This window comes from Ascidiella aspersa, chromosome 1 (genome assembly GCF_963924565.1).
Source record: "Ascidiella aspersa chromosome 1, kaAscAspe10.2, whole genome shotgun sequence".
NCBI classification, from domain to species: Eukaryota; Metazoa; Chordata; class Ascidiacea; order Phlebobranchia; family Ascidiidae; genus Ascidiella; species Ascidiella aspersa.
This window is the reverse complement of record NC_139447.1, coordinates 22,758,443-22,867,849: the sequence shown is the minus strand read 5'-3', so window position 1 is coordinate 22,867,849 and position 109,407 is coordinate 22,758,443. Positions and strand designations below refer to the sequence as shown.

Sequence of the window (109,407 nt, the reverse complement as noted above, 5' to 3'; positions counted from 1 at the left end):
TAAGCGTAATATACTTTGAAAAATATTAATGTTGAGAACGACTACTTAAGAAATAGAAAGTGTGCTTATACTGCATGTAAAGAAACGATCATTGATTTATCACTTTTGGTAACTGCATGATTTAAGCATATTTTTTCAAATGAATACACTATAACTGGAAAACTGTTCAAAGCGTAGTCCGGAAAGTTCAGGCATAATTACTAAGAGCTTTAGAGGAATTTTTTAATGGTTATTCATAATCATGCTGCATAAAAATATGCACAAAATAAAGAACGTCATGGTCAAAGTTTTAAAGAAAATAAAATTGAGGAAAAAACATAGTGGGCGAAGTCCTACCCTTTTTTAGCTCTCTTGGTCACAACAAGTTTACTAGAGAAATCTTGCTATCTAAAAGTGCTTACTTACGCCATCTATCGCCCAAACTATTTCCTGTATTATTGTATTTTCTTCCTTGCCGCATATTCGATACATGTTGTCGGTAAAGGATTCCCTCCCCAGAACACTCAGCATAAGAATAAACGCACGATGTAATTGCACCATCGAAGATTTTGTATAACTTTTAAACAATTTGGAACCATTCTCCATAAACATAACATGAATAACAGGATGCCGAGATTTGAACAAAAACCTAAAAGTATTTCGGATCACCTTTACAGACCCAACAAAAACAAACAAAATACACGAAATACTAAAACTTGGAATAGACGTAGCTGACCACATGACCCTAAACTTAGAAGACCCTTTAAAAATCTTAAGAAAGATTACCCTATAACCCGTGCGAGTGGGCAGACAAAGAATCTTTAGCAATAGCCTTATTATATGACTGGGGAAAGGTAGAAGGGTTAATCATTTCACCCATAAAACCTTTACAACACTACGTAATGGTTTCACACAACTCTTAATTAAAGATCCAAACCTTAAAAAATACCGGACGAAATTACGGTTAATTACATTTAAGTACACGTTATAAAAGAACAAAAAGAAAATACTGCGCCAGGTTGTACCAAATGCGGAAAGCACGGACACTGGAGCAACCAATGTCGAAACTCTAATATCCTAAACGATGACCAACACTCACCTAACCAAACTAAATTTTCAGCACTCCAACCTGAAATCTTACATCACCCCCAGTTACTTCGACACCCCTAGTTGAAGAAAGAACCTCTTACAACAGTCCCTCCCCAAACTTATCGATACGAACAACCGACGACGAAAAATCTGTTTTTTGACACGGACACCTCAGAAGATACAATATGCGAAACACAATCTCCAGAACCTCCCAAAAGAAAAAAAAAACGAAATACCTCGGAAAAACGCAATGTGATTATCCCAACTAAAACATTACCGACAAAAGAAACACCAGAAAAACTTCACCGAAAAAAAGCAAGACAACACAACCTTACCAGAACAACAGAAGAACAAGAAGAACCAACCTGGAAAAAAACAGACGATGAACCTATTTCTTAAATACTTATAACAAAATACAAACAACCACAAAATAACAAAAACAGAAATAAACTGAAATAACCTACAATACTTTACCTTTTTTCGTTTCTCTTATCTTTTTTTTGTGCGAGAAAAAACAGATAATTACTTAACGGGCTGTTCAACCGGATCCCTTAAGGGTAGTATCCTATCATTTTTTTCCTGGGTAACACCGAGTTTTTTGGGGGCGGTAAAATACTAAAATTATTACTTACATTTACACTGATATTAACACTTAACTCATAACCAAAAAGGTAAAAATGTGTACCTTGTGCCGATGCGCAGTTCAACTCTGGCCCTACTTCCAAGTGGCGGCTCTGCCCCCTTATGGGATATCGGTTGTCCTGAGGACTAGTTCCGAACATTACTGACAGCGACATATCAGGCATTCCCGGCCTCCTTTTTGGGGAAGAAAACGCCACTACACATTCACCACTTACTACTTTACATTCCTTTTTAGTTAGCAAAAAATAGATCTATGGCTATTTTTGAAGATGGTGCCTCCTAGTCTCTGTAACCTCATCCATAGTCTCTGTAACGTTTCAAATTTGGATTTCCACAAATAATAAGAACCCAAATAGTTAAAAAATGCTTCAGTATTTTATATGGGATTGCAGGAGTTAAGCAGAAAGCTTTCAGCGTGGTTTAACTAGGTTTTTCAGAATTTCTTTAAAGGATCGCCACCCTTTACGTATTACAGCGATAAACAAATTGCTTTTAGTTGTCTGCTTTTCTGCACTCATTTGTTGAAGTGCAGTTAATGTAGGCTTAAGCATCACACCTAAGACACTTTTGCACAACCCACAGATTAGGCAGCCCTGATTTATACAGCATAGTTCTATCTACCCAAGAATTGTTTTTTTTATTTATCCTTTCCTTAAAATGATTGATAACATTTCGGTATTTCTAGAGAGACAAGTTGGTCATTAAAAATGTGTGACGGTCTTTGTGACCCGCGGGGTCAGTTGTTCGCCATCCCTGCTATAATGAGTATCATTTTGCGTTAACTATCATAACTTGGAAATGGCCACTTCGAAACGCGCACGACAGTCACCATTATACCTAATTTTTAGAATTTGCCTGAGTTAACAAAATGCCTGTTGTGACACCAACATCGGATATTAGCGGCTAGCGCAGAGAGCGAACAGCAAGAAACATTAACTGCGCCTAACTCGATGTTTTTTAGCGAGAAAAAAGAAGGTTTGACTTAACGTTGTCAATTGTCGTATACGTACTTGCTAATCAGCCAACCTGAACGATCTATTTTTATTTTCCATTAGCGTTAAGACGAGAGACCCAATTACATTAAAACACCGTCGCTTCAAACAGTTTGGTAAACTAAACCCTGACAAAAAACTACCCCACCTCCAATATCATTGTGTGTCAGTTGCATTCAAATATTGCGCTGCCATAAATTTAAAGTTACTACTTCCAGCAATGAATCCACCCAGTGCGTATATATTAATTGGCTGTTTCTGATTAGTTTTTTATGGCGTCATTACAAGCACTATTTTATGACGTCATACCCGTCACTATTTTATGACGTCATTAAAGGGTTGCCATACGTCAGAATTTTTTCTGACATGTCAGGGAATTTAGTGTTGAAATAAAACTGGTTGTTTGTTTATCAACTAATACAATTCTAATAACCTGTACGTCTTGTGGCGGCTCGCGAGTTTGATACGCACCTTAAAGTTGAAGTCAGAAGTAAAGTGTCAATCAGAACACTCTTTAGCTGAACAAACTATTATAAGCTCAATAAACTAAACTCGTGCCCCACACTGAATAAAATATATATGGCCAATACATTTGCAATTTTGAAAACGATATTTGTTAATACAAAAATTTTTAAATTTTTGTACTGTTTAAATAGCTCAACTATTCACAGAAAGTAACTCGCGAGTGCAAATACTTTTTATTGTTTGCAAATATGGTTCATTGTTACGTAACACACTACCAAGTTGATCGTTGTTTAATCGTTCTGTTTACGTTTTTGAAAAGAGTTTTTGCGTTTTGCGTTCTATTTCATTAAGCTCAGTTAGAACTTGTGTTTTTTTTCATTTTTGTACTGCAAGTTAAATGACGGCAAACCTTAACCAAGCAAGATTATATTTAATTTGTGAAATATGGAGTTGCAGATAAACACATCATTTGCCTACCCTTAAACCTACGGTGAAAACAAACTTGTTTTGAGTTGTTTAAAGTCTAGTTAGTATTTGGCTACACACAAACTTTTTATCTGGTCAAGCTGCTGTTTATTAGCCAAATTGCTATAAAAAACTTCTCTTATAAAGATTCGATCTGAGTTTGTTAAGATTATAATTTGTTTCTAAAAGAAAATGTAAATTCACGAGCAGGGGCGCCCGCAGAAAATTTTCCAGGGGGGGCGGCAATCAGGGGCGTAACCAGAAAATCAAAAAGGGGGTCCTGAATTTTCAACTTAGGGAATTCCCCTATTTTTCGTCTGACGTTAATGAATAATGACGTCCTAAAACAGTGACAGTATGACGTCATAGAATGGTGATTGCAAGGCGTGAAAAACAATCTGATCAGAAACAGCCAAATACGCCCAGCAAAAGCGACCACGTGCGTCGTCGACAATCCTGTCAGGCGCCAGCTGCAAAATCACGGTGTACAATCGTTAACTTCAGGTAAAAAAAAAAAACAAGACCGTGAAGTATATGTGATTAATTGTGATAGAATCACACATAATTCGACTATCACCAGCGCAAATTTCAAGTTCCATGAACGAAACGAGCGCTAAATTACAAGCACGTCTTTCGCCACCTGCAATACTAAACAAAGAATGTTTATCCGGGTGTCATTAAATTAGCACAACATCTGCGCCTAGCTGTGTGCCAAGTCAGCTAAATTACAATCTGCGGTTGAGGGGAAATAAGGTGTGTCCATTGCACACTTAGCACGTGGTCTTAGAGTATGCTAAAGAGCATAATTTTGCGTTAACCATAATTACTTAAAAATGGAGAAGGGGGTAAGAACTCCCGCCCCCCTGGATACGCCACTGGGGGCAATGGATAATGTATAATATATTTACCCTTTGTAAGTAATACATATTACACTTATAAATAATACTAATAATCGCATTTTGAAATTCCAGGGGTGGGGAAACTTTGCCCCCTTGTTTTTCATTTTTTAATACAAAAATTACGTCACGCTTTAACCTAACTTTTTGACATCATTTCTGAGTTTTTTTAGTTCCCTAATGTGGAGTTGGCTAATGCAACCGCGGTAATTTTTTTTTAGGAATTTCGCGTTTCAAAACAGGGAGTCGAACCGAAACCGAACCGGAACTTTATGAACCGGTTTTGGTCCAATTTTTTCCGAACCGTAACCGAACCTGAAGCGTTTTATGTAAGATTCTGACGAGCCGAACCGGAACTGAACCCAATATTTTGAATCAACCAGAACCTTAACCGAACCCGAACCTGTCAATAAAAGCGGTTCACTCCAGCATGACGTCACAACCTCTATTTTACAGAGTTACAGAGTTAATCTATGTTATGTTCAAAATTTTATGAAAAATAATGAATAGTGATTACATAAAACCATGGAGTCGAACCGTTTGACTTTTCCGGTTCAGGTTCGGTTCGGGTTCAAAGATTTTTTCGGAATCCGGTTCAGTTCCGGTTTCGGTTTTGAGCAATTTAAAAGTTACGGTTCAGCTCCATTTCGACCATCGCTATTTCAAAACCGGTTCATAAAGTTCCGGTTCGGATGCAATATAATTTGCGTTAAATCTCAAAATGTGGGTCGATAAAAGAAGAGAATAATCTTTAAATTGTAAATCATTTAATCTAAGTTACGTGACGTATTAAAAAAACAGCAACTCGATCATTATTAAAATATCTATCCAATTAAAAAATCAACGTTTTATTTATTCAATATTCATATATTTTTCATAAAATTTCGAACATGGCGTAACTTGACTCTGTAAAATAGAAGTTGTGACGTCATGCTGGAGCGAACCGCTTTTATTTACAGGTTCGGGTTCAGTTAAGGTTCCGGTTCTTTTACAATATTCTGTTCAGTTCCGGTTCGGCTCCTTATAATCTTACAAAACCCGTTTCAGGTTCGGTTACGGTACGGACAAAATTGACCCAAAACCGGTTCATAAAGTTCCGGTTCGGTTCTGGTTCGAATCCCTGCATAAAACGTTAGTTTTTTTATTTTTCAGATATTTCAATAACGAGCAGCTTGTTTACGCCGCGTAACTTTACATTTATTAACACACGTTTTCATCTCATATTGCATCCAAACCGGAACTTTATAAACCGGTTTTGAAAATAAATTTAGTCGAACCGGAGCTTAACCGGAACTTTTAAAATGCTCGAAACCGAAACCGGAACTGAACCGGATTCCGAAAAAATCTTTGAACCCGAACCGAACCTGAACCGGAAAAGTCAAACGGTTCGACTCCCTGTTTTAAAATATGACAACCCTAATCATTATTCATTGACGTCAGACGAAAAATAGGGGAATTCCCTAAGTTGAACATTCGGGACTCCCACACTTTTAATTTTATGGATACGATTCTGGCGCTGACCTTGCCACCCGATTCAGCTTTGCAAAGCTCAACAATTTAATTTTATTCAACAGGAACAGTCCAGCACAGAAACTGTTCGGTAGATTATCATTTGTTATAATTTTTTTGAACATTTTGCTTGCGTCATGTTTGTTACACCATATTTGATGCACAATGGGCAGATTGCATTTTTAATATTGTTTTATTTATATTCTGCATCTACTGTATCTTACATCCTCAATTTTCTTTCCTTGTATTTATTGCCATCTAATGAAGACCTAGGAAAATTAAGATAAGGACTTGTTTAAAGCACTCAGATGTAAAATTATATTTTGTAAGATTTAAGCATACCACAATTTTACTTTAAGTCAAGCTGAACTAAACTTCTGCTACATGTTTGTTTCAAATAAAGCGTCAAGATAACTCAAAACAATCTTTAGGTTCTGGGTAAATTGTCAATATATTGCAACAATAGCCCAGGTTGGAAATATTTTCCCAAACAGTGTCAGTGTCATATACCAGAAGCTACACAGCACCAAAGCGCTAGCACAAAAACAATAAAGTAAAAATAAACGTATTTACGACCAAAATTTTGAAAAAAAATTATACCACAATACTAATACTGGCCTATACTTTCTGAATATAAAAGATATTGTTCATATTCAGTGATAAATATGGAATTTTTTAATCTTTGAATTTTTTGAAAATTTTTCTTTCTTTGGCCAGGTAGGATAGTCTAAAGCGCCGTGGCGAAATTTCGCTCGATTCCATCTCGAATTGAGGATGCTACAGACGTTTAAAAATTATCGCGATATGTTATGAATATTAATATCGGTTATCGTCGATTTAAACCCTTATGCCCCATACTAGTGGCATCGAGTGTGGTATCACTGGAAAGGTGCGATCAAGGTCTACAACAATTTGTTAATTAAACGGTGCGGAATTTTTTTCATCTTGTCATTTATGACGAATATTAATATTGAATATTAATATTTTTCATAATTTTTATATTTTTTTTTATATTCAGAAAGTATAGGCCAGTATTAGTATTGTGGTATAATTTTTTTTTCAAAATTTTGGTCGTAAATACGTTTATTTTTACTTTATTGTTTTTGTGCTAGCGCTTTGGTGCTGTGTAGCTTCTGGTGTGTCATATCAATACGCTGGTTCAATTTCTTGTCTCAAATATTTTTGTAGGTTACATTGAATTATTGCTAAGATTTTGTATTATTTTATGTTTTAGACTTTTACACAGCAGTGACGTGTTATTTTAATTACCCCAAAATCTAATATAAAATGTATTTTGCAATTTTTTTCTTGGGTCTAGAGAATATTTGTCAAAAAAAAAGTAAAACATAAAAATACAAACCCTATAAAATTAGCCATTTTGTGGCCAAATAAAATATTGATATAAAATATGAATATCATAGTGGGTGAGTTTATTGACTTATGGTAATATATTAGGCATTGAATAAAACTTGCATAGAGTCAGTCCTTAAAGTTCGTTTTAGCTCACCTATTTAAATGTTACAAGCGAATTCTTATTTTTTAGGAATCAAAGCAAAAAAACATTGTGCTATATAAATGTGAAATTTGATCAGTAACTTGTGGGTGGTGAAGTGATGTAAAATGGATTCTGAAGCACCTTGGCAACCATTGGGAATTTTGCTTTCAATGTATGGAAGTAGAATAAATAGCAAGCTTCTTTTCAAATATCCTTCAAAAGTTACAAATTTATCCAGAAAAAGTTCATATCAACAGCTGTCATCATCAACATTTCATCTTAACAACCCCAACCATGGACACCTTAACATTGAAAATGCTGACAATGAAAGTGATGTTGACATACAACAAATTCACAGCTATGCTGAGCAACTCCTTGGATTTTCAGATGAATGTCTCGGCCAACTGCTCAGTCCAGGCAATACAAAAATATGTGGCCAAAATTTTGATGTAAAAATTAATGGATTGAGGTTTGTTGGCTTTCCATTGGTCCCAGAAAAAAGCAACCTTGATGGTCATCCAATAAGGTCATTACAGTGTAGCATGAAAAACTCTGGCGATGTTTGTCCAACCACAAACACGCAACTTAGTTCGACAACAATCCTTGCCTTTAATGTTGTATTTGTGGTAAGGACAAATGCAGATTACTCCATTATTGAATCCTACCAACAACTTGCAGCTAAAATAGGCCTTGGCTTGCGCTTTGAAGAGATTCGAGATAAATACTTGACAAAGGAAACAAAAATAATGTTGGGCAGTCATGAGGAATGTGATGCCTCAACAGAGGATGTTCACAAGCAAATTTTAAAACGCAGTTTGCTTGCTAAAAATTTGAAATATATTTTTCATGCCTTATCGAAGACTGGAATTGTTGACTTTTTCTTGAATGAAAATATTTGGATAACGTTTTGTGTTTACCACAAAATTCACAACAGCATGAATGTAGCAGGAAACTATGCTGATGTAAAAATAACAGCTGTAGAAGAAAGTTTGACAAAAATACAACCTTATCATGGTATTTTAGTATTCAATATTAAAAATGTTTGGGATTCTTTAAAACCAGCCAGCTCTTCAACAATAGTAAAGTTTCTCAATGTTTACAAGCCAACAAAGTCATTACAATTAATCTCAACTGATGCAGATATATCTCTTTCCCATGTTTACACTGTTGCTAGACATTTAGTACATTGGGGCAAAGCTTGTGTTATTTACCCGCTTTGTGAAACAAATGTTTATGTATTGGCACCAACAGCTACTTTATGGTTCCTGTCAAAATGGGTGGAAGTATTCCATGACACATTTCAAACAGGCCTTATGGAAGTTCTTTCCCATTTCTCCCAACCGGTTAGGCTTGGTGACCTGCAGCTTCCAATGGGACCATTTTTTGGACATGAGAAACATTTATTGGAAATGATATTTTGGATGTTACAACACAGGTTTTTAGTACAGCATCATACCTATGTTTATTTTCTACCACCAACAAAAGAGACTCCATGCAATGAGAGGGATGTTTATAATCTATTTCTAAGTCTTAAATCTGAGAAATTTTTGTTTGATTTTGGTAATCTGCCTCAGATTTGTCAAACAATTTTACATCATATTCCTGCATCTCATTGTAAATCAGACTTGGGTACTTTTTTAAAGCTGATGCCTTACCTTGACGGAAAACACCATCTGGAGGAAATGATGTATCGAGAGAATATCATGAGGCCAGAGCTTCTCACCATATTAGAAAAATTCAAGCCTTTACTTTTAACTGCTGTACGGGAAGATGAAATTGCATCTGCCTTCTGTATGAGGACTTGAACTATTGTTATGTCAAAAATGTAATAATTTCATTTATGTTAAAAAAAAATCATAATTTAGGCTGGTTGATCGTAATTCTTTTATTATAGAATAACTGTTTTGCAATACTAATGTTTGTATATAAATTAAAGCTATTTAAAAAGCTATCTTTTCTCAAATAATATTTGTTCTCACTATAATCTATATTTTAACTGTTAACCTTAGTAAAAACAGGTTATTATTGTCAACAAATATAATAAAATATTTTTCAAATATAAGTAAACAATTAAACCTATTTGGTTTCTAGCTTGCTGTGACATGCAACATCACATTAGTGGTACAATCAAAAATAAGGCACAGGTTTATTTAACGCAAAACAGTATAGATATATGTATTACTGCCATGATAGCCGGTGTGGGATAATTTAAAGTCCAATGAAAAGTAGTAGGCTCAAATGATTGGTTTCTTAAGAAGTTTGTCGGTAACAGCTGTATTTTCCTTTATATAACTCCATTTTCGAATAATAATCCAAGGCGATTTCCACCCAATCCCACACCATAATTCGTGGACAGGCTCACTTTAATTAAAATTTCTAGACTTGCATGTTAACTCGTTGGCCACAACTGCGGCTACGACTTGTCCTTCGTTCTGTGGGTCATAGCTGGTCCCAGGGATGCTCTTCCGGGTATCGCAGGGCGAAGACTGGGTAGTTCTTCTGCCATCGCAAACCGGATTCTGTAAACTTCTAGGGTCGGTAACTGACGAAGAGCGGAACATTGTGGACGAACTGTCCGGTGTGTTCAGACAGTTCTTTTTATCCTTAACATTATTGTATAACACCTGCGAGCTTTCTACAAGCTTGGAGTATGCTTGTTCGGTTTCTTGTATGGTTTTAGACAGTTGAGAGCGAAATTGTGTCTTAATAGCTAAGTTGTGATTAACTTTAGCAAGACGGTCTGTAGAACTCCGAATATCGTTTTGCAGTTTTCTTTTTTCGCTATCAATTGTGTTTATTTCTTCCGATAATCGCTGTAGTTCATCGCGCATTTGTCCCAACAATTTCAGCACTTCAGTCCCGTACGAATCGGAACACTTTATCTTGATGTTTTCATTCGAATTTGCAGCCATTGTGGAGAACAGCAAAACTGGCAATATCTTTATTTATATTATCCTAGTTAATATACTATAGTTTCCAAGGTGAATATCTTTGTTACGTATCTCATCGTAACAAATGATCCTGCAAATAGGGCAAGTATAGGTTAAATCTGTTTTGTGACCGAACTCCAGACACGGCGATTGCAGCTTGGTTGCATAGCATCTGACCATGGCCCGCCAAAATGCATTTTATTCCTCATCTTAGTTATGATTAAAGTATCAGCCCATTTTTATAAAATCGTTTATTCCCATCGGCGTCATGCTCTCAATTAACCTACTAATGAAGTGAAAGTTTTGGCTCGTATTATAGTAATATAGCTTTATGTATTGAAAGTAACACCTCTCCAACTTGAAATAAACAAACTGTGTGGTATTTTTAAGAATAGTTCTTTGTGGCGTCTCGTTTTGATGTAACTTTGTGACGATTTCTTCGAAAAAAATACTCCCACCTCAAACAAAATTCTTAGATCCGCGCCTGAATGTAATGTGTTTTTTTGCATTTAGCGGTGTTTGGAAAACATGTGGCCTACAGTTAAAAAAAGCGAAATAGGAGCTGGTTGTCCCTTAGCTGTTTGACGCTAAAAGTGTTTTAAATGCGTCAGGTCAGTGCTTTTCAATCTTTAAAATTTCCATCCGCACTTTTTTATTTCGGTAAATTTCCATCCGCACGAAACAAGCACAGCAAGTTTTGCAACTTTTTATTTGTGATATAACAATGAAAGTGTTTGTGTATTAAAACCGTGTGCTTACGCCTTAACCGATATAAAATATATAGCTTAAACTGCAATGAACCACTGAGAGACTACATTACAGTATCTGTCACGCATAAATGAGCGCACCAGCTGATTTGGTGATTACTGTATTACACACAATGAAAAATAAAAATATGCACCATTTTCATCCGCACCGCGTTTGTCATTCGCATTACAATTTTGTTCATCCGTACAAGTGCGTACCATCCCACGGTTTGAAAAGCACTGCGTTAGCTTGATGCTTCTGAACAATAAGAGTAACGCTAAAAAAGAATAAGGCATGTGCGGAACCGCCATTTAATTATAGCTTATTATATATTAATTGCAATTATCTGCGTGATAGTCAAAAAATCAAATTAAATTGTCGTCTTAAACTAAAAAAATTCGCAAATATCTGCGTGATTGTTAAAAAAAAGCAACAACAAAGTGAAAGACACTATAGCAAACAAAAAAAGTGCTTATTCCTGGAAGATTTGCAGATAAAAACTTATAAATATTTAAACTAGGCACAAAAATACTATAGTCATAAGTCAGACTATTAGTGTCGAGGTCTTAAAACTAAAGATTCGGTTGTAACACGTAGCCTACGAAGCTTCAGCAAACCCAATGACCGTGGGATGGCACAACATAACATGTAATAGTGATAGAGGACACAGCTTTAGGACTTCCTACACCTTTGTTAACCACGCAAAATAGCGGGAATAAGGAAAAGGTAATTATTTTACATCGCCACGACAAGCATTCCAGGTTTAAAGCGACAGAGTATTAAATTGGGCATTAAACCGGGGTAACGCCTGATATGTCGTCTAGAACAGTGGTTCTTAACCTTTTTTCAGCCGCGCCCCCCTTTGGTAATTTTCTCATGCCTTGCGCCCCCCTATGAAAATATTTCGACATTTTGCAATTAAATATCACTAATAAAACAGGAAAATAGTGAAGGGTGTTGTTGGTCGCGCGAAGCGCGAAACATTTTGAGTTTTATTTGGTCGAATTGGCTAAACTGCAATCGAAGAGGCGTTTCGCATTGGGCACACAACAAATTGCGCGAGCTCGACACATCGATTTTATCGAGCTGATTTTGATAAACGTGTTGCGAGGGCATTGACTCCACAGTTGTAAGAGTTGTATGGTGTCCAGCGCAAAAAATGTCAAGCGCAAATATTAAACATTGCGTTATCGTGTTTCAAAAGATGTAACGACACACAATACAACGGCAATATTGCAAAAACAATATAGTTTCGCGCAAAAAAAGTTCGACTCCCCCTGTTGCTATAGCAGAAAAAGATTCGCGCCCAGCGCAAAAAATTTTTGCAGTTTTAATGTTAAAGTTGGCAAAAAACAGAGTTTGTATGTAGGAATAATGCCTAACCCAAACGAAACCATTAAAATCACTGCAAAAAGTTAAAATATTGAAGTCGAGCTCGCGCCCCCCCTTAGAATTGCTTGGCGCCCCTAGGGGGGCGCGCCCCCCCGGTTAAGAACCGCTGGTCTAGAATTTCTTAAAACACGCCGCAATATTTTGTTAGGATAAGCCGGTGTGCCGCGGAGCTCATTTACGTGAGCTGTGCACATTTTGTGCTACGTTCGATTACCCAAACTGTTTTGTCTTTCGGAGTCGGCATAGCGTTTGGCCAGTTTGGTTATTGCTCAGAGGTTTGAAAATTTTGGCCCGACATATCTAAGTCTATGTACGCTACTAAGAGGAATGGTTCCCAAAAAGTATGATTACCTAAAACAACAAGTTAAAATTGTAAAATATATTTTTCTACGCTCGCTCTAAAAATTTTATTTTAGAACTGCATAGCAAATAGATAAAAATACTACACAAGGCGTTAAAATTAAACAAAAATGGACGAGAGTAACTGAGAAATCTAAAATATGTGCAGGGATGTACTTCTGAATCATAACTTAGTGGACATCCAATCTCTTAATAACTGTGTCGGATATTGTAACGAAACTGTAAAACAGTTTTAAAAATTATGATTTGAACATGATAATTAAGATGTATTTACCGACCTCAACAAAGTACGAAGAGACAAAGGCTTTTTTCGGTTGCGCAATTGACTCTGGAAATTATCGGTGCTCATAAACAAACTAAATTCTGCAACTCCCAAAGTAGCTGGTATTCAACATCATGAGTCATGTAGTATTATAGATAAATTGTGAGGTCATGGCCTTTATGTCAGCCACTGTCTCTTCACTTCTATGCGATAGGAGTTAGCAACAGTAATAGCTATTGTAAGCCGGCAATTTGGCTTACAATTTTAACCTAATAACAAGGAGGTTGTATAGAAAATATTGCCATTGTCTTAAAGGTAAGACACAAGCTTTAGGTTTTCTGACGTCTTAAAAGGCCATCCCTGGCTTTGATAAATGCCATAATGTCGGCATCGGTGTCTTTGTCCCCTGTTAAAGGTATTGTAGTCGTCGAACTTTCGTCATTCGACCTTGGGGCTGAAGGTGGCCTTGCGAATCTCGCCGCAACCGGAGGACGATTGCTGGTCGATTTTCTAGCCGAGTAACGACGAACTTCGATGTCACTGCTAGGATTACGCCGTAAATCGGTGAGGGCGTTGTGACCGTGATTGAGGGAAGCTTCTCTGGGTGATAGAGGATCGGGAGGTCGAATAGCACCTTCTTCTGGGCGTATCACACTATTTTCCTTTTCCGGCGAAACTGGCGGAGATCTCCATGCTTGTTGTGAAATTCGGTTGCCAGAGTTCAATCTACATTTAAAAAAATTATTTAAAATTATGAAATTAATCAATTGGCAAATTTACTTGAACATATAACAACTTGTTAAGCTCGGCAACTGTATTCAATGTGGTCCCGTGGTAGGTTTTCAGCTGTTTTGGGGGGAATTGCAGTAAAATGTTTCTTTAATTGATAAAAATCGAACCTTGTATTGGTAAGACATTCTTCAAAAAACATCAGAGTTTCTTAAGAATTGACGCAATTCTTTCATTATGGATGACGTTATTATGATGTCGTGTATGAAACTATATTTTTCCTGATTTAAGTCTTCAGGTATTCTTCAAGTTACTTGAAAAGATAGGGTCAGCAGTTACGTAATAGATTTAAATAATTTCGTCCTATTTATTTATCTTATGCTAAATAACAGTATAATTAAGTGTATTATAATATTGTGTCTTTAATTTTAGTTTTCCTACTGTGAGAGGTTTTCACAGTATTTAGCAAAACTTTTATTGTATGTTTTTCACAAATTAAGCAAGTATGACAAAAAATAAGCATAACTTATTTCACTTGTATAGCATATAATTAATGCCACCCCTTGCGAAATAAAACCGTCTGCGACTTAGGTGCTATTTTCGGGTAAAGTTGTTAAAACATTTATTTTTTCAATCAGTTTTGTTTCGCGGGTCAAAAATCTACCGCACAGCGGTACATTTACAGACGGATAAACAAATTTGCTCTATACCTAGTTTTTTGTCTGAGAGCAGCTGTATTTATATTTTATATACATCCTAAATTGGTTGCCCAATTAAATTTAAATAAATCAGCAAATAAAAAAATATCATGTAAATTACCTGTGAAAAACTGGGGATCTCAATTCAGCTTGCGACTGCCACCAAACGTCAAAGTCGTGTTGGATTTGTACTCGCGATTTGTCCAATAAATGGTGCAAGTGGTCAATTTCAACCTTCAATGCTTTCAAACGGCTAAACGCTTTCTTGTACCTTCACATTGGATTAAGGGTAATGAAATCACAGATTTACCGCAAAATCCAAAGTGTAAACTAAAACATATTATTTATTTCGACAAGATTTTATAACATAAAATGTATTTACTTAGCTTTGGCTTCCTCTAAATCTTGCAAAGTTTCTTGTTCACGTTCGTTTTCCTCAAACGAATCGCCGCCATTCATTGTGTTTTGAACAGCAGTTTGACGACGAAGTCTCTCCAACGCAGCTTTAAGGAGATCTGGAATACGAATAAAATAAATGATAGGCACAAAAATATTGGTTTACATCCTTGTTATCTCGTCTTAAACTTTAATCATAAATTTGACCAGAAAAGTGATTTATTGTTTGTTACAGCTGGCATATATAAATATATATATATATAGATTTTGTTATCCCTTTATGTTTTGAATAGGACCCCATGTAACTTAGTGTCACTCTAATAACTTTTTAGAATTTAATGTTTTTTATTCAGCTTACTTATGTTGGTCCTTGCACTATTGACGTCTTTCCCGAGCTGCTTGGCTTCAGTGTATCTGCGTTTTAGTAAATGTTTTTGGTCAAGTACATTCGTCATGCCTGGGTGATCCTGCTTAAATATTTCAAAGGCTTCATGTCGACCAGCGGACATAACAACCTCTGGATAAACAAATTAGGAAAAACATTACAATACCAGCGACTGATTTATGCCAAGTAACCAGCATTTGTGTTAAAAATATTTGTAAAAGAAAGCAGTCAAAGATAAAAAAAAAAACTCTTTTTCTAGTCGCTGTGTTACCTCCAAAGAAAAAAAGAGATACATCATACATGTGTACAAATAAAAAGTAACTTTTTGTGTGTCGGTCACCCGATTGACATTTAAAAAAGATAAAGTCACAAAATTACTTCATGAGGTAATCATAAATAGGCAACAAGAAAAACACCTCACTGCTTGATATTATCGGATTTATTAAAGAACATTGACAAGTTGTGAGGGCCATTAACCATAAACCCGAGTGAATGCTAAGCGACATAAATAAAAAGTTCTTGTAAAGTGTAAATTGGCAAAACTTTTAATTTAAATAGGGTCTTTACCTCGATATTAAGTTCATATTTATACATTAAACACATTTGCACACAATAAATAACATTTTATTAAAGGTAGCAACTTTTTAAAAAAGACAGTGGCATTGGTTTAGCGTTAATGGTATTCTACAAAAAGCATTATAATCGGAGTCGGCCCGATACCTTTGAACAGCAGTTACTAAAGCAAATTAGCTGCTTATGCTATACACTGCACAGAAAATACAGATACACTGTTTGAAAACACACATAGTACGTGGTTAAGAGCCTCGCACGGCCAAACTGCGGGCTGGTTGCCCCCACTTTACTGTTTAGGGGTACCATATTTTCAGCACCCAAAAAGAGGACATTTTTTGGCCTGTAAATAAAACGAAAATATAATTGTTACGTTTGAGAAAAACGTGCCATATCCACACCTTTTTTTAGCCGCGCCCCCCTTTGGTAATTTTCCTATGCCTTGCGCCCCGCCTAAGAAAAGCAATTCGGCATTTTTAATGTATTATCACTGAGACAATTTAAAATAGTGAAGTATGTTGTCGGTCGCGCGAAGCGCGAAAAAAATTGAATTTAATTGGTTGAATTGGCGGTAAATTCAGAAGGCTTTTCGTATTGGTGCACGAGGTGATTTTGACAAACGTGTTGTGAGGGCATTTACTTTATAGTTGTAAGGCTGTGATGTCGAGCGCAAATAAAAAAGTCAAGCGCAAAAATTCACGCAAAAAAGAAAGTTTAAGTCTCCCTGTTGCTAGCCTGTTATCTAATTATATAAAATGGATAAAAAATATTTCGAATGGTGGATGACTTTTATCGTTTATCTATAAGTTAGCAAAATTAGAATTAAATACGGCCGTTATACCTTCGATGATATGAAAACATGCAATGGCGCTCAAAGAGACTTTGTGCTAAAAAAAGTTAACAAGTATAAAACAGCAGATTCGCGCGGAGCGCGAAAAACTGTTTGCAGTTTTAATGTTTAGGTTGGCAAAAACAGAGTTTGTAGAGCGCTGTAGGAGTGGTGTACAACCAAAACGAAACCATTAGAATCATTGCGAAAATAATAAATAATAACTTAAGAGTTCGCGCCCCCTAAGAATTGATTGGAGCCCCCCGGTTAAGAACCGCTGCTATAGACTAACTAGACAACAGTCTGTATGAAATAAGAACATAGCCTACCACACAGTAACACTGATAGTAGGCTAGGCCTACAAAATTCACACCTTTGCTTTATTAATGGGCCTTTTTAAAAGTAAGGTTCTGTTGCCATTTTGCGGGCGCAATGTTTGCAATAACAATCAAGAAGGTAAGGTTGGTTGGGCAATTTGTTGGAAAACCTGTTTTAAACAAGCAATTCAGAATGTTTCATGGCTACAGTATTTTATGGAAATAAATACAACGTCTCGCGTAAAAGTCTTGTTAAAATTATAAGCAAATAACTTGAATGGCGAAAAAAGAGGACATTTGGACATTTTTGAGCGTCCTCGGAGGACCATTCAGTTTTCTTGAGAAAAGAGGACAAATCCTCCTAAAAGAGGACATATGGTAGGCCTATTACTGTTAAATGTAAATATGGAGAATCTGTGCTTAAGATTATTGTGCTAACTGTACAAGATTTTACGTATTTCTAAACAAACCTTTAACATTGTTTTTTGGCCGGTGCGAAACCTCATTTTCCGAAGTCGTTGAATAATCGCCCTTTACGTAAGTTTGTTGTGATGTAACAGAGTGATCAGGACTTGATGAGTTGACGTTTGTTTTTGTTGTTTGCGCAGTTTCTAAAACACGCCGTCTTTCCTTTTTCAACATCGACACCAAAATACCTGATTTAGGAGGATACAATATAAACAAGATACTTTGAAAAGTAAGCTTGCACCTAATTTTTAACACTGATAAAGTGATAATTCGTGGCACTGAACCATTAACGTTTCGCGCTAATTTATTACAACCCTTTTTAATAAGAATACACGTCGTTCCATAGTTATTCAGGCTAGTAACAAATAAGGGTAGTGCATTTTGTGAAACTTACAAATATTTGTCCGAAAACACTTTTTTTGTAATTTCATAAAATGTTTTGAAAAAATAACGTATTCCATTTGACCGCCACCTTTTTAACACGTTTTTTGTAGTTAGCCACCGCCTAACAATTATGGATTATAAAATAAAAATATTTCAATTACTGATTTCGTTGTCACGCTGCTGAAGAATTTCCTTAAGCCGCTGAATCTCTGCCGGACTCAAAGTGTTAACGTCGGTCGACAAGGACTTCGCGCTAGTCGGAACGTCCTCCGGAACAGGAGTGCGTTGTTCTTTTCTTCCCCCGTCTAAATCTCCCCTATCGAGGGATCCTTTTTTAAGGAATCGATAACTGTATTGAATTTTCCTCATATCACCTCCCACATCAAGCGTTGCCTTCAAATCTGGGTCGGCGAGATACACTTTAAGCATTTCGTCTAACCTGTGCGAAACACTGGTAGTTTACTGAGCAGTAAGTTGATATGCTAGTATCGTGCTGTAGTGCCACTATTAAAGCGGATGATTTCAGTTCTATTAAGTATATTTATATGATGTATACGCGATTCTAAATTTATAATTTTGTAAAGAATACAGTATGAATCGTATGACTATAATTTGTCCAATAATATTAGTTTTAGCAGTCCTAAATATAAAAAAACATTTAGAAACCTACTTTGCGAACAAATAAAAAGTGATAAAATAGGCTGTGAGCAAAAATTTTGCCAAAACTAATGCAATATAACATTATACCAAGTAATTAAATAAGCCTAAACAAGTACTTTTGCAAATATTATATCTGTTTGTTAATTCAACAAAAAGACAAAACAAAATGAAACCTTTACCACTTTATCTCTTCTTGTGTCAAATCTTCTGATCGTTGCTCACCCGTGACCATTTCAAGTTCGTCTTTCAGGGATTGCACTTCTTTCTTAAGGCGCACAATCATCTAAAATACCGATTTTAGTGTTAACCACATCACTTTATAACCACACAAGATTCTTTCGGAAAGACTTACTGAAATCATCAAGCCTGGTGCAAACCAGGCTGGCTAGAAAAAAACAACTAGCCTGTGGTTAGATACGAACTTACGACCTCCGGTCGGACCGGGACCGTTGCTCTACCAACTAACTACGCAGGCTCACAGGGGAGCACGCCGGGAAACAATCATAGCCCCCATTGCCTGCACCTTTCGTATATACAACCGCAACTAAAGGCGATCAACAGCCCGTATTTTTAGCAACTGAAACGTACATATACACAAGTATATTCTGGGATCAATTCCTTCTGAAGTCGTACTATCCAAACGATAACGACACCCATTATAAATGATACACAAGATGGCCTCGGAAAGGCTTACCGAATCTGTCAGCCTAATCAGGATTATAGTGCAAGCAAGGTCAGGTTAGAAAAAAACAACTAGCCTGCGGTGAATTGCGAACTCACGACCTCCTGTCATACCGGGACCGTTGCTCTACCAACAGAGCTACACAGGCTCAGAGGGGAGCAGGTTAAGAAACAACCGGACACAAACTGATTTTTGCTGGCCTTGCTTGCACTATAATCCTAAATAGTTTGACGGATTTCGGTAAGCCTTTCCGAAGCTATTTTGTGTAACATAATAGGTGTCGTTATCGTTTGGCCAGTACGACTTTAGAAAAGATTGATCACAGAATACATATTCCACTATATAAACGTTTCAGTTGCACATAAACATTACGATTTTACGTATGAACCGGGTGAGCCTGCAACACAATGTTTCCAACCGGGATGCCGAGGCACACTGGAGTGCCTTTTTAAAGAAACTTTAGACTCTTTAAAATGATAATTAGTGCTTTATTGTTAGGCCCCATCAGTAAATTGTTTATGTACAATTTTCGCAATAAGTCAAACATATTTTACGTTAATATTTTATTAATTGCGACATTACAATAACCACTTTGCAAAAATGCTGGGAAGAGTGCCACAATCTATATATTTTTTCTATAGGGTGTCGTAAGCTAAAAAAAGGTTGGGAACCAGTGCTCTAACACATATACATCAGACGAAATACCCAGTTTAACCAAGCTAAAACAGAGGAATTCACAACCATTATAATTATAAGGTGACTAAAGCCAAACAAGTCACGCACTGGCACGCCTTAAACGATGAGAAAGCTTTATCATGTTTATATGCGTGGGTTTTAACGAACAAAAATCAAACAGCATACACTGATACGCACTTATATAATACATATATATAAATGTTCTACGTATGCAAAAAAGTACCAGTTTAGGATCTAATTCTTCATTGAGTGTAGCTTCGTTTTTAATCATGGCTACCCGCTGAGCAAATCTGCATGTGGATATTGATTCCTGCAAAATCGATGCAAATGTTATTGATAATTAATAGCTATAATAACTTATTTGGGAAATTGAACACGGTTTTTAAGTGTACAATATTTATATTGTAGTTACTGATAAGCTGCTGTGGCCCAGAAGGGCCAGACATCGATTTGCAAAAATGTAGAAAGAGATATTCGGTATTACATCAAGGTTTTTTCTGTCCACAGCTACTGTCGCAATCATAGTCGTCATGCAGTTTCCTCCAAGACTGTCCCTCAACACTGATGTCATCATCGAGTTGCGGTAGGGAATGTGTTGGCGCTTTTTCTCACTAAGGGCAACTATAACCTGTAAAAACGCATTATTGAGATTAAAATGCGGATAACAGGAAGCAATAACATTCAGTGTTGTAAACAAGTCATTTTGAAATGACTTAAATCCAAGTCAAGTCATTTAAAAAATAACTTAAGTCCAAGTCAAGTCGTTTGCAAAAATAAAAATTCAAGTCCCAGTCCAAGTCAAGTCATTATGACAGCAAGTCAATTTCAAGTCATGTCATTGACATAAAAGTAAACTGTTAAACTATTCAAAATGATAAACTCGTCCAATTATAAGCGACAATTTAACTAAAAAAATAACACAAACGCAATAAACAAAATTTGAGATAAATTTTAATGAAAAACACTTAACTTACTCCCAAGTTATTTGACAAAATGACTCAAGTCCAAGTCAAGTCATTTGTCCAAAAGACTTTGCCTGGTGGACCCTTTGCAATTATTTTAATTGTTTGCTTGCAGAAACAAGTTAAGTTGTCAAGGTTCAGTTTACCCATGTTTCTTGTAGACACTAGTGCGGTCACGATTCTTTCTAATGTAACAACTTTCTAACTAATGCGAACGATTCGCTGATAGCAGGTAGTAGAGCAGTGGTGGGCAACGTGCGGCCCGCGGGCCGCATGCGGCCTTTTTCCATTTTTTGTGCGGCCCTTCACCTTCTTCCAGCTATTTTCCCTAAATAAGACTGAGTGTGCACCATGTTGGGACTTTTGCTCTATTAGTTTCCTGTTTGAAGTGCGATGTAGCCCATAGGCTGAACCGCTACACTAATGCAGTTGAACTCGAATGGGAAGCATCTATTACAGGGGCGGGCAACATACGGCCCGCGGGACGGTATTTGACAGCCCGCAGACACTTTCCGGTCCTACATGATAATGTGGCCCGCACTGTTGCCGTTCCCACTACTTGTTTACTAGTCAAATATTAGTAGTGGCTGTTTGTTGTTTTTTAGTCATTTGTTTTGTTTTTTAGTTATTTGTTTAACATCAACGTCGAAATAACACGCAGTTCGGAATAAGATCAAAATAGGACTAATACATAATATTCGTAGCCTAATACCGTCTAAATCGGAATAAGTTATGAACCCTTCGGTATAAAACCTAAATGGCCAGAATCAGGCCTACCTAACCCTAAACCACATCCCTAAGTACATCACTATAACTTCATACCCATGGCCCCGATCGTCCCATATCCTCTTCCTACAGTTTCAAGCTTTATTTTGGCCATTTAGGCCTTGTTCCGAATAATTTAGGACTTATTCCGACAGATTTATGTCTTATTCAGACGATTAAGTTTTTATTCTGTCATGGGTATTACTGCGTATTTGGTTTTGTTATGTCGTTGGTGTTTTATGGTATTATTGAGTTTTCTGCTTTAGGTATTGTTGCTTTGTTCCCAAATTAAATAAAATTTACAATCAACATTTTCCCTTGAATTTTGCCAAAAAAAGTAAAGTTATAAATTTAACAGGGATTGGATGCCCAAGTACCGGTACTTCCGGCCCGCCAAGTACTCCATTTACCATATCAGGCCCGCCGACTGAAGAAGTTGCCCGTCCCTGATCTATTACAAAACAATCTTTATTCATAAAGTTTTACTATAGTGTCACATTGTTATGATAAAGAATTGTTTTACAACAATTCCACTTGTCTAGTACGGTCAAGGTGTAACATACTTTTGACATGCAAATTGACTAAGATGTTATGTATAACAGCTGGTTTTTAATTAAGGCTGTTAATTAAATTGTACAGCCGATCCGTACGATGAAGGCGTCATTGGAATTGTAGAAAAATTTATTTCCGAATTCACAAGTAGACAGTACTGACAAAACTGCCGTAGTTGCAGCCTAGTAGCTCATTAGTTTTTCTAGTAAAAGCTGAAAATATGAATTAGTGTTTATTTAATGTGCGGCCATCCTGTAAGCATTACATTTCCTAACTGGCACTTGTGTTAAAAAGGTTGGCCACCCCTGTATTAGAGCATCATAGATGCTTTGTGATGTAACAAGAGACATAAAAACGCTATGTGATCGAATAATAGAGCATAAACAAAGACTAACAATGACTATAGTGTTCCGCTACATGATGCGTGGACTACAGATGTTTAAAAGATAGACAACCACTAAAATGTATCAAAATATTCGTCAAAGTCATGTTAAAATACTAATTCTCCTAGCGGACCCTCTTAAACTGCTGTACAGAACCCAGTTGGTCCGCGGACCCCAGTTTGGGAACCGCTGATTTGAAATATATGATCTTACACAGAACAACATATGTGATAGTGTTTACGGTGCCTTTTTGACTGAAAAAAAATATTGCAACGTTAAAAAAGTACTAAAACAAGAAAATAATAAAAATAGTAACCCCCCCCAGGCAGCGCCCCTCAGTTTAACGACCCCGGCACTAGAAACTTAGCAAATGACATGCTGTAAATTAAAAGTATACTTCATACTGCTACAAACATAAAATATCATCTACACAAAATAGTGAACGTAAACCTGTTCCAAGTAGTGCAGGGAGAGATTAATGAATTTTGCCTCTGTTAAAAGTTGGCCACCAACTTGACTCTTTGACACGCGCTCGGATCTAACAATAAAAGTATATGTTAGCAAAATCAAGCTAAAACAAAATTTGCTTCGCCTAGTAAGCTATAAGTAAAGCAATATAACTAACATTTCCCACTAGAATAGTTTGCACTTGATTAAACATTGTTATTTATACTGCATTGACAACATGGTTAAAAATATCGAAAAAGGTGAGTTACCCTGCTAAATCGACAAGATGTAGTTTGGATCGTCTTATTGTTGCTGACCCTGGTTGTCTGCTAGTCACATGGATTGTAAATATGCAATGAGAACGAGTAGATGCTTGATTCATAGGGGTCTCAGCGATCATTCTATCAAAAGAACAGACACTTCATTGTTTGGGAGATGTTTATGAATGCATACATAACTTTGTAAATATCATTTTTAGCATGGTTTAAGATTTATCATTTTTTATATATCCATATTATAGAAGAGAACTTATTGAAAACGTAATATTCGTTATCCAAAACAACATTTTGCTCATTTAATTCAGAAACAGCGTGCCCGATTGCGACATACAAAATTATAACAAATGTGCTGCGTCGCTGCGCATTTGCAATAAAATCCGATAAAATAGAATTTTAGGAATATATGAAATTGATGTTTGACTTTCCTACACATAGTAGTTAGTTAAGGAAAACAATAGCCGTATATATTATACGCACTACTATTTATAAGGTGGCATTCTGGCGTAGCACGTGATACAAATTATTTACCGTTCTTGATTGTATTTTTTTGCTAACAAATGAACAAATGTAACGTTATTACACAGTAAAAAAACACCAAACAAATGGTCTACCATTGTGCAACAACAAGTTGAGGTTTGGTATTGTAACCAGCAATTTGTTGCCGCCTAATTGTCAAATGATAGTTATGTTCTACCATCCCTAGTGCGTTTGCTAATTTGGTTCGAGACGTTTTGCCTTGTACGTTGAAACGTGTAAGCCCGAAAGATATATTGGTGTAATGGCGTAAAACTCTTTCAAACAAAATTATCGCAATTATGTGCGACTTTGTTTTGTTAAAACAAAAAAACAATGTTTGGTGTTGTGTAAAAAATGGATCTATGCAAAGTTAAGGTTTTAAGCTCTAATGTTTCGTTAAAACAGGGTGAACATATAACCAAAACGGAGTGTTGTGTATTTGAAATTGAATAAATACATACTCGACTTTATACCGAGCTACCTTTTGTTTAACCACGTCACGCAAAATTAAAAAAATGCATTTTACTGTTTATCTGGGATAAACCCTTGTTGATATTATTTTGGCGCAAGTAAAGCCGCTCTATATGGCTTGCGATAACCTTTTGTTACCCTGTTATTTTCTTACCCTGTTATTTTCGCGATGTGCAAAGTAGATGGACGGTATATACATTATTTGTTCACTTAGGTTACACTTATTAGCCTATGAACTTGCTATTCTGCTTTAATAGATAGATCTCATAGTGCTATGGCTTTGGGATGTCGTATGACAAGCTTGAGCAATATTTTTAAAACTGGACCTCACCCCCCTGAGGTACCACAAGCATATAATATTTTAACTATTCGTCAGTTAAATTTACACTCATTTATGAGAAAGAATAGGAGATTAACAGATTCCTTGTGATAAAAAAAATTACATATTTTAGAGCATTTGTGCTATGTAACTTATTAGCCACGTCTAAGCATATATTGGAGACAAAATGACCTCCCACCAGTGGACAAGTTTTTTGGGAAAGTTACCTGTTAGTATCCCCGAGAAACAATAGGTTTAGAGCTTCTTCCTCATTTTGTGCAGGAAGCACAGATAAATTCTTCAAATGAATGTTCTGTTCAGTGTCTTCCATTAACGCCACTTTTCTGTAAAATTACAAATAAAACAAAAATAAGGTGTTAAAGTTAAATCTACAAACTAAGAAAAAAACTTTCTTTTGAATGAAAAAAACATGTGCAATTTGTGTAAAATTAAAACGTTTCATAGTTTAAAAAAACAAGATATAGATATAATAGAACTATAATGCTGACTTTAAGTAACAACTCACGGAAGATCTTCAAGCTTCGTTGCCTCATGTCTGGGATCCAGTAAATCATAACCATTTTCATTATAAATTTCAAGGTATGATATTTCAGTTGTGTGAATGTTTTCCTTGTCTTCTTCATACTGTAATTTTATTAATGTTACTTTTTTTTGGCGTTATAATAGTTAAACATTCGATTTGAAACACAAAAAGTTATCTAGTTACAAAATGTAGCACAACAAACTGACAAGTCTATTATGTTTCCAATTAGGTTACATTGTTTCAATATTTAATATGATACCAAACTCTCATATATCACCATAATCATTTGAATTAAGTTTCTTAGTGGCAAATGTCATCACACATCTGTTTATACTTACCTTTTGATAAATGTATGACAGTACTCTTGGAATAATTCCGCGGTCACTATATTTTTCCACACCTCCGGTTATAGTAAATGTTTTACCACTGCCCGTCTAATAAAAAGCATGTTAAGTTTATTAACTCTAGGTAATGACATAAAACATATAAAGTTTATTTAACCTGTCCATACGCAAAAATTGTTCCATTGTAACCTGATAGTACACTGAAAAATATAATAACAAATACAAATTGATACTCATATTTGTTCAAAGTAAGCCGAATAAACTAATTTTTACTTACTTGTCAGCAACCCCTTTTGCCACATGTTCAAATACATCATCTTGCTTAACTTGTTGATCAAATATTTTTTGAAACCTTTTTGAATATATATATATATAAATGTATTTGAATTGTAAAAAAGAATATAGAATAAAAAAACATTTGTAGACAGGCCTTTCTACAAAAAGTACATATACATGCACTACAAGGAACAACGTCAATACGTTTGTTGTTTAGTTGATTAAGAGTTTACAAGGATAAAGGAAATATACAAATGTTTAATACACAATATTACTTACTGGTTAGTCTAGCTTAACTATTACAGTTTTCATCACACTACTACAGTCACATTTGTAAGTAATTCCAGTCATTAAGCAATATTTATAATATAAATGGCCTACATTTTTTGGCTTGTGAAAACAGTACAAAATCAATACTTACGAAAAAATGTAGGATTCTTTTTTGTTATTTATAAATCCTTCTGATTGTTCTTTTGGAACAACAAATTCAATATTTGATTTGACAACAGACTCATCTTCATCAACTGAGTATATCTAATCCAAGATAAAATACAGCATAAGTATATATTTATACTGTTTAAAGTTTGCTTCCTTAAAATCTGTTTAGTCATTAACAAGCATGTAGCAAAAGCAATTTACTCATTAATTGGGCTTCATTAGTTGGCCAAACCCTTGAGTGTTGGTCATTGTATTGTATAGCACTTTGTATATATATTGGTGGTACTATAACACCACAGTAGGGTGCATGTGCAAGATTTTATTCATCATAGCAAACTTGCACTACAAAAAATCGGCGCTGGTCTAGAATCTTACCACAACGGACATTATTTGGGTTTGGGTGGGTCAAGCATTATTACTAAATGATACATATGATATTACTTGACCCACCTCATCTAAACGCTAATCCGCACCCTAACTCAAATATTGTGCGCTGTTTTAATAAAATTTGTTTGAACCCTTTGGTAGGATTCTAGACCAGCGCCAGACACCCAATATTGAATTGATTTTTTAATACTTTACACTCATACATTTTAAAACCTTGTTGCACCAATTCATCCCAATTTTTTTACTGTTTATACCCGCAGGATATTGTTCATACAAGAAAGTAATAGTTACATAAAATATAAATCACTTTTGGTGCTGTAATATGATATTTTGGTATTGTAATAACATGATGGCCAACATGAAAAGTATAATGTTAATCATAATATTTAAATTGTTTTTTAAACAAGTGGGCGCTGATGTAGAATTCTATCACAACGCACAATATTTAGTTTAAGGTGAGGGTTAGTGTCAGGTTTAAGTAAGTTAAGCATTATATAATTATACCCACCCGCACCTTAACCCAAATATTGTGCAGTGATTTAATAATTGTTTGAACACTGTAGTAGGAACCTAGACCAGGGCAAACAAGTTTAATTAATTACTTCCAGATCTGTAAATACTGAAATGTTACACTTTGTAAGGAAAACATGATTGGAAATGATGAAAATGTTTAGTATTTAAAGAGGCTTGCACACATACCTAAATAGATCAAGTAATAAAACGTGATTTTGGAGTTCTATTACCCTAGGACAGTGATTCCCAAACTTTTATATTCCGTGGCCAATATTTTTTTTATAAAAACAGCTTATGGCCCACCATGTGCCGTAACCATTTTTGTATGCCCTTTAGCCATCATTCAAATAAGATATATCAACCTGACTGATACAAATATAGCAAAATTGCCTGTCTCTACTTTACGCTTACATAGTCGGACAATTTCTCGCTAAATGCATTAATTCTAACAACATCCAAATATTTATTTTACTTCCGGTTCATTTTGAGATTAGAATTAATTACTCTATGACAACCAACTGAATTTAAAGTAAACTACCGTGCTAACTGCGCAGTAAAAAAAACACATGACGTGAGATTTTGCCTTTATGTATATAGTTCAAAAACAGACAAAATATGAAAAATGGTGTCGTTCCTATATAGTTTTAGATATGCTTAAAATTATTTAAAAAAACGGCGCTCTTTCACTTATGTACGTGAAAAGTTATGCAAAAAAAAATAATAATAATACCGCATACCACAAGCATATTGTTTGGGTTAGGGTGCGGGTTAGCGTTTGGGTGAGGGTGGGTCAAGTAATATTATGTTTATTATTAATAATAACTTGACCCACCCTCAACCAAACGCTAACCCGCACCCTAACCCAAACAATATGTTATTGTGGTATGCGGCATTTAAAGAAAAAAAAATTTTTTTTAATTTTTACGTACAATAGTGAAAGAGCCCCAAAAAAACATACTTAGTTGCAATATTTTCGAACAGCTCGATGGCCCACTGAAAATAGTCTTGTGGCCCACTCGTGGGCCATGGCCCACAGTTTGGGAACCACAGCCCTAGGACGTATAATTCATTCACCAGATGTCATTTAGTTATATAGTGCCATATCTACAATTTTTTGGCCTTACCGCATTTTTGCTTTTCGTAGGCTTCACCCTACAAAATATTTGAATTGTTTGTTTGACCATTTTAAAATCCTGCAAAGTGGGATAAGCTTTTCATTAAATAAACCACTTCTAGTCAATCCTTTGCAGATCGGTGTTTAAAGCGTCTTGTGTTGCCAATGAGTAACTGTTGTTATTTGTGACCACGTGGTGTCAGTATAAAATTTTCTTTAAAAAGGATCAAAGCGAGAAAAATATATTTATTTTTCTTAAGTTTATACAGAGTTCAGTTAAAGAGATTATCAGTGAAGACAATTTAAAAACAAAACCTACCGATTCATACCAAAAATAACAAGTGCAATCTAACGAAAAAGTAAAATAAATAGGATAACCTTCCCGGGCACTGATTTCTTATTCCGACCATTAGAGATCAGTGATGCTGACCCAAAATTGAATGTAGCTTAAAAATATAATAAATAAATAAACATAAAATATGTAAAAATACGGTAAGTTGTAATTCGAAATGTTGATTAAAAAAGTAATAAAAAATTAAGGAATTAAGGGATATTAACCGCCCTTTTTTATTACAAGCACAAACTCTAGTTTGCAAAGATTCAAGCAAAACCACAAAGGTTGTAAAAGAGATCCAAAAACAACTTTATTCAACAAAAGCAGAATACTGTAGTTACGCAAAAAGCATCGTCAGTTCTGCTGATATACTACAAACACAACGAAATACCAAAATTATATATAAATAAAATAAAATGAAACTATTCAAAAGTTTAAAAAGCCAATAACAGAATTACAATACAGTTCAGTAGAGCTGTAAACCAATACTGACGTTAAAATGGCAAAATAAAGAGCTACTATAATAAAAGGAATCACAATGCCTGAAGCAAAACACCGCCAAGAAAACGCAAAGAAATTCTGAGGTCGCGCAAAAGTAGGTCAATGAAAAGAGATGAAAACGTAAGGTACAAGGATTATTTAATAGTGGTTGTTATAATATGCTGAATATTGATGGTAGCTCCTATTTTATTTAACCAAATATCCTCATGAAAGTCCAGCTGGACCATTTCGGGTTGTGCGACAAATGTTACATTGTAACACTCGTGTATTGGGGGTTTTCTTTCTAGTTCATTACTGTGATGTGTGGCGTAGTGTCGTAGGAGGGCAGATTGGTCATTATTGCCTGAAATGTCAAACTTTTTCCAATGGTTTCTATTTGCGGTCCATCTGGTAGAGAATTTATTTTTTGTTTGGCCGACATACTGATTTTTACATAATTTACATGTCGCGACATAAATCCCGTAGTTAGAACACGTTAGATTGCGTTTAAGTTTGATATAACCTTGTGGAGTGTAGAGCTGTTTAGAACAGTTAACCATTGAAGTTTTATATTTTCCATAATTGCCACACAAAGTACACTTTCCACATGGGCCCGACTTGCCTTCATCAATATTTTGACTGTTGAAAGCTAAACGGCGATACTCCGAGTGTTTGCGGGTTTTTATACGTTATAGTTGTTGCAGGTGCTAACTTCCTTTCTTTAATCGCCATCCTTAGTATCTTGGGAAACTGGGAGGGCCAAACTGTGTAGAGAAAGTCCACATGAAGTTACTACTGTTATATCCTCTGCTTTTCTTTTTTCTTTTTTTGGGGGGCCGAAACGTTCTTTCCAAGTCTTTGTGAATACCATTGCATGTACTGGTAACTTGTTTTATATAATGAGAACTGGCTAGTAATGGAGAACTCAGTATTTTTGGCGTGAATCTAAAATTTTTTTACAATACTGCCGTTGTATTGTGCGTCAGATCTTTTAAAACACGATTGAGGCAATGTTTTAATTTTTTCGATTCGGGCGGCGTTTTGCGTGGTTTATATGTAGCCTGACAACCGCGTGGAATCAATACTCTAACATTTAGCAAGGTCATTTAAAAATGCGCTTTATAGTAGTTTTAGGGTGTCTCACTGGTAATTGAAAAATACCGAATTACCGTACTTTTTGAATGATATAGTCATTATTTGAGTGGTGCGCAAGTCACAGGACAATTACCAAAGAGTGGGTTGCGCAGTAGAAAAAGTTCAAGAACCACTGGTGCGGTTGGAAAAATAAGGAAAATACAAACAGATGCATAACTTATCTAAGTATAACACAAAGAAGTGCTACCCGGTATCTAGAAAGCCAAGACATTATCGATAATAGAAGTTATTGTAGCTTTTCGTTGTTTTTGTGCGCTCAAGAATAACTTGTGGCACGGACAGTGTATACATTAACTACACAATTTACGAATATTTTTTGTGTAGCCTACTCAATAAACCACGCCTCATTTAAAGGTAAAATTCAAATTAATGAAAATATTGCCCGCTTTAGCGAAAGATTTGCTTCCATTTCGACATATATACCTACACTTTGACTCCGTTTAGTTTAACATCTGCGTATAAGGTTTTAGTTGTTTTATAACATCGCCTAACTTTGTAACCGGTACGCCATCTTTTAAAGTTTCCGTTCATCTCATTGTGTAAAGTTGTAAACAAATGCCACATCTTTTAAACTATTCGCACAACAAATCGGCTGTATTTCAATTAACAAAACTTTTTAAGAATTTTAATTTTTTTTAAATATTTAGTATTCTCTGACACGCGTCAAATTTCGCGCCAAAGGAAGCTGATCCACGTAACATAGTTAAGAAAAATAAGGCGAACCCATTAAAGTTTAAACTCATGAACATTTGATTTTGTTGGCATATGTTATCAATTTGTAGGAGTATATCCATTTTGCAAACACATCTCTTTCCGAAAAAATCAATTTACTCTCTACAAATATTAAGAATACCATTTGGTGTATATCCTCTCCAATTAACTAATGTGTCCTGAAACCTTTTGCAAATAAATAAACATTATAAAACATTTTTCAAACTACCCCTACAACTATAAGTAGGCCTATATGAAATAAATGTCATTTTCTTTCAGCAAAGTTAATTTAATGCATTTTTTTGCAGTAATCGATAAAATCTTTGTAATTTGTCCAGGGACGTGCAGTCAGGGGAGGCAGGTGAGGCAGTGCCTCACCTGGCAACATCTAGCAAAGCAAAAGTTATATCAAAGAGATGGTTATCACAGAATATATATTACTTGCTAAAGTATAGTAAAGATTGCCCGTTTGAGGTGCTTTTTTTTATGAATTGCTGAAGTCGTACTCCCTCGCGTGGTTTAGTTTTTTTCTATTTCTGTGGCGGGATTCATAGCGAGCCTTCAAGCGGTCAAAATCGTTGAAATACGCAGTGAGGCAGCGCCAAGCCGTGGCTCTCTTCAGTTTACAAAAGTGCCATACACTGCATTATGCGTGCCTTTTTCTTTCGCAAATTCTCTCGGAAAACATCATGAACTATTTAGCTACGATTTGAGGCATGCCTCAATTGTGACGTCCAACTAAAATGGACGAAAATTTAGTATCTAAGCTGAGAAATTCTTTTAAAATAAACTTTCAATCTAAAGTTGAAGTCATAGGCAGACCTGTCACAGATTTAAAAAGTTTGCATTATACGACAGGACAAAAAATAACACGAAACTTCAAAGAGATTGGTAAAAAAGGAGTGGATGTGTTGCTGTCATAGGCGTAGCCAGGGGGGGCACAGGGGTCATGGTCCCCCCAAAATTTATAAATATTGTACTCTTAATAATGATTTGTTTTGTAGCATTGAGCAGTACCACAACAGTGGATAACAGGCATGCAACACCTTTAATTGTCATGCACTGCAACGTCATGAACGACGTATAGTTATTATTATGTTTGGTATACTTATTAATGTAGTTTTAATAGTTTCTAGTCATTTTGTTTTTGCTCTCTGAATGTTTTTGTCGTATTGCGCTAAAACTCAGTCAGTTGCTGCTCAAAACGGTTTGCTAGCATATTTATTTGTGTTCGATGCGCAGCTCATACAATGGCAAAAGTTAAACCAAAAAAGTTCAAACTTTTTGCCCCGCAAATTTTCGGCTGGCTACGCTACCGGTGGCTGTGCTTTAAAAATGCGCCTTTTCAACTTTCCTTGTTTCTTGTTTTCAATTTTCTAATAAACATGAAAGCATGCTGATAATTTTTTTTATTTTTATTAGTTCTATACATTTTTCTGTGGTTGTTAAAGAAAAACGTGACTTGAAAAAATTAGTGCCTCACCATCTAGGAACCTCACCGCACGTCACTGAATTTGGCTATTATCATAAACAACTTGTACAACTAGAAGTTTTAACAAAATAAACGCACTGTTTGAGTTTTGCCCATGAAGTGTGCTGCTAATAACATTTATCGGGTCAATGACCTTAAACCTAGCCAAAAAATATCGCGATAAATAACCTTGAATCGATTAATGTAAGCATCTGTTTTAGGAGTCTAATCACAAGCTCTTTCTTAAGTTAAAAGGTTAAGCTAAATATAAGGTATTTTTACTTGCAAACGAGTTCGACAAAAAACTCATTTTTTACATGCGAGTTCGACAAAAACAACAGGTTTCTTGAGCGTATATTGTGTTAATTGTGATGTCATCTTTGAGCATTTTCATTCTTCGGCCAACAAAAGTCATTTATGCGCCCCTGGTACGCATGTAGCCCACTGTATGTGACCAGCAAACATTAGACAACAAAATTGTGGCCCACGATTCTGTCAACTTTGGGTCACCCTTCTCTAAATTGTAATTGCCTGAACTGTTAAGCAAAACACTCATGACTCCACCCGTTTGGCTTTAACCAAATGAGCTAAATAACGAAGGTTCTAAACCTAGCATTTATTATGACAAGTATATAGGCTACTTTAATGCAGAAATACACGTTTATGAACAATAACGAATAAGAAGTTTCATGCATTTTCGATAAATAAAACGTGATGATGAATAATTATTTACAGGGTGAAAAATTAAAGATTACAATAATAGGCCATGTGTGGAGTAAAATATTTTATGCCATGCCGTTGTGTTTTAATTTCAATAAGTGCAATAATGTGCTTATGTTTGGTTACATTTATTACAACACTAAACCGCAGTGAGCTGCCTGTTGAACATAGGACATGGGTATAATAAGAAAATAACATAAATAAACACATTATATACAGACAATGATCATTATAAAATAACACAGAGTTAATTGAGTGCTGCGTCGCAAAACATTATATTATGTTATATGCGACGTTCTTTTATAAATGTAGATTTGTTTATTATTATACAACAGGGGTGGCCAACCAATCAGATACCAAGAGCCGCATTTATTACTTGGTTAACCGCAAAGGGCCACCTTACATTACACACATGGAACGAGAAGAATATTACTATATTTCGTGCTCACTCTCACGAAGCGATCGCACAAAAGGCGAAAAAAGTGCATTTAATTCGTTAAACAGACAAAATTTTAATTTAGAAGGAGACGCGACGCATTGAAGGAAGAAATACACATTTCTCGATATAATGTCATTTATCAATTTTATTTGGGCATATTTTCCCCGTTTATCTTGTTTCAAACGTGTTACTCAAAATAAAATGGCCTCACGGCGAACAGTCTGACACGGAAGAGGCAATATTCCATAACTTAACCAAACGAATTCGAAACATTCTAAAAAATCAGAAGTGCCACAGTGGTAAGAGCCGCATGCGTCTCGCGAGCCGCGTGTTGGCCACCCCTGTTATATTGGCTACATTTGTTAACGTTCTCTACATTTGTTAAGGTTTCTCAAAAAAAAAAAAACAGTCAACCATAAAAATGTGTTTTAAAGATATACATGTATAATATCTTACAGTGGTGTAGATTGTGCTTTAATATGTATGCTAGTATGGTAAATAAGGAAAAGAAAGTACCGCGTGCCCATCGGTAATAATTTTTTTTAGTAGAAGTGAGGCACTTAGAGGATATCTGGTTTATTCTTCGATTACTTCATCATCACTATCTGGCTCGTACTCGACTATATTTCCATCTGCGTCAACGTAATTACCATCCTCATCCATGTAAATAACTTCCTCTTCGCCGTCATCACTATACTCCTCTTCCACAACTTCAACCTCATCCTCGTCGATTGGATTTCCATCAGCGTCCACTAAATTGCCATCTTCATCCTCGTAGACAATCTCCTCATCCGAACCAATCTCTTCTTCCTCAGAATCTGTGACGTAAATAATCTGATTGCCATCCTCATCGAACTCGGCGTCTTCATCAACCTCTATTTCATTGCCGTCTTCATCCACATAAACAACCACCTCCTCTTTGTCGTATTCCGAATCCTCCTCCTCTTCCTCGTATTCTTCTTCTTCATATTCTTCCTCGTCCTCATATTCTTCTTCTTCATATTCTTCTTCCTCATATTCTTCGTCTTCCTCATATTCTTCTTCCTCGTATTCTTCTTCTTCCACATATTCTTCTTCCACCTCCACATCTTTATCATCTTTGTCATCGTTATATTTCTCTTGTGTAGGCGCCGTTTCAGCTTTAACAATTTCAACTTTCGTATTTTCGGCCCCTCCGTCCCTATCTAAAACCAAAAGTGAAACTACTTGTTAATTAGAAAGTTAATATCTGTATCTTGATAATAAATTGCAAAGCCAAAAAGGTCGAGTAGATCGACAGCTTCTTGATTAAGATGTTACATTATCAAGCTACATTACAGATCCGTACGTAGTGTACCTAATATCTGTATCTAATAGTAATTCAATAAAGATAAAACCACTATAAATTGATAGCAATTGTCTATGCTAGTCAGAATTGCAAGCGATCGATTAACAATCCAACAAAATAACCAAATGCTTTAAGTATTAAGAAAAATCTAAGATCAAGAAAAAAATAGAAAAATGTATAGATAATGTTTTTCGGCGAGTAATGTGCAAATCCATAATATTTACAAATGTTACTGAAAAAAAAATTATACCTTACTATAAGCATGACCCCCAATACTTTTCGCGTCAGACTATATATAAAGTTACCGACTAAATCTATAAATCTAGTTGTCCTCGATAAACCTTAAAATCCCCAGATCGAACGGTGTTTTATTCCGACGTTGATGTTATTATAATTTCTATCTTATTGCTCAATCCAATTTTTTCTGTCTTAAAGTTCGTAGACTCTATATAGAGCCGTAATAACTTTAGATTTAGACCACAAAGGTCTTCAAGACATAGTCGTTTTTCCCTAAGTCCTGAATAAAGGCGAATTCTGAAAGATGAATTTATTTTGGCCGGGCCAGCTGATTTACAGTTTAGTATTGTTAAACCTAAAATTAGGGTTTTCTGATTCCTGAAATTAATAAAAAAACACCAACTAACAAAACAATAGCGTTTCTAAAGTCAGAGTCAAAGCACAACGTTATCAGTTTTTCAAAGAAGTTTTGCCTATGGGAACCTTTTCTTTTTGCCCAAGAGGTTTTTTGAAACAAAAATGGGCCACCTAAATTGCTTTTGGTTTTGCGTTACGCTCTCAAAGTGTTAAAACAACCATAGGAAATTTAGGTATTTTTCGGCGTTACAAAGTGATTTATATCAAGTAACCTGGTAAATTAAACCTACATAGGTTTCTACAAAATCTGTTTTTAAGACACTATGAGTTTCGGAAACCATAATCAAGAAACATTCGACCTAAAAAACTTCGATGTAAACAGTTTGCCTCTACTTGTCTTGTTATAGGTTAAGTATATTAGTGGGATGTTGCTATACGAGCCAAAATCGCAAAATTTCTCATATGCAATGATAAATATAAAATATTTTAAACTTTAATATTTGTTTTTCTTTGGCCAGGTAGGCTAGCTGAAGCTCCGTGTAAAAAAATCGTTCAGTTTCATCTCGAACTAAACATGCTATAGAAGTGTTTAAAAATTTTCGCGATCACTTATGAATATTAATATCGGTTACATAAATTAATTATATTTTCAGCGGGTGTTAACAAATATTTTTCTGGGGGTGAGGTTGCTGGGGTTAGTTTCTTTTTTCTGTGTGGTGGGTAAAAAAATTTAAATGGTTATTATCCGACGAGTGCTGAGAGACATCTTTTTAAGAAAGGTCTAATTTTTTTAGAGGGGGCAAAAACAATTTTATTGAGACGGATTATTATTTCTTGAATTTTGGAAGATAGTTTTTAGTGTTTCTCTTAGGGGCCTTAAATTAGGGAATGAAAATCTATATATATATAAATTTGAAAGTTTTTCGGCCGGTCCACACAATCACACATGTTCGCCGCTCGGTCGCTGACACGAGATCTTAAGGAGACAGAGCAACGTAGCTCATACTGCTCCCTCTTAAGCGAGACGCCAGGCGAGGGGGTAAAATAGAAAAAAAGTCGTGCGCTCCAAGAAAGAAAAAAAATTGTCTCTTTCTATTGGAAAGTCGCGCATCTTAAGCGAGCGCCGTCGCAAACCGGTCACGGTTGAGTAATTTTTATTTTCAAGGATTATTTATCATGCATGACGCAGTTTGGTGTCGGTATTATTTGTTTGAATATTACACAAGTCTAAACAATTGCTGTTACAACTTAAAGCTTAACGTTTGTTAGTAATTCTGAATCGATAAATGCCGCGGGTTTTCAGCATTACAAATCAAATCAAAGTCATAACATACTGATTGTACAAAAATAAGATTTAATGTTTCCAGCTTAAGACTTATATGTTTAAAAACTTTTTGATGTCTGTTAGTGCGCAAAATATAGGTAGAGTTTGCAAAATTTCGCATTTAATGCGGCGGTTTTAATAGTAGCAAATTTTTGTTTCAAACGAGATTTTACTTGCGTTGGACGCAGTATGGCACCAGGTTACGTATTTGCATGAATATCACGCAATGTGAACAATGGCTGCTACAACTTAAGGTTTTACGTTAGTGAGTGGTTCCCCATCGATATATGTCACTGGTTTTTGTTAAGTAAAATATGTTTGACGTGATTAGCCGTTGGGTATTTACTAGTCGTTTTATTTCAAATAAGCACATATTATTCGCAATTTGTTTTAACATAATGTAAAATTTTAATTTCGAAATCACGCAAATAAATGCGTTAATTATAACACGCGATCCGATTAAATGCTGCTTCCACACAGGCTATAAGGTGTGAATCTAATTTTGGGGAAGCATTTAGTTTCAGGCACAATCAGCGAAAAATTGTCAAGGGACGACCAACATATATGCTGTATAACAATTAAAGAAATTAAAATATTTTATTTAGGGAAAGTTAAAATGTTTACCAATTTACACACTATTTAGCACTCAAGCCAGGACATTACGCTATCCGTAACATTACTTTTTAGTAACTTGGTAAATTACCTTTTTAAATCATCGGCAATAACACGCGACTCAAGCCAATGACGCAGAATACAGCATTATATGTAATAGTTATTAAGAGGCCAGCTTGATGGAATCTTTACATTTTGTTTAACCTATAATTGAGAATGACTTGATCCGGGGAATACCAATTTTATTATGGACACAGCGCCTTAGGCAATATGTGGCACCTAATAGTGTTGCTGCTTTCACATTGGCCGCATCCTACTTAATTGTAAAAAGTATTTACCCGACGCATTTTATTCACAATACGGACATTACTTTCGGTTACAATTTAAATTACTCAGACAACCCACCCTGAAAAATTAGGCCCTGAAAAATACCCCTTGACAAAATATAGAACAACCTCAACCCCATTAAGTTAATTAGTTGCATTAAATTATTTTGTATTAGGCCTACATTAAGTTTATTTGCAGTTTTCAATATGCGTCCCGGATTTACGTTTCTAAAAAATGGCAATCCAATTATGCCCCATACCAGTGGCATCGAGGTTGGCATCGAGGTTGGCATCGCTGGAAAGGTTTGTTCAAGGCCTACGCCAATTTGTTAGTTAAACGGCGCGGAATTGTTTTTATCTTGTATTTCATGGCGAATAATATTAGTAGTTTTTTTTTTGAAATAATTTTTTTAATATTTATGAAATATAGATCTGTCTTAATGTCGTGGTTTTTTTTTGCCATTGAAATTGTAGGACAATATTTTGTAGTTTGACTAGCTTTTGGTGGTGAAGTAACCATTTTGTCCAAGAGAGTTAAAATTAAAATTAAAAAAATGGATTAATAAACTTTACATACCCGATAACTCTTCGCTAGCATCTGAATACGCATCATCACGTTTTAATGTTAGCTGGGAAGAATGTGCTTCATCGTATTGAAAGTCTGCATAGACAAATTTATTGTTATTTTAATATTTATTCCCATCAAAGGTTTTAAATTTCCGGATGCTATTTACCTTGGGGAATTAGTTGTGGCTGGGCTTGTAGTTTCTGTATCTTCTCAAGCATCTCGGCTTCGCGTTTGTAGTCTTGTTGTTGTTGTGCTTCTCTAGCATGCTTCCTGTAAGTATGTATGTACTTTGCCCTGCACTTCTTCCTCCATTTTTCTGTCAGAACCAAACCCTCAGCATTTTCTTCCTCAGTCTCCATATTTAAATTAGCTACTTGGTTTGAATCAAAAAGATCATTTACACTGAATTTTTCACCAGTTTGCGAACTGTTAGATTCATCTTGAGAGAAAGATAAAGACTGGGTTATGTTAGGGGCTTCCTTTGTTTGTTCCGTCTTGACGTAGCGTTCCTCTGATTCAGTTTCTGGCGTAGTGGCGAGACTTTTGTTTAGTAGACTCTGCTGTGAGCTTAAATCATTGGGTTCCTCTATTTCCTCGCTATTAGTTGTGTCATTTTCTTGTGTCACACCATATTCCTTAATTTCCTTATGGATTGTTTCGACATTTGTTTTTGTTTCTTTTAAGTATTCATCATGTTTATCGCTAACTAGACATGATTCCGTTTCTTGTTCTATACCGACACAATTATTTTGCTCTTCTATTGTTTCGCCAACATTTTCAACGTTCTCCAAATGTTTAGTTGGTTCTTCCTGCCTAATTATATCATTTTGATTGATCGCGGAAAATTCATTTTCTATTTGTTGGTTTTTATTTTCTGTTTCCCAAGTAGAATCGTCGTTATCAATTTCATTTTCTTTTAAATGCTGAGTTGTTTCGTTTTTTTCTATATTAATATCTTTATCATTTTGATTAATTGTGTCTTCAGTAATTTCCTCTTCTTTCGCTTGGTCAGGGTATGCTACGATAGAGGTTTTCTCATCGGAATCGTAAAAAGTATTCTGTTTCTCTTCATTAGTTTCATTTTCGCCTGCCAGACTGCTAGATGGGCTTTCTTTTCGCTCACTGGAAGCGACAGTTGCCAGCGCAGGTTTTTCCGTCACTGTTTTGTAGTCGATATTTGAAGATGTTTCAACCGTTTCCAATTCTGTTTCACCTTTTTGATACTCTTGAATCTTCAATTGCTGTCCAGCATCATCGGTTGATTCCTGAACATTTTCGTCAAGTGTTTGCTGGACATCATTGTTGGGATTTATCTGTTCCGTCGTATGCGTTTCATAAATAACGTCCACATTCGTGTTATTACATTTTTCATATTGTGACTCACTGGGGGTATTGTATGGAATGGTTTGTATTTCAGTATCTGTGCTATGTGAACACTGTTTATTATCAACATTAACTTGGCCCTCAGACAGCACAGTTGGCATAATGTCATGTTCTTCTTCATTGGTCGTTTGTATTTCCAATACTTCTTGCGATTCTGATGATGTGTCTTCGGTGGTACTGTTTTTATGTTGCAACTGTTGCTCGTGTGTGGGACTATTTACTTTACTGTTTCGAGGCGAATCAGATTGTGTCAACCCCTTCTCATTAAACAGGTCTGTGTCACTGGCTCGTTCAACTACAGTATTTTCATTTTTAACTTCCTGTTCGGTATTTGACGTTATTACTTGGCCATAACAGGTATCGTATGGAATGGTTTGTATTTCAGTATCTGTGCTATGTGAACACTGTTTATTATCAACATTAACTTGGCCCTCAGACAGCACAGTTGGCATAATGTCATGTTCTTCTTCATTGGTCGTTTGTATTTCCAATACTTCTTGCGATTCTGATGATGTGTCTTCGGTGGTACTGTTTTTATGTTGCAACTGTTGCTCGTGTGTGGGACTATTTACTTTACTGTTTCGAGGCGAATCAGATTGTGTTAACCCCTTCTCATTAAACAGGTCTATGTCACTGGCTCGTTCAACTACAGTATTTTCATTTTTAACTTCCTGTTCGGTATTTGACGTTATTACTTGGCCATAACAGGTATCGTATGGAATGGTTTTTATTTCAGTATCTGTGCTATGTGAACACTGCTTATTATCAACATTAACTTGGCCCTCAGACAGCACAGTTGGCATAATGTCATGTTCTTCTTCATTGGTCGTTTGTATTTCCAATACTTCTTGCGATTCTGATGATGTGTCTTCGGTGGTACTGTTTTTATGTTGCAACTGTTGCTCGTGTGTGGGACTATTTACTTTACTGTTTCGAGGCGAATCAGATTGTGTCAATCCCTTCTCATTAAACAGGTCTTTGTCACTGGCTTGTTCAACTACAGTATTTTCATTTTTAACTTCCTGTTCGGTATTTGACGTTATTACTTGGCCATAACAGGTTCCAGAATCTTCTATTGTCGCAGCGGGCTTAAATTCGTTTTTCTCTAAGCAATCTCGAACTTTAGACTTTGATGAATCTGCCGTTACCTCTTCAGTTTCAGAAATATGTGACTGGTCTTCTTTTATCATTGAAACTTGCCTATCACTGTATTCCATGGTTAGATAGGTGTCCGATACTTCCTCTTTCCTTTCTGCATTAAATGATTCTGCAATGGATTTTATGTCAGATTGATTTCTTATTTCACGTGTCTCAATTTCCTGGATTATTGGTTCGTTATTTGCGGCATTCGTATTAGTTTGGTTTAGTTGATGACTGTCATCCGAAGCATGTTTATTTTCTATGTCAATATTTTGATGTGATTTGAGTTCTTCGTCCTGCAGTAAATCATTTCGTTGTGCTTCATCTTGGCTGTTTTCTACAACTTGTAGTTTTAATTCAGACTCCTCTTCATCATGTGCATCAGAGTCATTTTCAGAATCAGGGATAACGTGGTAGGTTTTGGGCAAGGCGAGCGGTTTTCGTGTGACAGAATCCAAAGCCTCATCTAAACGACTTTGTCTAATTTTCTCCAGTTCTGCATTTGGTTCCACGTTAGCCTGTTGTAGCTGCTTAGAACGCGTCCTAATGGACGGGGCATTTCTGCAAGATTTTCGAATAATGCGTTTACTGATTTTTCGCACTGGTCTTATCGTTTCAGACTCGTTTTCTTCCTCATGTTCCCCTCCCTCTTTAAGATACGCTCCTAAATATTTTTTTCTGTACTGGGAAGGTTGTCCAGTTGACTGGTCATCGACTGCAGTTTTAAATGCTTTAATTCTTTCAGCGAGTGGAGCAGTGTGCCTTGCAGATGCCCGGATTACTCGACGCACTGAACCTTGCTTGTCTTGAACCTTGATGTACTTTGATATTCGCAACTTTTTCGGACGACCGATGGGCGTTTCTTCCCCAACCTGTTTATCACTACTTTGCTGTTTTTCGCCTGGTAGCGGAAGTAATGAAGCAGAATCCGTTTGTTTAGCTTTGGTACGACTTGATACTCTTACTTTTACGGACCTTCGAAATTTCGGCTTTTCTTCTGTACCCACATCGCCGGTCTTCTCGCTTTTATCATCCATTTCATTGCTCGCTCCTATAAGAAAGCAATAGTAGAAATGTTCGCATCTGATTCTTTAGTGTAGTGTTCTATCTACAGCTAAATTTTATGCAGTAGGTTGCAAACCTCCCGTACTTTATTCTGTAACATATATATTTATTGGGGATGTTCAGATTTAACTTTTTTTTGAAAATTTATGCTTCCTGCTTGATTTCCCATTATGTGTCACATAAAAATCAGTTTCACAAGTTTTCAAAACAATTGGACAACATTTAGGGGTTCCGCAGGCACCCCAAAGTTACCACACTAAAATTGCTAAAATCCGGGACTTCCCCTAACACGATACTGTACGTTTTTTTTAAAGAAACCTTGTAATTTTTATATTAAACAATGGCAAGAAAGCCTCACTAATCTATTTTCCAGTTTTATGTAACTCAAAATGTATTCTTAAAGCCCCTAAAGCCCTACTTTACCCCATTTTTAGAGTTGTCATTTGATTTATCACATATATTCAATAAAATACATTTTATCGAATTATTTAAAAGCTGTTTATGATCGCCTGTGATCTTCAACAGCCTGTAGCAAGCTTGCACGTTGCTGAGGATTGTCATTTAACATAGCAGCATAATCAGTGATTATTATTTTTAACAAACACATGGTCAGCATGATCATGGAACTTGTCCATAATCGCAGCTTTGTTTTAAGACAAACAACGGCTCCATCAAAGCAGGTTATGACGCCTTAGAAACGGCATGCCTCAGGGATCAGTTCTGGCTCCTTTGCTGTTTAATGTTTATTACAGTGATCTGCCCGCCACAGTCTCCAAGCATACGCTGATGACTTGGCGATCTTGCATGCTGAAGGGAATTGGCGCAGTGTTGAGAGGACTCTTAGTCCACCTCAATAACAAGGAAATTAAACGTGTATTGTCCGTCAATACCAATGGAAGAACTTTGGATTTCCATGTCTACATACCTCGCATTGCATCTGGACAGGACACTCACATTCCGACCCTGGCAGGCATCTAGCCCGCTGAGCTTCGCCCCAGAGGAGCCACAATACCAAAGGCTATTATCCTCGAGATGCTCCTTTATACCAGCTGCACTCAAATCACTGCAGAAATGTGAAAGCTCTGGTGTAGGTGAATGGATGGCCACCAAATGGAACGAGGAGCAAGATTACCCCTCTCCACCACTATTGTCCCACCACCTCTATTCGAGCCTAGACTCGCCTTAACAGGCTGAGAACAGGGGTCGGGCGTGCCAGGTCTTCCATGAATAAATGGGGCTTCTGTGACTGAGGTTTGGAGGAACAGACTGCAGACCACATAGTCTTACGGTGCAAATATATCACCAACCAAGTGGGACAAATGGTCTGACAATCTTGGACGATGAGACTATCCGCTGGCATCTCGACTTCTGCCCGGACATTTGAACTGGAATAATAAGATCGTCCATACGAAAGAAGAAGACAATCAAGCAGGTGCAACACACAGTACAAGGTGGATGGGACAAGATTTCTATGGCCAAAAATGTTTATTTTTGCCTCATAAAATTAAAAGTTATACCACTTTAGAGGATTTGATTGGCACAGATTCCTGGTTTATTTTACGCTACTCAATCAGATATGTGATTGGCCGACGCATTCTCCCGATTCATGGTGCTCATAATGGGTACAACGAGTTAAAGTCTTCATGTACTGTTAAAGTTGTGAATGATGCCGCAGAAAGAGGGGTTAAAAGTAAACACAGATTGTGCTGCTATATTAACCGACAATCCACAGCAACAAACAACTTGCTACAAGCTGTTGAAGATCACAGACAATCATACCCACATTTTCTAAAAAAAACCTTGGCTAAAAAATAAAAAAAGCTATTCATTGATGTTCCTTTTTACATTTTTTAACTATTACATTGGTATACTTCTGTTATATTCCTTCTTTATTCACTGTTGATACTTTGCTTTTCATAATATACAATTTGTTAAAATATATTTTATTGTACATATGTGATAAATTAAATGACAGCTCCAAAAATGGGGTAAAGTGGGGATTTGGGGGCTTTAAGAATACATTTTAAGTTACATAAAACTGGAAAATAGATTAGTGATGCTTTCTTGCCATTGTTTAATATAAAAATTACAAGGTTTCTGTGTTTTTTAAGAAAAACGTACAGTATCGTGTTAGGGGAAGTCCCAGATTTTAGCAATTTCAGTGTGATAACTTTGGGGTGTCTGTGGAGCCCCTAAATGTTGTTTAATTGTTTTGAAAACTTACGAAACTCATTTTTATGTGACACATAATGGGAGATCAAGCAGGAAGCATAAATTTTCAAAAAAAAATTAAATCTGAACAACCCTAATATTTATATATATATATAAATGTATTTATAACGAAATTTATTTATAAATATATATACATATATAAATCTCACGTTCATCTTGTTTAGCTGGTGCCAAACGAACTGATCTTTTCACTCGTCTGATTGACACCGTCCGTTGCGACGCAGTTTGGGCAACGTCACCCGGAGCCTCAGCAGAAGCGCCAGAATTCCCAAACTTAGCGATGCGTGACATTCGTAGCTTTCTTGTTCTAGGAACAAGACTGTTGCCGCCATCTTCCACGGAAGCCGCAGGAAATACTTTATTTGTCTCGTTTGTGGAAGATTCTTCTTTCTTGAGAACTCTTCCCACTTGGGATGCACGAATGCGCCGGAACTGTCCATGCGCAGAGGGCGAAGTTTGCGGTTTGTCAACGCTTTGATTTTCGACGTTTTGCTCACTCGGTCTACGGATGCTTTTAACTTTAATTCGACGAGATACTTTTCGAACCACAGTTTTATCTTCCTCTTCACTAGGCTTATCGCTTGCATCCTTTTGGCCAGATAGATAAGCCCGTCGCCTTGTTGAAAGTGATGTCTTAATGATCCTGACCGATTCTCGTTTAGCTCCCGATCCAGTAGCAAGTTGAAGTGTGTTTGATGTTGTCGTTTGTTTGCTGTTTGGCGCAGCTGGATGACACAAAATAAATGAATATATTTTTATATTTGCCTTTAAACAAATATTAACTTTGCAAATTTGTTGATAAACTTACCCATTTGTTGGAACTTTTTCCGCATTTCTATATCAGATTCATCCCTGGCGATTTTCCGAACAGATTTTCGTATTCGTACAGATTTCTTGGGTGCTTCTTTTGCAGATAAACCAGGATTCTCTTTTTCCAGGTTATCCATTCTATCTTTGACTGGTGTGCTGTTTCTCATTGACTTTCGCACAACTCTCCGTTTCTATAAATTTCCCAGAAACATGTACATTATCTTTACAGTTTACCAGGGTAATAGAAACACATAGACGTTCTTTGGTTTTAGTTCAAATCTTATTTTCAATTTAAGTAATTTGCCATGGCCCCGGGTTCAGGTTAAATACTTGACTAATATATCGACCATGTTTTTTGTTCAATTTTTACTTTTAATGTCGCAAAATACTTGCCAAAGCTGGCCCTCTACCTAAAACCACTACGAAAAAAGGCAAGATTCCGGAATTTTAAAGTCTAAATAACGACATTCATAGTATAAATTACCAACAATTAGACTATTAAGTTTTTGAGTCACACGAGGCAAGATGCCGTGGAATGCATATCGCATCGCCTTTTGGCTGAAAAAATGGATTTAAGTAAAGCGACTTAGTATTAAACCAGGGGTTCTTAAACTTTTTTTTACCACGTACCCCAAACATTTATGGGCGGCTCGCGCGGACCACGGAAGGCAAAAAAAAATTAAAAATTACGTCATAAATTTACGTCACAATACAAATCTGCTGATTTCTATCCAAAAAATGTGAAAGTATATTCAGTGCAAAACCGTATAATATTAATTAAACTCTATCGTTTGATAAATTGATTACTTCCTAAATATACTAATATTTCAATTGGGCCTTCATGGAGCCCTTAAAACTTGTTCACAGACCCCCAAGGGGTCCATGGATCCCAGTTTAAGAACCCCTGTATTAAACGAACGTTAAGATGTGGTTTCTTCGATCAAACGCCATTGTCATCCCCTGGTTTATACCTTGTAATATAGTTTAATTATATTTTAAAACAATACGTCCTGTACCCATTAACGAGTCATCAAATCTGTTTACTGAGCAGGAAGTAATGACGAATTGATTAATGGTGAGTGTGCCCAAGTAGCGCGCATCATGGCGTAAAAGAAAAAGAAAGTAAGAGTATATAGCTATTAGATTTTGTTTAAAGATGCAACTTTTTTAATCACTTCTGTTGTCAAACAAAACCAAAAAAGCTACAGTAGTCCAATAGCTGGTTTGGTACCTGTGATAAGAGTTTGCTTCCATCTCCATCGGAAGCGCTTCCTGGCTTGTTGCTGGCTTTAATGCGCTTAGAAAGCACTCGGGCACTGTTTTTGACGTTAATAGTTGATTCAGTGGCATCTTGATTAGCTGTGAAATAAATATACGCAAGAATTAGTTTAATTAGAATTGCTTTATTGTAAAACACCTGCAGAGTAAAAACATCCCAGAAGTCACTACCACTAGTTTAGCATAAAAATGCAAAACAATGTAGGAGCAATATTACTCTGGATGTTTCGAAGTTTTTGCAAATCATGGTTTTGCGCTTCAAGATGGTTTAATTTAGGTTTGGGTGTGATACTATCCAAATATAGTTAAATGGCTTCGGTTTCTCATATAAACGGTGTCGGTAAAAAAATCTTAGTTGGTTTTTGCTATGAGCGGAATTGATTTTACGGTTGAAATGTTCGTTTAAAGTTGTTTCATCTTTTCTGCCATTCACACCATTCTCACCAAATGTAAACCCACCTAAACAGTTGTACCTTTACTGTGGCCTTTGTTATACGTTTACTGTGTAAAACTTGCATTACATTTCAAATATTTAGGATTAGCTAAACAATTTGGAAAGCATATTAGGCAACATAACGTTTTAATACGTGAAGCGCTGTCGCCGTGGTGATAGTGAGATTTATGGCATAAATAAAGCAGGAATACCTTTTACGGGAAAGAACTTGGCATATTTTGTATTTTTACTTGCTATTTGTTTTGTTTAAATTTAAACTGATTTGTGCAGAGAGAAATATACAGTTGTTAAAATTTGTTTTAGTTCATATATAATGTTATTTATTAGTTAGTGTCAACGCGATGTTACATATGTAATTGTTCGTTGTGACATAAAATAATTGTGTAATTCCAGATATAGTTGTACTGGTGGAAACCTTTGTTGTAGGCCTATAGTATTTTTTAAAATATATCTTGCGTAAATTTGTGCATTTTTTACTTACTTGGAGATTCCATAATATATAATAATCCGGATTTGCTGTTGTCGAATTAAGATTTCAGATTCTTCAAGATAATTTGAATCAAATCGGTACAGTAACTATCATTTTATTGAGGTGTTTGTTAGTTAAGCAAGACCAATAATTTATAATTTAATGCTAATCTGGTAATCGTCGAGCGTATAATTAAAATACCTAGGTTTCTGTCAGCGTTCTTGAAGAAAAATTACCTTTATAGGGTCTGTCAATTAACTTATGTTAAAACCTATAAACTGCTCAGCATTCTCGGCTACCTTTATTCTGTCCGACTTTATGAAAACAATATCAGGCTGGTAACTTTAGAATGCCTGTAGTGGGATGAGACAAAGATGACGTGCTGCTTGTTCCTTCCGGACCAATACCACAGAGTGCTTGAATCACAAGTAGCCTTATGCACGAACTCCTAATAATCTGTTTTGAATAATCAGCGTCACTAAGCCTGTCTTGAAGTCATGTGACCAACTTCCAACGCGGAAATAACACTGCGTGGCTCAAAAGCTTCAGTTATTGGTTGAGCATTCCATTGTTTTTATTAGCAGTTAAAATAAAACAATCATATTTTAATCCGACAGTTTTCGATGCCAAATAATTAATTAATTAATTTTCTACGCAATGTCTTGCGAAGAATTTATATTATCTCTTCTCCGATAAGGTTTGTCTCGAAAAAAATTATTTAACCCTTTTAAGTTGAACTGTTTATAGAGTATTTTATGCCCATACGGAAGTAAGGATTTTAAAATTGCAAGAATATAAGATTTGTTTAAACACGAGATATTTGTGACTTGAAGATTTAAAAACATGAGATAACTATAATTGTTTGTGAAAAGTTCATGGGCGAATCTAGGTAGACCTATTTTCTTTCAAGAAGAATGACAATTCTCGGAGATGGCGTGACAAATATAAGTCATAACGTCACGTCACGATAGGTAACCTCGCAAATGCATTTATTTGGTGAACAATGGGATTGCTCGATATAATGGTATTTATCAAGATGATTAAACAAAATTGTGAGGGCCATTGGTCCCACATCTGCATAACTTCATAAAAGTCCACCAATCGCCAAAACCTTACCATGACTTTTTTAACGTGCCAGTTAGAGAGACGTTATGAACGGCGCCATTTTATACTGGACTAAAAAGCATAAAATTTTACTGGGACTAAAAAGCATAAAAAAATTAAGAGATATACTCTCTACATATTGATATGTTTACGGATGCTGTTTTTCTAGTTATTGGTTCAAATTTTACGATGCAAATTTTGCACAAAACGATGTTTTTTATCTGTCTGGGTGATCCTATGGATAATTGAGGCAGGGGTCAACGAACTTTTTTGTGGATTGGCAAACGCAGATAACTGTACACGTTAAAGGCCGCGGGCCGAATATAAAAATTGAATTGGCGTGTTTGACTTAATTATTATTAACAAAGAAAACATCCACAATTATTCATTTTAGTGAGCTTTATAAAATGTTCGTTTAGTTTGTACATTTCATCAAAATTTAACCTCGTTTGTTATGTGTCAAACATTCCTGCTAATAAACTATTAAATAACCTTGTTTTAGGGAATATCCCCCGGGCCGGAAAAATTAAACCGGCGCGACTTATTTGGCCCGCGGGCCCTATAGTTTGGTGACCTCTGGTCTAAGGGCACCCCTTTGCTGGCTCAGGCAAAACATAATTACGTCGTGTTATCTTGCTTGACATAAGCAAAATATATACACGTCATATCATCCTAACCTTTACTTTATTTTTATTTAACATAAAAGTGTTTGTAAACAAATTAAAATAAAATTCGTCTAAATTTTACAATTTATTGTCACAATGACATTTAAAAATAATACTAGTATATCTACAACGAAGAACAACAAGGTAAGATAAAATAACACTGTAAGTAAAGAAAAGTGCTCCGTGAAAATCTTAAACAAGCTTATTCACGCTAAAAACTGCCATATACAAAAAATGTAGGCAACAATTAATTTAGCTTAAACGTTATTAACGCTATTAAAGACATGCAGACCTTACTTTGCAATCAAGTTATACTTGCCAAACAGGTCAAATTACACATCGGATTTGCAACTATTATGAACCGCAACAAACATGTACAGCAGTCATTAGAGTAGGTTTACATTCCAGTACATGAAACCGGAGCCACAGTCACGACCGACGAAGCCAAGTTAATAGCGCCACCACTGTTTGGTCGAAGTTTGAGATAATCGCCACGGGAAACGCCGGAGGGTGTGTTTGGACACGACTTCGATTTTCGATCAACAACTAATATCGCCTGGAAAAAACGTTTTGGGCTAAGTTTTTTCCTGGCTACCGCAGTCCCGGAGTCACTTGTATAACCCAGTGAGTTTTGCTTTTTAGAACTAGCTGCATTTACCGCGGTATTATTTGTTGTCTCTGAGTTGTTTTTGGTGTTTTTTTTGTCTGCTTGATTCATGATGCTCGCCGTGTTGAATTCGAAACATTTACCGATCTCCATAGTAGGGGAATCTAGCGTTTTGCACAACTCTTCAGCTTCCTCATTACCTTGAGAAGAGGTCTCCGCCTTAATATTGTTGTTAGAGTCTAAATAAAAAAATAATATAAAAGTGAAATAGATATGACGTGTGACAATAAAATGTATAAGCGTAAACCTTATTACTAAACCACAAAATTAAATCTAAAATTATAATTTTTACCTGTGTCCTTTGCCTCACAAAAATCTCCGGTATTCGTGTGGTTCTCCGGTAATGTAAGGCAAGCAGGGGGTGCGGAATGTGACGTTGTTCTTTGTAGCGAGGGTTTCAAGTCCGCATTATGTTCTAAGTTGTATTGGTCGAGATTATCACTTTTATCTGGTCGATAGGTTGTTATGTATTGATCAGTTGAATAACTTTCCATTTCCTCTTCGGTCTCTCCAATAACTTCTTCTTCGTCATAGTCTTCTGTGATGACAATCAGCTGATCATCGTCCTGATAGGTATCAGCTCGACTCAAGTGCTTAGGCTTCTGGAAGCACATAGAGCTGTCATCTGGGGAATTTCTGCAATCGGCATCGCTAGAGGAACTGCGCTCACTGACATGGTAACAGTTCTCGTTATCCACTTCATCACAATGGAGGACGTCTTCTAACGATGAGGAAGAGACAAAAGCGCTTCCCGTGCTCTTTTTGTGCATTCGTTTAAATCTCCATTTAGCGGGCATAAGATGTTGGTGGTTGGGACTCGCTGGTAGCGACGTGCTTCCATCATTATAAGCCCGTTCTTGTTTCTCTCGCCTAAAAGATGGACTGCCACAGACATAAGTTTGTGTAGGCGCTTCAATATCATGATTATAGCGGCTCAATTTAGCAGACATGGGTGACATTGGATCACAATAAGATAGTTCACTGCGCAGGTGATTTGCTGACTCCATTTCGCTGTGTCGTTTTCTGCTGGGACTCGTGGAGTCAGATAGGCGAAGATTTCTGAAGGGCGACAAAGACAGAAGAGAAGATACAGAAGAGGATTGACGAAGTGAGGACATAGCAGGTGAAGATGTTGCAACAGTTCTTTTATTACTGCTAGGGCCGAGCAAAGACTCCATGGATAATGCTATAAACACAGATTTATGTTTGTTAATTACTATATATGGTTGATGTTGTTAGTGCACAAATAAAACGTAAATGATTTTACCAGTCAAAAAACTACTAATATAGTGATGAGTAAAATATTATCAAAATTTAACTAATATAATCCTTTCTATACGCATATATAAGCTGGATAACAAAAATAGATTATGGCAAAATAAATTAATTGTAGGCCCTATGCCAAATAAATTCACCGTACTAATAACAATTAACATTTGTTTATACCTGCTCCGTTCTTTATTTTTCTTTTGGAAGTGCTTAAGTTCAGGGGCTCACTTTGCTCGTCTGCTTTGTATTGTTTACAAGCTTCAGCTGAAATAAAAAAATGTTCATTTTTTAGATTTATTGCTAGGACGAGGTATATTTACCCTTTTCTAGAAATAGAAAAAATTATTATTTCTTATAGATCAACAATAAAATACTGATAGATCAACAATAAAATCGCGGGATTTTAGAGTCGCTTTAGAATATTTCAGGTCCCCCTATTCCGTATATGTACTTGTTTGATTTAATTGTCTATAGCAGTTGTCGGCAAACTTGTTTTGTTGCGGCCCAAGGTGCTTTTCAGGGCTATTAAAGGCCCACTGAGTAAAACCACTACGAAAAAGTGGCGGATTCAGAATATTTTATTTTAACATGAAATATAACACGGCGCCTTGGTGCCCAAAACACTGCCATATCATAATGTAAAACAAACAATAAAACGAAGAATATACGCGCAAAGCGCGAAAAAATTTTCAATTCTATACATTTTAAGTTGGCAAAAAAATATAGTTCGCCAGGCTCCCAGGACCACATTTGGCATGTGGACCTTTCCAAGCTGAGCCAATTTAAAAATTTTATGCCACACCAACTTTTAAAATAAGGTGCAATGAATGTACGCCTATCACGCGGCCCACGAAAAATGGTTCTGCGGCCCACAGCCGACCACTGATTCATAGGTTTTGCAAAATTGCGAAATTATTTTTTCTCATTCTTCGCCTCATAAACGTCGCCTCATAAATTACATTGGCATAGTGTGAAGTAAGCCCAGGTAGGCTAAAAAATTAGATAAAGAGGGTTTTGGTACGATATGACATAGAGTTGAGTGAAAAGTTCCTTTAAATGTTTTGTTGTATTTTTTTACATTTTCTGGGCACCATCACGCATATAGTCCCAAGGCCAATCAGACATTATATTTAAATCCGATCTACTTTTGTTCCTTTTTTCATTGTCTTGAGATCTTGTTACGTCACCTTTTCTGGTAATCGACCTTGGTGGCAGAATAGGAAGTGTAATGTTATGCTGATTACAATTCCAAAAGCCTAAGTTAATCCATATTTATTTCACAAGGCCCTTTCGTAAATACATGTCTTCGTGTTTTCTAAAAATCATTGTTTGTCGCTGTAGAGTTCTTATTAGGCTTACATTGCGGGAGACATATTGCTGTAAGAAGGCCTTCTATGTTGTTACGGAATACACAATTAATTTCTTTACTACAGCGACCTCTCAGTATTATATATATTTTTGTTTGTATTTTAACCGAATCGTAATCTTGGTCTTAGGATCAAGAATATCATGTTAACCGAGCAGTCAAGTCAAGATTTTAGCTGCTAGTTTCCAAAAAGCTTAATCTCAAACAAGGGCGTTAAGCTGGCTTGATTAAACTTAGCAGATGCAACAGACACAATTTTCACTAATGGTCACTTGGTTGGGCAAAAAAAACACAAAAAAAACGAGATTTGGCAAAATAACAAAAAATAGAAATTTACTTTTATGTAGAGACTGTGATGTGGTTGATAAGCCTTCCGATGAAAATATCAAAACTATTTTTATTCTCCAATATCTCACAAATTAATTTCGAAAATTGGAAAGACATTTTCGGCCTCCGGATTCCCAAATTGTTCTAAATCGACTATACCACTTTATGCCTAAAACAAATGAGTTGACCTGGGTAATTCAAAAAAACAACAACTACTAGGTATATAAACTGCTCTTAAAAAAATATAAACGCCATTTTTTACCAGGGTATTCGAATATCCACTAGGGTATTCGAATATCGTTTTTTATTACCTGTTGTTTTCTCTTGTTTACCTTGCGAGCTTGCAAACTCATTTCGGTAGTGTTCAGGTCGTTTTAACTCAATAAAACCGTTGCGCGTTGTTTGAGAGCTGCTGACACGTGTCGTACCTTTAAATAAATAAAAGTTTGATAATATACTTCATATTATTTTAGGAATATAATAACCAATGTTATAAACTAGTCATTTGGCCATCTTTTATTTCGCAAGTTTTTCGACAAAACAAAAAGTCAAGTTCCGGTCTAAGTCTAAACATTAAAAACATACCAAACCAAGTGAAGTAAACAAAACAGTTTTGTTTTATTTCATATTTGTTGTTAATTAATTTTCTAATTAAAGTAATAGTTCCAATACCAACCATACGAAACATATCAATTAAAAACAAAATATTTTGAAATGTAAACAGCTTCAACTTTCTACTCTTGAAAGACTGACTGTGGCCGGTTATCGAATCAGCTTGGGAACTAACTATCACTATTGTTGTCAATAAATCATGATATATTTGCTAAACTAAGCAAACTTTAATTATTTACTAAAACGAAAAATATGACATAAGACTTATTTTGAATCTTTTTTCTAGATACTATTTCAAATTTTGTAGCTTTGTGACGTAAAAATCAACGTTGTAATGACTAAACTAAAGTCAATAACTTGATTTAAGTGCACTTAAGTCTTTTGGACAAATGACCTATCTTGGACTAAAGTCATTGTGTTAAACAAGTTGGGTTTAAATGACGTGTTTTCATTCAATTTTATTTGAATGACTTGGTTTGAAGTTGACTTGTTCTATTAATGACTTGACTTGGATTAGGACTTGAGTTGGTATTTCTTGCACAGGACTTGAATTTGTACTAGTCCAGTGGTTCTCAACCGGGGTGCCGTGGCACCCTGGGTGCCATTTCTAATGCCCAAGGGTGCCGAGAGATATTTGAGAATCTTTAGAAATCTGACTTTTGCTCAACTCTTACAACTTTTTGTGTAAAATTAGAGTGGAATGAATCCGATTAAAACTTCCTACGTTGTGCAGAGTGGATGTGTGTTGTTCCAGTTCCGTTTATTGTCACATTCTAGTGATTTACCTACGGAAAAATCTTATAGGAGTGCCGCAATCTATTTAATATTTCTGAGGGGTGCCGTAGGCTATAAAGGGTTGAGAACCACTGGACTATAGGCTATAGTCAAAAAGAGGGCCATTTTTTTAAATTACGTCACTAAATGTCGTCATACAGTGAAGGCGCAAACCGGGCACCCTTAAAAAAATTTCCAATTTAAGTCAAAATAGCAAATGTCGAAAATATTATGTTTATATATATATGGGCCGCTAAGACCACAACAAAAGTGCATGAAACTTTTACTAAGTATTATAAATCGTAGCCCACTTTTATCTGGTTACATAAAACAAAAGTATTGAATTTAGTTACTATGTTATACTAACTAACTGTAAAGACTAACACAGATTTGCGCGAAATACGATCCTTACGACGCGTAGGCCTAAGCCAAGAAAATTTCCCTGCAAGAGAAATAAAAATATGAGAATATAAATAATCGTATATGCTCGGTTATTTGGCAAAACGTCAAATGTAAAAGGCAATTCAGTCCTCAGTTATCGCTACGCGCACATGTCCACATAAACGCACCTTAACGCACACACAATCTGATACACGAAATGCAATCTGATACACGAAACTACGCAGCCAGGTGGAGCTAGAGCGCTAGGCGCTTTACAACAAAAAAGACCAGGAAGGATTGTGTGACCTATTTGCAACGGGTTTTGTTTACAAGTGTTTTTAAACCTTTTTAAACGGCGATCCAAATACAAAGCATTTAGTATAACAGCAAAGCTTTGGCGACCGACCTCTTTACTGGACTTAACTGAAAAACAAGCGCTACAGCAATTTTGCTTAACAACTGGGAAAACATTACGTTTGTACATTTCAATTTATCTGATTTGACGATAGTACAATTGTCAATTGGTATAGGATGGGATCGGTAGTAATTTCACCTAAAAGAATAAAATACAAAGTATCGGGCATCGTAGCCAAGGTCTATACCCCTAATTGGCCGAAAACATAAAAATTTGCCGAGATGGCGTCGCAAAAAATAAGTTCTAAAAATCCTACAAAATCGCGCGAAGTGTAAAAAAAAGTTTTTACATGTTTGTAAATTAAATCGGAGCGTATTATACTCTTGTGCTGTTGATATTTTTATGACATAAAATAATCGCTCGACTTCGGTATCACAAAGTTCCGCATGCTGGCGCAAGCGTCCTCTAAAATCGTGCAAGAAAAAGAGGTGCCCAAATCCAATGGATGTGGCCACTGTGGTCTTTGTGGTCATCACGGCAAATTACAAACAATGGTTTTTCCCACGAATAAACTTATCACACAGAGTAAAACCATAAAACTACATCAATGTATAAACTGTAAAAATTTCGGTATTTACGTGGCGTCTTGTGTTATATGTAATGAACAATATGTTGGCCAAACTAAAAATTCGTTCTCCACCAGATGGAATAGCCACAGAGGGACGTGGAGAAGCTTTTCTTTGTCAAAAGACGGGGACAAAGCTGCTCTTTTAAAACGTTATGCTTCCTATCATGCCCACATTTTTGCTTCCAAGCCACCTTTATGTAATTGTTTTAAAGTGACTTTTGTAGAGCAACCCGATGTCAACCAACTCGACCTGTGTGAGGACAAATGGCTTAATCTTATAAATGCGAGCATAAACATCCAAAAAATGATTTTACCTCGTTTTAAATAGTGTTTTATTTTGCTGTTTTACTTTGTTTGTTTAGTTTTCTCTATTTGCCCTCTCTTTGTTATTTTCCATCTCATTGCACGCTTTTATCTGTCTTATCAGTTTACGTCGCTTTACTGATTGCATCGTCATTTAGTTGCAGCAGTTGCGGCTTGCGTAGCGCACCACTTGCCTAGAACAGTTGGTTTAGGTTTTTATTAGCGTACTTCTTGACTTATGTTGTGTTATGTTTTTAGATACTGATGATGCTTTATAGCGAAATATGTTTATCTTTTTATAACATACAAACAAACTGATTTTCGGTTTACTAAGTTTTGTACTTAGTTTAATCTTTACAATTGATGTGCAACCAGAATCGTTTGTTTTCACTATTCGGATTCAGGCAGATTTTGCTGTTCGAAAGAATACTTTAATTATATCGACTTCGGTATGAATTTTTTTCTCAAAAAAAAAATCTTGCTTTAAGTATTTAAATTGAAAAAGTTTAGTTTTGGTGCGCCATGAGCCACTACCGGTTCCTTATGGGAATCAACCCGCATAACAAATAACAATTTAGCGAATTGGTTATACGTACTTCTTATTCTTGCTGTGTTGTTTAGTTCTTCTGCAGTAGGTTTACGAAGTTCCACCATGGGAATGTTTATTCGATCCCGGCTCGCATCCCGCGATGATCTATGAAACGCTGAACAAGGCAAAACATTTATTGTTTCCTTTTGCGACAGAGGAATTATAAACGTGAAAATGAAATATATTTCCGAAATTATTTAAAAATATTGTAGAACAGGAGGGACTTTTAAACTCGTGGGTTCGCCACTCTAGAGGGCGTGAAGGGTTTCAAAGGGGATGCAAAAGACTCTTCGTGAACAAAAACTTTGTTTTTAATTTGCTCAACACAAATTTCCGTGTTTTACTACTTTTTAACCTGTCTAATACACATTATTTTATTTCAATAGTTAATCTATTCCCCTCAGTGATATTAATCTTGGTTTTAAGTCAGGGCTGTGGATTTGGAGTCGGATTTGGGACTCGGTACTCGAGTAAGACCACGTAATACTACCCGAGTCCCGAGTCCGACATGCGCATGCGCAGCAATTAAAATTAATATGGCCGCCAACTGAAAATTCTAAAGGTAGAATAGCATATGGGGGTAGAACATTTTCCAACCATTTATTGTGAGTGAATGCATTATATACGAGACCCATATGAGTGTATTGTTGAATATCCACGGTATTTTAGTTACGTCAATTGGTGGAATACAGACTGTAGAGTCAGGGGCGGACGCTGGACACGACGAAAACGCACATTTGACCGGAGTCGGACTCGGGTTGTTTTTAACCGACTACGCAGCCCTGCTTTACTTTAATGTTTTGATCTCCATTGACCTGATATGACATAGTATACTTAATATAAACACATTGTACGCTGTACACCGTACAGTGTTATTAAGGGGAATTGTACCAGGACATTCCTAGAAACTATTTTTTTGCCAATTTTCTGTAGAATTCCAATATTACATTTTTCTCGCTTTGGTACTTTTTTACCGTTTGAAGATTTTTTTCAGTATAAAGGCACCGTACATACTATCACATATGTTGTGCTGTGTAAAATATGATTTTCTAAGATGGCAATGAACTTACTCCTAGCAATCTGCAACTCCTAATTGTGACATAATCAACAACTTGAATGTGTTATAGATGCTGGCATAATGGCATTGCCAAACTAACGTTTAGTTTAGAATCTATTTAAACTTTAGATTAACAAAACCACAGGTATCAAACACAAACAAGTTTCGCAAAATTTACAGACTCTACATTTAAGTATGCCTACATCTTTGCAATGTTTAAGGGTTTCTATTTATCTCAAAACATTGCCTGTTTAATGCTGATCATTGTGGCTATGAAAGATCATTCGCACAAGGGGTCGTGAGTTTTGATAAATTGTCAAGGGGGCGCCCCCTAAAAAAGAAGAACCCCTGTTGTAAAGAAAACCATTTGTAGACAAAATTATTTACAAACGTACCTTCAGAAATTTCAACCGTAGAACTAAGGTGTTCAGTACTGCTTGGTCTCTCAGGATTGGGTATATGCGACTCTTTTTTATAGGCCTGTTAAACATAAGAAACACGAATTTTAAATATTTTCCCATAACAAAATGTCCTACTACAATTCGCTCTTTAGAAGCCAATATTAATTTAAGAGGGAGTTTTATAAGCAATTTTCCCACTAATGTGGATGTAATTCAGGGCTATACAGTGCTTTGTTGACGAGAACCACTTCCGGACTGTTCCACTCCAGTCACGCCTGACACGTCACGTAATACTCGACGCATGACAAGAGCTGTATTCCGGCCGAGCAGTATTTTTAGCTGATTTTCCAGTTTCATCTTGTGTCTGGCCACGTGAGCGGCACAACGTTAACAGCATGTCTTCCCCTACATTTGTAATACGCTGGTTGTTTAACCTCTATTTTGCTTACCTGTCTCACCCCGAAAGTTGTAATTGGAAGACGCATGCTCTCCCCAAACTTAATCGTGTGTAAATATGCCAATATTTTTTTTGATTAAGAATAAAAATATCGTACATGGCTGTAAAATCATACCGAAATCAATCAAACCTTTTTAACTTGTCAAAACTATAAATTTGGATTAAAGTTAAAACAAGCCACGTCTATTTGTTGCCCAATAATATTTTTATTTAAATATTGAGTCGTGCCTGTATTTCGTCTTGGCGAAATGAGAAGGAATCGCTGTCGTTGATTTGAGTTTGTCGACTGTTGTAACTCGTGTGATTATGCACCACACCGTCCAGTCGGATTGGTGAATCTGTCAAATAAATTAAGAATGATTTTACCATAACTGTTGATGCTGCAGTAGCCTACTTATCATCACAACTACACTTTGGTTTACAGCTCTAAAACTCTGTCTGCAGTGAGATTTACTTCCGCTTTGAGCTCTAGTCACGCTTATGCGCGCAGAGCGCACGACCGACGACCGTGCATTATTAAAGCGACTTGTGGGAGCCAGAGAGAGGTTCTATGCTAATGGTCGTCAGCTGACAGCGTAGGTCAATTCAAATTTGAAGTTACACTACGAATTTTCTTTTGGCATTTTGGCAGACTAAGATTTTTTGAATCATTGTCTTGCCAAAATACAACACAAAAGTTTAAACTGCAACTGACGTGAAACTTATGTTATAAATGAAAACATTAAAAACATATTCCTTTTTAATTAATCCTGTGTAAGGGTAATTTGTGTAAAGGTACTTTGTGAGTAAGGGTATTTGTAATAAGTTACTTTGTTTCAGTCTCCTTACTTGTTTGAAGTCTTGCGAAAGCCGCTAGTGGTGAAGAGGTATAAGGTAAAACAGAATAGTCCAGAGACAAGTCGTGGTAACGAAATGGCGAACCGTATGTCTTGTTGTAAAAACGTGAATCTGTAATCGACAAAGACAACATAAGTATGCATATCGTAAATTCTGACCTGTCAATACTGACGTGTGGATATTTCGAAACTAACTTGCCCAGGCGCGTACAATAGGTTTTTAGTTTGTAGGACATACATATTTTTTAGAAAAGACGTCACGAAGTTACGTCTCCCTAGCTGCCATTTGTAACTCTGAGACTTGATTTCAGCCCAAGTCAAGTCATTTGTTCAAACCATTAAGTAAAGTCAAGTTGTTTAAAAATGAGTCATTGAAATATAGTCACAAGTTATTACAAAATGCTATGCATAGTTTAGTTTAGGAAACATATCACGAGTGTAGCATTATTGCGGTTGCCGTAAGTTATTTCCTACTGTGTTCACGTTAGTTTAACCTATAGCCTTACGCAGCGACTATAAAGATCCCAATAGGTGGTACGCGATCAAAAACGTTTGAACCACTTCTTCATAGTGTGAATGTAAAGCGACCGTCCAGGTATGGTGGAGGTCGTTAAGGTCCCCACGGCTAGCTGGATTTTTCTAGCCATATCAGCCCTCGAAATACCATCGTAAAGCTTTGAATGATTTTGCTAAAAGCTTTTCTGAAGGCACCCAAAAATGATATAGCCAAACAAGTTCCATTCAAATTACGTCCAAACGTGACGTGATAATTCAAGTATTTTTTAAGAAGCGTACGTGTTATAACAAAGGTTTGTAACTGCAGTTAAGTTATTTGCGCGCGCTAAAAGAAATGCGTTTTCTCGGGTTAAAAAGACAATACTTCTAAACTAGTAGGAAACTCCACCATGTGCGATTGTACGATAAATACCGAGTAAAAAACAAACGACAAAAAATTCATTTACAAGGTTTTTGGCGGGAATTGCATTTTATTGAGTCTGAGTATCCAAACGATATACTTAGTCTGAAAAGACTTAAAAATGAGCAAAACGTAGGCCTATTATAAAATAGAAATAAAATGAATATAATTTAAGATTTAATATAATTCAAGATAAAAATGTTGTGCGGACATCGTTCAATTGTTAACCTTATTGTTATTTCAACAGCGTACACAAAAAAAAAAAAAAAAAAAAAGACAAGCAAGATTATTTGTTACTTTAAATTTAAAGAAACAAGGTATTTACCCAAGTTTTTTCAAAAATGTTTTCAATGAAAACAACTCAATTTCTTCATTTTATTTGCCTTGAACGACTTCAACAAAATTAGTTTTTTTTGTGCCAATGACTTTAATTCAGTCAGAACAATTGCCTAAATATATTAAATCAAATACGATAATTACAAAATACTGATGATTTCGTTTTCAACTCTTCCGAAAAATCTGTTGAAACAAGACTTAAAAACTTTTTCGACATTATACTAACGTAAAGTTTCCTAATTTTTCGTGAATAAAAAAAAATAACTCACCCGAAAAAGCTGCGTTTTCCCTGTATTGACGTAGATGGGGGTTAATTGGAGAAAAGGGTACGTTTGGTGGATGGTTGATTAAGTGTGACGAGGAAGAAAGTGATCGTTTGCTTCGTTCGATAGCGTGTCGAATTTTATCCTTCGTTTCGTGGCTAGGTGATTGTGTCTGTTTGTAATTTATAATTTGCAGGTCGAATTTACTACAAGTTTCGACAGCGTTTAAAATACCTGCATTCGTGACGGTTGCCGAACCGCAGTTCGCATTAAGTTAAAATCTAAATATATTTAGTATTCGGTAGAGCTCGCAGAACTTGGGACAAATGAAACACAAAGCATATATAAAATTATAAACATTTTTTGCAGATATTTGTTTATCAAAATACAAATAGGTTAAGCAAAGTAGGCATATAACATTTTCTCGTCCTGTTGCTTTTGAGTAAAGTTTGATTTAAGTTATTAACAAATCTACTTGCACAAACGCAGTTACTATAACGATGGTTTTCCAGTTATCTCATGTCGGAATTGTGTCACGATTCACTTACATCTTCAACAGAATCACTCGACAAGTCCCTGTTAGTGGACCAGTGACGACGCGTCCAGCTTCGACTTATTGGACTCATCCAGTTTGCCTTGTGGCCAGCTGTGCGTCGCTCCCTATTTCCGAGTGTTTGGCGGTTGTGGATTGGTGACACGAGACCTGACGCAAAGTAGGATGACGCGGCTGACCCAGTGTTTAGATGTTTCTCTTCATGTGCGAATGACCGACTAAACATATCATGATGGCACAGTGACACTGGACGTAGTGGTGTATCCGCCTGCATAACACTTGTGTCCTCAGCTTCTCGCTTGATAAAAGGTGATTTGTTTGATGTTCCTCCCACTTGAACTATATTTGCTGACCCTTCGTGAGACTCGGAGGCTATATACCCCAAAAAGATAAACGCAGTTGTGTCAGATGTATAATACAAAAATAATGTCAGACAGTTCAAATATTGCATTGTTCAAACACGATATATTTAATAACTATAGTTTTAGTTAACATATCGTGTGTAACACCTTGTCATACATGTTTATTTATCAAGGATTTGTATTATACACGTGGGCTTTTTACCTTTCGATTTTCTTGCGTTTCTGCGTTTTAGCATGACTTCTAAGGCCGCCGAGTTGAATTGATAAGCATAGCGCTTGCCCTTCGACTTGTATAAAATCCTCTTATCATAGTAATACCTAGGCATGATATAAATGTATCGATTGTGTGTATATACTTTTTACCGAGTCCCCTTACGTAGGTATCGTCCATTGCTTTATAAATACTGTTATGACATTTCTTTTATCAGATGCGTATATAAAGTAATTTTTTTCGTTGGTTTATATTCGTATAAAAATGAAAGTTTTATAAAGCTCATCTATAGTTGGTTAAAACACTTTTCATGTTTTCTTCATTTAATAGTAATCAAGTCAAAAGAGTTCAGTGACCTCTGGTTTAAATGTACAGCTTAGAAAAAGAAACACCGTGTTAAGGCAATCTAAATGGAAACGGTCTATGACAGGGATGTTCAATTATGTTTGACATGGGGCCGCATGAGTAGGCTTACCACATATCCGTTTTTCGGGGATTTTTAGGGATAAAAAATGTTTTTTTCACAATTTTTAAACAACGCATTGTTGTATCAAGGACTGTAATAGAGTCTGACCTTCAATGTTAAAACAGGAAAAAATTTAAAAATATAGCGGTACAATATTTACTTTTAGTTCGGTACTCGTACTAACTATACTGTACAATCTGTCAAAAGACTAATTAAATATTTTTTAACAGAAAAATATTTTTCCGACTGGTATAACTTATCATTCTGTAAAATACGAAATGTTGTTGGATAACTGGTCTAATCAGTTGTTTGTTGGGCTGCAAGCCTATGCAAAACTCTCTTAGAGAAAAATGCTTCGTTGATATATCAAAACCTTATGAAAAGAAAGCTGTAAAACTGCTTTTTGTAAGAAAAACAAGTAGCTGGGTATTTTGAAAAAATTATAAATTAACAGATTAGTTGAAATACAAGATAAAAATACTAGAAAATAAACGCAGACCAATATAGTACAGACATTTTTGAAACAGGGAATGGGATAATTGCAAATCAATTTAAGATATTTTTTGTGGAGATACATAACTATCTTAAGCAAAACGAAGTTTAAGCTGAACCTAACACGATAAACCGGGCCTGCGTATAATTGATTCTATTGGCTCGCGTATATTGTTCTAATGAGGTATAATACAGTTATGTGTTGTTATTCGAAGCTAAATTTTGATAAAATTATAAAATGGACAACAATTGGCTTTTGGAGTTCATAAAGCTATTTTTTATTGGCTCGATGCGTAAGTTCTTCTAAAATTGTTCCGCCGTCTTGACACCTAAACGCGCATTTTTTTTGCGATTAACCACCAGTACACCATGTTGTGGTGTTAAAATGCCATGGGTTGCTTTAAATAACAATTAAAAATTGGCGCTACTTAATGACACGTCTACGTAATCGCGATGTCCCGACTCAAGCAACGTCCCATCTAGGACAACCTTTCCCTACGCGACTAGACCTCTCTTGCAACACAACCGAAGTGCATTTAGCAAATGATTTTTGCTTGAAATAGTCGACAAAATTTGGCCTATGGAAAATCCAAAAACAACTAATCGCCGTTAAATTATTAATTCTTTGGATAAACTTAATATTGGTTTTGGTAAAGAAAAAACACGAATTGGATTACACAACAGTTTTGTCGTGTTGTACAGTTTTTCATTTGAGCAGGTCTAAAAAGGTTTATTCTATTCTTAAGTATTAAACAATTTATGTGTCGCCAAAAACAAAATGAATCTACTTACAGACAATTTAGCTTACAAACCTGAGAGCCCGACTGAGCTTTTCATAGTTCATGGCAGGTTTTCGTTTTCTTTCTCCCCACATTCTCGCCACTTCGTTCGGTTCCTGCAAATCGTTAATAAATGTATTTTTGACACATTAACTCATAACGATACATGTATAGGTATCGAAATGTCTTTGGCAAGATGATGTGGTTTTACTCGACCGTTTTGTCTCCGAGGTTCATTTATCAATGTATTTATTTTGTGTTTGGCTAATTCGAAGCCACCTAAACTCTCCATCAGTAACTGTCTTCAACAATTTTGTTAATAAAACAACAAGTTAATAATAAATAATAATATTACAGTTAATACACTAAAAGTCGATTACATCATTGCGGTTAATACTAAGATACAACGTGGCTTGTTAATCTGCAAAATTTATGCACAGTTGTACACTGATAAAGGCTTTTTCTTCTAAATGTATTTTGAAATTTACAATATATTTCAAGGGTACCGGTATCAGCTTATTGACACGTTTTGAGTTTTCCGCCACTTGATTTTTGTTTACTGTAGAAGTCGAGTTTAGCCTGTTTAGTACTAACTATACCGGTAGTAACTTAGCCCAAACAAAGTTTTTAGTATAAGCAATTTTGTGCATTGTGAAGAAGTCGTTTAACAGCTTTGTTTCTCCATTGTGCGTGAGCGGAAATGACCTACAGTCTATTTATATGAAATTTGGTGAGCAGTTAATATTTGGACACCAATTTATGTTGTCAGTTTTGCATTCTCATTCAATGATTTAACGCAACATGTATCACAATGCAAAAATAAAGTACAAAAGTTAAATGCAGTCGTCTGTCGATAAAAGCTTACAGCTTGTCGTACACTTTTAAAACTCTGAATTAGCCTCCACTTGGCAAGACTGTCGCATTGCGTTTAAAATGCTAATTAGGACTGGTTGCTGTTCCGTCCGTCTAAATTCAAACGGTAGATAATAATTATTTGCCGCATCCAAGGTACGTTGCCTTATCGTTGTACATCCAGTGGTAAAAAAGTTGTTAATTCACAGACACGGCTTTTAATCTTTTATATTAAAAACTGCCTCACAAAACTTGAAACGTTATAACACTGAACAACATTTTAACTGGTTAGCTTCAACATGAAAGCATGACTTACTTTAATAACGAACTCCCCATGATCACCTTCCCAGCTTATTATCTCGCAATATTCGTTATTCTGAAGAAGTTCGAGGATGAAGTGCCACAAATGAATCTGTCGATTTCCTCCACATATATCGTTCATCCACGGCGGGGAGGAACTCGACTCACTATCCGAGTGATCTTTAAGAGAAAATTTTGAAGCAGCCCAAAACTTTTAATAAATATATTTCGTTCTATGATATGTCACTTGTCTAAATAACAAGTGACACAAATTCATTTAATTCAATAAATTTAAAGATAAAATATATAAAACGTAAACTACTTATTTCGGCTACTGGTTCACATTAATTTAACAAATGAATGAAATAATGTACTTTTAGTAAAATTATACAAAGTTTACATTTTTCTAACCTGGATGAGAAAATGCTTCTTCAGAAGATGACATTACTACAATAATTGTTTAATACTCTTTTGCAAAAAACATTGTAGACTGCCTATTTTCCAAGTGTGAGAGTTGTTGCCAACAACCAATACTAAAATGGTCTAGCGTTGCTGCATGTAAAGCATTTAAAACTTTTTAATCAACACCGTTTTTATATAATGTGAGACGTGATTCAACCACCATGTAAATGCTGGATTGTTTCACTCCAATGACATACTCATTTCTTATATAATTCTGTCCAACGTGTTTAATAATCTGGTACAAACACAACACAACGCCAATCAGCGCGCGGTGTGCAGCGATTGAGGACAACAACAGCAGCTTACTAGCATCAGCGTGCACAAAACCTGCTACAGCTTATCAGTAATGCTTCATGGCGTGGAGGAAGTTGCCTTACGTCACATTAATATCCGGAAATCCGAGATACGCAGTCAACACGCAGTTAGACCGAGGAGAAAGCAAGAGAAATAAGTAACGAGCGCCGTTTTCTCATTTGCTCTTGCAATAGGCGTCCGAGTTATTTGCAATTAAACGGAAGCGGCGTTTATGTGTGGCAACTCTTATCTAAACTGCACCTGATACTACAGTGCTCGATATATCTAGTTTTACACATACTAAAGGGATACGCCTTCAGAAAAAATAAACTAAAAAGTTTATTATAGGAAACAGAACATGGTTATGTTCAAACGACAGGTTTTATTTTAAATCAAGCCAGGTTGGTCTATGGTTAGTTAACAGAATCGTATTTATCTATTTCAACCGAACGAACTCAATTTAACTATTTCAACCGAAAGAATATTCTTCACTGGTTAACGAAACACAATGTGACTAATTCAAGTTAGTTGTTACATATGTCATAGCCTCGTTTATATTTTGAATACATCTGTTGACAAGCGGTTAAACGTATGGTTTTAGTTAAGTACCATTTATATTTTACAAAATATATTATACTGCATAATCGGCATTTCGTAAATTGTAATACAAAACTTCATAAAAATATTTTTTTATTGCATTCTCGATTTAATGTTAAAGTTGTATGGCTAAAGGCGAAGACATGCGTTATGTGCTTTTGCGGGGATAGCTTTACCTAACGTTTCTATTAGTGTAGGTTATTATGTAGGCCCTATAAGTTACGACCATAAACGTAAATACAAGCCATCATTGTCAACATTTTGCATATTATAAAATCGCTTTTGTGTAAATAGCAATTTATGCAACACAGCGTAAAAAAGCAAGCCAACCTTCCAAACGAAAGGTACAACGCAAAATACCAAATAGAAATACTATATAAACGAGGATTTTCTTAATACGCTTTCGTTTAAAAAAGACTAACTCCAGTGGTTAACTCCACATAATTGTCTCTGTCTTGTCATCAAGCGGTACTTTCTGTCATTTCGTGGTCATTTTTTTCATCAGTGAGCACGAACTCATCAGGTTGTTGCGGCTGCCTCGGGTACCTGTAAACGAACACTGTTTTAAAAGACATTTGAAGATAGACATTAACAAAAAAACAGCATCTGAACATCACGAAGTATGCGACGAAATAGCTGAAAAGACGAAACAGCTGAAAATATCAAACATTTAGCTGTAAATGTATTGACTTTTCAAATGACATGTTAAAGCAGGGACAGTTTTTGCGTGGCGTAAAAATTGATAACGTTGTATAATTTTGACTCCAGTTGTTGACAACCGATTGATTCAAACATATTAGTTAACACAACAATAGGTAATAAGAGAAAAATTGCAAGTGTTTACAAGAAACAAGTGTGTTCACAATATTTCCTTATTCTTCCATTAGGATTATTATTTTTTAGCCAGTGTTTCTGGACCTTTTTTGAGCGGCGACCCAAATTATAAGCGTAAGTTTAACAGCGAAGCTTTGGTGACCCAATTCTCTTCACTGTGCTTTTTCGTAAGAGTACAAAATATAAGAAATTAGCATTAATCAGTTAATTAAAACGACCATGTCTTCGTGTTGCCATAAAAATATTCTCAAATGCTCAAGAAATCCTGCTAGAACCAATCTCAATAAATTTAAAGATATGAAAGTGAAACTTCTGTAGTCGGCGGCCCAACCAAATCAAATGGAAACCCAATTTTGGATCGCCACCAATGGGTTGAGAAACACTGTTTTAAGCGTTTGAATACAACGTTTTCTCATTTGCCATCGAATATTTTTGCGTTAATACTCCTATTGCGAAATACGCTTAAAAAGGATAACGCACAGCCTGTTATTGTTTATTCCTAAACAGCACTATAAACACCGATGGCCTCATCGTGTTGCGTAAATTGTCTATAGGAGAATTAGTTATTATAATAACACGTGCAATCAATGACAAAATACATACTAATAAATTATATTTCGACTCACTTTTTTCGTTTGAAAAAACCGCACTTTATGAGTAACCAAATAATAATGATGTAGATAATCAGTGCGAGTAGAATTCCTATAAGGATGTACCACCAGGGGAAAAGTGAAGCCACATCCTCCTTAAAGAAAGCGTGATCCACCGTCGTTGACACCTAACAATAGAAGCAAAACATATGCTATAATTTTTTGACTTGGCGGAAAAATTCACACGTTCGGTAATAGATTTGTCAAAATCAAAATTCGCGCTTAATTTTTTTACACATTGGCACTGTATGGTTTGCGTTGCCATGCATATGTTGCTTTGTTGCTAACTAGTCCATAGTTTATACAACGGGTAACAAAACTTGTTTCATAAAGAGCCGGACTGTTAGGATTGACAAACGCGGGTCGGATATAAAATATTTCTTAGTGTTACACAAATAAAATATAAACAACTATAAAAAAATTTGTTGATTATAAGTTATTATCCAAAATTTGTTAAGCCAGTGTTAAATTTTGCCGTTTTTTACTTTGCATTTTAACTAAGCTGTTTACGGTTTCCTTAGTAATTTTCTAAAATTACCAGTATCTTGTTTTTTCTTAAAACAATACCCGAGAAAAACAATTGATATGTGTTCTACAGGTCAGCAGAAAAACATCAAAAGATAACCTTAACAAGTAACATCACTTCTTAATTTAGAGGTCTAAAAGAGTCGACCAAGTCTGAAAATAAGTTCGAATATATTTATTGAAATTTTGTATATAAGGCCATCCAAAATGTTCTTTATCGTATGTCGGTCAGTGACCTAGTAACGCATTAAGTTAAAATGTTGATTTATTACCTTTCTTGAAGTTTTCTCTCCGATAATTCGGACGTTTGCTTGGCCTGATTTCAGGTGACCTTTCGTGAAAATTTTCACCAAGTCGACATTTTTATACTCCTCCAGGAAAGTGTAATTCCAAAGTCTCGCCTGTCGACAAATGAGTTTAATTATTAGTAAAGTAATTAAAGCTTCCGCTTTCGTGAAAACAGTTTTGCTTTATTATTTTTTTTTTGTGAGAGTTGGAAAGTGGGGTTTACTGATTAAGGGGTAAATTGCATATGAAAAAACAGTTACGTGTAGATTTATATCGGATACCGGAAATTTTGGTTCTTTGGGGTACGGTTTAAAAGACTCAACTATGTTCTAATTTAAAAAATATAGTATTCCACATTCCAGCCTTCGTTTTTGATGTTAAAACATCCCGAATATAATATAAAAAGCACAACATTGGGTAAAAGTCTAAACACAATATAGCTAATATTAATATTGACAATACAATTTTTATGCTTTAGATTATAACAGTGGATTGCAACTTTTTCATGGGTTGTGGACCAATTTCATACCATTTAACTTTTTTGCCCCGTCGCCAATTAAAATAACTTCGGATATATGGACGGTTTTAATGAAAAGAATTAAATAAATAAAACCGAGTCGCAAGGGACCCGGCTAAGAAACCCTCGTTCATAATCTATTTTTATACCTTAAAGGTCACTGATGTGCTTGAGAAAGGTTGCAAAGGTTCAAGTTTACACTTGATCTTGGTGCATTTTGCGCCACTTCCACATTCCAGTTTTAATAGGCTTCTGGAACTTCCAGCTGGGGTCGTGTAAGCCAAAGTATGCGGTTCTCTTAGTCCGCTTGGTAACTATAGTGATATAAACCGGTCAGTTTCTAAGAAAGGGAAATCCTGACCATAGCAAACAACAGATTGGTCCGCCACGTCTCTACACTATTTTATTTAGAACAAATCATAACCAAATGAGATGAACATTTTTATGGATGTTGCGAAGCTAAAGATAAAGAAATGTTTAGAGAGACGCAAGTAATGCGCCACTTTAAAGCAGGCGGGTATATATTTGCAGTTTAGAGCTGGTTTGGGAAAGGTATTTTCAAAAATAGACTAGGATACCAAATATGTTTTTTTTTTAAATAAATTACGATACAATAAAATATTTTTTTTATTAAAAATAGTTTAAGAACAGCTAGTTGGCGATCCTCTTAGTAGATATATCTTTAGGTTTGATATGGCACAAAATAGTATTAAAATTATTAGGAATAAAATAAGAAAACAAAAATAAATGGCACCTCTCTTTTGTTTCGCGTGTCTCCAACGGTGCGAAGGCGATATTGTAGTGGATTAACGTCCTGCCCAGAACACTCGCCAGCCAGCGTGGACGCACCCGCTAGCACATTGGTAGAGACCAGATATAACAGCCACTTACCGTTGTTAATTTCAATTGGGAAATGAACATTTAAATGGATGTCGTTTGCCGGGTAATCTCCTGTTAATAATGTGTGTATTAAAAGGTTTTCGTGGTAGACACTTTTTAGTATTAAATTTTGGAGTCGTCAAAATCTTTGACGATGAGTTTGAAATCTAATGAGCAAAAACAGTTTGCGACCGAACATAATTGTGCTATGGAGACGATTCCAGGTTGAAAATTTAAGAATGATACAATTTAATAAAAACATATTTTATATACAATTCACGCGCTTTCTTAGAACTCTGCGTGCCGCTTAGCAGCAGTTTTTTAAAGTTAGGTTGATTGGTACAATTTATAACGATCCGAATTAAACGCAAAAACTTAACACCACACGCTTAAACACAATATTGGTCTTTGTGACACCTCGCCTCTTAGTGTACAATGGAAAGTGCCACCATTTTTTATAACTTTTTGGGTGACGCTAGCTGACTAGGTTTGAGTTACTGGATTCAAAAAGGTACTGGATAAAAATAAAGTACTGGATTCAAAGAAATCTACCTTCATTGTTGATGTTGAATGTATATTCGACAAATGGGCCAATTTGATCTGTATATTGAATCGCTGATTCTCCTAGGATTGGAGCATTTGTGTAACGCACCTGAAAAAACAACAATTGTATGATACTATTGCATACACAGGTATTCCAAATAATGGCCAGATAAGTGTGTTTGGCGTAAGTTATTAACATGGTACCCAAGTAGTAATATATATATATTTGTTTAAATGATGAAACGACACACAATCATATTTTCATGATGAGGTATAATTTCGATATCTGTTTACAAAAATTATTGAAATTTTATGCTTTTTATCATTCATAAAAGTCCCAACTTTAAATCGCTGAATGCATTTCATATAAGCTTATGCTGGATATCCCTATATGGGCTTATGCTTTGTGAGAAAACACACGTAACAAAATAATGAACGACCACTTTTACTGAGTAAAGAGAAAGTCTGCATGGAACATTATAGGCACACATATTACCCTACGCGTGAATTATATCATAAATATACAGTAGCTTAAACCTGTTGTGGTTGTGCAAAGCTTGTCAAGCTTAGTTTCAACTCCACGATAATTTTGGATACTAAAGGCACTGGAGGGATGTCCGGGTTTATACTTGTTGTCCTTCCGTTCAGCTCAATGGTAATCTAAAATTTGTTGCAATTAACACAAACTATATCACACAAAAGTGTTTAAGTGAAATTCTTTGTACTGGTGGTAACAAAAATTGTACAAAAAATTGTTGCGAGATAAAGAAAACAAAAAACAAACATAATGGACGAAATACAAAGACAAATAACTTTGTTTTAGGTTTAAATCTTTCTAAATTCTATCACAATTTTTTGTAATGGAAATATTGCAGTAATAAAGGTAACGTTTGTCATTTTACGATCAACTTACGTTGGTCGTAAATCCGTCCATGGAAGCAACATCAAGGTCTACTCCGATCTTATCCCTACTCCCTCCAAAATAAGGGTTGCCAAGGCTGCATAAAATTGAACTAGTATCTCCTAAATAAATAAACAAGTTTTTTTTTTGAAAAAAAATTGTATGCATAGTGCGACAGAGCAGTTTGATAAAATGAAACATTAAAATAATAAATAATTCCGCCTCTACACAGTTCCTATACGTTATTGCTTATTTTCTTGTAGTGTACAGGTATAAATTTAAAACCTTATTAAGCTGAATGCATACCAGTATCTTCAGTGTAGCACTCTATTTTAGCCCCTGATGACTCCAGGACAGTAAAATTATCAAAGAAGACAAGCGGAGGAAGTCTGGCGCTTACAAATGCTTGGTGAGCTTCTTCGCCATGGTTTGCGACGTCAATAATCATTCTTATCTTTCCGCTGCCACCTTTGTCGAATTCGTGTTACACATATTTTACCGAATATTTAATTTTAGGCAAATAAAATGAGGCCTAACGTATGGACGATTGAAACTCGCAAAGATGCCAAAGCAAAAGACTCCAACTGTTTTTGTTTTAACCATTGAAGTTATTTAGAACATTTATAATTAAAGGTAGGACAATAAAATGTGCTGGATTTTTTAGTTCGATTCTTGATTAAAGTGTAATGCATTATAACAGAACCTGTTTTTCATCGGCGACTATAGCTTGAAATTAATTTTAACAAACTTTATTTTTGGGGTTGCTAAAACCTGACGACAACACTTTATATCAATTTATCAACCAAATGTACAAACATGCGGACCTATTTCATAATTTTTTTTAACATAGACTGTATACATTAATTCAAATACAGTTTATTTACGTTGACTTTTTATAAATTTTATTGGCTTGCAATAAGCGCCGCCTGTATTGCGAAGATAAAAGCTGCCAATGGTATTTATATTTGGGATAAGTTTGATATACAGTTAACACAAATTGCAACACAGCTGAACATGTGATGCATATCTATACTGCTATGGGTGGACCGTCGATCGAAAACTTTTATTTCTCGTGTTACTGTTTTAGATTGCCTATTTAAATTCAAAGTAAAAGTCTTGGAGCGGTGTCTTACCGACAAGAACCTCCGGTGGAAGTGTTCCATTGATACGTAGGTCGCTCTGGCATCCATCGCTTCCACAATCGTTAGCAAGGTTAACTAAAGCAGTTCTCTTTCGGGGGTAATCGGCATTCATTATTGGGTCGTTGATCATGTTAAAAATGGGTTGGTCGGGAAGCTCGGGTTTGATCGGCATTTTGCTGCTTGCGAGGTTAAATTCTATAGTAGAACAATTTTTTGTAAAAAAATTTTCAAGTGAGGTTTAACTTTTTAGCTGATAGGTCGCAATAGGCGTTTTTAGGAATAGTTAAATAAATAAACATCAAATTTTTCGTTCTTTGGACGCAATTATGCGTTAGTGATAATTTATAATGTAAGTTTGACATTTTCTATGCATCTACTTTACACCCTAGCCGTTTGACCTAGCTGAGTTATATTTTGGACCCTGTATTTATTATAATGGAACGTATGCGTAGCTACTCTATAATTTCGGGCTCGAATTCTCTTTTTAATAAAAACCTCTTCAAGTCAACTGAGAGGTCGGCACGTCGAATTTTTAAAATCAATTCACAACTATCAGGCCTAAAATTCTTACAATATATATATCTTAATGTACACTTCTACCCAGTGGTGAAAATAAGTCAGAACAATAAAAGAAAAATTTTCATCGTTCGGTAGGAAAATAATTCTACTTTCATCTGTGATTTTAACCTTTACAAAATAATTCATTTACTATTCCGGAAACCTATTGAACATAGATTTCAGAATAGTTTTAGGTAAAGTAATATATATAATGTTGAAAATATAATTTAAGTTATCATTTCGGTAATGATATGTTCTTACCAATATCAACTTTGATCGGGTTAAATCTGTCTTTTGCATTTTGGGAAAAGAAACTCCTTACAGTGCCTTCCGGGCAAATCATTACACCTGCATAAATATAATGAATTTGCTCATTTAATCGCCATTAAAGACTTGTTAAACAGAGTTGTAAAAAAGTCATTTAAAAAAGAAAGAAGTCCAAGTCAAGTCATTTGTAAAATAACTTAAGTCCATGTCAAGTCTTTTTGAATATACAACAAGTCAAGTCCTAGTCATGTCACAATTATTAAAGCAAGTCAATTCCAAGTGTCCTGTCAAAAAAATTAAACGTTTAACTATTATAATTGGTAAACTTGTCTGATTATGAGCAATAACTCAACTAAGAAAAACAAAAACGCAAATTATAGTAAGCTAAAGTTTTTATGAGCACAAATTTCAAGTCATTGACTTAAGTCAATACAACACTGTTGTTAAGTAATGACAATCAACCTGCTCTGGGTAATGTCAAATTGCTGGTAACTGTACTCGTTCCGTTCTGCATTTGCGCACGAGCAATTTTGTTGTCACCAGTGTGGTCACTATCCAGTCCCAACGTGTAGATTATACCAACATCTTCTGTATATTCGTTATGCGTCGACGTATAGCTGCATAAACCAGTAATGGCAAAGTTTGGTATAGTATGTAGACAGGATCGCAATGATTTGTGGGCGCATGACACATTGAATGCCTGTGTTTTTGACAACAAAGTAACATTGCTTGGGTAATAAAATAATTCCTTTTTATATAATGATAAACGTTTGCAAATTTGTTGTTGCATGGCTCATTTTTTTGGGCGGCAGGATCAATTTTTGTTGCAGCTTTCTGGAGTTTAGGGCTTTAATGCCTTTTTGAGAAAATGAAACGATAATTCATAAACACTTGTCAAGCAACTTTTTAATTTTGAATACAAAACAATTCATACCCTAAGTATTTTGCAAACAACTCACGTAAAACAAAACTTAATATCGAAACAAGAAACCATTTGTCCATTGTCATCAGTACAATTAGGTTTACGTAGGTCCATCATTGCAGGTGTGACAACCAATGAAGATTTCACTGTTATGACTGGTCTGGACCTAAATAAACCATCGAGATTTTAGGTCATGATAAACAAAAATACCTGACTAGTCCTAAATCATTCAAAATGACTTTTTCTTAAACGAAGACATCTTGTTCCCCGCATTGGTTACAAGTACATGAATAAAGTAACTAAACAAAATATTTTTGTTTATATAAATTAAAAGAAATAAAGGTGTATACCTAAACAGAACAGCAAAGTCGGACAAGGTACCGACCAAGAGGTCTGGGTAGAGGTTGTTATCAATATCTACCATTCCCGACATAGATATGCCAAATCCCTTTGTAACGCTATTTACTGGATTGTAATTTTCCCCGTGAAGTGTTTGAGATTTTTTCATATTGCCATCTGACGAACCTGCAGAGGTAACAATAGGTATTCTTAGAAATGCAAGTTGGTGAACAAATCAAAATGTTCATAGCATAATAGCAAAAAGCAATATGCTTTCAGGTTCAGCGACGATCTATTAAGGTGAACATTATGAAATACACAACAAGTTTAAACCTAATACTTGAAGAATAATATAGTAGCCTAAGTATATATAGTAGCCTAAGTATATTTTACGTATATTGGTATTGTTATTGCTCTTTGCTCTAACTAACCAATGTAAACTTATAAAAACAGAATAAAGCATATAAAAAATACCTCGAAATATGTGTAGTTTTCCACTCGGTTTTTCATAGGGTGAACCCACAGCAAAATCGTTGAAGCCGTCTTGGTCGATGTCACCGATTGCTGCCACGCTATAACCGAAGAATGAGTCGAGTGGCCCGTAAAAGGCTTGCGGCTTGATTTCACTGAAGTGTTAATATTACATTAGGGTTAGTAGGAAATTACGAAAGTAAGGAATTACAAAAGTGCGCCTTGTTTTTTTCGTGATCGATATTTTAATAGTCGTTTATCTTTTAGATATGTCAAAAATAACAACTAAAAATTTTCAAAAGTTTTAGTATAAACCCGAAAAAATACTTGTTTTGTGTCTAGTTAATAGTCAGTAAAACGGACTCCAGCCATAAGCCTGAGATAAGAACAACACAAACGTCAGAATAAAACATAATTCGGAATAACGCAAAAATAAGGCTAATACCTGATGTTATTAGTACCAATACCTAATGGTATTAGTACCGTCTAAATCGGAATAAGTCCTAAATCCGTCGGAATAAGACCTAAAAAGTCAGAATCAGACCTAAACAACACTTTAACAAAACCAAAACCCCACCCCTAAGTACATCAATAAAATCCCTAATAATTTCAACACTAACCTATTTTCTAACCACACCCAATACCCACCAATAACTGGTGAATTTAGGCCTTATTCCGATGAATTTAGGTCTTATTCAGAAGATTTTGATCTTATGCTGTACTGGATATTACTGCGTATTTGGCTGTATTATGTCGTTTGCCTTAATACTATGGTTTTATAAATTTGTATGCTTTAGGTATTGATGCGTTTTAGGTCATATTGTTTTTGTTCCAAGTAAAACATCAAAAACATGTGACTGACGACACCAAGCTACCAATACAGTTCTTCATACAACAATGTGATGTAAAATGAAGTTTTGATTGCAGATTGGTCATAATTAAAAAAAAATTTTTAGGTCAAAATTTGTCAAATTTTCATTGTATAGGTCAAAAATAATCGCCCTAACCATCACGTAATAAAATGATCTGCTTACTCAAACGACATCGTAGCAATGTTGATGTAAACATAAACGGCTCCTCCATATTTGCCTTCATTGTTGTACTGATAATATTGTGGGGCGCCGACAATTAAGTCATCCAAACCATCTCCGTTAAGGTCCGCTGCTGCAACTGAGAAGCCGAAGCTCGAACCCATGGCTGGTCCCATTATCACTCCATTAAGTTTGGGCGCTAACTCTATACCTCCAGCATCTGTTTTAAGAAGCGTTTTTGTTAAATATATTTTTAACAAAATGAACACTTACATCAACCACGATTAAAACAATTTCGGTGATTAATTTATGTTTTAAAGTTTAAACATTAAACTGTCGTACAGCTCGCAAACAACAGGCTTGGTACAGTAGTTGCAGTACTCCAGTATAACACGAAGATAAAAAAACAATAGGTCGTTCAAGAAACAAACCTGTTATTTTGTGATACAACAAAACTGCTCCGGTAATATTCCCCCTGGGTGCTCCAGCAATGTATGTGGTCTCATTAGATCCTTGTTTAAAAGCATTACTGGTAGCAACGGAGAAACCTATGTAAGCGTCTCGGCGCAAAGGAATTCTGAAACAACAACAAACAAAAAGTAAATAAATCGCAAAACGAAATAAAACAAAAAAATTTACAATTTAATCTCACCCTTCGCACTTTGCGGATTTCGTTTCTACAAACTCTCGCGGACGACACCCACGCGTAAGGACCATATTCGTGTTTTCCACAAACGCTGCAAAGGCAGAACTGCCTAAAGAGGCCAGGTCAAAATCGAACATACCTCCCGACCAGGCCCACATACCGGGAGCACCTTAAATAGTTTTAGTTTTAATGCTAGTGCAATGGTTATAACAAAAGATCAGTTTTAATGACCACCAACAAAATGATTAATAACTTATAAACAAGACAACGTATATTCAGCATGAAAATCAGTAGGCCTAGTTATGGCATAACTGAGGTTAACCTGAAACGTATTCATTGTTTACAAATGAGAGCGAAACCCCGCTCTGTGAGTAGCCGAGTCCGTTCTTTCGATTGATTAGTTCTGCATTGACGACTCGATCACATGGCGAAGCTACAAAGCAATATATATAAAATGTTAAACCAAACTACACTCAAATCTAAAGCTATATCTAAGAAAATACTATGGCCAATATCGAGTTGCGTAAAGCACGAGACTATGGGAGGGGGTCAAATCGTTTGATTTATTCTTATCAGCGCACAGTTCTTTTTCGAACGCGAAATAAAGTCTATGTCGGAAGTGAGTTTTCCCTATTATTACGTCATAATGCGCTCTGTGTGCCTACTACTACTGCCGAATATTGTTTCATAGTATCATCCAGAAAAGTTAATAAGTTAACTACTAACAATCTGCTACTTATATAACAGCTGAAAAATTAGCAAGTTTCAAGAGGATATCGTATCATTAGTAAGAGGAGGACCCCCCCCAACAAAAAAAAGTTATTCGAAAAAAAGTGGTTGCCAAATTAAAAACATAACAAAATGTTGTGTAGCAAACATTGCCTAAATTAGGGTTTTTAAACCTATAGTAATTATAAAACTTTTAACTTAAGCTTAGTTATAAAAGCGGCCCAACACTTTGACAAACAGAACCCTTTTAACACATGTACACTTGTTTAAGCGATGTACAACTCAGTTAGGAATTTTGTTCTGCTTCAGTTTCGACATTTACGTAAGTTGAAAACCTTCAACAACAAATGTGGTACTAGGTGTAAAATTGACTGTGGCGCTAAAATGCATTGCGCGACAAATCTGCTGGGTCGCGATCACCAGTGCGAAAAGCCCTGGCATTAGTTGATGTCTCTATTTGTTACAAATATATCCTACTAACGTACCGATAAAACGAAAATTGGTTTCTTCTGGAGTGATTTCTTTAATTGTGTTATCCGACGTTCCTGTACAAAACACATCAAAAAGTTTTGCTCATTTACTCAGTTACATGTATTTTTGTTAGTGCTAAGTAATCAAAGACTGGGTTAATTACAATAATTAGACAAAATAATTTGCTACATTGCCCAGGCGTCTTTGAAACAGCTAAAATCGGACTAACCGTTCAGCAAAAAGCATTTTCCGCAAAGTCGTGCGAATTCGTTTCTTCCTGAGTTGAAGCTTTGAGAATAGCGATGGGCACATGCTATCATGTGTCGTCCGGCTCCTAGATGATTATATTGTCGTTAGTGTAAACAAGTATGTTTCGCTAATCTACATTTTCCATTTGGCAAGAATACAGATCCACATTAAGACATTTTGCGCTAACCCAATCGGAAAATTATTAGCATTGTTTTACCTAGTTTTATGTCACGAAAAAACAAAATTTGTTTTGCTAAGTATTAATGTAGGCCTTCATTTACTTACCCTTAACAACAGCAACTAATTTATTAAAAATCAAAGTTATTGTTTTTATCGGATTTTAGTTTTTCTAACTTAAAAGTGAATTTTGTGCAGTGCGTTTTGAGAGAATACATTAAGCACAACCGTATTTTAATTACCATTATAGCTGAATTAACTTGGTTTTTCGCTGCGCGTGAAGATTTTAAGCGGATTGTATGCAGTTGCTTGGTCAACCGCCCTCCCAACTTAATTGCTAAAATCATCTTGACAAATGTCATTATATCAAACAAGACGCTAACGTCACGTTTCCTTTAAAATTAAAAGTAAATTTTAATCAAATAATTAAAATTTGTTAGGCGCTTTCCGCGAAAACCACTCTGCCACATTCTTAATTTGTTCAGACTTGATTTCAGCTGCGCACTATTTCAAAAATTTTATTTGTTTTATGACCTAACTATCTGGGGAATTTTTGATAAACTGGCATGGCCACCACCGCAAACGAAAATCTAAATCCATCCCTGATTGATATAAAAACGAACTGCTGGCTTAATAAATAATCAAATTTTCGTAATTGTAACAAAAAAGACAAAACGCGTAAATAAATACTTATTGTGCGATATACCTTGACTTTCCAGGCTTACACCCAACCACTGTCCGCTCTTGTTGTTGTTCTTAGCTGAATCTCCTGCGAGTTAAAATGATTAACGACTTGATCACACAAATTAAAAATAACATAATTGTAAGACGCAAATTGGTCTAAAATCTGTCAGGATTACCTTCGTCCATTATAACACGGCCACAGTCTTCAGAATTAGTGGTAACCGGACAATAGTATATTCCACCTGGCTTTACAGTGTCTCCCTGTTGCGGAAGAGCGTCGGCCGTAGGACTGCCAATTACCAGAAGGCTTTGTTTTAAGGTCGCTAAAAAATAAAGAGTCGCGTAAGCATAGACTATACTGAGATTGCATTAATAGGAAATGTTCATTTATCCGTAGTAAGCTAAGCGAAGGATTATTTTTGAACAAAAATATTGATTAGAATTGTGAAAAGAACTCGACGTAGCAGATACAAAGAAGAAAAATGAAATCAAGGTATAGACGCAAACGTAATCACTTTACGTACGGGATTTGACGTTAATTAACAAATTTGACAACTTGATAAAAACAAACATGTTTTAATATTAAACTACCCATTTTTGCCATGAATGTTTCTTGGGAAAACATAGCGGTGTTACAAAATTGTATGCTTCAAAAAGTACTTGTAAGTACTTGTTCCAAAATTACGCGTAAAATGGCCTTTGTAATACAACAAACTTATTGATTTTAGAGTGTATACGTCAATATATCTTGTACTACCTAGGCAGTGGGCATGACCCCTGCATAGTTCTGGTATTATAAAAAGTAAATATAATAAAATGCGAAAAGAATTAAATGCCTTCCGTTTAGCCATGCTCGGTTAGTGGGTCGCAAAAACAACGTGTCACTGTTACCCCAGAAAAATTAGCCAACTTATTTTGATATCAGATTGGTCAAGATGACGCAGAAAGAAGGTCGATAGCTTAACGAATTAATCATTAATTACCTTAAATAAAGCCTATAAAAGAGTTTTGGAGGTGTTTGTGTGATTAAATTAAATTGATACCATAAAACTGCCATGTCGAACATATTTCGTAAGGGGATCCAGCAACAAGATTAAAATAAAAATAATATCAAGGTCGAAATAAAGCACAGTTTGCTATAAGACCAAAATAGGAAAAATATTTAACAGTAAGATTAACGTCTAAATTGAAATTAGACCTAAACCCGTTGGAATAAAACCTAAACGCCCAGAATACGGTGTAAAATTAACGAATCGTTACCTAACCGAAACCAAGCCCTTAACTTTTTCACTAACTGCTCATATAATTTCTACCACAACATAAGTTCCAACCCCAGTCATACCGGACTAAGAACAATGGCAAACATTCCAGTGCTAAAACAGCGTCGACGATAGTAGGCCGGTGCACCCCACTCGTCCCATACACTTTTATATTTAGGTCATTAGATATCATTCTGTATGATCTTCTTCTGTGTATATTGTTTATTATGTGGTTGGCTTTAAAACTATAGTATTATATATAATTCCTCTTTTTTAGGTCTTTTGCGTGTTCACTGCGTAAACTAAACGTACAGTGCCCAAAAGTTTATAGGTATTTCTACCGAGAGCTGATAACAAGGATACGTCATAAAACAGGAGTCGGCAACCTACGGCCCGCGGGCTGAATCGCCAATGTTATTAATCCGGCCCGCCACCTCTATGACAAACTAGACACGAGTCCATTTCAAATACTTTTTAACTATTTTAACTACGCAAGTGCGAAAAATGATCTTTCTGCGTCCGGTTTGTTTATGTTTTAATGCTGTCTTTTGAACTAGATCAGCGCTTCTTTACCGTTGCACCGTGGAAGGCTGCCAAGTGTATCGCGGACAAACGGAAAACGTTATTCAAAAAAAAAATATACAAACGGAAAACGTATTCAAAATAAATGCCGGTATATAAAAAAAAATCGCCCTAAGTTAAAACAGTTAACAAACACTGAACTAGATTAACTATTACAGTTATCGCGTTTACTCAAATTAGTGTTATTACACTTTTCATTAGTAGTATGGATGACGACGTGTGGACTCGAATTGTAAACCAAACAAACGTTTTTTTTTCGCGCTTTGCGCCAACACTTTACTGCCTCCCTAAATCTAATTAAACACGTTTTCAAGTGCAAAAAAAGGTCCGAGGCCCGCCTGATTTACAGTTTGGTCTAATGTTTTAATAACACAATTCTTATTCAACATTTTGTTCGGCCCACAGAGACCTTTCTGAGTTTGGTTTTTGGCCCGCGACTAGAAAAAGGTTGCCGACCCCTGTCATAAAACAGCACATAAAGTTATCCATAGGTAAAATAAGAAACTGGTATGAATCCGTCAGTTGAAATTACCCTTGACTGACTATAAGGTAAAATAGCACTTTAGTTCATTTGGTAGTTCATTGCTAAAAGTAAATTTAACACTGTGACCAACTAACAACGGTTTTCACTTACGATTGTTGTCGCTGGTTGTTTTGTGCATGGCAACGCTGAATCCAAACGTGCTTTCCATTGGACCCCTCTTATAAAGTGGCAACCTTCCTTCAAGGTTAAAGCAGCGCGCAAAGCACACAAAAAGAGTGAGAACTGTGATTTCTCCCAGCATCGTCGATATTATTTCATATCAACTATTATAATGCAACGGGATGTTTGTTAACTGTAGATTACCTAACTACTATAATAAGTGAAACAATAATAAAAATTAATTCGTTTTTTTTACTTTGTCGGAACTTCCATAGCGATATGGACATCTACTTTTTGTCTAACTGCCCATTTTGCCAGAAATTCGTCAAAAAGAACATAGCTGCTGCTGCGCTAAAGGCCCTTATGAAGACACCAAAAAAATACTAAAATGTGCTAATCATAGAAAAAAAAACACAATGTTAAAAAAATCTTTAAATCAAAGAATTATTCAAAACAAAAATGTTCCTAGAAATTTCGTATTTTTGTTGATGTATTTACTGAACCTTGATTATAGTATAGGTTAATCGTCAACAAAACATATGGTGAGGCCTATGGCAAATCACATTGAAAGTCGGTGTACAAAAGTTTTGTTAACAACATATCCAAAAAAAAGTTTTTAGCATTTTCAACAGCGCCCCTCCCGTATAATAGCCTATGTTTCATAGGCAATCGCTTTCGTTGTAACGTATAACTATTGTTCATAAAGTAACAATATAAAAAGTATGATATGAATCTGGTCTCAGGCCGGCCTGGTAATACGGGTTTGCTAAACAAGTCTTCTCATTAAGTCATTCGCCTTCGCAGTTTTTTTACCATGTTGGTTTTGTCATGCAACACCGTGTAGACTTTTTGAAAAATTGTTGTTAGTGGCAAAAATAAATCCCAAATATTGCACTATAAATACCACATTGACTAATCACATTTTCAGAAGGCACGGACAAAGTTATCAACCGATTTAATACATGATATACAAACAAAGTAAAAAAACTAAATCGCTGTCGCCCGAGGCGAAAACGCAAGACTTTCTTCAGAGATCACTCATATCGTATTAACCACTGGCATGCATTAGGCGTTTCCGAATAGAGGAACTTTTTTTCTTAGTTGGGCATTGTAGGTTTAACCCAGTTTTTTTATAGAAACAAAACTTGTAGTTAAACGATATGTTTCATCATGTAACATAAAGGGTACTTAAAAAACGTAACATGACTTTTCGTATCTGGTCAAATCATTTGTTCTGGATGAGTCAGAATACAAACATGCAAACCTGAATTTTAAAGATAAGTGAAAACAAATACTATAATAGACTAGTAAAAGCAAATACCAAATTTTAAGATTACCAATTAAATGCTAAAACATTACACAAAAGTAAAGCACACCCATCACTGTATTTGTGATTCGCCTTTTACTTTTTTAGGAAAACTCAAGACAGATTGTTTGTGGCCTAATATATGTGACACAATCTTATATATACCTCGTCTCTCTGGCAATTTGGTTCGAACATTATAAATCGTGTTTCGTCTTTTTTAACTTTATTTTACCGTACGAAAGTGTTAAAAGTAACTGCGATGACAAGAGCAACATAAGGTAACTTTAGTAGTAAGCAATTTGCCGTTATTTGGTCACAATGATTTATCTTCTGAAGATCACTAACTTTTCAGTTTCTACAAACATAACTGCGCAAAAAGTAAGGAAAAGTAGGTTTTCTAAGACCATGGTTACATTTCACTTATTCTAGTCTATTTCTCGCTTTTTGGTACGCAAGTATACCGCCCATTGTCGTAGCATTCACTGACGTAAGGAAAATATCGTATAAGAGACAACGGTCCACAGGCGTCATGTTTCCCCCCTTTCGCTGTTTAAGAGCCCAGCTGTTGCTAAATTATACCCAGGGGTCTTGTCACTCAAACTTTCCACTATGTTTAATAAGGCAACAGGCGTCGCGTGACGTCACAGTTGGTCTTTCGGTATTTGAGGGTATAAGTCACTTCGAATGTCATTGTTTAATAGCAAGTTGATCAGATTAACCCTTTTTAAACTCTTTATTTATATAGAATATTTGCGCAAGACATATAAAAAAAAACGCGCATATTACATTGCAACGAATTTGTATCACAGCAAAATGTATAATAGGCATAATGGATTAAGGAAGTGATTCTCAACCTTTTATGGCTTACGGCACCCCTCATAAATAAGAAATGTATTTTCCGCACCCCGACTGGAATTTCGTTGAGTATTTTACTAAAATGTCACTACAAATAAATATAACTGGAACAACACACTCAACTTGAAACACGTAAGAAAATGTCGTGTAATATTATGGTCTCTATTCGTCCACAAATAGTTGTATCAAGAAGCTTACCAATTGAGCAAAATTAGATTCTTAAAAATTCTTAAATAGCCTACCTATCGGCACCCTTGAGCATAAGAAATGGCACACCATGGCGCCGCGGAACCCCAGTTGAAAACCACTGGATAGGGGTTTAGACGAGGGGTTCTCGGGTGCGTGTTATAGGGTTGAGTTCGTAAAGTCGTGGAAATATTCTTAAGACTTTCTGTATTTTCGCGTTAACGTATTTTCGCTTTTATTTATATAAAATATATTCATTATTTATGTATAGACGTCTTAGAAGTATAAGCTTATACAAAAAAACAATCAGAAAAAACACGTAGTTAAATTCGTAAGCAGAACTGTGAGAGTAAATAAAACACAGTAACAGCAATTTCAGGCAAGTCAATGAAATATTAATATAGAATCCCTAATAGTTCAAAAACTTTGCTATACGCAGTTTGCTCGGAACCGCCTAAGGACGATGAATGTAGTATTCGTACTTTAATAAAGTTACAAACCTGTTCCTGTATAAACTTCACCTACTATGTGTAAGCTCGCCACAATTTGCTGCGCTGCCTTCTCTTAGTGTGTTTGCCCACAGTATAACTAACCACTCAAGTGAAACGGTTTTACAGTACAACGAATCACCCAAGCGTGCATTTTTGCTTTACTCTTTGCAGTCGTTTATAGAGAGATAAAAACATAACATCGAAGTAGTTATAATGGATTTAAATGTCAGTAATTAATAAACATAAAACTTCTAAAAACTTGATTTTGCGACTTGCTGTCCACAAGTTATATGCTTTATAACAGAATTACTCGCTAGTTTATCTAAAGCAGGGGTTCTTAACCTTTTTTGTATGTTCTACCCCTTTAACAAAGATGAATATCAGATTTACCCCCCATTATATAAAATAGTTCTCATCTATTAGAAAAAGGAAAGTAACAAATTACATCAGGTATAATCAATGCGACGGGTTTCCTTGCGTTTGGCAAAGAGTTGTTGTCAAAACATTCCAGTTTGGTCTATTTTTTTCAATTCAAACTGGACAGTTTTGCCAGTTTTTGCTCATCATAATTGGATGAGAATTTGCTAGGTGCCTTTTTAAAGGAGCCGGTTTCATGGTGCTGTTTAAAAATGTTTCCACGAACGAGATACACTGAGGAACTTAAATACCATTCTCAATAAAATATGCAAATCTAAAATTAAAATAATTTTTCTGGTACTTTCTCTTCTTTTGAGACACGCCATTTTTAAGATTACATTTTTTGTTACTTTTACAGACTATAATAATCAGTCAATGAGTTGTTTAAAGCCTTAATCATTGGACTAAAAAGATCAACAATAAACTAACTTGGCCAGTTAAGCCGTACCCAGTGACAAAATTAGGCAATCACATATATAACCAGCACTGAAATTTAAAAAAGTGTATCGGAATTTTCAAAACTGCTCGCAGACACGTTCTCCAGTGGTCTCCAATCTTTGTAATAAGCGACCCCAATTTAAATAACATGTAATCAGAATTTACATTGCGACCCCATTTTGGAGACAATTATTGGCAATGTTGAAACAAGTGCTAAAATGCAGCAGAACGGGCACCTACTTCGCCGGGGAATATATTCATAATGACAAGTAAAAAATGTTTTAGCGATAAGCCTCTTCGCCTGTTTGTGTTTCTAAGTGGATATGCTTTCTAATTTGGCCTGTGGAATGCAACCTCAGAAAACGCGGATGTTTTACTAGAAATCAACAGAATTTGTTATAATGTTACAAATGAGGGACGATTTTAAACATCTCCGTCTACTGTCGACGTTTGAAACACTTGTACATGTAACTTGGTGTGGTTTTAGAAAAAGTGCGACATTTGCTGCGCTAAATCAAAAAGCACAAATTTTGTCAAATGTACGTTAACTGATATAGCAGGTCTTTAAGAGCTAAAAACAACAATTTTTATACCTCATTGTAAAGAAAACTAAATACATAAATCGTACTAAAGCATTACGAATATGGTGAGTTATGGCGACCCCACTTGGGGTTGCGACACACAGGTTGGAGACCACTGCCTTAATCTATGCCGTGACTGCCGAAGAACCTGTTTATTCAAACAGTAAATGACGTATTAAAGTAACTGAAATATAAGGATATTGTCAAGAAACTAAAAAAAATGATCAATTAGCGAAGCATAACGTTATCGATACAAGGCGATAAAAAATCAATAGGGTACTAGGCTAGCTTCAAAAAAGCAGTTCTAGGAAACTATGCTACCAATACATACAGCTGGCACTATTTTTCTGTCTCGTCAGCTGATGTGGATATTTTGATTGATAACTAATTTACCCCCTAAAGTGAGGAAATTTACCCCCAGGGGTAAATTTACCCCAGGTTAAGAAAGGCTGATCTAAAGCGAAACTACGGTTTTAGACAGACATGGGCGGAGGCACCTCAATCGATTACACCCCTAGATTTACCCTATAGAAACACATAAAAATGCCAATATGGTCGGTTTTAATTACATTTGCTCAAGTGAACCGATTGTGTTATTTCGTCACGATAACTAATCTTTTCAATCAATGTAGATTGAGTTAATAGCCTTGTCTTGTGTAGATAGGAACTGTGACCATTCGGCCACCGAAAACCCGTTTTGCGACACTCGATCAACCCGTATGTAACAACATTTTCCCCACCGAAGCAATTCAGAGAAAAACAATCTATTTTGAAATGCAAAGGTTACCAAATTGTAATTATTGTAAACTAATTGGGGCGTCGCGTAGGTTTTCGAAAACTGGAAAGGGACAACAAAAAGGTAAAATGGTTGGCAAAATGACAACCACTCCAAAAGGCAACAAAATTTATAGCGGTTAGATTTAACAAACCAACATTTTTTTTTCTTCCGTACAACGTTCTTTAATTTAAGATAATTCTTAGTACCGTAGCCTATTTTTTATTTTTTAGTCTGCGTTTACTGGCCTAGGAATTTATGCGCTGTATTGCTTTGGGCTTGTGTGCAGTAGGTGAAGTTTAGGACAAGTAATAGGACGTTTAGTCTGTTAAATATTAAAAACACTGACAACGGTTGTAATGACAACAGAAACCTTTTTGATATGCTTATACATGTATAGCCTAATGTATGTATAAGTGTTTATCGAATTTTTGCTCCTATCCTATAACTGTTAAACTCTTTTTAAAGTGGGAGAAAATCAGGGTCGGATGCAGAGTCTTTGTTTGGGGTTGGGGCTGTCCGGACTATTTTTGACAAACAATTTTGTGATTGAAGAAAACGATATAGAATTTGACATAAAACGTAAATGGAGTATACATTGTGTTTATATAGAATAAAGTTTAACGATAAAATATCCAAATTGCAAGGTGCGTCATAGATACCCAAGAACCGCGAAATTATGGCACTAGAGTAGACTAATTGCTTAAATTTATTTTCGAAGCGTGTCAGTCACAACGAATATGATAACACAGAAACTTTGCTTTTTTATTTATTTTTTTTTTCGTGATAACATTTGTCATTTATTTAATTTAGGTGGACGAGAACGTTTAATTGAATGGGTTTAATATATTCTTAAAATATATCATAAAATGCGAAAACATTTCGGCGCAGCTCCCCGATTTATTCGTATAGATTTGCTATACAGTAGGGCAGCGCTTCTCAACCGGTGCGCCATGGAAGGCTGCCAGGTGCGCCGCGAGCAAAATAACAAATAATTTAATAGATATAAAACATGCATTTTTTTACTTTTCTATTAGGCTTATCTCATTGATTCCACAGTACTTTTAAGTGGAAACACAATAAGACATACAAAGCAAAAATATATGACCTACAAAGCAACAATTAGCAGCGACCTAATAACGCCAAATTCGCAGTAATTACCCTGACAGACTAAAATATAAAATAGTCTAGATAAGACCTATGTCCTATACTATAGGCTACATGTCGAAATAAGTCCAAAATTAATCGGAATATGACTAAACTGGACAAAATAAGCCCTAGAGTCTAGGGCCTAGACTGTGGGAAAGGGTATGGGATGATTGGGGACGCCTGTCTGGCATTTTGGGCGCCGCTGTTTTGGCCCTGGATTTTTTGCCCCTGTTTGGGCTAATGGGCGGGTAGTTTGTGGTGTTAGCAATTGGGTTAGGTTTGAAAATATTGTGGGAGTTAGTGATAGTTATGGGTGGGGTTTGGGGGTAGATAAAAAGTTGTATAGGCCTTATTTTGGCCATTTAGGTCTGACTCTGATTTCGTCATTATTGCTACTATTAGGTATTAGTCCTATTTTCGCCTTATTCCTAACTGTCTTTTGTTCCGAAGTTGATATTGTTTTTATTTTGGTCTCAAGGGTGAAGTCCCTTTAAAGATATGCAACTATAAAGCTTATATAACAAAAATGCAAGCAATGTAAGAAAAATATAGGTAAACCTAAAAAATTTCGCGCTCGCTTCGCTCGAAAGTGCGGCGCCACTTTTTCAAATGTTTCTAGGTGCGCCCCAAGTAAAAAGGTTGAGTAACACTGCAATAGGGTATAGATCAGGGATGGCGAACCTTTTTAAGTGAATGGGTCATAGACGAGACCTTAATCCTGAAAAAAAGCAAAGTGGGTCACAGATTTAATGATATCAATGAGAAACCTGTTGCTGCATCTTCTCTGCAAATCTTGTGATCCTAGGCTGGTAATGTGTAGTTTTCAACTTAACACATGCAGCACTTATATCTGAGCTGAGAGGATTTCTGGTACTCGATTTTTTGAAATTCATGTGTGAAAACATGACTCAACATGTTTTCAAACGAGTTTGGTAGGGAATTCCATTCTGAAAGGATTATATTTTCCGCACGGCGTTCAATGGCAATAACTTCGCTGCCATCCATTTCCGCTTGTGCTTCACTTTTTTGTAAGTGGTAATTCAAATCTATAAATTTTGTTTTCCAAATTGCACTTTCTTGGAAGTCTATCATTTCCATTTCCAAAGTTGGAAAGACGAAGCCATTCAAACTTCGACAATTCAAGAGTTTCAAATTGAATTGTATGTGGGGAAAGAATAAACTGCAATGTAGAATCTAGCTCTCGGAACTGGGCAAATCTTTCTGACATTACATCTTTGGCCTGCTTCGTCAGCAAAACATACTTGTCGAGGGCATTTTTCTTTTGGTCGTGAGCTAAATCGGTGCTGGCAAAGTGCTTCTGTATAGCCGTGGAAAATATTTCAGCTTACCTTGTTCAAGGTCTGCAGAAAAGACAGCGAGTTTCTTTTCAAATGCTTTAACATGCCCAAACATCGACAATGCAGTGTTTCCACAACCTTGCAATTTAGTATTTAAAATATTGCTATGCACCGTAAAATCAGCAAAGAAATGCAAATCGGTCAACCACATATAGTTTCTCTTAATTCGGGATAATTATGATTTTTTTCAGCTAAAAAAGTGTTACTTCTTCCAACAACTCAACAAATCGGCTTAATACATTGACACAACTCAACCACCTTACATTATTGTACATAAGTAATCCAGAAAATTCACTATCACACGAGTTCAACAAATTTGGAAACTGGCGTTTATTAAGAGCATGAGCTGCAATATAGTTAGTTCAATATTTTTTGTTACAACAGTTATAACGTTTTTAAGAGATTTCAGGGATTTAGCCCAAAGGCCTTTTTGTATGATGCAGTGAAACTCAACAAAGCTGCGCTTTAACTCCTGTTTTAGTAACTGGACAAATCCAATATGTTTCCCAATCATGCTGGGCGCCCCATCAGTCGTTATCGATACAATATTTTGCATCTCTATCCCTAGCTCAGTAAATTCTTTCTTTAGTTCAGTCATTACATCTTGACCTCTTGTTTTCTCAGATAAGGTCATTAGTTTAATGAGATCTTCTTTCATTATATTTCCTGCTCGAAATCTTGCGATAACTGCTAAACGGGAAGATGAGGTAACGTCTGTACTCACATACAAACAAATTGAGAACATTCCTGCATTCCTTAAATCTAGTAACATCTGGTCAGTAACATCTTCGTTCAACGCAATTATTCTATCCTTTACTGTGTTTCTTGCCACAGGTAGCTCATCAATTGTTTTGAGAATAGCAGTTTTATTTGGAAAATCTTCAAACAGCATCTCTGAACATATTTTGAAAGCTTCTTTTACGTAAGCACCGTCAGAAAGTGGTTTTCCGAAGATATTCTTAAAGCCACTGGTTTGCTGTTTATGTTGCTTTACTACTCTCTGAATCACTTCAAACTTTTCATTCTCTTTCATAGAGCACAAATTATCGTGATTGCTCTCAAAATGACGATTGATATTGTATAAACGTGCAAATACAACATAAGGCTTTGTCTTTCTGTTTGATTACACCAAATTTACTAGTCCACTCATCATGAAACAACCTGCCACCAATACTCACTTCAGGTTCAAATTTTATTTTACTTGCCATCAGTTTCACTACTTGTAAAATAATTTACAGTCAAAATTAGCTGAAAGCTATGGTCTAATTTAGACTTGCCTGAAAGGTTAGGATAACACCAGCAACTATTTTTAACTGTACTCAGTGCTAAATGAAGTATAAACTGGCTACTAAACACAAACGTCATAAAAGGTTTGTAAAGTCATAAACGTTTCTGAAGTCATAAACGTCTAAAACTGGACATATTTACAAATACAAAAGTTTAGTCACTTAAATATTTGTTAACATTTTATTACATTTTTTGAACCTCAAGTGGGTCACTGAGAAGCAGTGGTGGTTCGCGGGTCAGTGGTTCGCCATCCCTGTTATAGATCATGTTCATGTTGAAAGTCGTATAATTATTTGGTGATTGGCACGTTTGAACTATACAACAATGGTTTTAAACGTTTAAACCAGAGGCGTGCAACATACAGCCCGCGCTACCTTTTTTCGTGGCCCGCACAGACTCCGTCAAGTAGCGCATTAAATTTTAATACTTTTCACTGTTTAAAAAGTTATTATTGTAACGGAATCGTTAGCATTTTTCAATTTCTATTACGTCACAATGACGGATCCTCCATTATTGCGTCATAGTGAGCATTGTAGTAAAACTGCCTTGTTCTGCTGGTAATGATTCACAGATTCAGTGCCATGATCTTACTTTATGGGTGCAGTGTTTTGAATATATATTAATATTTCACGGTTTTTTAATAAAAACTGTAAATGTTGTTCGATTGTCTGGCCCGCAGAACCATCATAACTATATATTATAGCCCGTTGCGATAAACAGTTGCACACCCCTGGTTTAAACCAAGGCAGAAAAAGGGTAACTAGCCCTAATTATACGCTGAAAAACATTATAAATTTATTTTCTGTTAGTCCTTTAGTCTCTGTCGCATTGTATAAGCTAATCTTGGCTGCAGATCCGAAAAAATTAGGCAGAATACTACAAAACACATTTGTCTGGTTCTTTTTGTAAAATGCTATTCAAAATCTCCTAAAATATTTTTTGACTCGCTTCGAAAGAAAGTAAAATTTTACGAATTTCAGCGGCTTAAGTGTTTTAGGATGACTGTAATACCGCAAACTTAAAAGAAAGGCCTAAATGAATGTATTCGAAAATGAGTTTTTAGCAACTTAAACGATAATTTATGTCTTTTTCGCTTCGCACAATTCGTCAACATCTTTAAAATGTAGCTGTTGTATTTAAACGAACAGCCTTCCAACGTAAAACAAAAAATTAACGAACTCCGTGATACACTTCTTTGTAAAGTATGTTTAGGTTTAACTTTGTTCATGACGCTTTGACGTAAATTTGCGACTACTTTATTTAATCTTGTTTCGTCCGACTTACTAGTTAGAAATTACGTTTTTTACTTATAATGACTAGCCAAAAGCACTCCTTTTCTTGCCCATCAAACTAACATAGCGTCACGGTCATAACCAAAGTGCCCGAGACATTTTATCCATATTTTTAGAGTTTTTCCCGAAGTCACTTCTTGTTACCACCCCCATCTATAGAAAAAGTTCCCGTCATTTCGCATGCGCATGCGCATGTGCAAAGAAATGACCCAGGCACTTTTTCTATGGATTGAGATGCTAACATGGAGTGAATAAGCGATTAAACATCAAAATCTGGAAAAAATGACTTGGGCACTTTTTTTATGGGCGTGACGATATTATAAAAATTCTCTATGAGAATAGTCAAATTGAGTGAAAAACTGCTTGTTACTCCAGTTTAGTATGTCATCAATTTGATACAATTAAAGCCTATGTATTTATTAAGGATTTTGGTAAAAAAGAAAGCACCAATCTTCACCAAACACCAAATGAACATACAAATATCATTTCATTGCACGTACATCTTTAGTCGATGCATACTGATTATAACACAAATAGTAAACCAAACTGTCAATAACTTTTCGTAAAGATGAATAAAAAATGTTGTATTTACCAACTCACGTTGTCAGTTTTACCAAAACTCTATGGCACTTGATAAATAACAAATCATAATGCACACAAAACACAACCTAAAACAACGCACTATTAAAAATTTACAAATGCAGAAAGGGAGACCCGTTTGGGTGTAAAAATGCAACGTTTACTGCAGGCCCAACAATTCGCACAGAAAAGACCTTAAAAATCACATAATATCGTGCAAATTCAGAAGGCGAAGTAGTTTGTTTCAAAACTTGTACAAATAAACTTCATATAACGAACAATATAACTTACTGCTATGCCTATACGCTAAACATTAAACACTAATTCAAAGCAGTACAGTTTATATATAACCTCCTTTTCATTAGTCTACAAACTGTAGTTTGGAAACATTCAAACAAAATTTGGTAAACTTAACAGCACTGAAAGCTTTAGCATTATGAAATCATTTAAAAAAAAATAGTTAAAAAATATTTCAGGTACGATAAACATTAAATTAAAAATATTAGTTGCTTATACACACATATTCTGTAGAATAACACAATAACTCAACGTGCAACATCATGATTTTACTTATGTAGTTTCGCGAAAAAATCTGGTAGGCCGATAGTTTAGTGCATATTAGGGTACACATTTGGAGGGAAGGTACATTACGCTAAGAAAGATAAAAGGGTAAAGCAACTAGTAAAACTGCATTTAAATCGCATGGTACCGTATCGATCTGTAACCTGTCGTAAAATGACAATCAACAAGCACAGCTGGATGACTCTTCTTTTTCCGGAGCAGACTCTAGTTTCTGTGTGTCGCCGTCAGTCTTACCAACATATTGGGTTGGGAGCATTGTCTTGTCAACAACTTCTTCCATCCTAATAGAAAATCCATATTTTCATCACATTACATTGATAACGATAATCTAGCCAAGGGGTGGGCAATTAATTTTAACCGCGGGCCGCATGAGAAACTTACAATGTTGCGGCGGGCCGGGGAAAAAATAGGATCTCAAATATACGCCAAATGACGTCATACTCTGACGCTTAAAACAAAGATGCTAACAAACTTGTCATTACGTTAGGAGTTGTGCGCAATGTGCAATTTAAGTCGAACTAAAAATAAAATTGCGATAAAAAAACGTAGATTGCGTGATATATTGACGTTTATCAAGTTATGGGACGCGTTGATTTAAAAATTAAGGTTAAAATACGTAAAAAAACTTCAACAAACAAACTTACCATGTATTTTTTTGATTTTGGGGGTTTAAGTTACCGATGTGTTACTTGCGGTACAATGGCCAAATTGCAAAAACGGTATAAATTTGGAGAAACACACCTGGCATTAACTAAATTAGGTTAACAAATATAAATAGGTATGTTTAGGAGTTTATAATACAGCCGGTATTTCGTTCATACTTTAATGACGGAATGCATTTGAAAAACTATGTAAATATTTAGACTAAGTTTGTTAAACTATATCGTTGGAGAGAGTGCCACAGTGCAGAGAACGCTTTTTCTCTGCAAATATGCAAAACATTTGTGCGGGACATACGAAAAAGAAGAGATTCGCGTGAAGTGAAGCGCGAAAACATTTTCCATTTTAGTATTTAAATCACGTTAAAAATAGAGCATGACTAGACCCGTCTCTGAAAAGTGTATTTACGATACAACCAAACTTGTAGAAACTCGCCCTTGTTTATATATTTTTAAGAAAAATAAGCCGCGGGTCGAATTAAAGTGCTTGGCGGGCCGTATCTTGCCCAGGTCTGATCTAGCCCAACAATCCTTAAAAATCAGTTGAGTTTTCAACTGGAAATAAATAAGTGCTTTAATGATGCCCTACAAGCCTCTTGAGAATTCAAGTTTTATAAAAACCAAATTTTGTATTTTTTTGGAACTAGCAACACAGCAACGATAACATTTTTTGAAGCTGGAGATAGATGACTATATTTTTAATAAAATAAATAATCAAGTACCTTTTCATAACAAGATTTAGAAGTAGATTTACAGCCTTTTCAACATTATGGCCTGTAGCAGCACTTGTTTCCAAATACGAAAGACTGAAAAACAAAAAAATTTACCACCTTTATTGCTAATATAGAGATCCTATGAGGAAATAGTTGTAATAAAACAGAGGTAATAAACTTAGGTTCACATTTCTTTTCGAACAGCATTTTAATAAACTAAGATGAAATTAAATTTGGTTGGCATCATTTAACTGAAATAAAGCTTTTATAAACTGATTGATGAATGATTCATGAAGGAAAGAGAACATTTCTAAAAATGATTCATGAAAGAAAGCTAATTAATTTAAGGCCATAAAAGTAGCGTCTATTTTAAGCATGGCCAGAGTCTTAACTTATTGGATTAATATAATGTTGCTGTCCTGAACTAGAAACATTTGTTTAGCAGGCCAACCAGTCAGAGACCTAGGACCCCATTTCCAATTTTGTGAATTGTTAAGAGCCAAACTTGACACATTGGTAGAAATGATTACTATAAATTAATGTGCAACTCCGACATCAAGAAATTGTACATGGATTTATGTTTTAATTTCCCAGTACATTAAATTTATGTTTTAATTTCCCATATTAGAACAGTGATTATACTTACACATATTTTTATAAAGAACATTAGTGCCCTAAAAAACTATTATCTCAACGATAAAGAAATTAATAATTTCACTCAGTTTACTTTAATGAAGCATTACAACTTAGTGTTATGCCATTTAGAAAGCCCAAACATCGAAAGTTTACTGCATTCCGGTAGTCTGGTTGAATAAACATTAAGTTAACATATTTGATGGTGTCATTGAACCCATAACAGTTATTATTACTAGAATTTTTATTTATTTAAATAAGTTTTGTAAAAAAAGTTTTACACACAAACATGTAAAATAATGCACCAAGACATTTATTTTACAGAACCAAGCTCCCCACAATGCTTTAGATTTTAAAATAGGCTAAAATTTATATCTCAAACTAAAGAAAAACATTATAAAGCTAATGAAAGAAGGTTTTGAAGAACATTTATCCCAATAACATTAATATCAAAACATGTAAGGCAGGGGTGACAAACATGTGACCTGCGGGCCAGAATTTCGTGTGGCCCGCAAAGCATTCAGGTCCGACCATGGCAGTCTTTAAGTTTCTTAGACCCGCTCTACTCTTTGCGATGCGATCAAAAGCTGATAGCCGGATTGAATAACGCGTATCATATCATGCAGGAATCGGAGAAACTGTTGTGTAAATCCATACGGTAACCATCAACTCAGGATTCAACTGTTTATTCTTTGTTATGTCATAAAATATACTAATAATAATTTAAGACCATGAGCCTGTTGCTGCTTTAGTACAATGCAGTAGTAACTAGTGTAAGATTAGGTTGCTTTACAGTAGTGAATACATAAGCTTGCCGTTTTTTACAGGTTTTATAAGTTGTTATTCGTCACTATGTCTTATCAAGCAAAAATTGTCGTTTATTTCAAAGTCTTCAGCAAAGAAAAGAAAGATTGTAGATAAAAGATGGTTATTTAAAAACGAATGGACAGAGATGTTTTTCTTTCTTGAGGAAGCAGGAAAACCGTGCTGTTTAAAGTGCAAAAGGTCACTAGCAGTTATGAAAAAAGAAAATTTAAAGCGTCACTACGAGACCAACCATCCTGAGCTTAAAAACTTTGATGAAGAGATGAGAAAAATCAAAGTAGATGAATTTAAGAAAGGTCTGTACGCACAACCTAATGTCATGACTTCCTTTTGCAGTACAAATGACGATGTGCTCACTGTGAGCTATAAAGTACCTGTTTAATATCTAAAAAGCTTAAATCGCATGAAGATGGGGCATGGGCAAAGGAACTACTTGTTAAAGCTACTGAATACTGAAAAGTTGGCATCAAAGTCAGTTAATTTGTACCAGAAGCTGAGTTTGTCCCATTACACTATTTGTGAACGCATAAAATAAAAGAATGGGTGAAGACATCGAAGATAATCTAAAAAAAAAAGCTGAGAAACTTCTAAACTTCTCCGTCTGTCTCGATGAAGCAACGGACATCAAGAATACTGCGCAGGTGGCAATATTTTTTCAAGGCATTACATTAGATTTTCAAATTGATGAAACTTGCTGTCTCTAGAATCAATGCACGAAACTACTTGCAGAGATCTGCTTCACAAACACTTTTAAGCCCTAAACAATAGGGTGGAGGGAAAAATCATTTTTCTTCCAAATCAAAATTGAGGGGGTCTAAAATGCTGACAAAATATCTAAAACCATCAAAAAATTGGATTTGGGAAATTACCTCCTTAACCGACTTGGCTGCCTCCCCCTAAAGGTCACACAGGGGTCAAAATAGCGAAATCGGCCATAACTATTTTATTTGATGTGCTAGAGAGTTGGTTAGTGGCTCAAAAGATGCAGAACATAGAAGTTTCTATTTATTATAATGGAAATTTTTCTTCTAAAAGGAGAATAAATCCATGAAATTTACAAAAAACGAAATTTTGTCAAAAAATTTCAAATTTTTCATTTTTATCTAAAAAATATTTGAAATGATGAAGAAATGTTGCATTAAAAATCTAAATATACTGCATACATTACACACTGAAAACCATCCAATCACAACACTGATATTGAACACTATACTGCTCTTAAACAAACTGGTTGTTTGTATTGAAATAAGGCATGACTTTTCTCTATTTAAGTTTTCGCAGATTCAGTCTCGTCTTGCAAATCCAGCAACAGATTCTGTTATTAGCTTGACATGACGCTTGAGTGCTTTATTGAGACAAGGGTGGCCTAGTCTGAGAGATGTTTTTGTTATTGCTTTAATATCAAAGTCATGGAGAGTTTTGATGACAGGAGGTTGCTGAAATCAATTGTTGGTATGACTTCGTCTTCACGTTTATTTTGCAACGATAAAACGTGGAAGACCACGACCAGTGTTAGTGTCATCTGATACGGACTCATTTTCTGGTTCAATAACATAAGCTGTACCTTCAAAATCCTCATCGACAGTCATCTTGAAACTGCCTGGACTACCCCGAATAGCTTGTATTTGGCTGACTCCAAGGTGGCGACTGTCTTTCTGTCCATCCTCAACATCCCCACAAGGATGTTTTTTGGGTATGGGCAAAAGACATTTCTTTGCAATACTCTAAGCCAGTGGTTCCCAACCTTTTTGTCTTGGTGACCCCCTTTAAAATTTTTCTTAGATACAGCGACCCCCACTTATATCCTTTCCTAAATGCATAATTAGAAAGGCAGCACTAAAAATGTTTTTCTTGCATTTATTGACAAATCAATGCGATGGTTGACCTTGCAGGTCTGCAGCTAACCGTGAAATTCGAGGTTGGGTGCTAGACAGAGCCAGTCTCATGTCGTCTTCCACATTCATTCTATTTCTTTCCTTCGTTTTCATATGTAGAAGAGCTGAAAAACCACTCTCGCATAGATACGTCGTAGCGAAGGGCAGTAACACTTGAAAAGCCAGCTTAGAAATTTGTGGGTATGAATCATACATTTCACACCAAAATTGAGAGAGTGACTTTTCATGGTAGCGAATTCGAGCAGATTTCTTAAGATCAAAATATTGATCTTGGATTTCATCAGGAATGCCACTTGCATCCAAAGAAACGGAAAACGGATTTTGAACAAGTGTAGCTTCTTGCTCTTGTAGTTGTGGAAAGTAACGTTGGAACTCGGACTCCATGGTCTGCAGGTGTGCCACAATCAATTTTTTTAAATCTTCGAACTCTTCACCCGTTTCTTCGATGCAAGAAACACTGGACAATCTATCAAACATAGCAATGTTCCCAATATGCACTTTTCGCTGCCAGTTTTTCAATTTTGAGACAAATGCCTTGACATTATCATTGAGTTGTATAATATTTGTGTCTTTCCCTTGAAGTTTCAGATTCAGGCAGTTCAATTTTTCAAATATGTCCGCCAAATAAGCCAGGCAGTTCATCCACTTATCATCATTGAAGTATGACAAAAATTCCCTTTTATTTTTAAATTCTAAAAATGCCTGAATCTCAACCTTCATCTCATAAACGCGATTAAGAACGTTCCCTTTGGAGAGCCAACGAACAGCTGTGTGGAACAGCAACATTTCGTGTGTTGAGTTCATATCCTTGCAAAGTTCTTTGAACTGACGTGAGCTGAGACCCCTGCTTTGATAAAATTTACGATTTTCACCACAGAATTCAATACATCTTTAAGTTGAGCTGGTAATGTTTTGCTGGCAAGCGCATATCTATGGATGAAACAGTGTGTTCCCTTTGCTTCAGGTGCAAGCCCCTTAACTTGTGTTTGAAAGCCAGACTGCGATCCCAACATAGAAGGGGCGCCATCGGTTCAAACTCCACAAACATTTGTCCAATCAAGTTGGGCAGATTAAAAAAAAGTTGTCTTCTTCTTCATAACATCTGCACTTTTTGTAGTAGTTTCCAGCTCACTGCAGAAAAGAAATTCCTCTTTGAAGTCACCGGAATTGATATACTTGACAAAAACGAGAAGATGAGCACATGAGCTAACATCTGTTGTCTCGTCTACCTGAATTGAAAACATCGGAGAAGCCTTGATCTCCTGTATCACTTGCACTGTTACATCTTTGGACATATCCGATATGCGTCTCTCGATGGTATTGTTAGAAAGAGAGACTTGTTTAACTTTCGCCGCACTTGCATCCCCGAGAACCAGCTTTACTGTTTTTAACAAGCATGGCTTCACAAGTGTTTCCTTTGGCAATTTCCAGTGCGACTTCATAGGACGCCTGAAGTACAGCCACATTTACCTGATGCAAGTTTCCAGTAGCATCAAGCTGTTGCCGCTTGAGACCAGCTTCATGGCGCTTAAAGAATGCTGCATCCTTTTTAGCATGTTGAGGGTGCTTGGTTTCCAAATGGCGTTTCAATTTTGATGGTTTCAATGATTCTGCGCTAAGAACAACGTTGCAGAGAACACACTGTGGCTTCTCAACACCATTGGTCAATAAAGAAGTAAAGCCGAGGTTAATGTACTCTTCAATGTATTTTCGTTTTTTCTCCATCGAACAATGCTCCCTTAACTATTTTTTAGCAATCTCGAGTCTTGACTGATCTCTGTTGTCTAATATACAAGGCTACTTTGTTAGTCCTACACAGTATGTGATGTAATAAGCGTGATGTAATAAGCGTTACTGTAGGACCTACAGTCATATTTATTGCATCACAGTGGACGCATACTGGGTGAGTGACACACAATAAGGCACATACTACTAGCGGACCGGTACCTCGCCCTACTTACATTCACTTTTGTTGTTGCATGAGCAATAGCTTCGCGACCCCCTATGAAATGCTCTGCGACCCCCAGGTTGGTAACCACTGCTCTAAGCTATATTTCTCAGACTTGTTTATTTGGAAATCGTTCTGCACCTATCATATTTAAAAACGGTCCAATCTGCCAGTCTAGGTGGATAACACTGGCATTTAGAATCTAAAGATATCATGCTTTAAAATAAAACATCTTCCACGTTTTATCATTGCAAAATAAACGTAAAGACGAAGTCATACCAACAGATGATTTCATGGAATTCAATGGATATACCGTTACAGCAACCTCCTGTCATCAAAACTCTCTATGACTTTAAAATGAAAGCAATAACAAAAACATCTCTCAGATTAGGCCACCCTCGTTTCAATCAAGCATTCAAGCGTCATTTCAAGCTAATAACAGAAGCTCCATCATCTGTTGCTGGATTTGCAAGACGAGGCTGAATCGGCAAAAACTTAAATAGAGAAAACTCATGCCATATTTCCATGCAAAGAACCAATTTGTTTAAGAACAGTATAGTGTTCAATATCAGTATTGTGATTGGATGGTTATTAATGTGTAATTTATGCAGTATATTTAGATTTTTAATGCAACATTTCTTCATCATTTCAAAAATTTTTTAGATAAAAATGAAAAATTTGGAAATTTTTGACAAAATTTAGTTTTTTGTAAATTTCATAAATTTCTGCTCTTTTTAGAAGAAAAAATTCTATTATATTGAATAGAAACATGTATGTTCTGCATATTTTGAGCCACTAACCAACTCTCTAGCACATCAAATAAAATAGTTATGGCCTATTTGGCTATTTTGACCCCTGCATGACCTTTGGGGGGAGGTTAAGGAGGTAATTTCCCAAATCAAATTTTTTTGACGGTTTTAGATGTTTTGTCAGCATTTTAGACCCCCTCAATTTTGATTTGGAAGAAAAATAATTTTTCACTCCACCCTACTAAACAAGTTCAATCTGCCGTTAGATAAGCTGTGTGGTGTTGCTACTGATGGCGCACCAGCTATGGTCGGAAACAATAAAGGGATGGTGTCATTGTTGAAGAAGGAAATGGATGCAAGAGGAATTAGACATAATAAGTTTTTTTTTAAAGTATTGTTCACCAGCAAAACCTCTGTGCAAAATCTGTGAAGTTTGATCATGTAATATTGGTGGTTACAGGCTGTATTAACTTTATTAAATAAGAGACCTGAACAACCTCATATTCAAGCAAGTTCTTAAAGACTTTGACACTGACTGTGCTGTTCGTTGGACAAGTTGTGGGAATATGCTTGCTTTCTTTCTTTCAGTTTTTTTTTGCCGAGAAATTATTGAGTTTAGAAATTTGAAGAAATGTCCTTTGACTGAGCTTAAAGATAAAACTGCTTGTGCGACTTAGGATTTATGGTAGATGTCACAAAATATTTAAACGACTTGAATGTGCAACTTCAAATACTAGATCAACTACTGCACTCGATGTTTTCCAAGATCAAATGTTACACGTCAATGCTGAGCCTCTGGGAAAAGTTAAAAGACAACAATTGCACTCATTTTTCCACAGCGAAAAAATACAATCAAACTTATTGTGCTCAATATGCTTTGGAATGTTCCAATCTCTTGGAAAGCTTTAATGCTAGATTTCAGGATATCAAAAGCAAGCAGTTGGAACTTGACATCTTTTCTATCCCCTTCAATGTTACACCTGCTTCTGCACCCTCTGAGCTGCAAATCAAACTCATAAAACTACAAAGTGATGACTTGCTGAAGGCTATGCATCAATAGAAGAGTTTCCAAACTTGCTAGCGCACTCAAATGGTCATCTGTTTTTGGAAGCACATATCTATGCGAACAATTTTTTCTAAAATGAACATCACAAAAAGTCGTTACAGGTCAAGGCTAACAGACGAAAATCTTAGTATGCAGTTGAGAGTTGCCACATTGACAGCATTCTAATATCAAGCACTTAGTAAAGCAAATTTTTTTCCAAATTTCTCATTGAGTAAAAACATTCTTTAAATGTTTATTTGTTATTTTTTATTATTTCATATTTCAATATTGCGTTAAATAATTTTATATATGGTTCATATGGGTTTTGATTAGTTTTGTTTGATGAACAATTGTTCATGATTTTAACAGGTTTTATAGTATGAGTAAAAAGTTGTGCGGCCCGCTTACTCAGCGGTAACTGACAAAGTGGCCCGTGATAGCAAATAGGTTTGTCACCCCTGATGTGAAGCAACAATAAAAATATACATTAATTTGTATGTCACAAAAGCTTATAAATCATTTTAAGAAAATACAGATAAAGCCACACAGCTTTGTAAAACTGTGTGATCATTCATTACCCATAATTTTCAGCACATTCACGAGCACGATCTTCAGAAACTGCTCGTAGCTCCTCAAGGTCACTTTTATTGCCACAAAGTACAATATCGGGTGATTCACAATAGGAATGTTGCCTTAATTGATCTGGAAAATATGTTCAATTTAATTAAACGCGAAAAATTATTCAACGCACAGACTTTTTTGTTTGAGTATAAATGTTGTTTATCTAAATCAGGAGTAGGGAACCCTTGGCCAACTGTCTTATACTAAACCAATTTCTAACCCCACTCAATCACTCTTGTGGGTTAGAAATTGGTTTAGGCTTAAAACTACGAGGAGAGTTAGGGATGTAGTTAAGGGTGTGATTTGGGGTTAGGTAAAAAGGTTGGTCTTATTCCAATTTATATATTATTATGACTTTTCAGTTTTCGTCCCATTTTGGTCTTATTATACTGAACTAAACACCAAACAGGGGCAAGCAATAAGGTGTAAAACAAAACCGCCACAATCGCACCCAAACGTTGACACCTAAATGGCCAATTCCAGACGGGTGTCATTTAGTATTCATAATCTGTTATGCAGACAAAATTGTGCTGCAACGAATACAGAGTTGCCGTAAAAACGCTGACACCACACTACATGACTACATTTAAAGCAGGCACTATAAATGTGTGGTCATGGCTACAGGCCTTTATCAAATATCAATTGCTTATGCACAATTTGGCACCATCCAAGGTAAAAACAAAATCTTCAGCTCAAATTACCTGATTTGGATACGATTGGGATTTGAATGTAAGGATTCCATATTCTACTTTCAACATCCCTAGACGTAAATAACTATTACTTGGTAAAATTCTATAAAACAACATACCTAGCCAATTTCTAATATTCAAAAAGCTTTGTTCACTTGTTAAATCAAAGAATAGAAGGAAACCCATAGCATCTCGAAAAAATGCAGTCGTTAGACTTCTAAATCTAAAAAGAATTAACAAAGATTAAAGTTAGTCAAGCACAATAGGTCAAATCAGCAAAATGTAATTATAATTATTCAATATTTTATCCCAACAACAAACACAATAATGAAAATTAGGAATTATGATGTAAACCTAAGAATTTTTTGAACACTTTACTCATAAACATGTTATTCTGAACTTGTAAGGATTAAACCATGTTTTCAAATTTCTTGTTTTTTTAGTTTCTTTTTTATAATTTTCTGTGTATTTTAGTGATTTATTTTTAAGACTTTTTGCTAAAAAATTATTGTTTGCTAGTTCTAGAATCTAGGATAAAGAACCTGACTATACAGAAAGTCTGTACAATAAATATGAAGCAAGGGAAATTTCTGAACATTAATCTATATATATATGAAAGGAACTATCTGGGTCAGTGTTTCCTCTAATTTTTTACCAGTTGTGCAGGTGGCCAAAATGTTGCGCAACAGCCTAAAATCAGTGTGTAAAATGCCCAATTTATTAAACATAAAAGTGCCAAAATAGGCAACGCGGAAAGACCTTTTTCACTTTTTAATATCTGTTTTAATATAACATTAGTCCAAAGTAAAAAATAACATGCCCAAAAAATGATTTTTTCAAAAACAAAACTATATTCCCTGAAAGGTTTAGCTTTAAACATGAACATTTTAAAAGGATTTTATGGTATGTCAACCCCAAAAATCTTCAGGGGTCAGGGGCAGTCGATAAATGTTGGCAAAAATGGCCCGCAACATCAGTATTGTTGGCCCGCGAAGCACTGTTGAAGTATTTTAATGCCTACTGTGGACGGTTTAATGTTTAGCAAAATTTAACAAAAGAAACAAATATAACTATGATAATGAATGGTAACTTTACTAATAAAAGTCAGAAAACTACAAAAAGTTACACCCCTTTGGCAAACAAAGGTTAGCAAAGGTATGCCCCTTGTGTCAACAAAGGAGTCAAGGATGGGTTGACTGACAAATATAAAACTACAATGTTGGTGTCCAGCATACAAAGCAATGTTGGATATCAGCAAGACATTATTTTGCATTGCAATTTCTTAATGATGCAACATTTAGGGAGTATAGTTATTACTTATAAAACAAAATAGTGTTGCAATTATCATGTAACACAATTGTATTACCAACGGTGAAAGGTATATGATTTAATGCCAGATTGGTTAAACCAAATCTTTAACACAGCACAGAATGGATACGATTTAGTCAGTTGGGGTAAAAAAAATTTCTAAAGTTTGGGTAAAAAGAAATGCCATCACACCTAAATAATTTTTTTTTTTTTTCAGGTAAAAATAACATTCTTAGCCTAACCAATGAGCCATTAACCATCTTAATTTTGTTTCTCTAAGTTATGCTGGTTTAAACAACAGTTGTTAAATTTGTATCCTAAAAAGGCCTGCAGAATGATTAGAAACTTTTGTGTAATCCTTATACAAACAAGTTTATCACAATGGTCTTAATCTGTGTCATATTATTGATCTATTAAACAAAAAACATCTTACTTTGTTATCTGTTTTATTCTTATAAATATTTTGTTGTTTGTTTTTACCCCAATCGATTCTATAGGATGAAAAGATACTGTTTTTTATTACCCCAATATATTTCTTTTAGCCCATAAAGTATTGTAAGCTTTAGGTTTCTAAAGTAAACTAAATATGCCTAGCAAATATGTACCCATACCAAAGCTATATATTGAGGCTTGTTTGTAGACCATAAGCTAAAAAACGCTAAGGTAGACAATTAACCGGCATGTCCTTCAGGTAAAATAACCAAACTTATTAGTTTTATTCAGGAAATCCAATGCTATGAACCAAAAGGAATGAAATACAAAATACCAGGTAACATCAGTGCCAGAAAAAGGTGAACTTTTGAAGAAATTATCCAGCCATGATTAAGGACTTGACATTTAATTCTGATAGTGATACTCAATATTTTGAATAAAATGCACCGCGATCAAATGTAATACCACATGAGGGTTCTATGCTCAAATAGGCAAAATATATTAAATTGAAACTCCTAGGGTTATTCTAATCTGGTTAATTGATCAAAATTTGCCTAAAAAAAATTTGCCAGTGCTCAAAGAGTTAAGCTTCTATAAAGTTACCTTAGTAGAAAAACTAGTCTTAGAAAATATAACAAGTGTCCCAGAACCTAAACAAGTGCAGATCACAGTAGACTCGAAGTATTTTACAACTGTCAAACACAGGGGAAAGTTTTGAAGATTTTTTGTGATGATAGGGATGAAATAAAGGCAACAAAAAGAAGAGAAAGCAGATAATTCCAGGTTGTCTTGGGACTGGTCCGCAAATCCAAAAACTCACATTGTTGCAGTAATTTACACACTAACCAGTGTTAACTGTGAGATGGCACAGCAAGGTGGCAGAATATTGCCAGCCTTCTGGTGACTAGGGATGTTTAAAGTAGAATATCGAATCCTGGGATTCGAATCCAATTCTGCCGTTTATTTCGGGTAATTGGAACCGATATAATTTGTTTTACCGCCGATTGTTGTGCCTAATTGTGCCAACGCATGGGGTAAGTTGGCCTGTCGCTGCGGCGACCATTTTATAGTGCTTGCTTTAAATGTAACCTGGTAGAGCAGTGTCAGCGTTTTTTCGGGTTGACCAATTACTTTGTGTCGTGCGTCTAATAATCAAGTGTCAATCAAGCGTTATTGGGCGAGCGACTAACGTGTAATGTCAGGTGCGAAGTTCGCAATTTCCCTAAATGCGTTAAGTTGCAAAAGTGTTGAATGAAACATTCACACATATGTGTGTTAATAGCTGAGATCTAGCCCTTCGAAGCTGCTTTATGACCAACGACTATGGCTTACGTATAATTAGTACACCGAAAGCCACCGCAGACTCACTGAATCTGTTGGCAAGCAGAGCAGACTAGAAAAACAACTAGCCTGCAGTGAGGTTAGAACTCACGACCTCCGGTCAAGCCGGGACCGTCGCTCTACCAACTGAGCTATGCAGGCTCAGAAGGGAACGAGTCGAGAAACAACCATACGCCAATGCTTGCTCAATCTGTTAATACAAGCAACCTCATAGAAGGGGATCCACAGTACCATATCATTTATTCAATGAAACATTTACACATATTTGTGTTAATAGCTGAGATCTAGCCCCTCGAAGCTGCTTTATGACCAACGACTACGGCTTACGTATAATTAGAACACCGAAAGCCATCGCATACTCACCGAACCTGTTGATCTATGATGCAAGTAGAGCAGACTAGAAAAACAACTAGCCTGCAGTGAGGTTCGAACTCACGACCTCCGGTCAAGCCGGGACCGTCGCTCGACCAACTGAGCTATGCAGGCTCAGAAGGGAACGAGTCGTGAAACAACCATATGCCAATGCTTGCTCAATCTGTTAGTACAAGCAACCTCATAGAAGGGGATCCACAGTACCATATCATTTATTCTATGAAACATTCACACATATGTGTGTTAATAGCGGAGATCTAGCCCTTCGAAGCTGCTTTATGACCAACGAGTTTGGCTTACGTATAATTAGTACACCGAAAGCCATCGCAGACTCACCGAATCTGTTGATCTATGATGCAAGCAGAGCAGACTAGAAAAACAACTAGCCTGCAGTGAGGTTAGAACTCACGACCCCTGGTCAAGCCGGGACCGTCGCTCTACCAACTGAGCTATGCAGGCTCAGAAGGGAACGAGTCGAGAAACAACCATACGCCAATGCTTGCTCAATCTGTTAGTATAAGCAACCTCATAGAAGGGGATCCACAGTACCATATCATTTATTCAATGAAACATTCACACATATGTGTGTTAATAGCGGAGATCTAGCCCTTCAAAGCTGCTTTATGACCAACGACTACGGCTTTTGTATAATTCATTGAATAAATAGTTCTACTTTTTTGTGTTTATTTAATTGTTTGTATTACGAAATTAAGAGCAATTGCTACAGTTTTTGTCCTTCAAGCACAGGAAAAACAGAATACGAAAAAAGAGAGCACAAGGATTTTTAGAAAAATGGAAAACAGGCAGGCCGTGTCAGTGTTTTTTTTGCTAAAGATTGTTAAAAATATTTCGCTAAAACATTGTCTTCAGCGTAAACTGCTTTATGGGTCATTAATTTGTTCATCCGTGCTTGGAAATAAACAACCAGACTTTTATAAAAACTATGTATAAAAACCACAAAACAGAATAACGATAACCCAAGAAATGACAGCGCTAGGACGAAAATTTGCAGACGGCATGCCAACAAATTTGGCGAGTGGTATTTCGTCCGGGCGAGTGCCGATTGATTGCCGCTCGCCCAGCTGGCGAGTGTAAATTTTTGCTTAGGAACAACCCTGTGAATGTGTGAAGTTTTCCGTGTTTACGCGATAAACAAGGGTATTAACAAGTAAATTAGTTAACGAAAGGTTGCACCATAGCACAAAATAATTTGTGACATAAACAAATTTATAAGGGGCATGCTAAAGTACAACCTGGGGTCTCCACAATGCACATGTCTGCTTTTCTTACACTGGCACTGTTACATAGTTAAGCTGTTTTGGGTTCAACTCGTGTGCAAACATGCAGCTTAAAACCTAATAAAATGCGCGAAAATTTTTTTTTTTTCGTTAATTGAAAGAAATTTTTAATATATATTACTTAATCCAATTTAACAGAAAATGTTTGGCGAGGTTAGAGTCACACAGTCAAGTGCAACGTGCTATCATGCCATAGTATGCATATAGGGCCAATGGTTTGAATAGATATGGTTGAAACAGAGACACGATCATAGCAAAATTACAGCAAAAGTTGCACACAGCGCATAATTTTTTTGCATTTATGTAATTTGCAAAATAACTTAAAAAAAAAAACTAACATATTTGGCATTTTAAAAATATATGTGATTGATTTATGTGTAGAAACAACTACCAGTTTTTTTTGGTTTTATGAACTGGATCTTTTTAAAAAAGATTATCTTTTTTTTGTTAAAACTTTTGTTAATTTCTTCAGTTTTCTGGCTGATTCTTAGGCAAGTCGCCAGCATTCTGCCATACTCTGGCACAGTATAATCCAGCCAGGGAGGTTTTTCCTCTTTGCAATAAAACGCATCAGATTTTGCTAAAATATTTTTTACCCCAATTGACTAAAATTATTTTTAAAACAATAATTTAGCCAACCTTATACTAAGCAAGCAAAATGTCATATCAATTCCCTGGTTGGGAACCACTGCACTAGAAGGACAAAAGGTTCAAAATACTAAACAATTTTTCACCTTTCTTGTCCTGCTGTGTCCCACAGTTGCAAATGAATACGCTGGGCCCGACCTGCATCAACACCAGATGGACGATAGCTCTGTACATAAAATATGTTATTTATATAATATTAAACTATTCATTATGCCATTTTATGACAAATATACAATATCTCACCACACGCTTTTCTCTAAAATCAATTCCAACAGTTGTAACAAATTTGCTTTCAAATGTTTTATCGGTGTACTGGAACAAAAATGAGGTCTTTCCAACACCTATAAAAAATGCAACAAGTAAACCTGGATGTGTAGGAAAATTGTAAATACCCGTTTTTAAATCTGGTGCATAAGCAATGTTTTTAAGGTGTAGATTATGAGTCTAGTGCAGTGATTCTCAACCGTGGCTCTCAGAGCCGCATGTGGCTCTCAACTGTACATTTTGCGGCTCTCACTAACGGAGTGAAAAATTAGTTAGTAGTAGCAGAATTGCAACTAAGAGGTAAAAGAAATCAAAAATTAATGAATTGTATCAGCAAGGATCCGAGTACGAAGTACTAATGTTACTCCCGGGTATGAAGTACTAATGTTACCGGGTTACTTCCGTCCTGCTGTTTAAAATAATTTTGTGGTTTGTAACATCATAATATATTTAGTCCTGATCGACAAGCTATGGCAATAAGAAATAGCTATTTCAACAGTGTTAATTAGTTAGCCTAGGCTAGCATAATGTTTTGTTGTTTTTTTGCTGCTTTCCTAATATTTTTTAATTATATGCCTACTGTTGTTTTTTTATGCGGCTCCTTGCAAACCTTAAGTTTGAAATGCAGCTCTGGCACTAAAAAGGTTGTGAATCACTGGTCTAGTGTTTACTAAAATTCAACACAGAAAGTATTATAATTTTTAATCTTCTAAAAAAATATTAATTGCACTTGAATAGGCATAATAAGACTTTCACAGCTAAAAATCAAAATTTGTACTGTTTAATTAAAACGACTAAGGTTTTTTTGTGTAATACTTTCACATGAGAGTAAAAAAATTGGGCTGTGCTTAGTGAGGGCATTATAATATAGATGACGGAGATTTATGTTGTGCACAGTGATTGGGCAACATGCCACTTCCACTATTATCTAATTCTACATTTTATCCTGTTTGGATGACATTTTTTAGCGCCAAGGTACTCAAGACTTTTTTGCATCAATTTATAATGTTTTTGCAATATGGCCATTGCGTCACACCTTTCAAAATGCAATAATGCAATGTTTAATTGTTGCGATTCTGCGGCGTTTTACTATCGTTTCTATGCAGCCTTACAACCAGGGTTACCATAGGCATAGGCCCCAAAAGAAGGATAATCTATCAATTTAATTTTCGTCCCCCTATAACTACATGTAGAAGACAAATATTAATCGGATTTAAAAAATGAAAACAGACAAAAATTGGCAGGTAAAGTTTTATCCGCTTTAATCGGCCTTTTTAAATCACTATTATGTATAGCGAGCTTTTATTATAGTATTTCCACAGTGCGAAATCTCTCCAAAAAAATATTATTAAGTCTGATGCTTAGCGAAAAATAACAATTTCCTTATCCATGAAACCATTTTAAACGTTCCTTGAAATATTGAACGCTTAGTACATTTTATCACATGGGATG

General features: G+C 35.7%; 6 protein-coding genes and 1 pseudogene across 8 annotated transcripts in view; 1 reads left to right on the top strand and 6 right to left on the bottom strand.

Moving 5' to 3' along the window:
• Positions 1–7,584: 7,584 nt before the first annotated feature.
• LOC146168317 (GATOR1 complex protein NPRL3-like) lies at positions 7,585–10,284 on the top strand. The gene is made up of 2 exons (XM_083384207.1): positions 7,585–8,058; positions 8,122–10,284. The coding sequence occupies exons 1-2, from the start codon at positions 7,658–7,660 to the stop codon at positions 9,335–9,337; spliced, it is 1,617 nt and encodes a 538-aa protein (XP_083240333.1). The 5' UTR covers positions 7,585–7,657; the 3' UTR covers positions 9,338–10,284.
• A 933-nt stretch (positions 10,285–11,217) lies between these two features.
• On the bottom strand, positions 11,218–28,478 carry LOC146168316 (kinesin-like protein KIF6). The gene is made up of 18 exons (XM_083396691.1): positions 28,357–28,478; positions 26,316–26,428; positions 25,896–25,970; positions 25,776–25,818; positions 25,613–25,708; positions 25,257–25,375; positions 24,958–25,074; positions 23,416–23,547; positions 23,150–23,237; positions 20,522–20,665; positions 20,261–20,347; positions 18,839–18,942; positions 18,161–18,438; positions 17,618–17,803; positions 15,405–15,563; positions 15,033–15,165; positions 14,772–14,921; positions 11,218–13,949 (listed from the first exon to the last, which is right to left on the bottom strand). Exons 1-18 carry the CDS (start codon positions 28,414–28,416, stop codon positions 13,553–13,555), a joined length of 2,481 nt encoding a protein of 826 aa, XP_083252817.1. The 5' UTR covers positions 28,417–28,478; the 3' UTR covers positions 11,218–13,552.
• A 5,577-nt stretch (positions 28,479–34,055) lies between these two features.
• LOC146168315 (uncharacterized) lies at positions 34,056–47,538 on the bottom strand. Its single transcript, XM_083386252.1, has 7 exons — positions 47,251–47,538; positions 46,269–46,396; positions 45,036–45,228; positions 44,377–44,952; positions 38,574–41,981; positions 38,417–38,500; positions 34,056–34,840 (listed from the first exon to the last, which is right to left on the bottom strand). Exons 1-7 carry the CDS (start codon positions 47,261–47,263, stop codon positions 34,233–34,235), a joined length of 5,010 nt encoding a protein of 1,669 aa, XP_083242378.1. The 5' UTR covers positions 47,264–47,538; the 3' UTR covers positions 34,056–34,232.
• Positions 47,539–49,126: 1,588 nt separating this feature from the next.
• LOC146168314 (uncharacterized) lies at positions 49,127–65,252 on the bottom strand. 3 transcript variants are annotated; one of them, XM_083389104.1, is made up of 15 exons: positions 64,971–65,252; positions 64,576–64,739; positions 63,441–63,523; positions 61,662–61,777; positions 61,093–61,469; positions 60,551–60,716; positions 59,022–59,141; positions 58,422–58,531; positions 57,731–57,815; positions 56,286–56,393; positions 52,948–53,064; positions 51,121–51,207; positions 49,967–50,860; positions 49,666–49,853; positions 49,127–49,563 (listed from the first exon to the last, which is right to left on the bottom strand). In XM_083389104.1, the coding sequence occupies exons 1-15, from the start codon at positions 65,002–65,004 to the stop codon at positions 49,405–49,407; spliced, it is 2,808 nt and encodes a 935-aa protein (XP_083245230.1). In that variant the 5' UTR covers positions 65,005–65,252; the 3' UTR covers positions 49,127–49,404. The 3 variants fall into 3 exon arrangements, with proteins under 3 accessions (XP_083245230.1, XP_083245228.1, XP_083245229.1); XM_083389102.1 differs by having other exon boundaries at positions 49,127–49,853; XM_083389103.1 differs by having other exon boundaries at positions 49,127–49,853; positions 52,969–53,064.
• A 412-nt stretch (positions 65,253–65,664) lies between these two features.
• On the bottom strand, positions 65,665–81,501 carry LOC146168313 (integrin alpha-6-like). Its single transcript, XM_083383306.1, has 24 exons — positions 81,211–81,501; positions 78,912–79,058; positions 78,758–78,820; positions 77,855–77,959; positions 77,640–77,699; positions 76,748–76,858; positions 76,432–76,594; positions 76,211–76,356; positions 75,783–75,999; positions 74,752–74,903; positions 74,289–74,463; positions 73,976–74,104; positions 73,479–73,633; positions 73,011–73,097; positions 72,183–72,386; positions 71,356–71,517; positions 71,062–71,171; positions 70,686–70,808; positions 70,158–70,257; positions 69,481–69,677; positions 68,876–69,040; positions 68,194–68,322; positions 67,373–67,524; positions 65,665–66,458 (listed from the first exon to the last, which is right to left on the bottom strand). The coding sequence occupies exons 1-24, from the start codon at positions 81,359–81,361 to the stop codon at positions 66,374–66,376; spliced, it is 3,288 nt and encodes a 1,095-aa protein (XP_083239432.1). The 5' UTR covers positions 81,362–81,501; the 3' UTR covers positions 65,665–66,373.
• Positions 81,502–91,756: 10,255 nt separating this feature from the next.
• Positions 91,757–109,407, bottom strand: part of LOC146168311 (ras-related protein Rab-27A-like) — a 21,611-nt gene continuing 3,960 nt past the window's right edge. Inside the window, exons 2-7 of the mRNA XM_083390990.1 lie at positions 107,935–108,032; positions 107,778–107,857; positions 102,412–102,515; positions 101,561–101,684; positions 93,897–93,980; positions 91,757–92,796 (exon numbers count right to left, since the gene is read on the bottom strand). Coding sequence (XP_083247116.1) covers positions 92,676–92,796; positions 93,897–93,980; positions 101,561–101,684; positions 102,412–102,515; positions 107,778–107,857; positions 107,935–108,032 — 611 coding nt within the window. The 3' untranslated portion in view covers positions 91,757–92,675. The remainder of the gene's footprint in view (positions 92,797–93,896; positions 93,981–101,560; positions 101,685–102,411; positions 102,516–107,777; positions 107,858–107,934; positions 108,033–109,407) is intronic.
• On the bottom strand, positions 98,311–98,965 carry LOC146168312 (protein FAM200C-like; annotated as a pseudogene).

Bases quoted from the DNA above. Each gene is read 5' to 3' on its own strand.
- LOC146168313 (XM_083383306.1), bottom strand. From the start codon at position 81,361: ATGCTGGGAGAAATCACAGTTCTCACTCTTTTTGTGTGCTTTGCGCGC. The intron at 74,904-75,782 runs GTAAGCAGATCA...TTAACACTTCAG, and splicing joins ATTGCTACGATGTCGTTTGA to TGAAATCAAGCCGCAAGCCT. The intron at 68,323-68,875 runs GTATAAAAATAG...ATTTGTCGACAG, and splicing joins GCACATCAGTGACCTTTAAG to GCGAGACTTTGGAATTACAC.
- LOC146168316 (XM_083396691.1), bottom strand. From the start codon at position 28,416: ATGGTCAAACAAACAATTCAAATATTTTGTAGGGTGAAGCCTACGAAA. The intron at 18,943-20,260 runs GTACTTTTTTGC...TCGGTATTTTAG, and splicing joins AAGAATTAGATCCTAAACTG to ATGATTGTGCGCCTTAAGAA. The intron at 17,804-18,160 runs GTAATTGAAATA...CTCCTAAATCAG, and splicing joins GCAGCGTGACAACGAAATCA to GTATTTTGGTGTCGATGTTG.
- LOC146168315 (XM_083386252.1), bottom strand. The intron at 45,229-46,268 runs GTACCAAACCAG...GGAAATTTATAG, and splicing joins GAAGCAAACTCTTATCACAG to AAACGGAGAGTTGTGCGAAA. The intron at 38,501-38,573 runs GTAAATAGCATC...TTGTCTATGCAG, and splicing joins GCCACAACTAATTCCCCAAG to ACTTTCAATACGATGAAGCA.
- LOC146168317 (XM_083384207.1), top strand. From the start codon at position 7,658: ATGGATTCTGAAGCACCTTGGCAACCATTGGGAATTTTGCTTTCAATG. The intron at 8,059-8,121 runs GTCATTACAGTG...CACGCAACTTAG, and splicing joins CTTGATGGTCATCCAATAAG to TTCGACAACAATCCTTGCCT.
- LOC146168314 (XM_083389102.1), bottom strand. From the start codon at position 65,004: ATGTCATCTTCTGAAGAAGCATTTTCTCATCCAG. The intron at 61,778-63,440 runs GTTTGTAAGCTA...TATCATGCCTAG, and splicing joins AAGCTCAGTCGGGCTCTCAG to GTATTACTATGATAAGAGGA. The intron at 49,854-49,966 runs GTAAAAATTATA...TTTTTTATTTAG, and splicing joins TTGTGAGGCAAAGGACACAG to ACTCTAACAACAATATTAAG.